Source organism: Colossoma macropomum, unplaced genomic scaffold (assembly GCF_904425465.1).
Source record: "Colossoma macropomum unplaced genomic scaffold, Colossoma_macropomum, whole genome shotgun sequence".
NCBI classification, from domain to species: domain Eukaryota; kingdom Metazoa; phylum Chordata; class Actinopteri; order Characiformes; family Serrasalmidae; genus Colossoma; species Colossoma macropomum.
In genome coordinates, this window is record NW_023494784.1 from 15467769 (window position 1) to 15606642 (window position 138874).

The window sequence follows — 138874 nt, forward strand, 5'->3', positions numbered from 1 at the left end:
ACCATTAAAAAAGCTTTGGGGACCCTATCCTTGATGACCACCATCAGTCTAAGTCAAAAACAAGGTAAACACCCTTCAGTGGCAGAGTAATCTTATGCGTCCGTGTAATCTTATGGATCCTTGTTTGGGAAAATAACACTTACCTTATTGCTTGTATGGGGTCTTTTGTGTAATAATCTGGCCCGGCAGTTCTGTTCCATGCATCTCTGGCTTTCAGAATAAATCAGAACTTCCTGCTCTCGTTCCCTACGTTTGCCTATCCTTCATTTCTCTCCTTGCTGCCCTCCACCCTTCCTCCTTGTCCAGTTCTGGCTTGGTGTTGGAGAGGCTGTCAGTCAGCAGGGCTCTTGGGCTCCTGTGTCAGACTCCCAGGGGCTTTGTCTCCTCAGACTTACCCCCCTAAATTAGAACCCAATCAGTTATCCAACCCCTTGGCGCAGGCTCCAGGCAGACCCCCAAGCCAGCAGGCGCAAGCCACCCTGTAGCTGCAATTCTACCTCCTGTTGCAAAAAGCAGAGATCCCTTTGGCCTTGTCCTTGACAAGACCCCTCGGCTCCCCTCCACACCCCTCCTTCTTCACAGTCGTCTCAAAAACCCTGCTGAGAGAAACCAGGTGCCGTATGGCCTGCAAAAAGTGTTGGTCACAGCCCTCAACCCTGGCCTTCTCACATCATTCTACCGTAGTTGAGACCTTTTGTGCATAATCTTTTCACTTGATCACTTTTTAGTTATCTCTAATTGTTGGATTAGAGGGAGCTATCAGGAATGTTAGGACTATGCACAACTAAGAGCTGATTGGTACATCATGAAATGGTAAATTGATGTAAACACTTTTAATTTATGTCCATGTTTTTAAGCTCTCCAATGTAAATACAGAAAAATATATGCATCAAAATAAATATGATTAGCATGAAGATATGTGTAACTATGGTTCTGTCTGATGCACTCAACCCACGAAGGCACACCACAGGCAGGACTAGTGGCTATGCTAAAGGCTAAATCAAGGCCATGCAGCCTTTAGGTTGTCATTACTCCAAGAGATCAACCGTTTCTCTCTAACATTCGCTGCCTTGATAACATTAACTCAGACTGTAACTGACTACACAATGGGAGGTGAGGGAAAGATGCCTAACTCAGCTACTCAGGGATACTGATAGCGTGTTTTGCACTGTATGTATGTTGTGTTATCTGGCTTATTTGTGACATATTGGTTAAACTAAATAATTAGGAAGGATTCCAACCAGTGTATCACCCCAAAAATTAGTTATTTATTTTTCAGAGCCAGGAAAAAAATATAAAACATATATTTAACAGAAAATTACACAATATACTGGTGTTACAGATTTACAGATTTTGCAATGAGCATCTTTACTGCTGCTTGTCCTCCTTTACCACTGACATGTTATTGCTGTAGTTAGGCTCTGTCTACTGATGTGTATGCACATGTTACTTAATAGTGTGTGTGCACATCAGAAATTGCTTCACGGTTTAAGTGGCAGTATTGTTAAATTAATGTTTTCCATTTTTTTCCTGACTCTGAAAAATAAATAACTAATTTTTCGACTATTGTGTAAATTAAATAGGAGAAAGGGTGATCACTGAATTTGTAACCATTCAGCAGAATCCAGACGCGTGCGGATAAAACTAACAAGATTGGTTTTATTAACACTAGGCAAAAATGTAGTCAAAACACAGGCGTGGGTCAAAACCGAGAAGTGCAAAAAGATCACGAAAGTGATCATATCACGAGGCAAACAAAACAATGGGGCAAGACAAAAGACAAGGTCAAAAAGGCAGACAAAATAGTCAAAACACAGATCTAAAATACCAGGCAACAGTACACAAGGGAACAGGCAAAAGGCAGAGTCAAAAACGAAGCAGTGGTCAAAAAACAGAATCATGTAATCAGAAATAATGCTCAGTAAGTTCTCAGGGAAGCAATACCTCGCACTGATACTAACTAAAACTTGGGCTTATATACTACTCTAACCGGATCATATGACATAGACACACAGGTGAAGCCAGTCAATACTCAGGAGATTGGGAGCGCTGATAGGTCTGTGAGTGCTTGTCAGAAGTCAGATCCCCGCTTGACTTGTGGGTAATGGAGTCCACTTCGGACTCCGATTCAGAAGGGAAGTTCGAAGTCACGTGATCTTCCAAAGGAGCTTGGGAAATAAGGTCTGTTTCCGTCTGAGAGTTCGTACAATGCGTGGCAGAATTTTGCACAGTATTTTTAGTATTATTTTTTACATGATATTTGTAGTGCATCCTTGATTAATCTGTGCATAAAATGTTCCAAAAAATTGTTTTGATTTTATATGAAGTGTTTTGGATTTCTTTTATTGTTTGATTTGGGCGGCTTAGTTGCAACACTGCATTACAGCTAACCCCACCATGTCAAAACTGCACTTCACCCTGGCCAGCTCTCACTTTGAGTTGTTTATATGCTTCAGAATAGTGCTACAGCCACCAGCAGAGCAATTAAAGTTATAATGGTGTGAATTCTGCAGCTCTTTCAAACTTTTTAAATAAAAAAGAATGAAAAAAGTTTAGTTATTTTTATGTTACAAAAACAGTCTTAAGAGTGAATCTCAAGAAATATCTTTCCAATTGCTGTCGGAATTCACAGATGAGGTTACTAGGGGAATACGAAGAGGTAGCCAAATACTCGAACCTGCTTAACAACATAAAATATCCATGTTACATTGTTATGTGATAGGTTGTGCCCCACTCTCCACTAGCTCAGTCAGTCACTCAGCACTGACTCTACAGTGTTATCCATTTTTCAAAAGCTTATTATAGACTACAAAGTGTGAGTATTTCAACAAACAAAAATGCTGGTCTGAGCTGTAGCATGTTAAAAAAACAAAAAAAAAAAACATGGTTTATTTCAGACTCAAAGGAAAGCTTAATAAAACACTATATTAAACACACGCGACATAAATACTACCCATCTCTGCTCATGATCATAGTGATTATGTGAACTAATATCAGTCATTTCATTCAGTGTCAGATATAAACACCTCCTGTGAGGGTGTAATACTAAACTGGAACTGAGCGGGTTGTCTAACCATTAATTTGCGTGCCTGCATTTGGATCAAACCACCCCACCCTTCATCTGTGAGTTTTTGTCATCTAAATAGCTGGGAGGCTATTAAGTTAATTAATGACACATGGAAGGATCTGGATCACCCACGATCTCAGCTCTCACCGGCTTTATCTCTTCCCACCCAGTGTCTTTCTCTCACGCTTTCCCTCCCTCTTATTCTCTCTCTCTCTCTCTCCTCTTGTCATTCCCGTTCGTGCTCCTCAGTGCCAAACCAGTCACGCTAATGCCTCTGTTCCCAAAACAGCCAGATCCATTTGTCATGTATTACTCATTCAGACGTCCCATTCGTTTTGAAATCCGCAGAACTTTGCTGGTCCTACCTCCACCCGCCTTCTTGCTCCATCCTTCCAACCGCCCTTCCTGTCACACGCTGTGGCTCTGTTGGCACTGGCATCATGATCTGGTAGCTCGCTCCAAGGGCTGTGGGTTCAACAGACAGGAGCTGAGGGGAGGATTAGGAGGGGTGAGGAGCTTGTGAGGGGAAAATGACAGAGTGGAGAAGAAACAAGAAGAAAAGAATGAGCTCCTGAGCGAGGATGTTGAAATCAGAGTGTAACAAATGGTCAGCAAGAGGTAGGATAATAGAAAGACAATGTCAGAAATGACTAGAGGTTGTGGGTGTGCTGGAGGTGTGTGTGGGGGGCGGTTGTCGAGGCTAGCATTGGTGGAGTGCCGAAAAGAGCTGGTGTGCGCTCTGATGAATATATCTGTATGTGATTATTTTGACAGCAGTTATAAACCCATAAGGCCTGGCCCCAGTTCCTGCTCTTGTTGATTTAAACCACCGAGCCCCATAAATAATGGTTGATTAAGTGGCTGATCTGGCTCTCTCAGCCCTCTCTGCCTGGGTGCAGGCCTGGGCCTTGAGCGCTGGCCCTCAATGTGTTCTGCATTAGAATTACTGAAGAGCCAGGAGAACGGTTTGGGGGGAGGGGGCGGCAGTCCCCTGGGCCTGGGGAAGCCCTCAGTTTAGCAGACCTTAATACATCAAAAACGTCTTTCGCTACATGCTAAAGCGAAGACAGGCAGAAAGACAGACATGTCTGAGGCGCAACGTGGACAGTCGTGAACACGTTAGCTCATTAATTTCCGAAGGTATTATATTTATAGATGATAATGCATATTAGGTTTCCTCGAACTGCTCCGTGTTTGGGTTAGTCACTTTTAATGCAGTGCATCCATTTCCCCCAGCTGGCATTAGTGACATGGGAGCCAGCTGAATTCATTGTTATTGGAGGATAAACTTACATAGGTCAGAAACTTTGTATATATATTTTTTCAAGTGGGCTTTTATGGATATTTGTGGTTATTATTCCTGACTGTTAAAAATCTAGCAGTTTGTGCTAGCGTGGCTGGAGTGTTTACGCAAAAGGCATGTGTCTCTCCACTGAGGTCTCTGGACAAGATGGAATGAGCTGGACGGAATGCTTTTGATACCTCTGTAGGGGTGCCGTCTAATAAATGCAAAAGAAAACACTTCGGATTGGAAAAGGCTAATGATGTTTGAGATACATTTCACATGTAATTTTTATAGCAGGAATTTTTCCCCCATATGCCAACCCACCTGACCCAAGGTATTCATTCATACATTTAGTTTATCCATAACAGTCACAGTGTCTTTATGTGAGGTGCCTTTATATAGGTGAAAATTCCAAAATATTTTATTGAACTCAGAGCAGCCAGCCTTTATTTCTCCAGGCAGAATCCCTCTAAAAACACGTCTGCTACCTTCAGCTGCCGGTAATGTGCTGAGCGGTAACTTAGCCTGGGGTGCTGCTGTTGCCAGTGGCTCTTCACTGCTGTAGTAGTGGGAGTGCTCTGGCGCACTCCCTCCTCTTAGTGGGATAACATTTCAGCACTTTAGATTAGCGACCCCGGGACCCATCAACACATTTAAGAGGGTGATCCCCCCTCCCCTCCCCCTGAGCACACGGGGAGAAGGCCGAGTGGGCCGTGCTGTGTTAACCTGACCAAGGGCAGCATAGCAATAACAAACACAGGATCACAGGACCACCGCAACCTCTGACCTCAGAGCCCCTTACACAACGTCGCACAGATCGCCATTGCACATACCACTTCAAAGCCACACACAGACACAAACTGACCCACCTTTATACCCGGGAAGTATACTAATTTTTAAATTATAATAATAAAACATTTGAAAAATTTAAAAACTGTTGCAAGTACATTCACATGACATTCATCTACGTTTCTCAAATCTGTCAGCAGGTGGAAGAATATGAAATGGGAACTGATTTTTCATGATGTCTGCATAGTTAAATGGTTAAGATGTGAACAGTCTTTCAGAGTGGTTTGGTCTGAAATGCTCTATTCTAGAGAAAGCCAGAATTGTTGGGGTGATGGGAACCAGACGTCTAAAAAGTCTAAAAGCTCCCGCACAGAAAGCCGTTACATTAACTGTTTACAAATATGTGGATTGATGCCTGAAATGTTATTTTATAATGTTTTTGAGAGAAGGTTTTGACCTTGGAACACCATGAATGACTTTTAAATATATTAAAACTATCTAGCTCCTATCACTATAGCTGTGAAGAATACTGACTCCAAAATGGTGCATTTCACATCTACCCTATCTGAACACTTTTTTATATCTTAATAATTTAATTACACAGAAGTGTAAAACTCTGTGGAAATTGCCTTTGAATTCAGTTATGCATTTGTTTGCTTGATGTAGTTGGCATGATAAATGTATTGTTAGATTATTACTAATGCCAAGTTAAAAAAAAAGCCGTTTGAAGTTAGGGTTGGGCAGTATAACAGTAGTATGGTATACCATGGTATTTCAAATTTATGACAGTATTTCAAAATGATGTTGTGACAAATGTCTATTTCACATCTGAACGGCCAAATAAACACGTTTCACCCATATATTTTAGTAGGATTCACTGATTGGCTGTGTGGGAGCTCACCGATAGGCGGCGCTGATAGAAAAAGGGGCAAAATCAGAGCCAGGAAAAACGCTCAAAAAGTACAGGCCACTGTGTGATGTATCAGACCACTGCAATAGCATGCATTCGGTAAGAGCGCAGATAAACATTAAGTTCAAATTCATTTGTACACTCTACATTTAAATACATTTATAAATTAAAAAAAATAAAACATATACCATCATTAATCATGTTTGGCATCAGTTTCCTCCCTCAGTAACAGCTTACTCTTTTCAAGCTGAAAGGTACAAGGTGAAAAGAACTAGGTAGCCAACGTTAGCTGAGATCTGTTATTCTGACAGATTGACTGCCTTTCTCTGTGTAAATTTGGTCACAATGTGGCTTTAATTTGACACAGTGATGACAAAAAGCTTAGTAGAGTGCTGAGACATGCTGAGCAATTTAACAGTGCTTGGAGTCACAGAGTACCCGTATGTGCGTGCCTTCTTTGGCACATTTGGCCAACCACTATTTGTGTGTACCTTCATTGGCACATTTGGCTAGCTATCTAAAATGCTACAGTCCCAAACTTGCAAGCCTGTACTGTAGTAAGTGACACCTGCTCGCTAAGTTAGTGCTAAGTTAGCCGACCAAGCTACAGAGCACTGTTTAACTTTTATGGAGGGTTAGATAAATGGTTTGACATTTATTGAATGATGACTCATAATTTGTGGACTGTGTGACCTTATATATTTTTATTTATTTATTTTGAAACAATGCAGGATGAGAGGACAAAAAAGTAGTGACATGAAAATGTGGGGCAGCATTCTTTGACTGAATTTTTATTTATAAAAAATTAAAATCATTCTGCTTTAAATGAAATCAAAATGATCTATAAAAGAAAATTTAGGAAAATGCAAAAAAAATAAGTATTATTATCACAGGTTAAAATTTAGGGGCTAAGGTCTGGGGCAGCCCCCTCTAAATAGAAAGTTCACTATAAATGATGATATTGTACATGTTTAGCTCATTACTATCTCTGTTAATGCCCTGGGTTCAAATGCACCATAACACAATCCTTGTAAATATCCGAGGTAAAAATCCTTAATTGTAAATTGTATTTTTTAAATATTTTTTTAAATGTAGGACCCCAATTCCAACTAATTCAGTAAAGTGGTCCATATTTCTGCTAATGCCAATGCATAAACATTTATAAAACATAGAAATTTGCAGTAGATTAGCATTACAAAGAAAAGTAACCTTTTTTCTCTAGGATTACAAATGCAGTAAAATTAATAAAATACAGACATTTTAGCACAGTAGGCCAGTGTAACCTAAACATTCTGCTCTTCCAGTACAACAAATACAGCATAAAATATCGGTGTGATGTATCGGTCAAATCTTTCCAATGGTAATTTTTTAAAAGGAAATATCTGCCAATATTGATGTGATTCCCATATTGTGGTCCATCACCGTAATATATAGTGTAGGTTACATCATTGCAGTTGATTTCCAGCCAAATGAATGTTTGTTTTGATGAAACTTGTATTGCCATACAAAGGAAAAACTAAAACCTAGTCTGTAGAGGAAACAGACATATCAAATGTTTCAATCTTGCTTTGAGCTGAGTCTGGAGGTTGCTTTAGTCCAGAGTGCTCAGACATGATTGGAGTTTTAATAAGAGCATAACAGACCTGGCTCCAGCCCTTTCTTTCTCTCTCTCTCTCTCTTTCTCTCTCTCTCTCTCTCTCTCTCTGGCCACAGAAATTCCACTGCTCTGGAAAACTTCACAGTGCCAATGGAGATTTAGAACGTAAAAGGCCAGGATCAGTAATGTTTAATACTAGATGCAGCTCACTGATTATGACCTTCTCTACTTAAACAAATATCGGTTTTGTTTGAAAGAAGACTCACCTCCTCCTCCTCCTCCTCCATGGGTTCTGCAACCACTCCCCCGTCAACCTCCTTTCATCAACCTCAAACGTCATGTTCGTGGACTCCATCATAATAGAACGCCGAATCAGTTTCAATTTGTGGCCAAAAACAAGTATTGTGGTGTGTTTGCTAGTGATGGACCTGCTTGATGTCAAGCAAATCCGCAGCGTTCCCAAGACTGCGAATGGCTCCCCTGGTTGAATGGCAGTAAATGATTGACACTGACTGTCATGACTAGTTCCACCCATTCAGGTTACTGAAGTTGTGTGCCCTTTTTCGTTTACCCACAAGGCCATTCTCTTGTCAGCCATGCTTTCAACAAAAGTGCATACAAGGCAGATGGCGTAGGCAAGTGCAATGAAGCCCTAGACGCCCTCGCACTCTAATAGAACTTGGTGAGTAATAAGCACAGTTCCCAATACTTTTGAAATCTGGTTGTAAACAGGATGTCTAACAGGATGTCTGAGGTACCATTTCAGATGGAACATTCATTCTATGTTTTACATTTTGGTTGTATTCATCTCCATGCCGAGAGGTTCACAACGAGGGAATTCTTTGCCTTGCGATTGATCTTATGACGTTGATTCTTCTGAAGCTTTACTAGGGCTCTCAGCTGAGGTCTTGGACATGCTGTTCGGGTTCATGGTCAGCATCAGCACTGCTGTCCATTGCGGCAATAAATTGCTGCTCACTCAGGCGGTTTGTGTGTCTGAGCTTGTTGTCAATAAACGGCAGGACTCAGACACGAGTTAGGAGTTTATTTGTTGTCCTGGTCTCTAAGACCGGGGCTGCGGACTTCGATCCCTGTTAAGTTAGTGACGCCACCAATGGCATTAGCATCAGTTGCTATAAACAGTTCTACTCCACCTATCCCCTCACTAACTCCCTTCATTAGATGATAACAGCCTTTACATTCTCTCTCTTAGTTTGGTGCATCTGTCTAAGTCAACGTTGACTCAATGTCTAGACGAATGGGTGACTGGTTCCTGTGCTCTTTAGCAGTGGGTTTCAGAAAGATGGACCCCACAGTTAGGAAGGAGAATGTCTCTGCTTGAGTTTAACTGAGATGTTACTCAGGTTGAAGTGTTATTATGGGAGAGGAAACAGTGAAGCTATTTCAGCCAGAGGTTAAAGTCTCTGAATGTAAAGCTGGTCTAATAAAACAACAGCCAAATAAATGTGAGCATTGATCTTTGGGCATTTTATTAAAGGTGAGGCACTAGATTGGGCAAGAACTCTAAATAAAGTAAAAGCAAAATTTGCCAACAAAAGCTACAACTGCCCTTTTTTATTAGTTACTGTATTTGAAAGCATGCAGTGGGCATGTAGTGCTATATGATTCAGTTATACAATCTCTCCACCTTGAGGAAGGAATTCTGACACTCTGTGCTTGTTTTTTGACTAGAACTTGTGAAGAGTTTAGCAATTTCAACTGGAGGTAGGCCAGGAGTAGAGGTTTGCCAAATGCATGGTGCATATTTGTTGCATTTGTTGCTTATTTAAAAAGGTATGTTATGCTGTATGCTGTACAGATTAATCCGAAAATGTTCTACCTTTTAATAAATCAGTAGCAATCCCTTAATAGCAAGTTAGGACCATGTTTGTCAGGTCAGTGTCCATCACAGCTGTGCACAGCTGGCCACTTAGAAAAGCACACATTCTGTTAAAAAAGTACTTAGAATGAACAAAATTTTTTTTGTTTTGTTGCATTTTCTGCATGTTTTTCATTATTTTTGCAAAAATGCTTTTAGTGTAGCAAAGCCATGAAGAGATAACATAAAAAGCAGTTCCCTTGTTTCATTCTCCTCAGTCTTCACAGAATATGAATGCGTAAACAATCATAAGAGAAAAATTTTAAATGTGAGCAGACCTTGACTCCTAGCCACTAAGGTTGACCTGGACTGGTAAGTGGGCAGATTACACTAGTAAGAGCCCCTCATGTGTTCTGAGAGCCGAGCTGGCTTTCTTTTTTGGACACTGTTTATGTTCTCATTTGTAAATCTCAGCAGAGGTAGAGCATAAGGCACAAGGGCGAACTCATACACACTCTAATGAAGTATTTACAGATAATTCCCACTGTCAAATAGAGCTGCCCGGTGACAGAGTGCAGAGTGCTGAGGCCTTTTGGCTCAGACGGATTTCATTTCAGGTAGAAAAGCCATGCAGGCAAACAACACGTTCAGTACAGCCTGCAGGGCTCGTGGTCTTCAGTGTGGAAAGGCGTAAGGAAAAGCGCTTTAATTCTACAGAAACAGCGCTGAATCCTCGGCAAGCGAGTCCTCGTGAATAAATCTGTCGGTTTGTGCTGTTAATATCAGCGGCGCTGTGTACAGTTTTGAGTGTCTCACATTTATTGGCCGTTTTGCATGTGCGCGCGATCCTGAACCCATAATGAGGCGCCCCGCTTTCAGGCCGTTAGCAACTTTTTAACGTCATTTAATGCGGACCGTAATTCATAGAGAGCTAAATTCTGAGTCCAGCGCTGTCGTCTTACATCAGGACAGTTCAGCAGCTTTTACTCGTGCTGTGAGCGCCGCCAACGCGCCTCAAATACGCCAAAACACAAAATTATTCTGAGAGAATTTAACGTAATTTTAAGGCTAATTTACATAATTAGAAAGCTTAATTGAGGCTGACACACATTATTAATAGACCTGCTAAAATTGGGAATATTCAGAGCTTGATGGTCGCCGATTTCCAGCGCTGCAACTCAAATAATAATAATAATAATAATAATAATAATAATAATAATAATAACAATAATAATAACAATGATAATAATAGCAGTAGTAGTAGAAGTATTAATAATAATGATGACAACAGCAATAACAACACTACTACTATTAGTAAGAATAAGAAGAAAAAGAAGATTTTTATTATTATTAGGTTATTATTATTATTATTATTATTATTACATATGTCAGTAATAATGATAATGTAGAAGGCATAATAAGTAAATAATGAATCAGTCTGTTGAAGCTTAAGTGGAGAGATGAGAGGAGACTGAACGCTGTTTACTGTTAGACAGATGAGAAAAGGCTTCATTTAAAGAAGGGGTCGTTAGATCTGCGCCCAGTTCAGTTCATCGGTGTCTTCGTTAATGCGGGCTGATGATGAGGAGCAGAGGAGCAGTGAGTGGAGCTGAGCACGGCGTGACTTCACTGTGATGAAGTCATTAATGCTTGGTTTGATGGTTTGAAGTGTGCTGTTTATAATGTAGGGGTTGGTGTGTTTGTGCTAGTGAACGCTGCTGATGTTGAGCTCAGAGCTGAAGCGCTTTCCACTCTGATTAAAGCAGAGCTGAGCCGTGACTCAGTTACACTCAGCTCGGCTAATCACACTGAGGGTCAGGAGAGCTGCTCCTCACACTCACCTCCAGCCTTCACTTAGATTCACTCAGTGACAGACTTTAGAGTCGAATATAAAAATGAGAATGTGATATGTTTAATAATAATAATAATAATAATAATAATGGCAATAGCAATAACAACACTACTACTATTAGTAATAATAAGAATAAGAAGAAAAATAAGATTGGTTATTATTATTATTATTATTATTATTATTATTATTATTATTATTATTATTATTACATATGTCAGTAATAATGATAATGAAGGCATAATAAGTAAATAATGAATCAGTGGAGAGATGAGAGGAGACTGAGCGCTGTTTGCTGTTCTTCTTCTTCTAATAATAATAATAATAATAATTATTATTATTATTATTATTATTATTATTATTATTATTATTATTATCCTCCTGCAGATGAGAGCCTGTTTTCTCTGTGTGGCTGTGTGAAGTCTGCGCTCCTCTGAGCGACACCGATCTTCTAAAATATTGATGTCCTGCTGAGTTTATCAGCGTTTCAGCAGCAGAGCACAGTTTACAGCCTAAACCTTTAAAACTTTAATGTTTATAATTAATATTAATATTTACACTCTGTTCCGATTTTCTCAGCAGTCAGTTATTAAAAACACGATTGTATTTAGAATTGTTTGTAGACAATCGGAAGACGAATTTTGTAAAATGACATAATAATAATAATAATAATAATAATAGTAATAATAATAATGTATGTATATATATATATATATATATATATATATATACACTACATAGTCTGAAAATAATTTAGAATTTTGTTTAAGCTTTTATCTTCTCGTATAAAAGTAATAACCAAAATAACTTAAAACATTTGAACATTCGTTAAATCGCTGCTCTTTCACTCTTTATTAAGTAACTTTTTACTGATTTTAATACTGAATATCAGATAAAATTAAATGTAATCTCTGTCTCTCTCTCTCTCTCAGTCTCTCTCTCTCTCTCTCTCTCTCTCTCTCTCTCTCTCTTCCCCTCTCTGTCTCTGTGTTCAGTAGTTCCTGAACTGTCCGCTGGGTCGCGCTGTTTCCCCTCAGTCCAGTAACAATGTTCAGACTCGCTTCATATTTTTTGTTTTCATAGTTTATGCAAATGTATAAAATTAAAAAATATCAGATATTGTACATTCAGGATGATGTATGTGTAACCGATGACGCATGTTAAATAGCGCACATATTTGTCCCCAGATTAAGACCAGAGATTATAGATTACAGATTAGGAAGAGGTAATTCTGCAGAATTGACATCAACATCTGTTTTCTTTAATTATTATATTATTTAATATTATATTTAATCTTTTCTGCATACTTATTGGGTTTTTGTCTTGTATTTATAATCCAGTTTTTTTTCCTTTCTCCCTATGATAGACGGTCGTGAGTGTGTGTGTGTGTGTGTGTGTGTGTGTGTGTGTGTGTGTACACTGTAGTTGTGTAGTTGTGCCTGCAGTAGAGGACCTGAGAGTATGACTGACTGAGATGTTCAGTGTTCAAGGATGGAGGGCTGTGTATGTGTGTGTGCGTGTGTGATCACGGAGCCCCGGCCTCAGATTTACCTGCAGGTGAGCTGCGCTTTAGGCTCGGTGATCGCGCTGTCAGACAGACTGACTGACGGACGGAGCGGCGGTCGCCGGAGCGCGAGCGGCTCTGCATTATTAAGCTCTGCTGTGCCGCTCCGCTCGCTGCAGCAGATCCATTTTTAATCGTTTGACGGCGTTTCTGCACCCGCCCCCGCCGAAACTGTTTGCAGTGCGAGGCAGTCAGCTGATTTTACATCCCCAAAACTTCCCCAAGAAATGGGAAATGGAGTGCAGGGAGAAGAGGGAGAGCTCAATAATTCATCAGCGCAGAGCCGCAGAAACATCCTCCCCTAACGCCCCTCTTAACCCAGAGGAACACTCCTCACTCTCTGGTCCTTTCCGTGCTGGTGCTTTTTTTTATGGGGAGATCCTCATTTTGAAGAGAGTCAGTGCAATAAATACATTTACAAACAATACATTAAAAAAAAAAACGTAAAACAGAAACGGAAAATTGTTGAACATTTGAAGTAAAGCACGATCTGAACTGTATTACTGGTTCACAGGTCGGTGCACACTTTTATTCTGGCGTTACTGTAAGTCTCTTAATTTGCCCCGGTGTAGCTCTGAAGCTGCAGGTGTCTCGGATGATGGTGAATTATTTATAAATATTACAGAAGTCTCTGAGATTAAACGATTAAAAGGGCCTCTTTTCTGTGTTAGATGGCGGATTCAGATCTCACTGGAACATAAACTCATTACAACACGGCTTCAGTACTGCTCAGTAGTGCTGCGTGTAGCTCTGAAAATAGCGCGATGTTTTACCGCGAAAACAAGAGAATGAGTCAGAGAGAAATCAAAGAAATTACTATTCTTCACTGATCGCACAAATATGATATTATTATTAGAATTAGAATTTTAATAACAATAATAATAATAATTATTATTATTATACCTAATTATTGTTAATATTATCATTATTATTATTATTATTATTATTATTATGTTAAAAATAACAATCGCAGCATTAATAATAATAATAATAATAATAATAATAATAATAATAATTAGTTGAAAATGAATTGAGTATTTTTTCCGTTTATGGTCAGGAAACCTTCATTCAGATGCGAATTAATTTAAAACAAACGACTTTTAAAGTTGGGGTTTTGGTGAATTGATAAAGTGTTTAGCGTGCCTGTGGAAACTTTAACTGCGCGAGGAAAAGCTCGTTTATGCGGATTTTTTTTCTTGCAGAAACCACACACTTGTTGGTTTAGCAGTTTTAACCCAGAAATGAGCGCAGTGTCTCTATCAGCTTTACTGTCCAATCACAGCTTAGACTGTGGTCGAAATTTGGCCAGAGAGAAACATCACCTCACCCGCGTTTACTGATGGGGTTTTTTGTAATATCTAATTCCTCTGAAACTGTGAAGAAGAGAAGAGCAAGAGAGCATCGCGATGGATCCAGCTGGATCCTTTACTGTAGGAGAGAGAGAGAGAGAGAGAGAGAGAGAGAGAGAGAGAGAGAGAGAGAGAGAGAGAGCAAAATAAGGTTTACACATCTCAGAAAAAAGGGCTCGCAGGTCGGGGTTCAAGTCTGATGGTGGATTATTGGAAGAGCTGAACCTGCAACACAACCTCATACACATCAGTTCCTCTACAACTACCATCCTCATCCTCACATACAGACACAGAGGGGCGAGCGTTGGGGAGCAGAGCGGCCCCTGCAGTGAGACTGATCTTCTCGTGAGCTTCTGCTGAAGGAGGTAAGAGCGCTCTGCATGAGGAGATGTTTATGGACACGGAGAGAAGAAGCGCGAGCATTACGCCGACAGTTTTGTTCTGTGTGTGTGTGTGTGTGTGTGTGTGTGTGTGTGTGTGTGTGTTTATGACAGCCTGAGACCTTTCAGAAGGGCGGCTCAGATCTGTTATAGTCAGGTGGGAATGAATGAGCGAGGTTCAGTATGCAGCTCTGAATCGGTAGAACTTCATCTTTTCATTTCATTCGTTTTGCCGGAGCTGCAGTCTGTTGTTTGAGCGAAGAGGCTTCACTTTACTCTTTTCTTGTGCTCTTTACTGTAGTCTTTCCTTCAGACATGACATGCAGAGTTTCACTCACTTAACGATCACATTTTATTGTGGAAAGTAAATGTTTAATTTTGTTTAATAAACAGAAAGTTCATTAACCATTAGGTAACACATACGCTGGTAGGCAAGTACAACATATAATAACCCCATACAGTAAAATCCCCAGTGTTGTATTAACTCCTTCAGTATTGAATGAACGCGTTTAGAGTTGTATTAATGTCTACGGTGTTGCATTAACACTACAATGGTGTATTAACACCTACAGTATTGTATTAACGCCTAGTGTATTAAAACATATTATATTAATGCCTATACTGTTGTATTGAAACATATAGTTTTGTATTAACGGCTGTAGTGTTGCGTTAACTTATATAGCGTTGTATTAACACTTACAGGATTAAATGAACGTATATAGTGTTGTATTAACAGTTATAGTATTGTTTTGGAGCCTATAATGTATTAAAACAATATTGTATTGACGCCTATAACGTTGTATTAACATGTATTGCATGAGCGTCTTGTTTTAAGGCCAGTGGTGGTGTTTGAACACGTTTCTAGCTGTAATGGTACATATTGTTGTATTAATGTCTACAGTGTTGCATTACTACAGACTTGTATTAACACATACAGTGATATTTTAATGCCTTTAGAGTTGAATTAGACCTCTAATAGAGTTTAATTACACTTTTAATAGAGTTGAATTAGATCTCTAATAGAGTTGAATTAGACTTCCAATAGAGTTGAATTAGACTTCTAATAGAGTTGAATTAGATCTCTAATAGAGTTGAATTAGACCTCTAATAGAGTTTAATTACACTTTTAATAGAGTTGAATTAGATCTCTAATAGAGTTGAATTAGACTTCCAATAGAGTTGAATTAGACTTCTAATAGAGTTGAATTAGATCTCTAATAGAGTTGAATTAGACTTCTAATAGAGTTGAATTAGATCTCTAATAGAGTTGAATTAGACTTCTAATAGAGTTGAATTAGATCTCTAATAGAGTTGAATTAGACTTCTAATAGAGTTGAATTAGATCTCTAATAGAGTTGAATTAGACCTCTAATAGAGTTGAATTAGCTCCTGTAACGTAATCTGCGGTGTTCATTCGTGTCCAACTGTAATGAACATCCTAGGTGTTCCTTAGCTGTTTATTTGACACTGCAGGTGGTAATGGATCACTAGGTTTTAATTCTGGAGGTACTGTTGTGTATTTTATTAGCACAGTCTGAGATCTGAGCCCCTTAGTTACATGCTCGTATTTTACACTGTATGCTTCGTCTGCTGTGTATTAATGCTTTTGAAGCTGTTTAATTTTGGTCTGAAAGTGTCCCGTGTCCAGCTTGTCCAGAACGACACTGCCCTTTTCTCTCATCACTCTCAGACATGGGCAGTGAATAAAGACGGAATGCTTATTATATAAATATATACCTGAAGCCAAATGCATGACTGGCTTCTGATGAGAGAAGAAGTTCTGAGTTTGAGCACTAAAAGCACATTAATCTGAAACAGTGAGAGGCCGTTCAGTCGCCTCAATAAGAGCCCCGTAATCACGGAGCGAAAATGAAAAAGCGAAGACCAAATAAAGTGATGAGGGTCAGAGTTTGGAGCTTTATTGCCAACGCAGAGGACATGGAGGGAATTAATGAATTGACTCGTTCCCTCTCTGTTTCTCTCTCTCTCCTCCCTCCCTCTCTCTCTCTCACTCTCTCTCTCTCTCTCTCTCTCTCTCTCTCTCTCTCTCTCTCTCTCTCTCTCTGTCTCTTCCACGTTTGCGCTCTGTTCCGCCCTCTCTCACCCCCCCTCTCTCTCCACTCCCCCTCTCTGTCAGTCAGAGCAGTGCTGCGCGCGGCAGGATTGAAAGTGACACACTCTCACCGTCGCTCTCGCTCCTTTTTTCCTCCGCGGTGTTTCTTTAACTCTTTCTGTCTGTGTGTCTTCTCTCTCTCTCTCTCTCTCTCTCTCTCTCTCTCTCTCTCATGCTGTTCTGTGGTCGGTCGAACTCTGCAGTTGCGTCTTTCAGTTTGTTCGTGCGCGCACGAGAAGCTCCTCTTTAGTTTCTCTCTAACGTTTTTGTTTGTCGCCGGCGCAAGGCTGAAGAGCTCGAGCCGAGACCGGCGAAACGCTGCAGGCACGAGACGGACACACACACGCATACACATCCTTACCGGGAAATAGTGGCTCTGGCACGTTTGAGCTCTCTCTCTCTCTCTCTCTCTCTCTCTCTCTCTCTCTCTCTGTCTCTCTCTCTCTCTCTCTCATACACACAGACATACACACACTCTGCTCTGTCTCCAGTTCTGTCCACTCGCCGCCTCTCAGTTGCAGTCGCAGTGCAGAGTGGAACGCAGCTGACCCCGTCCAGCCCTGGATTCTCTACTTTTACTCAATGGACAAAGTCCTGTCGACGGCCAGTCCAGGTACCAGCACGCCGTAAGCAGTAAGTTCACCTCCAGACTGCCTTTAATTCTCAGCTTCTCTGCTGCTGTGTGCAGTAACGCTGCTGTACAGAGCTGCTTCCCGCACAAACCTGCTTTCAGACTAAATTCAGTCTTTTCTCAGAGAACGTTCAGTCCGCTCGTAGACTGACTGTGGGCTCGTCGAGCTCCGCGACGCTCCGCACTCAGCGCTCATATTTTTATATTGCTCCACATTAAAGCGCTTCATAGCTTGTTTTCAGTCACTCAGCTGAGCAGACTGACTACAGCTGAGCGGACTGACAGTCACTTCGTTAAGCTGTTGTAGTTGTGCTATTTAGACTGATATGCATGTTCCAGTTCATAGAACCAAGTACTGCAGGCATCAGTGAAGTGGAAAACTTTTTTCCCTTAACATCACCTTTTTAAAGAAGATGTTAGAAATGAATTGGGCTCGTAAATCTGCTCCTTTAACTGACACATATTTGCCCCTGAAACTCTCTACAACACTTACACAGCGACAATTTACAGACAATACATTAAATCACCTCCCATACATCAGTGATGTTTAGATTATTATATATTTTTGAAATACTTAAAGAAGCTATATTCTGATACAGTATGCAGGAGACGAGTAGACAAAATTATAAATGTTGATGATAATGCTGATTTTAATTATTATTATAAATATTATTAGTTGCTGTTGTTTTGGTGTAATATTATGCTGTTATTACGGAAGCATTATTAATATAATAATAGGCCATTACTACTGCTACTACTACTACTACTAATAATAATAATAATTATTATTATTATTATTTTTATTATCACTATTATTATTATTATTATTATTATTATTATTTATAACAATAATAGTAATATTTTTTAAATAACATGAATAGTTAAATGCATTAAATTAATTGAAATGAAAACGGCACTGATTAATACAGACTGTTAACTGTGGATGATTTCTGTTAAGTGAATTATTCAACGCGGACCTACAACAAGTTGATTCTCCAAAAAACACTGTCTCAAACTCTCGGTGAAGATTTTTAAACACGTTAACTACATCATACATCATACATACATGACAACTAACATGACATCACTGTATACACACATGCCGTAGAAACTCCCTCAGACGAGTCCGTTATCGCTCTGGTTTGAGCAGTTGTGTTATTCGTTTTCTGGTGTTTGGGCTGTAAAGCTGAATGCTGGAGTGGTTTTATCAGGACAGAATGAGCCGCTCTTTCCTCTTTCATATACTCTGTGAGTGTTTTGAGCGCTGATTTGAATACTGACACCTTCCTAGTCTGATGTCTCACTTCACTCCGCTCTTCATCCTTTATCAGCTTTAAGGTCTTTCAGTCAGGAGAGTTTTTCTGGAGTTTTTCTTCTTTACACAGCGCTCACATTAACACCACATGAACGAGTGAAGACCACCGCCTACCACACACACACACACACACACACACACACGCGAGCCCTGTGTATGAGTCATTAGACACGCTATTAGACATGCAGGGTTAGAAAGTAGAGTGTTTGGATTCTTTCTTCTCTTTTTTTCAGTCCATTTTGGACCGTAAAGTGTAAAGTTTGTGCAGTTCTTTGGTATTTAGTTCTGATTCTGTTTTATCTCCCACCACAACTTTCTCAGCGCTGCTTTAGTACTGTAGAGTACAATGAGACTCATTCCTGCCATCTTCTCTCTCTATACACCGCAATTTAAATAATTATGCCATATCAGAGTCTTTTTGGCTTCGTGATCTCTGTGAAACCTGTAAAAGCGCAATCAGGCCATTTTAACTGTTGTTGCGCCTGGATCTTTTTTGTTTTGATAGAAATCAGGTGGATGAATTTGCAAGGTTTTGTTGGCAATTAAAAGTTATCAGGCACTCTAATTTAATTCAGTTCACTCATTATTTCACAGTGTTCATTTTTTCTATAATAAAAGTCTTAAATAGGCTAATACATTATTAATCGCGTATCTCTGGCGGTTTTGAATGCATTTGCGGAGGTTTAACGCTGATTATGTCGTATGACTTAACTTCAGTTAAAAGAGAAACAGCGCGAGTTATCAAAATATCAGAACATCTGAATTCTGTGGCCTGAGGGCGCGAGAGCGAAATAAAGACAACGTAGCGAAAACTCTTACGTATCTGCTTAAATACGTGTGCAATTTTAACAACGTTGAACAGATTCATCACATATAATAGAGCATAATATATAACAACCACAACTGTAAAACGTTCATATTAAATTCATTAAAATCGCGCAGACCTCCAAAATAAAACAGCGCACAAGGAGCGTTTTTATAAAGTTAGAAAAATTAATTAACAAAACGGTCAAAATCTGGGGTCTACAATAATCTGGAGGGATTCTTTTTCGTGGAGGCCAGAACATAAAAGTTTGATTTTGTTTTTATTATCAGAGGAGGACAAAGCAGCCTAAAACTACCAAAGTAGCTTCCAAAAAAAAGTTCTACAGTAAACTGCAGTAAAACTGAAATATTTTAGACTCTATTCTTCTTATTTTGGGATCGTTTTGGTCTAAAATTACATATTCCTAGAGAACTATACCTGATTAGAATTATTTAAAAATATGCAGAAAAATCCATCAATAATGTACTTCAGTTTGTGGAATTGAGGAACTTCTTACTTTTCTCTGCTTAATAGTGACTCAAACTCTCAAGAAGTCTAAATAGGTCAAATTTAAAAAGCAAAAGCACATGGTGAAAGCATGACTTGGTATCATGTTACAGGTGAGATTTTTTTTTTCCTGTCAGTTCAGACTTCAGTTTATGTCATACAAGAAACGTTCATGAAAGTAAATTGTATTTGAGGAGCCACTCTTGCAACTTAAGCCTGAGGGGGAAAAGACATGTTTATGGCAACCGTAGCTCATGTTGAAGTTGTACTGTGTCCAATATTCTTTCGAATAAACTTGGCCTCATAGCAGGTTGCTTTTTCTTTCTTCTTTGGACAAAATAGAAAAATAGAAAAATTGATCTTAGCAGCAGAGAGGTTTATCTGATATACAGACCTCTCATTATTCCTCAGTAGCCTCTTCTGCCATCCAGCCTCAGATTTAGAGCAAACACAAAAACCTCATGTTGTACTGAATGGAGTAAAGCAGGTATGTTTTCAGCTTTAGTTTGCAGACTGGCTTTTTAACACTGCTGGTCTTTAGGCAGCCCCAGTGTTAAACTCTAGCTTATGTCTACATTCTCTGCTCGTACGGTTAAAAAAAATGCAAGCCAAATGGTGGGTTGCAATGACCTCTAGGGCAAATCCCTTGTATGAGTGAAATTAAAATATGTGTAGATGACTTAGGTGATAAAAAGGAACATTAATGTAAGAAGGGAGTAGGGGGGCACTTTTCCAAAGGTGGATTTTTGTCTTTTATTTACCCTTGCTTCACCCTTCAAATGAAGCCCTACGCTGCAGTATCATCCAGTACCCTCTTTTAGACTCTTCTCTGTTTCAAGACCACAACCATTATTGCATGAAGCCAAAGGCTATTCGATTTCTCCTCGTTTTATCTTAATCTAGTTTATTTTAGATCTACATTAGTTTTCTTATCCGCTAATTACATTTCGTTGAGGTTTTAGATGTTTTTCCTTCATTCTTCTATGTAAGCTATTTAATTCAGTGGTATAAGAATGCAGACTTTGTGTGCTTAGTTTTAAATGCTGTGCAGTTTTGTTGTTTATGAATTTAATCTAGAATACATGTTATTAATAGAACTCCGAACACTCTCAACTTTAATCCTGAATTAATGTTAAGTAGAGATGAAGCTCCTTTGCGCTTAGTTTATTTACAGTGGTGTGGAATTTTCTTTTCCATTTGGCACCAAAAGCACTTCACAATCTGATAGATATTGCTGCCTTTCAGGGCCGTTTCTAGCTATAAGCAGTAGAAGCTGTAGGGCCCCTAAGCCACCAGGGGACCCTGAGCATGTAATTAAAAAACTATTCAAAATTATTTGTCAAAAGTACAGTGAATCCAGAGATTTTCTTACATTGTTTCTTTCTCAAGATTAATTTAGTATTAATTCTTGTTCTATTCTGGTGTACAAAAGAATAGCATGGCGCCGGGTGGGGTGTAGGGCTTTCCCCACTCAATCCGATGTTGCCTAGGGCTCCCAAATATTCAAAAATGACTTTGCTGTCTTAGTACGCTCTTATAACATAAGGTACTAAACTATTGCTGGGGTGTTACCCTTAAGGGTACATGATCAGTACCTGATGCAGTTATATTGTTTTAAGTGGCATACACCCTCTTTTGACCCCAGGCTTTTTATTATATCTTTCTATTTTAAAGGGCCCTATATTTTTAGTTGTATATTATTTTTTCAGCCATAATATTTATTTTGTTTATGCACCGAAATGCTCCTAATATATTGTAACCTGGACATTTTCCAACCTCTCTTTATTCCTTAGAATTAAACCTTTAAGACCCATATACAGATGAATGAGCTCTATTCTGATCAGATATGTAAATGCACTGGTTCTTGTGATGTCACAGAAACAGTGAATTTGAAGTGGGCTGTTAGTTCCCATATGGTCTGGGTACGATTTTAAACTTTTAGTGTTTATGTATTACTTCAAGCTGTTTATTTCAAAAAGTGAGGGAAACTAGGTTTTTCATGATATGGACCCTTTAAAGCTTTAGGTAATAAAAAGGTACAAATGGTGGAAATATGCACCTTGCAACTTATTTGATGAACAAAATTGTACCTATATGGTACCTTTTTAGACAGTGCAGTGTAGGCTACAGATCAGAGCATGTGGGTGGGTGCTTGTGTCTGTGTGTATCTGTGTATGTTTGTATGTATCTGTGCATCTGTGTGTGTATTTTACAGTCCTGCTAAGTGTGCTTGTCTACCATGTGTGACAACTGTGAGAGTTATTCCTGTGAGTCAGTGTGTGGTCCTTGGAAGTGTCAGAGCAGCGAGACTGCTCTGTGGTTAGTATACGGGTGTGTGTGTGTGCATGCACGTATGTTCTTGCCTGTGTGTGCGAGTGTGTGTACACACATGCAATTGTAATAAAGTCCTGCCTCCAACTCTTTATCTTTTACTATCAAATGAGATGCTTATGAGCAAGCTAAACATGTTCTCCAGAAGGGCCGCTGCACCCCTCTGCTTTCAGCCACAAATTGTGTTTCTTTGCCACACAGTACATTCACACCTGTGTAGCGTGTGGGCATCCATATATCTGTCTGGTCCTTTTTCCTTTTTTCCCCCCTTAATCTCATGCTAATTACAAATGCTTATTGACTGCCTGCTTATGAACCATTCAGCACATACATTACTGTACCAAAGTCAGAGACCATCCTTCATTTATTTAATTTCTAGTCAAAACTTCCATTAACCCCTAAACTCCCAGGCTTATTACATACTAAGCCTTATTATTCAGCAACTACAGGGACCTCAGCGCAAACTAGTTCAGCTATTCTTAGGCTATAGAAATGTGTAATGAGACTTTGGGCCCGCCGGCAGGCCCTGGCCATGTAAGGGATACGTTGTTCATTTTTCAGGCAAGGTTTCTGAAGAGATTAGATATAAGTTAATTCACCTGCATAAAGGAAGGGAAAAGTCAGAGGGCAATATGTAAAAAAAGACAGAAAACTGGAGTTCAAAAAATTATTAAAAGATAAAAATGAGAAAATGGGACTCCTAGCAACCACACACCTTGTAGACCACCAAAACTGTCATTATCAGACAAACAGTACTTGATATAATGTTCTTTGAGAGAAAAAATCAAGCTCCACTCTAGCTTCAGACCTGAAGAAATCGACTGATGTTTCTGGCCATCCGTCCACTGTGATAAGATAACTCAAGAAGTCATTATCCGAAAAAAGAAACAAGCAAAAAAACGACTGCTGTGCTTAGAAAAATGGACTGGGCACCCCAGAGTCCAGACCTCAACATCATTGAATGTGGAATTGGATTGTGAGATGCAGAAAATGCAACCAACTTCTAAGAACTTTGAAAGTGTGAAAAATAAAATTGATTTTATATTTTAATGTTGAAGCTTCTGTGTAGCTGTAAAACATATGTTTTCTGCTTTTTTTGCTGTGAAAAATGATTTGCCTGTAAATTTAAATAGATGAAGGGTGAACTTTTGCACAGATACTAGACTTTACATGTTTCAGTCTCCTTATTGTTTGTCTTATGTGTAAATTCTGTTTAATTATCTGTGCTGGTTATGTTGCGATCTACATAGCTGATAAGTTGTTATCTGTCTTTCCCGTCCTTCCCAACAAACACCTGTGCAGAAGAGACACTGCAGGGGCCTTCACTGACGTCCCTCCAACCCTCCACTCATCCTTTATCAGTGCTCCAACTGGGCCTATATTTTAATAACCCTGCAATAAATGATTATCATGCAGCTATTCCCTGGCCAGCAAGGTTAACGCCTTCACACGAAGCCTGTACACAGATATGGGCTATTAGTGCAGCACAGGACAAACCTGGCCTTATCTCAGCCTTGATTTACATTTCTGTGTATTAGTTGTTATTAAGTACCGGGTAAAGGGCTGGTTTTATCATGCGGGTTTGGAAGAGTTGATGAGTTGAGAGGCCAATGAATTATGACTTTTCGTTCTGTCATCATTTGGGTCATCCTCTCTCCTCTCCACTCATTGTGCTTATAATGTTCCCATTGTTAAACCCATTACCCATCACTAGGCTTATTATTCAATTATTAATCTACAGTCTTAAAGGAATACTCTTACATATCTCAGCCCAGTCTTTACATACCTTCAACGTTTCCCTGTACTTTGCAATAAAAACAGAAAACACTTTGAGTCAAAGCACCCTTATAAAAGAAGCCAATGGGCAGTTGCTGAGGCAGAATGTAACAGATAGAGATTAGGTTAAATATTAATTTAAGACATATTTATAACTACTATGCATTGTTCTGTAATTATTATAAAATGAATATGTACATTATGCAGTTAAACTGAATGTAGAATTGGAGTGTAGGTCCAGACACCACAAGTTTGATCACCCCCAGTCAAAGTGAAAGTAAGTTAACTCATCCTCTGCAGAGAAAAAATTTAAATATTATATTTCTAATCCATGTATTCTCATTATTAGTCCACAATTTCTATTTTTTTGCTAAGTTTAACATTTTGGAAAATATTAAAACATAAAATACAAAATGTGCTATAACTTTTGCACAGGCCACATTTCATGTTTTCCTTTTTTTCCCCAATATGTAAAATTAAGCAAATAAATAGTAATTGTGCATTTAAATGTGCAGGAGTGTGTTCTCTGTAGAGGATGTGTTAACTTATTTTACTTAGAAAATCAGAAACGGTTCCATAGAAGAACCACTTTTGGTTCCTTTCTCGAAAGTAGATTTATGAGAGTGAAGAACCTTTTACAAGTTTAAAAAACCCGTGCATAATGTAAATGTTCTTTACCGATTCAAGGGTTCTTTCTATAACTTTTATATCCTGTGGACCTTCTTTAACGTTTAAAGAGGTTCTTATTTACAAAGGTGTGTGAAGAACCCTTTGTAGTAGCTTTGTTTTTTTCATTTGACTAAGGCATCTTTGATGTCTGAAGCTTGAAGTGCTTCTTTAGGTTTGCACTGCAGCTATGAAGGTAATGTAGGTAACAGGCAAAGGTAATTTATACCTCACCAGTTAGCATTGTCCAAACTAAATCCTTGCATGCTTGCCTTAAACATGGCAAGTCAAACTTCAGGGTTCAGATCAGTGTTTCCCTTGTCTAGCTCTATGAATTTAATTGATGAGGGCCTTGCTAATTAGCTGAGTTGAATCAGGTGGGTTTAATAAGGCAGAACCCTGAAGTCTGCGGAGTTGTGGCCTGTGTAGAATTGTTATGCAATCTCAAATAGACTTGCTTGTGTGGTTTCCAACGCTGTGTGACATGCTGTGTGACACGCTGTGTGAAATGGACTGAATTTTATCTGTAAATTTTTATAGAGAGCAACACAGACAGCTAAGTTTAAGGGGTCCATCAGTCTTGGCTACATCCCGCATTGATGTATTCTCCCAGCTTCTCTCTCGCTCGCTCTCTCCTTGTTGTTTACACGGACAGTGTGAACGTGCAGTGAGGTCAGTAATGTAGCGTTTACTACCCTTCGTTTCCTGTGTGTGGCAGAAATGGCCCAGAGGCCGCTCTCTCTGCCTCTCTCTCTCTCTCTGCCAGAGGAACAAGGGAGCAGGAGAGAGGAGAGGAGCGCCAGAGCGAGAGCGAGCAGAGCAGAAGCCATAGAAAGAGTGGGAGTGAGTAAGAGAGAGAGAAAGAGAGAGAGAGGTAGGGAAGCAGCCTGTGCCTTGCGGTCATTGGAGTTTGGAAACCGTAGCCTCTCGGGACATGAATTCTGTTCCACTCCCAAGCCTGGCTTCTCTCAGCCAGCACTAAACATAACAGCCGCTGGGCAATGCTCTAACACGTAGCTGCACTCTTAAATGGTTCTTGCCTTTAACCTACGCTTTTAGGAAAATCCTTTAATTGGTGTAGAACTTTTACATTACCCTTAGAAAAGCTCTTCACACATCAATAAAGAACCATCTACTCAAAAGTTCTTTAGAGGAAGGTTCTTTAAACTTTAACCTGCCTTTCACGCTGACCTTTCACACAATCATCACAGAACATCACATTATTTAGAAGTCTTTTGTTCAGCTGCAGATGGCTTTAATGGTTTATTAAGATTTGGCATTTATCTTCGTGACAAGTTATCATTCAGTCTATCTATTATTGTAGAAGATAACTTGCACTGATTGCTCTTTTATCTGCGATGCTTAAACTATTGAACAGATATCAACCTGTTAGAAGGTATGTATCTTGAACGCGACCAATAAATTTACATAAGCATTGTATTATGACAACTATTTCCCAATATTTGACATGATACAGTGTTGATTCTAGATGTCACTTATAATAGGGAGATAACTATGGCCTTATTGATTGTACATTTGGCCTAGGTAGTTTTTCAATCTCTGCCTATGTGTGTCCTTTTTTTCCAAGTTGTTTGAACACCAAAGCAACTTTTACATTTAAAATTCAGTTTTACATTTAAAAAGAATAGAATTTCAATACTGTACAGCCAGTTATAACTGACCAATATCATGCATCCCCATGGTTACTGCTCTTCAGAAGAGGTTGATAGGGTTGATAGGGTTCTTGATAGGGTTATGGCATTGTGGATGCAAGTACTTCAACATTAAAAGCTTTTAGCTTTTCTTTTACAAATCCTAACAATAATCATATTGCTTAGCAACAGTGAGTTCATTATTTTGTGTGCATCTACACTTTAAAATAAATTCTTTAACATAATAAACCATGTAGTCTAGCAGATGCATAGGGCTTTACATGGGTTAAAGTAACATTAATAGTGATAATACTGCCAGGGCTGCAGTGCTGCAGCGCTGCCTCGGCCTCTGCCTTTGTTGCTATTCTGAACAAGCATGACCATATATTTAGACCAGAATTCAAATCATTAGTAGCTTATTTGCTGTCAGAACATTTGTGAGTAATAATAAGAGGTGCCTAAAGTCTGAAATATGTCCCTTTGAATCTTTGCTTGAGATGGTTTGTGGCAAAAATCTATGAATTTTTGGCTTAGATTATTTTATTGTCATTGTCTATTTAAAATAGGCATAAAGAGCATTTAGATTGTGTTACCTGCCATGTAAAAACAAGTTTTCCTCCTTTTTTTAAATTAAACATTGTAGTTTGTAAAGATTGGTAAAGCTTCAAAGCATACCATTCCCTCCCCAGTCTATATAGTACATATATGAAATCTAAGCTGTAAAAACAGTCCATTTTGAATACATTGTTTCTTTGAGGTAAAAAAAAATGAGAAAAAAAGAAAAAAGAAATAATTTACACATATCAGTCTTAAAGGCACAGTAGCAAAAACAACCTGTTTAAAGGGCCCATGTAAGGGAAAGCTGAATTTCCCTTGCTTTTTGAAATAAAGGAGTTTTAAGTAATATAGTTGTACCATTCAGTTCATACAGTTATTATATGGGAACTTTTCAGTGCCTTTTGAATAAGACAGTCAGGACAGAGATCATTTACATATAACATAGCTGTAAAGGTATAGTAACAGCGTGTTTAATTGGAAATGGAGGTTGGAAAATGATAATGTAAATTAACAAATTACAGCTGTTTTTAACACATAAAACCAAGCAAATGTCATAAGTGGACCTCAAGGGAAAAATCTGAATTCAAGAAACATAGGATATTGTAAGGGATAAAGAGAGGCTGGAAAATGGTGATGGTGAGGTAGTAGGAGTAAATTAACCCCTTAAAATCCCAGTCTTAGTGCATCCTAAGGATTATTATTCTCCATATCATTACTACACCAAGTACAATGCAGGCTGAGTCATTCCTAAATCAAAGAAGTATATAATAAAAGTTTGGATTTGTCATTGGGTCCTGGTCATTTAAGGGGTCAAAAGGCAGAATTAACCTTTCATTCTCTTTGCCTTAACAGGGCTAAAAAACACAACAAAGATGTCTAGTTATTCCTATGCTGACCAGCTAGACACATAATTAGACACGTACCACTCTGCTGTCTGATGTAATCTCATGGATGGAGTTAATTCCTCAGCATCTTTTGAAAAGCCACCCAGTAAGAGTAGAGACACAGGAACTGACTTATCTCCTCTGTCAAACATTTGTAGCTTAGGACGAAGGAGTTGGAGGGGAGTGAGAGAGAGAGAGAGAGAGAGAGAGAGAGAGAGAAAGAGAGACACGGGCACACTGATGGAAGCTGAGATCCAGACGAGTTCTTGATTGGGATCAGTGGCCTCATTAGACTTAGGCAGGTTGGGACTTGCGCTATACTGAACAGGTAAAGAAGGAACAAGGAATCAGCCTCAAATCAGCTGATAAATAGATGAAAGTGGGTGAGGAACTTAGAGGGGAAAATATGCAGGAGAATTATGATGGCTGGAGGAGTTATAATAAGGCCAAATGTATAAAAAAGTGAGATAAATAAACAGCAACTGTACCTGCTTCTTTTACTCTATCATTCTCCCATACTCTACAACACTTATTTCCTCTTCTAGGCCTTTTAAAGATGTTGCTTGGCCATTTAGGCTCACTTTACTCTAATAAGCATAGACAAACAAGCCTAGGCACTGTATTTAGAGCTGTGACTTTCCAATGTGCCTGTGAAAGTTTCCTTAATGTTGATGATTTTTGAATCAGTCTTAGTTAAAGGATTTTTTTTTAAATTTCCTGTAAATTTAAATGGTTAAGATGTAAACAAAGTCATGCAGAATGGCTTAACGAAATGCTCCATTCTAGATAAATTTACCATATCAGAATTGTTCACAACAATGGTGATGGGAACCAGACATCTGAAGGGCCTAATGCATCACGTGAAGCAATTATAGGATAAAAACCTAGAAGACACCTATAAGGTTCACTGGTGGTTTCGAATAGTGTATTTGCATTCAACCCCTGGTTCCTGTCACCCCCACTGTAAAGAAATTCAAGTAAGCAAGTGTCGCTATAGTGAACCATATCATACCAAAAGCACTCTGAATGAAATTGTTTACATCCCAACCATTGAATCATACGGTAATATCAAAAAATCAGTGGAATTCCCCTTATCGCTGAGATTTTAGTAGGGCAAGCACTCAGTTCCAAAGGGCAGATATGTCCAAAGAAAAACAAACAGCAAAAGTTAAATTCAGCAAAAGTAATATCCAAGGTGAATAGTGGATGCTACACAATGATGAGAATGACATTCGGCTCCCTGGGTGTCTCATCCTTCCCTCCTTCTAGCGTGACTGCACTTCATTGCTGTGAATTCATTGCTGTCTTTACGGGTACAGTAGTTTAAACGTTTGGGAAAGGGGGCATATGGACGACTTTATGTTGGGATGCAATTTTTAATGGGTGCTATTAATTCTGTACACATGTGCAAGTGTGTTATCCTAATCATGCGTGTCTATCGGTGTACTGTGTTGTTAACACTAGAGCTGCATTAAGGCCTTTCAGTGACTCTGTCATTCTTGTATGGGAGAGTACAGTTAGGCTGTCAGTCTTCATGCATGCCTAGATCTCTAACACATTTATTTCCACTCAAATGACGTTTAAGTGCTTTTTCCCTCCTTCTTTGTGCTGCTTGCTTCATGGCCCTTGCCGTTTTAATCACGCAGAGGCTAATGTTTTTAATTTATTATTCATTTTGAAAATTTAAACCCAGCTCGTAATTTTCCTCCTTTTTTTGTTCCATGCTAGTGTTTTTTCTCCTCTGGTCTGCAGCAATAGGGAAAAAAGTATTGAGCATGTGCATATTAACAAAAGATAGAGTTACGCCGAAGGGTTTGCGCTACCCCCCTCCTTTTTTTCCTCTCTGTATGTATGGAGATACACAGAGTGATATGTAAATTTGACTCCTCCTCCATTTGGCCAGTTCGCTACTCATTCTTTCACACTTGGCAGGTGAGCCTGGCTTTTACGCTGATGGGCATTACCAATATTAAAGGTTTGGCTGGTAAACAAGGACCTTTGGAAAGAGGCCCAATGGAACACACAACAATCATGGGTGCATATACAGGCACACGTATGCGTGCTGGCCACAGGGATCAGAATGACATTGTGCCAATAGCACACAGTACACCCTCCACACCCAGTTTACACGCCCAGTTTACATTCCCTGTAGACGCTGGTGCAGAACGAGGTGCTGGGCCTCAGCCTCAGTGTTTGTTGATTGCAGTGATAAGCGAGCAGTGCTGTGGGTTAGAGGACAGTGCCCTCAGCTTCAGCTCTGCCACTACATTTAGCTGCAGTGAATGTGCAAACTAAAGAAAAGATTATAGACACCGAATCCGGGGGTAATTCGGACATTTTAGATCTTCTGGCGCCCTCCTTGATGATAAGCAGCGATGCAGAGCTTGTTGTGGAATTTCTGTTATCAGAAAAAGGCCCACTGCATGCATGTGAATGAGCTATATTTCATTCTCATGAAGGCAGATGCTCACAAAACAAATAGATGCTAACAAACAGATGCTACAAAACACATATTTACAGTGGTCTGTCTCTCTTTTCTCCCTTTTTCTCTCTATTTCTCTCATACTGTTGCGCTCTCTGTCATTTTTCTTTTTCTTTTCTCTCCCATTTTCTCTCTCTTTACTTCTCTCTCTCCCTCTTCCTTTCTCTTTCTATTTCCATCTTCTCACTGTTTCTTCCCATCTCTTTCTCTCTACCATTTCCTTTTTTTTCTATCTATCTCTTTGTCTCTCTCTCTCTTTTTTGTTTCTCTCTGACTCTCTCTCTTTCTCTTTCTCCATCTCTGCTTTTGTCCCCGCTTTTTCTTTGTTTTTTCTTTCTTTCCTTTTTCTTTTTTCTTCTGTCTCTCTTCTCCATTCTTTCTCCCATTTATTGTATGTTTCTACCTGCTTCTCTCTATCCCTTTTTCCTTCTCTGCCTCTCTCCCCTTCTCTCTCTCTGTTGTCTTATCTCTTTCCCTCCTTTCTTTTTCTTTCCTTCTCTCTCTTTCCCTCTCTCTCTCTCTCTAAATCTCTTTCTCTCTCAGCTCCATACTCTCTGGCCGGTGTTCCAGTGTGGAGGGCGATGGAGAGATCAGAGAGCCCTCGTCTGCGGGACAGCCCTGAACGCCGCCCCTCCTCCAGTCCAGACCTCAGCGGCCCCCCACCGGGGAAGATTAGCCGCCTGGAGCTCAATGGCAGCCCAACAGGGCCCCGCAGCCGTCACAATGGGGCCCCACACAGACCCTTCGGAGGTAAGACCCCAAAAGCTATAAAAATCCCTCTCCACAATCTGCACTGTAGCCTACACGTATGTCTGAACTTAGACAATGATTAGAGGGCCCAGATCCTCCATTTTTCTTGCATTTTATTTTTCCATTATGGTCCACTCAAAATATGTGTGGGTTTACACCCACATTGGTAGCAGCCTTCCAAAGGATCCGCACATCCGAAAGGAGTGCCTGAAGGTTTTTTTTGCACCATCCTTGACAATGTCAGTTTTTTTTCTGAACATTTCATCCTAATGCACTTTTTTGGACAAGGCACAATACAGGGCAGCCATTCAGATCAGAGGTAATTTACATACATCGGCCGTAGAGCACAGCATCAAACAGCCTGTCAAATTCTAAGGGATAAAGAGAGGCTGGAAAATAAAGGTTGGAATTACAGCAAATGTTAAAAGTGGAAAAACAAAAGATTGTAGATTATGGTCCCTTTAAAGCAGCACTAAGTCTGTAACATTGTAATTTTCAAAGAGGATTCTTATTAAATGGAACATACAATATTATCAGGCAAGACGAAAGGAGTTCGCAGTCTGCAGGCGACCGTGTGGATGCCTTGAGTGTGCAAAATAGAATAATACAATAAAAGCACTAGAAAGTGTTCAGGGCCGTTCTAAACAGCAGCCCTGGCTTTCACATCTGCTATGTCCCGTGGCTCCCCAGCCAGTTTATGCACTTCCCTCTGAAGGCTGCCAGGTCTATTTGAGTATTTTATTAGACTAGATTAAAAGGCTAAGCCACAGCATACAATAAGAATCAATTCTATCCCATACACTAATGTGGCCCCAGTAGTGTCGTGGGAACTATATAACACCAAGCATACTTAATAAAACGGTGCTGTAGAAGCCTGATTTATTTGCCTGGGTCAGTTATCGATCATAGCCGTGCTCACGCACACACACACACACATCCACACAGCGTAGTCACAGAAATAGAATTCTGAAATATTGGGTATGGTCTTGACTTTTACTGGCAGCTGTTATTCCAGAACAGAGTTTGTTTCGAAAATAAAATAAAAGAAAACACACGTGCACAGAGCGTTTTTCCCCAAACCCCAAACCCAGATTATATCTGCACATCATTCCCTGTCATTTCAGTGGGAGTTTATTTAATTTGATGCACTTGATGTTATTTATTGAGCCAAACTGCCATCAATATCAATTAGCTGCTTGCCTTGACAGTAAGTAAGCTAAACATAGAGAGTGACATGAGCTAGCTTACCGCTTTTTCAATCTGTGCACATGTGTGTGTTTGTTTGTTTGTTTTCATACATTTTTAGGACTAAAATGTTCTACTTTTGTAGGAAAAACAGAGAAGAACAATATGAACCTACTATATCAAGATGAACAAAATGCTCCTGACTTTGTAAAGTGTTTTTTTAAGAAGATTTTACAAAAGTTTCATTTTTGAAAGCTGTAAAGGTAAAACTTTGTTCTTTCTGAGGTTAAGATTAGGGTTAGAAAACCTATTCGTTTTACATACGGATACTTACATATATGGACCATTCTACAGAATGAGTTCAAACTGCGGTTCCACATTTAAAAAAACAATTTTATATTTTTTAACTATTTTAAAAAAGTATTCAGACCTTAGATATTACATAAATATTATGATCTATTTAAACTCAAAGCATTAATTGAGATAGTAATAAGTTAAATATATACAAAAGCATAATTTGTAGGGTACTTTCGGTTGGAAGGTGGCTGTCCCAAACCCTAACCCCTAAATTTTAACTTGTGAAAATAATACATACTTTAAAAATACATAAAAAGTTTTTTTTATATATTTTTTTGATATCTTTTAAGGTAAAGTTGAAAGATTTAAATTTACATTGAATTATTTCTTAAATTAAACAAATTTACGTAGAAAACGCTGTCTTACACTTTCATGTGACTACCGAAACACAGAGTTTTAGTCCATAGGCAGAGCCTCATTTTAGCCACACCCCTGCATTTTAGAGCAGGAAGTAAGACTGCATCCCTGTTAGATACTGTGAAAATATTATGATGACAAAATGGTTCAGTCATATTAAGTTAAGAAAATTGCATACCATTAAATAACATTAAACATAAAATAACATTATTAAGCATTATTGAATAAAAAAACTATAGAATCACATAAAAGGATTTTTGGTCTAAAGACCAAGTCAGTTAAAAGTCTGAAATGTGTTTTGAATTCAATAGAATGATTATATATAAAATATACATGGGTAGAGATGGCATAATACCACTTTTCTTTTTTGATAACAAAAATGATATTTAAACGTGGGCTGAGATACAGATTGGATATTTTTCTGTAAATACTTCTAAGCCTTAAAATGAACTGATTCAAATTAAAGCTGTTATCTTAAGATGTGCACTTAAAAGTAGGCCATCATACTCAAACTGCTCAAACACTTTGCTACCCCACAGGAAGAATAACACAACAGCTAACACAATATAGATACAAATCTGATATAGATACACATCAGTGTCGGTATGCCATCTCTACCTATAGAACATATTGTTATTACATATATATACTACAGTGCAAAGGTCTTAGTCATCATATAGACAGGTCCTATATATCTATAAAAACAAATAAGGTGGAGTTAATCAATACCTAAAGATAAAAAGTGAGATGAGATGAGATGAAAGAGAGAAACTACCTGAAAAACTATGACCGTGTGTACATATGTGTGTGTGTGTGTGTGTGTGTGTTTAAGAGGAAGAGAGGGAGAGGGCTTTTTTCCTGTGCCCTGTGCAGTTGGGGTCGATGGTTAGTCCTAATGAGAGGTTGTCTTTGAACAGCGGAAACTCAATGTGTCTCCTCCAAACCACAGCAGAGCATTGAGAAGAGGCCACACACACACACACACCCATATACATACACGCAACTGTTCACAGTATGTGTATGTACCAACACACACATAATATAATCAAATTAACTGCACAACTTGCCCCATAGTGCCCAGTAGAACACCACTTGTGGTTACCCACTTTAACGTACATGAGCATCAGATTTGGAGATAATACAGTACACCAGCACTGGTGCACCTGTATGTTAACTACACAATAACAAAAAAACAAAGTAAAATGAGGTCAAGCTAAAATTAAAAGGTAATCGATTCCACATCTTTTTTTACTTAACATAGCCTTCTTTAGTTACAATTTACTCTAACTCACATTTTCTAATACTGCATCTCAGTTAAGTGTACAATTTAAGTTGTGCGTACTCAAAACGCAGTAAAAATGTATATATTAGGGCTGTGTGATAAATCACATTTTTATTATTATTGCGATGTGAGTTTTTGTGATAAACACATTGCTAATAGCTGCGATTAGAAAACAGATCAAATCACCTCAAAAACGCAGCGAAGAAGCCTAAGGAGTGTTTCTTTAAGTTGGGATTAAATTCTGCTCTCCCACGTGGACAAATGACTTAACAATTCGGCTAAGCAGTTATGTTAGATTTCTGTTAAAAAATAAAAACACATAAAAAAGGCTGTACGTGCGTCACATCCTGTCAGAGGCACATCTTTTTAGTAATAATTTATCAGTCCTCATATCATCATTGTTATCCAACAGCTTTATCTAACATTGCATTTGATGTGAGTTTCGTACAGCCCTAGTAGATATACATATGTAAATACCACCTCCCACTCCTAACTTCCACATGCAGGTTAGAATGGTTGGAACTCCCCTTATCACTCACACAGTGTCTTCGGGCTAGTGGTGGGGGGTGCTGATGGTGGTTAGGTGCCTCCTACTTTGAAACTCCTGACAATGGAAGTTTGTGTTTTCACCAAGATTTTAAAAACAACTACAAAAAAGTTTGAACACTTTGCTCTAGTAAACTGATTTCAGCACAGGTGACTGTTTTTTTTATGTAAGTGCAGACAATGCTCTCTGTCTGAGCCTGAGGAACTATTTGAGGAACAATCTGGGTAAATGTATCTTTTCATTCGTTCTGGACACAGACATTTATAAGCTATTACAGCTCTGAAGTGGTGCAACTGTCTAACTACCAAATCATTAGAAGATTCTGAGTTTGAATCATGGTGACATCACAGCCCTCCATGTTCAGGAGTCTCAGAGGGAGGTAGTGGGAGTCCTAACTTAGGAATTAGAAATAAACAAATTAAGGTGGAGGAGGAAAGTGAGTAAAGATCCAACAAAAAAAGATGTAGCAATTAATAAAACTGATAATGAGGCAGCACATTCACTGTTTTCTTTTTTAAGTAATGTCAATTTAAATTGTGTTGTTGACCTAATTGAGAACTTTAACTAAATTAACTAAACTAAACTCAAAAGAAAGAAGCTGTGTAATCAGTTACCTCAAAATATTTTGTCAATTACTGATTTAAGGAGCTTCCCCAGCACTTATGTGCATATATCTGCACATGCAGTCCACTGTGTTCAAATGTATACAAACACAAATATAGAGAGATAGTGGCACAGCTCAGCATTCACACACACAGAGCAGTCATTCACACACACATACTGCATGCAGATGTCTGCACAATGTATTGTGACGAAACAGGGCCTATGAACCTTGGGGTGTTGGACAGGAGAGAGAGAGAGAGAGAGAGAGAGCACTGCTGGGAGCTGTGTGTTGACAGTTATATTTCCCTGTTGGGGGAAATTCACTTACTTGAATTGGCACAGGTCCATAGAGTGTAATTCACTCCATAAGAGCATTCACGATTCTGAACTAGGAGCTAGGATGATTAATGGGGAGGAAATAGAAATATAGGAATTGACTGATTAAAACAAGAGGCTTTTGGGGTGCTGTATATATGTGTGTATACTGTATGTGCTTGTGTGAAAGAGAGAAAATAGTAGAGAGCCATGCTATTGTGTGTTTATAGCACATAGATGTGTGTGTGTGCGTTTAAGTCTGCTGTTATTATTAGTGGTTGGGTTTTGCCTAATGCTTTCAGTCCCTCTGTTCTTTGGAGAGGTTTAATTAATTGTAAGCCTTCAGAAAGCTCTAAAACAAAGCACTGCAAGGAAAATGAAAAATAGAAGCAGGCTTTGCCTGGTGGAAACACACAAGTTTACTGCATATATAATTTAACTGCTTAAACTTCAGTTATTACTCTTAAAGGGATATTTTGACCCACTTAATATGTAATTTGCTGTGTGATGCAGTGTTCTATAGCACAGCATTGAATCCCTCATCCCACCTAAGCTGTGTTCTGCAGTTTTTAGGTTCTGTAAATCATGTCCATCCTCGCATCAGCAGATATCAATTCTTAAAGACATATGTAAGCTATAGAAGTGAGGAATAAGAGTCTGCAAATGGGTCTATCCGAGTTTAAAGGGTTAAATTAGGTACAGTGAGTCATCAGAGATCGCGAAACAGTGAAGTGATCCAGAACAGTGTTGAGCGGAGGTGGTAAAGGTGGTTTGCATATCCGTTGCCACTTCCAACTAAATCCACTAAAGACTTGACCGTTAACTCTTAGTGCTATATCTTGAGGAGATATCAGCTTACCTTGTAAAAGAGAGGGAGCCGGACTCACAGACCTGAGTTGCCTGATGATAAATGGTAGAGGGGTTGGTTTGATAGAGAATTAAGGCGGTTTATTCTGCACTTAATATTTGCATGGAGAGCCTAAACCGTTATGAATGACTAGCCCTGACCCTCTCATTCAAAACCACAGCGAATAAACTATTAATCATGAATCATTTATCATTTCTAATGAAATCTAACCAGAAATACGGTGTCTCTTCCTCTCTTTCTTTCTCTCTCTCTCTCTCTCTGTCTTTCTATCTCTCTCAGTTTAAATTCAGCAGTGCTTCATTGGCACGAATGTTGCATTATTATAAGAGAAAGAAATAATATAAAGAAAGAGGTTTAAAAGAACTCTGTTTCTCTCTCTCTCTCTCTCTCTCTCTCTCTCTTTCTCTCCCCCCCTCACAACGCCCTCTTTTTTCTACCTCTCTCTCTCTCTCAGCAGGTCTGATGATTCCTGTGTTCTGCGTGGTGGAGCAGGTGGATGGAGGGATGGTGGTGGATGGAGAGAGTCGTGAGGAGCATGCAGAGTTTGTTTTGGTCAGGAAGGATATTTTGTTCACTCAGCTGGTGGAGACGGCACTACTGGCCCTTGGCTACTCCCACAGCTCTGCAGCCCAGGCTCAGGGTGAGTGTTCATGTACTGATCTCAGCTCAGTTCTGCATGTCGTCACTGTTGGAAGAAAACCTTTAAAGGAGAAAGACACATTTTCAGCTTAACATCTGTAAATCTGTAACTTTAAACCTTCTAAATTTCTGTTGGTCCTTTTGATATGAAATGGTGGCACAATGTTGAAGGCAGATGGAGCCCTTTTTTCAAAAGTTTTGAGACACAAGGTCTTTTTGCAACAATGACAACATAATTTTATTGTGGATATGGTTAGTTTTGGGTAGGTGGAACTGACCCTATATCTGTGATAAAAGGCTGTGATCTGTTATTAACTTTTCACTCACTCAGCGGGCCAGCAGACATAGTATAACCTGCCTGAAGTTTGAAAGAGCCTAGACTCTTGATTGAAACTTATCCAGTCTGATTTATTATTTGTATCAGAATAGATCCCTGAAATGGCCAGTGAAGAAGCTTGACAACCATTTTCAAGGTCATTTTCAGAGTTTCAGTCTGTATGATGACCTTAGTGGACCTGTGCAGCTGAAAGAAACAAATGTAGGCACAAATATGGGAAAAAAACACTAGCATCATTTCTATATCATGGGAAAGGCCCGTATCATTCAAAACTAAGCTGATCACCTAGTCAGCCTACAGCAGTCTAGGCCACCCAATCACACTAAAGTGATAAGACTTTTTTTCAGGTCAGACTGCTTTTTTGACTGAGACACAATACCGGACAGCCAGTCAAAACAGATGCCAATTACATTTATCATCTTAAAGGAATAGTAAGAAAAATAGCCTGTTTAAAGCTAAACACAATGCTAAAAGTTGGAGAATGGTGATGTAAACATGACTCATGACTGTTTTTGATGCAAAAAGCCACACGGGTATAAGCAGACCGAGAAAAATGGGACCATTAAACTAACAATTACTAAAGGTTATGGTACATAATAAATATTAAAGTTTGCTAGAATTATCTGTTATATTTTTTGTTTTTTTCTTTTGATCCTGCAATTTTAAAAGTCTTTTTACAAGGTGAGCAGCTTGCTCCAGCCATTCAGAAATAAAGATATAGTACAGTATCAGGAAAAGCTAGACATTATCTGAGTTCCCATAAGAATGTGGAATATGACAATATTTACTGTTATAATCATAAACTGCATTAGATTATGTTATGAGCATGCAGTGTATATCTTCAGTACTTAAACACTGACCAACTGCATGTTTCGCTACATAGAGAGCATAATTAATAATAAAAAAAATCATTGTATTCAAAATTTGTAGTGTTTTTAAAATCTGCTGTTTCATTTTTATCTGTTCCAACTTATCAAACCTCAGAAAAAAATAAATATTGTTATGTAAATTGTGTAAGTAGGGGTGGGTGATATGGCTAAAATGTCACAATACTTACAATATATTTTTTATGATACACAATACGTATCATGATATAGACAACATGCACAAGTAGTGCCACATTTAAAAACAGCCATCAAAAACACATTGTATTGCAAATTGCAAATAACACAAAAAAACAAGGCTAATGACGCTCTCTTTGTAATAAAACATGCAGTTGGTCATTGTTTTAAAGTGCTCAGAAAAGCACACTATCATGCTAACAAAACTGATCTTGATAACAATACAATATATTGTCATTCTACCCACCTCTACATGAAAGTGACTTGAACTAGCGAATTCTTACATTTGAGTCTGGGTGATGTGACACGATTCTGGCCCAGTCAGTGTGGAAGGCCATCGAACAGAGTAACAGAGCACTGTGAGCAGGCCTGAGTGTGGAGCTGCTGACAGGAGCGAGGGTTTGATAAACAGTTTGTGTCTCTGTGAGAAGAAAAAGAGGAAGGCCATTTGTTTAGCATAACAGAATCACAGCCTGAAAAACTCATTAAAAGAGAACAAAGGAGATGGAGAGAGAAAGAATGTACTGTGTGTGTAGGACATCATTATTGGAATGTATGTTTGTGTCTACATGATGCCTTTGTAGTCCCTGAGTGTGTTTTACAGTGTTTGTGTGTGTGTGTGTGTGTCTGTGTATGTGTGTGTGTGTGTGAAATACTGCGTTTGTTTATGAGTATGAGAGCCAAAGAAGGAACATAATAACGCTTAATTTATTGTTGTGCACATGGTTGTCATCTCCTGGAAGGCTGAAAAGTTTACTTGTATTCTGTAAAGTATGCAGAAAATTTAAAACAGCAATCGCTGCGAGTTTAGCCACAGTAACAAAAGACATCAGCGTTTATCTGAGGAACGGGCCCAAACTTAAACACTGATAAACACATTTTGATCTCATTATTTTCTCAAAGGTAGAGTATCGACTTAATTAGATAATTCTGCCTTTCTCATTTCTGAAAATATTTATCATCTGGTAAGATGGGTGAGCTAAGGTTTTGCAATTTCAGCTCATGTGGTGATGCATTCCGTAATTGAACTAAATTTAACTAGTTTTACAGAAATAACAGACTTCTCGAACTGAAAACATGTGTTTTGGCTGTACCTTTTAAATCCATTATAATCTTATTTTCCATGTAAAATGTAAATGTTTTTGCTTTTGCATTACTGCTTGTTAATTTGATAGATTATAGTACAGTAAAAGTGCTATAGAATCTGTATGAAAGAATGTTTCATAGATTTGACTTCAATCCCAAGCTTGTTTGATTAGCAAATGTTCTTTTTTGTCTATTTCCTTTTATCACTAACAGCTTCCTGACAGTTACACATCCTTTCAGGCTCTGAGTGTAGAGTTGTCTTCTCACAGTAGAAGGATGGACAGAAACACCTGTGGATTTTTTCAGATCTGAAGCAAGAGTGGAGCTTGATTTTATCATCTCTCTCAACTTGCAAAGTTGTTAGGATTCCCATTTTCTCTATACCTTTACATAATTCCTTGAACTCCAGTTTTGGTAACTCCTCTTTTTTCACTTATTCTTTAGACTTTGCCTTTTCTTATGTAAGAGATTATGTTTTATCTAATTCTTTCAGCAATATCACCTTTAGCCATTTTAGATGCACATGAGAAAGAAATTTGCGAGACAGCTAAGGTGTGTTTGTGTACTTGCTTGTGTGTATGTTAGTGTCTCTTTGAAGGAGAACATAATGTCAGTGACAAATTTGGGAAAAAGCTTTTGTTGGGAGGACACAGCTGCAATTTATTGGTTTTAAGATTGGAAGGATGGAAGAGAGTGAACAAAATAACTGCTGGTAAAGTACACCACAGTTTTAATGGTGTACTTTGTCAGTTTTGGTGGTCTACTTCCTATTTTCTCTATTTCTTTTAATAATCGAATTAATAATTGAACTCCAGATGCAGGTGGATTATTTTATGTCTAATCAGATTAGCTAGCCCTTTTGACTGGAAATTGAATAAACAAAAGGGTAGACTTTTGTACTGTGTTTCAAATGAAAAAGTGTAGTAAAAGTAGTATTATTATAGTATCCTACTGTAGAAGTGTAGTAGTAGTAATAGTGAGTTGTTTGGATGAGAAAGCAGGGTTGCAGGGAAGGCCCAGACGCTTTTTTTTTTAAAGAAAGTAAGAGAGCAATAAGTCACCTCCTAAAACAACATCAAAAACAGGAGCGAGAGCAAGACTAAACAAAAAAACAAACAGTTTTGAGACAACACAATCCACTCCACCCACCTTCAGTGAACAGGTCAGCCCAAAGAAAAGAGATGGAGAGATGTATTCTCTCTCTTTCTCTCTTCTTTATCTGTCTGTTTATCTGTTTCTCTAAACACAGTCTTTATTAACGAGAGCATTGTCCTATTTCGCCCTCCCCAAAAAACATACAGAGAGAGAGAGAGAGAGAGAGAGAAAGAAAGGGAATGAGTGAGTGAGTGATAGAGAGAGCGAGAGAGAGAGAGACCTCATCTCAAATGAATACTTTTTGTTTTTTAAAATAAGCGTTTATGTTAAATGAATAATTTCTGGCTTAAATTATACATTTTTTCCTCTGCGGTTCACGACCAAAATTACACAGAGTCCCGGCTATTTTCTCCCTGTTTGAATTGTGTCCTGCATAGCTCTCTTCCAGCGGTGTATTTAAGCTCCTCTCCCAGCACCGCGGCCTTTCTTTAATTAGCCTGGCCAGTAATTAACTGGGAGATATTGTTTATTTCAATTATAAGGGTCTGAGGATTTTTATAGAAACGCACGGACAGACCTGTAGTTTAAGGCTTCAGACAATTAACAGTGGTGATGGCTTACAGAACGAGCGCATTGTTGCCCTGCCACGTTTGACATGCGGCTGCTGAGGGTCAAACCGCCATCTGGGTCAGTTTGATGAAAATATGTGACTATTGCTTGATATGGTACAAGCAGGCATTTTGGATTCTTTGAACTGTAGCAGCTGGTTTGTTTAATTTTTTTTTCTTTATTTTTCTATGTTTGTGCATTTTTTTTTCTGTTCGGTAGCTTTTCATTTGATGATCTCAATAGCGTATAGAAAATGAAAATACAGTATATATCTGCAGAAACAGTGTAATAATTTAGAAGTGTAGAAATTGAATTTTAACTTAACTAAAAAAGGCCTGTATGTGGGTCCACACTTTCCTACACCACTTACATAATAGTTTAATGCCAGAAACCGAATAATTCATAGCTACTAGCTCCAATATGGGAATTCTGGACTGATGCCAATATCTGTTTTTTTTCATTTACTTATCTTCTGATGCTGGTATTGGTACATAAACATATATAAAGTATAGAAATCGGGACATTAGCATTAAAGAGTAATATATCATTTACAGTCATATGCAAAAGTTTGAACACCTCCAGTCAAATGACTTGTTTTGTTTGTTGAAAATATGCTAACATCCTCTGCAGTGAACAAACTTATATTTATTTGCTTAATATTTTGGGGAAAAAATGAAAACATAAAACATAAAATGTGCAATTTTGTGGCACAGGCCAAATTTTATGTTTTGTTTTTCCTCTATTCTCTGTTTGTTAAAATAAACAGTAATTGTGGACAAAAGTGAAGTGTGTTCTCTGTAGAGGACGTGCACTTAGTTTTTGCTTCAAAAAAAAAAAAATTCTAATTTGAAATTTGACTAGGGGTGCCAAACTTTTGGATACAATGGTATTTCTATAGGGTTACAAATGCATGAAAAAATGCATTTGTAAATGAATAAAATGAATAATACGCAGAAATTTTAACACAGTAGCTCAGCATCACCTAAACGTTCTGCTTTTCCAGAGTATAGTAAGTGCATCATAAAACATTAGTTTGAAATATTCATCATATCTAAGCATCTGATACAAATAATTGTTTTTTTAGATCCCGTATCAGCATGCATCCCTAATAATTACTGAATAATGCGTATTAAGATTAAAAGCTAAATAATAGGTCTGCAGTTTGTAAGTCTAGGGTAAAGCCAAAGTAATTTATTCAAGATTCACTCAAAAACACAGGTTTTTTCCCCAGACATGAATTAGGCTTAAACTGAAGTGCAAATAGTGAAATTCCTGGACTTAATCTGGGTCTGGAAAACTAGAATTGGAAAAATTAAGATTAAGATTAGTCCTCAAGATGATGAAAATTAGCAACATTTTCCTGAACAAATTAGAATATGTGGCTAAATCTGGCACATCAGGAAATAATGGTATTGATTAGCATGTATTGTAAAACGAATAATAAAGTTAAGATAAAATCACCACATATCCTTAGTCATTAAACCTGATATAGACTACGTTGTTAAGGTAATCTCTCTCTTTTTTTCTCACTGATTTGTATACTCAGGCAGCTGGGCAGTAGTGATTGATGTGACGGCATGTGTGTATCTGTGGTGTATCTGATTCACACACATCGGGGCTTCCCCTTTAGCACAGCCATGCCACTTACAGCCAGTCAAGCGTGTGCAGCCAGGAGCATCTATAACAGCTCATTCTGTTTAACAGAGAGCGAAAGAGAGAAGGGGAGAGAGAGAGAGCAGTTTCAGACTGTGTGTGTGTGTGGTGTTCGTGTATATGAGTGTATATGGATGGGTACACATAAGCTTAAGCCAAGCCACCAGCACGCCACATGAAAAGCCGTCAGTGGGAGCAGGAATTTTAATGTGGCAACCCGAACAATGGTTTGAAGTGGAGGATGAAAAAAATCGACAAAGAGAAAAAGCTTTTCCAAGTTAAAAATGATTCATTAATGACCTTACCACAGGCTCTGTGTGTGTCTGTTTGTGCAACGCTAGCGCATACTGTAAATGACAGGAAGCTCGCCAAATGCTCGTCTTCTCTACGGAAAGTTGTAGCTGGTCTCAGAGCAAGACAGTTTTGTTGTTAACTCATTCTGTCAGGTCATTGTAAGTTTTTTTGCCCTATTGATTCATGTTTCAAACCTTAATCTGGAAGGACCTGTATGTGAGTCCACATGTCATTATCACGTCATAATGTAAAAAGAATTACAGTACTGTGCAAAAGTGAGTGACTAGTTTTCATTTATTTAATTTCCAAATCGAATTGTTAATAATTGTAAAAAAAAAAGTAGACCACCAAAACCGACCTAGTAGACCACTAACCCTGTCACCATCAGATAAACAGTACTTAAAGCTTTCATTTTTTGAGAGATAGGAAGTCATGAACCTGCACTCCTGCTTCAGATCTGTTTTTCTGTCTATCCTCCCACTGTAAGAAAACAACTCAACGCTATGGGTCTGAAAGGATGTGTTGCTGTGAAGAGGTTGTTACTGAGAAGAGGAAATAGGCAAAAAAAGAACATTTGCAAATCTCACAAAGAAGCTGCCGGAGTTCTCAGGACTATGGACCCGACCGCCCCAGAGTCCATGCCTCAACATCACTGAATGTGCTTGAGATTGCTTAGTTTGTGAAAAACATGAAAGGCAACCAATTTCTAAGACTGAACTTTGAAGGTGTGGAAAAATATCCCTGTAAATGTCTATGAAAAACTGAAAGCAAGTCACCTGAATAGAATGGAAGCAGTAATAAAGGCAAAAGGTGGACACATTAAGTACTGAAACATTTGATATTAGATTTAGTTGTTTAGGCTTTTGAGTAATGGCAAAAGGGTTAAGAGCTTGTATACTGCTTTGATAATCTGCAGCAGAATGAAGCTGCACATTGAGAAAGTTTGTGTGTTAGTGCAAGCTTTAGTAAGAATGGCTGGATGGCTCGTATAGACTCAGGCCGTGGCGGGTGTGCAAGCAGCATTGCACAATGAGACAATGAGCAAAACAGACTTGTACTGCAGAAATCAAAGCTCTGCAGTAATATAAACACAGTCTGGAGAGAGAAAGAGAGCGAGAGAAGATCAGAAGGGGGAGTGGCACCACACAAATTGTCTTCATCTGTTTCGCTTAGTCCTCTAATTCAGTATCTGGGGAATACATCTCCACAGATACCTTTGGAGGAACGAAACAAAACACGAGACTTCCCAAAGGCCTATTAGTATGAAAGAGAGAGAAGAGAGTGAGTTAACTGAAGTCAGAGAGGTGGCCAGGCCCACTGCCACGGATGCACTGTCCCACCGAGAAACATTCAGCCAAGAGGAATAAACTACGGGTGGAACAGCTCGCAGTGTGTCGTGTTAGTTTGTCTCTACCAGTCAAAACACAAAGTCGCGCTTGGAGAGATACAAAAGAGTGTAGCTTCTGGCTCTTGTATAACAGAGTCACTCTGGCATTTTTCAACCTAATCTCTATCTGCTGCTTGTGTAGCATGTGGTTGATTACCATGGTCAATCATTGCCCTGTACAGAAAAAAAACATTAAAGCATGCACCAATGGGCAGATGCAGAAGTTTTGAAAAGCTTATTACTATTTGTATGTACTATTGATATGTACAGTGAAGTGCATTAAAATGATTGTCTGTAAATGAGTGTTTGTGTTTGCTACAGATGTGGCACAAAGAGGTTCACAAATTGTAGAGTATTCCGTTAATCCTCCAAAGCTACCTGAAGCTGGGGGACACTGTAGGTTATGATGTGTTGACTGGGAATAGCCTGGTGAATCTGTGTGCTATTGAGGCATTTCTGCAGCTGGAGCTTTTTGACTTACAGAAACAGCCTTAAGGCCCAGAGAGAGAGAGAGAGAAAGAGAGAGAGAGAGAGAGAGAGAGAGAGAGAGAGAGTCAGTGTCTGGCTCGTACTGCGTCTGGCTCTCATTTAGTGGACAGTAATGCGATTTGCATTGTTTAGTTTTCACAGCTTCAGCCTGTCTCTAATAAGACAAGGAGAACTTACCCCCACCCCCATCACCCTCAAGGGCTGAGTATTTTATATATGTCTGTTCACACTAAGCATGAATTTACTGCCTGTATATTGAGTGTGTTTGAAAGAGGAGCTTTGTGTGCGTGCAGATGAGGGTGAGTGTACATGAGCATGTAGGTGCCTCTTTTGGAAAATAGTTAGGTAAATAATGCAAAGAGACCAGAGGGTCCGGTTTCCATGCGCGGCGCATCCCTACAATGCTTGTGACATCTGGAAATAAATAGAGCGGAGTCAATGATAGATCCAGCTCATCTATTTTTAACGGCTCAGCGTGGTTCTTCAAAAACCTGCAGGACGGGCGTTTGGCGCTACTGCAGCACTGGCTACATCCCCTCACATGGCTTGCTTACCTGTAAGTGCCGGAGGGAATCTACTAGCCTGATTATTCGTCCATAACCACGGCCAAGTGCGTTTATGTTTATATGCCGAGTATTGCGTCAGAATAGAATTTGATTTTTTCACATGTTCCACTAGAAGCGACAATTGAAAACGATGCCCATATACTGGCAGTAATAAAGAGATAAGACTAATCATGTGAACATCATCATATGATGAAAAGGCTTAAGAAAGTTCAAAAGTGATAGAGGAGATGAGCTTTATTGTTTTATGTTGACCTGATTGACCTGTGATGGTTCGGTCTTAAATCTTCTTCTAATATGCTTCAGTGTTCAATGACTTCTCACAAATCGTAGGTTAATGGTGGTTTTTAAGCCATGATCTGATCTCCCCACTATGTTCAGTCAAAAGAGGAAGCACCAAGGTTGCTCAGGGACAGCCTCCACACTGACAATCAGATGACACTGGGATGACAAACATGGCCGCCTCTCTGTCATGGACAACGCACACATACAAGGCCTTTATGGACTACTCCTCAGCCATAAACGGCCGTCCCATCCTTTGCACAGCGAGAGGCATTTATAACGGTCAATTTGGGTTAATCAAACAATCATTGACCGGCGTTTATGGCAGAGCCATTAATGGAGGGGGGCTGGCGTGGGTGTCCGAGTGGAGCACTGTGGTGGATGCATTGGCCGCTCCCTGCACGTCCTCGCCGGCTGTAAAATAGCAGCAGCGGCGCCCCTGGGAGCTGCGCTTAATGGGGCAGCCGCCAGCCAGCGTGTCAGGTGCCTCTTCCCTGCCTGATAAGGCTTTAATAGATAAGGCCTTATCATTACTGCCATTGTTCCCCGCTGTCTGCTTTTATAGCCTGGGATGAACTGCTCCACAGGGACAGAGAGACATAGAGACAGAAAGAGAGAGCGAGAGCCTTGTATGCAGTTTCCCGTATCCATGATGCAACATAGACAACCGGCACATTCATAAACGATAAATAGTGACTCATCCCCAGTATCATGTCATGGATCGTTCTAACGCAGCATGTGAAAACATGCGGCAAACTGTCAACACGGCGTTTACTATGGAGAAATGTTTATGTACAAATAAAGCTCCAAGTCAAGTGGTTCTTTTTCCTGCCTTTTTGCTATCCATATTTCACTCCCTGCTTTTCTACTGAGATGTCTGACGCACATTAATGCTTAATACTTTTCTAACCTGACGTGATGGTCCCTGGGCCTGACTTTGGGTGGAGCTTTGGTGATTTAATTACAGCCGTTCACTAACAGTGGGGGTGAGATTGGTCATCAGCTCTCTGATGAGGTAATGGGACTGTGCTGCAGAAATTAAGGTACAAATGAGATCAAATAGAGTTAATGAACTCTCTCTCTATCTCATCTGTCTTTCTCTCCATCTCTCTTACAGGAATCATTAAGGTGGGCCGTTGGAACCCATTGCCCATTCACTGCCTGACAGACGCTCCAGAGGCCACGGTGGCGGACATGCTGCTGGATGTCTACCACATGGTCACACTCCGTATCCAACTGCAGAGGTCAGGCAGCACAAAACATAGCACATAGCAAACACATTGTGATAGTACACAGTCTCTGTACTAGCATATCTCTGTTTAGCATATGTTAACATTTACTTATTTATTTTACTCAGCAGACACATTTATTCAAGCAGCCTATGACCTTAGCATTGCTAGTACTATATTTAGCATGCCATACCTTAGCATTGCTAGCACGATACCTTAGCATTACTAACACCGTACAGAGCGTACCATTCCTTAGCAGTGCTAGTGCCATACTGGTGATCCCCAGTTGTGGCTCTGATGAAGCCCTGCTTTGCACATGTTTTTTTTTGTTTTGTTTTTTTTTTGTGTCACTCCTAGAGATGGTACTGGCAGGATCAGATATTAGAAGGGAACAAAAGATTAATCAAACCCTGTAACAAATCTAGTCTAATCTAGCACCTAAATAGCACCTGCAATCGCACCTACATTGTGTCATATCTAGGGTTACCACATCAGTACATTGTGAAATTGTGTAATGAACATATTACAATATCATGATGACTGTGGGGTCTTGCTGTGCCTTTGAACCATTGAGTATCTCTGCCATACTGAGCATCCATCTTTGTTCTGTCATTACTATGCAGTTGACCTCATCCACTCAGTGACACACTTTTTAAAAGTCTTTTTAAAGGATAGCTATAAAGGCATTGCTGGGGCTGTGCCAGAAAGAGACGGAGACAGCCCTGCATGAACTTTTATCTTCTTTATTCAAAGAGGCCTTTCATGGGCGCTGATTGCAGTTTACTCCTGCATGCTTCACAGATAAACACAGACTCCACATGACAGGATTGCTGTATTATTGTGTTGCCATGCACCGTCCCAGTTTGTTTCCCTGCGTCTCCATGGCAAAAGGTGCTGTTTCTCCTGGTGCTGTGCCAGGTGCAGCACACAGTATACTGATCAGGTGATAGATAGCCACAATGTATAGAGAAACAGGAAGTAATTGTTCCTATGGTTGCAGCTTTGCCAAGCTGGAGGACCTGCCATCGGAGCAGTGGAACCATGCAACAGTGCGCAACGCTCTTAAGGAGCTGCTGAAGGAGATGAACCAGAGCACGCTGGCCAAAGAGTGCCCGCTGTCCCAGGTACACATGTTGACCTTTGGCATGTACACTGCTCGTCAGACGTTTGAGGATACCTAGCTTTTCAAAACATTTTTAATAAATGGCCATGTTTGCTGGTTTGCAGTAATTTTACATTAAATTGAAAGCTATTCTGAGCTTGTCAACTTTCTTTGCAAGAAATGTACAACTCAAAGAACATCTGACAAAAGTTATACTCCAGCGCTCATCAGTACTCAAACCTTTCAGGTGTCCAAACCTTTGGAGCAAAAGACTTTTAATGTGTGCTTTTAATAATGATTTGGAAAAGTTTTTTTTTTATTTTTTCCAATTAGAATTTTTGGTTTCATTTAAATTAGAATTTATTCTTATAATGCTTTCTACAACAGGCATTATCACAAATCAGCTTTACAGAAATTTGAGTCCATGACCCTAGTTAGCAAGCCAAGTGTGACAGTGACAAGGAAAAGATGACAAAACTAAACAATAAGAGTTAGGAGTGTTATGAATATAGAAACAAAGTAAGCCTAATTAGAAGCATTCAGATCAACCAGTGAAATCAGTGACTAATATTAGAAGCCATAGCCACAGGAGTATATCTTGACAGTGTGGTGCAGAAGGGGGTGCGGGTGGGGGGGGGGATCAGGACTGCAAAACCCTTTGATGAAATAAAATAATACAACCGTTACACTTACAAATGCAGGTAAGGTTTAACACTGAAGAGGTGCACTGCCTTCAGTGCTGCTGCACTTTTCTCTGTTGCAAAGCAGAGACAGTTTTGTAGCCCAAGTCAGCTGTGTTTTTATCATCCTAAAAGCTAGTTACTTAATGTCTGGCATAGCTATCGTTTGGATACATCCTGATAATTTGGATCCATGAAATCCAAGAGTTTAGCCTTCTTGGCAACAGCAGCCACTCTCTCCTCCATGCATACACAGTCACTAAAGTCCTACCTTTGCATTCATCTGACTGGTCAGCAAATAAAAAACACTTATGTCATGGACTACATGACCAGAGAATAAACTTTTTATTTATCTCAACACACAAAATGCAGCTGTGCTGGGCATATAAAACCTAAGGCTCCTTGTGCGCAATAATAGTGGGCCAAACATGTCAAAATGGGAAAACAACTGTAAACACCACGGCCTTTTAATGATAATATCAAATCCAGTATATCATTAATACATTTGCCCAGCACCCCTGCCTCCCAGGTTATGTTAGCAGCCTATGAAAGGTTATCTAAAAAGAATGAGGATGAAGTTCTTGAAGGCCCTGAGTATGTTAATATGAACAGGTAAAGAACTCAGCACAGTGTACGGAAAGTGCACAGTGTCTAGGACTGATTAGGAGTTGAAACATTACTGTATCAAAAAAACAGTGGTGCTATCTAAAAGCCTGTAAGCTCCAATAATTCAGTTTATGGTTCTCTGGTTTAATTTGTTGCTCCTTACTCTCTCCAGCTAACCTCAATATATTCCCTGCTCTTTACTAAGAGTTATCAATCTGCTTTGAATTTGTAATACAGAATTGATCAAGCTGATGAATAAACTATTCCATATAAACGCATTTCATATTGCTTTGTAGTTGGGTTGAATTTATGAGTCATTTCTAACGCCACAGAAATTACTTTAATAGTTTTGCAGCAGTTATGTGCGTGTGTGTGTGTGAGCCTTGCACTGCATGTACACTTCCATGCAAAAGAGCAATCAGTGAGATTTATGTATCTGTGCATGCTGTGTTTGAGTGGAGCACTCTGTGTGGGTGTTGATCCTCATATCAATTGCTAGCATATGTGTGTGGCTTTCTGTCTCTGCCCGGCTCTGTGTCGCTGAGGCTCAGAGCATGTTAATGCACAGCCATGCTTGGGTGGCTTTCCACAGTAATGCACTTTAAAGAACCATTTATCATCATGATATTAAGATTACAGTTATTACATATATATATATATATAATATATGTGTGTCTCTTAGTTTGCTGTTTGTCTCCTGTCATTTCTAACAATCTTCTCTTCTCTGCCCTCTTTTTTAACTTTTCCCAGAGTATGATCTCCTCTATAGTTAACAGTTCCTACTACGCTAATGTCTCCACTGCTAAGTGCCAAGAGTTCGGGCGCTGGTATAAGAAGTATAAGAAGATTAAAGGTAAGGTCCAAGCTGCTGTCCTGCGATATTCTGTATTTTGTATGGTTTGTGTCTGATTGCACAATGTGATATTCACAAACAAATTGATGAGTGAAATATTTTTCTTCTAGTCAACATTGCTTGTCTTGCAGCATTGCCAGATCTTTGCTGCTGTACACTGGTACCAAAAAAGTTGAGTGCACTGCTGACCTGTCATAAGCTTGAAATGAAGCCTGTCACAGTCATGAAATTTTAGCTGATGATCAGCTGGCAATTAAATAATTGCTATTAACAATGTAATTGTCTTTTTTGTTCATTGTATGTAGCTGTTAAAGCAGATGGCTAAAGTGGCTAGAATGGTTGATGAGCTATCTTTCCTAGTTGTTAATACCTAGTAGCTCCCAACAGATGACAGACACAACTAAAGCTTAAATAAACAAACATTATTCAGTTCTGCCCTCATACATGTTATAGCACCAGTCAGAAGGAAGAACATTTGTTTTCATAAGAACCATGACGTGTCCCTATAAATGCATTTTCTGCTTTTTCACCTGCCTTTGCCTGAACCCAATAGATAAAAGTACACTCAGTTCACATCATGTTTGCTGTGATATAAACATATCATGAAAGCTAACGATTGTGAAAAATAATTGCGATCAGCTCAAATACTTGCGAGCAGGCATTTATGTAGTAACTGGGACAGGCCTGTTTGAAGTTTGCCTAAACTTTTTTAGATTTCAGCAATTTGTATGTTGGATACACTGGATATGCATTCGATGTATAGCCATGCGACCGTAGTGAGAAAGGCCAATACACTATACATGCAAAAGTGTTGAGACACTCATTCTAATTAGTGAATTTAGTTACTTTAAGGCGCAAAGCTTGTATAGTCTCCATAGAAAAGCACAGCCAGTAGAATGGGATGCTCTGGATTAGCTGCACATAAGTCTGCAGCATGGCCAATGCAAAGTATCAGCCAGCATCAGCACTGCACTGGAGAGCAGTGGAACTGGAATGATAGAGCACCATCCAATACTTGGGGATAGACTAAAGTGCTGTCATGGAACCAGTACAGAGTACTGAACCAGAACATGCTGCTACTGCAACATGTAAGTGAGAGTTCCCTGAAGTGACTTCACTCATTAAATTAATTTGAGGTATGGAGGACTACAGAGGACAAAAGCCCCACCAGTGCTGTGTGTTATAGGTTGTCTCTTAATGCCCTCTATTACACCGAACAGGAGAAACACAATCCTCCATGCAGCCTTATAGAAAGCACACCTCCCTCTCCCTGGGGCTGCAGGAGGTCTTCACTACCAGGCCACCTTCACCGCCACTATATAAGCCTCTTAGTATCAAAATGCCTATGACAATTTTCCTCCTTCCCTTGCCTCCTCAAAAAGCGACATAATTACACAGCAGGACAGATCAAAGCATCGCCCAAACCCCAAGCGCAGTGACACAGAGACAGAGACATGGTGGAGAATAAAGCAGTACTCAGCATGCTGACAGAACAAGCAGTGTTGGGTTACACTGAGCCTCCACTATTAGTTCTGCTCACTGCTTCACAGAGCCAAACACAGAGTCTCACAGTGCCAGATGTGAGCAGCATCCCAGAGACATCCCATTGGGTGACTCAGTTGTCCATCATAGGCTTCACTAGACAGTACCAAAGAGTGCGATTGTGGAATACTTAATTGTAACTGTTGGTCACATTTTTGCCGTAGTTGAATCATTTTGCTCTTTTTCATTCTGATTCTCAGGTGACTACTTTGAGAAGATGTGGCCAGCCCGAGAGAACTCTGAAATTAAAGGTTTGTGACCATTTTAGAACAGAACTTTAAAGCAGTGGTTCCTAGCTGTGGTCCTGGAGCATGTTACACATTTTTTAGCTTTTACTCACCCACTTCAACACAGGATGAACTTGTAAATACAGGTGCATGATTATATCTGAATCATATCAATATTGGAAAATATATGCTTATAAAAATATTGGCATCAGACAGATATTTAGATTTAGCTAATATGTCGACCTGATATTTGATGATGTATTTATTGTATTCCAGAAGAGCAGAACATTGATACTGGGCTGCTGTGCTGCAATGTATGGGTTTTATTCATTTTTACCACATTTGTAACCCTCTACAAATAAATGGTTTTCTGGAACACTAATCCAGGTGAAGCTGTTCCCAATTTCTGCAATTTAAAATGTTCATGTATGTGCCTTGATATCCGTGTTTTTCAACGTTTAAGTGTCTGCCTCAGTATCTGCATCGGCAGATATGTACATGAGAATTATCAGATACTGGCATCAGGCCAAAATTCTCATATCAGCGCATCCCTGCTTGAATGGGGTCCAGAAGCCTCTTTGTATTAAGATCATCTTAACTGGTAGAGAGAGTGTTTAGTGTAATGCTCGCTTTACCATTTAAGGATCGTCTTTGTTCTAAGATGATTTTGGGAAACTCAGCCCTGATTATTTTGGTCAAAGCAGGAAAAACAAAAATACGCAGAAACAAGGTTAGGAACCACTGCTGTCAAGAATAATATTGTTTTGATGTTCTTGTTCACTGAAAGTCATAAAAAGGATTTGAAGGTAGCGTCTATCATTGGATTCATCCCTCAAAGCCGTTTAAACTCCATTGTCGCTTATCTCTCCACAGTGGAAAGAGACAGCCTGGTGGATTTCTGTGTTTTGGGACAGCGTCCGCCCCCTCATCTTCCTGGCCTGGCTCAGTTGGGACCTTTGGGCAGTGCAGGTTCCCTTGTGAAGGCTGCCTCTGGAGAACCTCAGAACTCTGCTCAGTCTCAGCCTCCCTCCCAAGGGCAACCACAGCCACCCTCATCTCATGCTGGCCAGCTCCACCACAGTCCGCCACTGCGGGCCCAAGTGGCCCCTCCTCCTCCTCCAGCTGCCTTGCAACCTCTCCTTGGTCCAGGAGGTCTTCTCTCACCTCAGCTCAGTCCACAGCTCGTGCGGCAGCAGCTAGCCATGGCTCACCTCATCAACCAGCAGCTTGCAGTCAGCCGCCTCTTGGCCCACCAGCACCCACAGGCTCTTAACCAGCAGTTCCTCAACCACCCACCCATCCCAAGGCCTGGCAAGTCTGGGGGACCAGTAGAGCCAGGATCCAACCCTTCAGCAGCGGAAGTTTCTTCAGACATCTACCAGAAGGTTCGCGATGAGCTCAAAAGAGCCAGCGTCTCACAAGCTGTGTTTGCCAGGGTGGCATTCAACCGCACACAGGTACAGTAACATATTTTGGATGGACGGAAAGTGATGAAGAAAATTTATTTTATCATGGGAAATGAACATGATTACAAACTGATGCCTTGTTGAAGAGAAGGACATTTAAAAGAAAAGCTCCACTTAGTAGGCCATAATAGGGTTTGATTGGTATGAAAGTGGTGTCACTGATAGCGATAACAATTTTAAGGAGATAAAAATGACTAAATAATAATAAAATAATTTTACACTGTAAAACAACCAATAGTGCGATTGATTGTTCAGAGCATCACATTCCTGACTTTAAATACTTTTTTTTGGTGCTTTATCGACTGGATTTCCACCAATGCTGATACATCCATGAAACTCAAACTATTTGGCTCAGTCACTTGCATTAAATGCAATCACTTGCTTAATTCATGCAAATCATTTAGCAGTGAACTAAAACGTTAGCTGAAATGTGAGAGTGAAAAGTCAGGTCAGAGTTTTCAGATCTGCAGGCCACTTCACTGAAAACCAGCATGGTGGCTCCAGCCCCTGGGCCATATACAGTCTCTTCTCCCTCCCTCTCAGCAGCCCACACACCTGGCGTATTGAGCATCCACAGGCCAGAATTATGCCCCATTAGAGCCCAGCCACTGTGTGGGCGGTAGATGATGTGATGCAGGTGAAGACCAAGTAGGATTTACTGTGTATTCTCACAAGAACTTGGCCTTTCTGTTTTTGTTTTTTTTTTGTATATTTGGCGTTATGAAATGGTGAGGGTTAAAGATGCCTGAAGGTCTTCCTCTCTTCTGTCTAACTTAATATACATTTCCACCTCTACCTTTCTGTTTTCTGTGATGAAGTTCTCAGTCCTGTCTCTTAGTTCTTCAAGTTAGTATGTGGCTTTCTAGCATCAAGCACAAGCCACCCAAAACCTCATATCTCCCAAAATTATACTTTTATAGACGAAAGAAGAACACTTTTTTAACTTTGCTAGTGTGTGTTAATGTTAACAAAATTTTGTTTAAAGTAATTTTTTGATCCATTTCAATGATCCAATGTTGGCAATGCTTGCATTTTCCATGTAAAAAATAAAGAAAAATGGAGTTATGAGGTCAAGATTACAAGGTCACAAAATGCATGTTTATGAACTACAGGGCCTTCTGTCTGAGATTTTGCGGAAAGAAGAAGACCCTAGAACAGCCTCTCAATCTCTGCTGGTCAACCTCAAGGCCATGCAGAACTTCCTCAACCTGCCTGAAGCTGAACGAGACCGAATCTACCAGGAAGAGCGTGAGCGCAGCATGAACCCCCCTGTAGGCCTGCCCCCAACCTCAAACTCTGTCTCTGGGGCTAACCGTCTCTCTCAGGTGCATCATTATCCCTCTTATATCAAACCTAGCACCCTTCCACCCCTTTCTTTCTTTCTGACCTAGAATTGCAGAACCTGCACTTTGTCTGAGTTTTCATTGTTTATCTGTATGCTTTTGAGATTGTTGTGGCTTCTGTCTAATGTTTTTGTTTGGTTATTTAATTTGGGTTATACATCATTGCTTTTTTATAAGCTGCACCGGGGTTTTGTTAAGTAGGGCCTAAGCAGAGTTATAAGGGTAGAAAAAGTAGTTCAGAACTATACTTTGAAAGCAATTACCTATTTAAATTTTGGTTAGACTGATAGAAGGTGTGTGTGTTTCAAGACATCATGTTTTTTAATAGGTTATATTTGATGGAAAACTTAGCATGCTGAACATTTTTTGTATCAAGTATATGACTTTTTTTCCATTGACAAGCTGATTAAATCATGAATAACTCACTGAAACCATACTGCATTTTAAGAGAGTGCCCTTAACAGGTCAAATTAGTCTAAATAAATTTCAGTAACATATGGCATCATGACAGTATTTTGGTCATGATGCCATATAATCGTGAAGGGCTTGCTTCCTGTTTTAAAAATGTGCCGTTGCTAATGGCTCCCCATGCCGCCCTATGCAGAAAGTGTGGGAGCGCAGCATGGATGAACAGTTAACCCCTGACGCCTGGGCATCTATTTGGAAGAATAAGACCAAAATCACTAACTCGGTGAGGATCATATCAACTCTCTCTGCATCTGCTCACTGGTCCTCACAATGGTCTGCCAATATGTTGAAGATATGTTGAAATATTGTTTCATGCATGTGTAGCAAATTGCTGTATTGTCCTGTCATCATTCAGATAGAAGAAGATCATGTTCAAGATCAGAAATATGTTTAATTCACCTTATTTAATTAGCATCTGTTAACTCTGGATGAATTCCAAATCTACGCTCTTAAAAGCAAAGGTTCCTAAATGGTGCTTGGTTTAGATGTATGGTTCTAGGAAAAATCTTTATTTAGTAGAGAACCTTAACATTATGTACAGGTTCTTTGAAATTTAAAGACGCTGTTCATCTAAAAATGGTTCTTTAAAGAACTATCCACTAAAAAAAGTTGTTTAGGGGACCAAACATGGTTCTTCTATGGAATCACTGCAAATAACGTATTTTGGCATCTTTCTTTGAGAGTGTGTAGTTGATTATAAAAGCACCAGAACATTTACTACCACAGTCCTCTCTGCAAAACCTTATTGTGTTTTTACCACAATCATATTTACTGAAGTGCAGTATACACTACCATTCAAAAGTTTAAAATTCTTGTCGTATTAATAATTGCAGTTATTTTATTCAATAACAACATGAATAACACAATATAGAAAAAATCCATATGCAAGACTCCACTAATTATTTATTTCATATTAAGTTTAACATCAGGATAACATCAAAAAGTTGTTTATTAATAATATATATCGCTGCTCGTATCTCCATTTTTGTTGTTTTTCAGTTTCTGACATAATTTGAAAATGCCTGTTGCCCTGTATATTGTGTGTAAATTTCATGATGAATAGACCAAAAGAAACAGCCCAAAATTACTTGGAAAAAAGTTTGGTTCCATTGACTTACATTAAAAGTAAAGTAGGTTTTTTCCTACTCCAGTAAAGTTATCATTTTGGAGATATGAGGTTTTCTTCCAACAACAGCGATATGTAATAATATATGTAGTTTTCTATTTACAGTAATTTGTTAACTTCTCTGCCTTGAGATTTGAGCGCCACTTCCCAAATACAAGGCATTCTCAAGGTTAATTTTATTATAACTTACATGTAAAATTATCCAGCTTTACCAATAATTCTAGAATTATCTACAACTCTGTTCATTATTCTGGACACATCTAAAAAAATATTATTAAGTTGTTTAGTTCTGGCATCATTGTAGAATTATTTTCGTAACTTTTGAACAATCATTCCAAACTGTTGGATGGTATATAGACTGCACAAACATACAGCACGTGATGAAGGGGATAGTAGTGCGCTTCAGATACTGTATGGCATTTTAGTGTTCTTGAAAAGACTAAATAATATACTTGCCAGAAATCTTTTAAAGATAAAATTACACAGGCAAAAAAGCATGACTCTGATCCTGTCTGAACATGTTCATATTAAGTAAATGACCTAGAACTTTTTTCTTTACAAAAGTGTCACGGTGGGTCATTTGAGTGGGACTGTTTTCAAACTGAGGGCTGCCATCAATAAAACAGACCAGATAACAGAATCTCTCTGATATGAGGACAGAGTGCTCATTCTTTAGTCTGTAGGAATGCAGTTGTGTATTATTATTATTATTATGTCTGTAAACAGTTATCTGGCTATCGTTTGTGTTGGGGAATGTGAGATTAACTTGCCTGTGCCTGCAGAACAACTTCAAACGCTGCATGAGAAAAAACACGGCACCCTAAAATCAATACAGCATAATTCAAACATAAAGTACAAAGCAGATGTAAGAGAGTGCCTTAATGACTTCTCTACTGAATGCACCTTCCTCTGTGCATTGCCGATACAACGCCGACTGTTTCCATCTTCTGACATGCATATTTCAGGAATATTGAGCATTGCACTTGTTCAAGAATCTTCCTAACAACTTTTTGTGTTTGTCTTCTGAATTCCCCCACTCATGGCTTCCTGTAGCCCAAGCCCTCTGGTCCAAACCCTGATCTTCCCCTGAAGCTCGAGTCACTGGTCAACATCACCTCGTCCATCTATGACGAGATCCAGCAGGAGATGAAGCGGGCCAAGGTGTCTCAGGCACTGTTCGCCAAGGTGGCAGCCAACAAGAGCCAGGTAAGACCTCATACAGCGTCTACTTACCCAAACCGCCACTTTCCGTGCGCTAATGATAAGCCTTTCAAAGCAGATTCCTTCCCTGTAGAAGTGAAACTTTCTCTGCTGTCACTGTTTGAGTTTATCAAACTGTTTCAAAGTCACTGGTGTGAATGTTCATAATAGGACATCTTTGGCAGTTTGGCTAAGTATGTTTCATATTAATCCCTTAAATATACCATATGTGCACCCATTAGTTCAATTAATTTATGACTACACTCCTAAAAATAAAAGTGGGTTCTTTATGAAATAGGGTTCTTTGGTGTGACACCATAGAACAGGGATATTTCAGTTAAAATTTGAAAAGGTCTAGTTACATCAAATTTCTTGCTTACAAAGATAAACAAATAAACATAAGGGAATGGGGACAGTGGTTACCTTTAAATGTTTTACCAGGATTAGTCCAGACAACTAATAAAATAAAATAAGACACATCAAATATATTTTGATAAGATGGTTTATTCTGAAAATACTTGTATAATCTGAGGAGCCTTTTAAACTTGTTTGGAAAAAAAATAATGTTAAATATTTTTCGATAGATGAGAAAGCAATTTAGTGAAGATTGCTCACTGAATGTATTTCGCACTCTTGTGAAAGGAGAGACAAGCACTCTGGTAGACCTTTCTTGCTGAGCTTTGCATTTATTTCATTTTTCCTCTGAACTGAATTACGTCTTAGCTATGTTAAGATAAGTTACAGGTATGCGTAGTAGAGATTTAGACCCACCAAAGCCCCTGGCAAGTCCTGGCCATTTTTTAAGAACCTCTGCATAATGTAATGGTTCAGTAATGATTGTTATGTAGAACCATACATCCTCACTGCAAAAAAATGTTCATCAGTTCAAACTAAAATAAATACTTGTTTCATGTGGTAACAAGTAAATTGACTTAGTTTTCATTCAACTTAATAAAGACTTTGAAAAAGTGATTCTTTCAATCAAAGTAATTTTTGAGTTAAATATAACTAGTTCAGTTGCTTGTTACCACATAGTCATTTTTTTAGATTTATACCAATTCTTTTTACAATGCAAGCCAAGAAAGCTTTTTAAGAGTTTTACGTAACAAGCTGCTTTCATAGTAGTGATATAGTAGTTATAGCAGTTGAATAATATGTATTAATACTAATAACTAAATAATAAACCCTGAAGTTTCCATGGTCACAAACACGCTTGTTAGCATTTACATGTACTTTTATGTGTAATGAATCACACACAATCATTGCATCATTCTTTCCCACAGTAGAGGAACTGAATAAAGCTGAATGTAATATACATGAAACATAAAATTGAGCCATGGTTGCTCTTCAGTAGGTGGGAGTCTTCTCCTGGTATCTGATCAAAGCATGTCTCTGCAGTTGGTAAACAACAGTGGCAGATAAACATGGTTTATGTTGCAGATGGCCATCAAAATGGTTTCCATATGCCCCACCATGACCCGCCGTCTTCTCATGTAGATCCATACCAAAGATCTCTCCCACTGTGACTCACCCACAATCAGATCGGCCCATTGGAGGGATGTTCCATTGTGCTCCCTCCGCGCCACTGAGATAGCCGTGATTACTGGCGACATACTTCTGCCCTTCACACTCACCTCAGTGTGCGGAGATATACCGTACCATGCTGATTCAGATTAGATCACTATCAGTAGGTAAGAATAGGAGCAATAGTGAGAGTAGCCATCAAATTTTGGGGCTAAGATTTAGCTAGCTACCTTGGTAACACTTCCTATGAATCATAATATTTATAATGTGTTATATGGCATAGATAATTCTTTTGAGGCGTAGCGTTACGATATTAGTGTCTACAATGTTCTTATGAACAGATATTATAATGGATTATGGAACCTGAATTTATAAAGTCATATAATGCTTATGAGCAATTATACAGGCTTTGCCAGGTACAAAGATATTATGTATACCATATAACATTATAAATGCATGTATAAAGCATTATGAATACATTAAATTACAGAATATATTAAATTAAAGAAATACAGAAAAAGAAGTTTGAAAAAGCTGTTCAACTCCTTAAAATCCCAGACCTAAGACATATTATTCAGCAATCCCATGGACTACAATGCAGGTTGTAGCAGGCTGAGTTATTCTTAAGTCATGGTGAAGGAATGGGTAAAAGAGTGTTTCCATTCGCACCAGGATATAAATATATCATCTTTATGAAGATAACATCTTGTTTATTACAAGATCACAGCAAGCAGGAGCATAATCATCAAAAGTCTTTGTAATAGCTTAAGAGACCAAAATGTTTTATAAAAATGCAGGCCTTGAACAGCACTGATGGTGTCTTTCAACTTTCATCTGTGAGTGTTGATTTAGGAATATTTCTGCTGGACCGTTTGTGGGTCCCTCTCCCATTTGAGAGCAAAGAGAGATAATTGATTTAGTCAAATCTGATCCCGTGCCCAGCTGCGCCTAATTCTTCCCATGAAACAGTCTGAGCAGGAACAGCGCTGTACCGGCCCATTCACACAAGCACTGTAAACTCTGAGTCTGCAGGTGTGACCACCTCGACCCAAAGGTCTGTGAGTAGCATGTTAGTACAGCAGTGATGTAGTAGGGTGTGTGTGTGTGTTTGTGTGCATGTGTGTGGCAGATGCAGTAGGGTCTCCCAGGTTTCGGGGTCGGGTGGGGGGGGGTCACGGCTGAACGCGTCCATCTGCTGCAGCTGGCCAGGAGGAGCTGAGGGACAAAAAGAGAGAGAGAGAGAGAGAGAGAGAGAGACAGAGAGAGGGAAAGGAAAAGAGCACTGATCAGGTTATTAACACTGGGTGCTGGAGGAGGTTGGCTGCACACAACAGCTGGTGTCAAAGACTGACCTAGTCTAGCAGAGATAATCAAATCTTCCTCTTCTCTCTCCATTTCACTCTCTCATTCACTCACACTTCTCTCTAACTCTCTCTCTCTCTCTCTCTCTCTCTCTCCATTGCACTCTCATTCTCTCTTACTCCTCTTTAACTCTGTCACTCTGCCTCTCTCTCTCTCTCTCTCTCTCTCTCTCTCTCCATTTCACGGTCTCATTCACTGTCGCTCAACTAACTCTACCTCCGCCTCTTTCCCTGTCCTGTTCCCAGTCGTTTTTTCTTGCTTTATCTCCATTACACTCTTTAGTTCCTACTGTGTCTCAGTTTCTCTCTTGTTCCATGTCAGTCTCTCATTCACTCTCAGCCCTCAAACTCACTCTCTCTTTCATTCTTGTTCACTCACTCATAGCTTCCTTTCCTGGTTGTACACAGCAAACTTTATTCTAATGAATTTATTTTCATTCCCACATCCTACTCACATCCAAGTCCCATAATGAAATGATTACAAATGCATCAAGGAGTGGCAGGAATGCTTTTTAGTTTATTAAAGATTAAGGCTTTTACAAAAAAACAGCATTAATCCTGAGGTAGTTCTTGAGGAGCAACTAAAGCACACAAAGAAATGCATAAATTTTTATCCACCTCTGGGCAAAGGAGGGGTTCACCTGTTCTCCTCCTTTGCCCTTCCCATTTTATTAATCTCATATTAATCAGCATATTAATTTTAAACCATGACCAGCTTTGTCTGATAAAGAGCTATATTGTTCTTCTTGGCCATTTTCCAAAACCTTAGCTCAAAAAAATGAAAGTGTCAAGTAGTTTCCTGTAATGGCTCCTCCCCTATCCATGGCAAATGACAGCCTGAAGCCATCTGAGTGCAAACAGTGTGTAATGTTCTACACTTCAGCATCACACAACACTACAATACATTTTCTACAGCAGTGGTTTCCAACTCGGTCCTCAGGGTCCCCCAGATGGTCCATATTTTTGATCCGACTCTCAACATACAGGAATGAAGGAGAAATGTGTACCACCTGGGGGGCCCATAGGACAGGGACAGGAACCACTATTCTAGAGTGAACATCTGATTTGCATTAAAGAACTGCTTGATTTGAGACATGGCTAAGGCCCATTCTCCTTCTATCTCTCACCCTTTCCCTCCTCTCACTCTATGATGTTTTACAGTTGTCACTTTGTGTAGAATGTTGTGAAAAGCAAATATTAGCTTATTCTCAGGTGTTATTTGGGTGGTGGATCATTCTCAGCACTGCAGTGATTTTGACATGGCGGTGGTGTGTTAGTGTGTGTTGTGCTGGTACGAGTGGATCAGACACAGCAGTGCTGCTGGAGATTTTAAACACTGTGTCCTCTCTATTAGACACTCCCACCTTGTTGGTTCACTTTGTAGGTGTAAAGTCAGAGACAGTAGCTCATCTGTTGCTACTGAATCACTGGACGTTGCCCACAGGATACTGTTGGCTGGATATTTTTGGTTGGTGAACTGTTCTCAGTCCAGCAGTGACACTGAGGTGTTTAAAAACTACAGCAGCACTGCTGTGTCTGATCCACTCATACCAGCACAATACACACTAACACACCACCACCATGTCAGTGTTACTGCAGTGCTGAGAATGAGCCACCACCCAAGTAGTACCTGCTCTGTGGTGATCCTGTGGGGATCTTGATCATTGATGCTTGGGGTAAAGGTGGGATAAGTATGCAGAGAAACAGATGGACTATAGACTATAGACTAGATGGACTAGTTTGCAATTGTAGAACTACAAAGTGCACCTATATGGCAAGTGGATCTGATCAAATTTTCAGTGAGTGTAGATACAAGGTAGATGTACCTAATAAGTGACCGTATATATCAATTCAGACCTATAAGCTTTATTGACATGACCATATTTGCTTACAGTATTGCCAAAGCATAGTCAACAAAGAGCAATGAAAAAGGAACATTTGGAACATGAAAGAGTTTAAGAACTTTCAATTTCATTTAATAAAAACAAATCATGTGAGAAAAATAGCATAAAGAACATCTCTCTCTTTGTGTTTGTCTCTCTCTTTCTCTCTCTCTCTCACTCTCTTTCAGGGCTGGCTGTGTGAGTTATTGCGCTGGAAGGAGAGCCCCAGTCCAGAGAACAGGACTCTGTGGGAGAATCTGTGTACGATCCGTCGTTTCCTTGCACTCCCCCAGGCCGACCGGGACATGGTTTATGAGGAAGAGTCCCGCCATCATCACAGTGAACGCCTGCACACCGTCCTCCACCTGCCCTCCGACCCTCAGGTCAGCACTGGTCAAAAGTCACTTTTACACATTCATTGGAACCACAGTTTATGAAGGTTTTTAGAACTGTGGTTTTTGACTGTGGGAGCCTGGAATCAATAGCATATCATGGTGAACAACAAGAAAACCCAAGAAAAAAACTTTTTGCAATGATTGTCCTTTAAATGGTTTGCCCCATTTTGTGGTTTCTGATATGTTTCCATTTTTCTAATGGTACTGTGGAGGGGAAAAAAGGGAGGCTTCATTGTGTTTCATTGTGTGATCGCACACACTTCTTTGGTGCTTTTGTTATATTATCAAGGCCTCTAATGCAGGACCCCTGCCAACCTCTAATAACCTAATACACCCAGGCCTCTTTAATCATACACACACGCTCACAGATCCAAATAACACAGTCCTGATTAAATGGACTTTCCCCTTCGCCAGCCAGGGTCATTACAGTATACACTAAGGACACATACGATTCAGACCCTCACATGCACATACATTCATATATGTAAATGCATGCATTCCCAAATGGTACACACATAAATCTACTTTTTCCCAAACACTTGATATTCAGATCAATGCTTTCTGTTCTATAACCTCCACACCCTGCCTAAGCACCATATTAATTAATTTTACTTATAAAATATTCCTGAATTAACATGAATGGTAAATGATAAAGCCCTAAAGGCCATTCATATCAATCATGACGCACATACATAACACAAAAATGCTAAATATTCTGAATCGCATCAAAACTGTACACACACTGTACACACTGTGCGACGTTACTAATAGCCAGTTTGGCCAAAAATTATGCATCACAATATAATTAAAATTGTTTACATTTCCTGGGATGTCTTTTTATTTAAATTTTCCATCCCACCTCATATTGAGCAGCATTTAATGTAAAATGTGACAGTTTAAAAAAATAATGCTGCATTATTTGTGCCACCACAAAGGCAAACAAAGAGGCCAAATGCGTTGAAGTGCAAAACGACAACCTCATAAAACTGGCAAACAATCCAATTGGGCTACTTTTTGTTTTGGAAAAGTGAAAAGAGCAAAAAGAGATTCATCTCCTCATTCAGCAGCTGGAAATTTATGAGAGCTTTCACATACAACTTGAAAGTCTGGCACTCAGTTTGAGCTGCTAACACCATTATTTGGTTTCTAAAAAATGTTGTAGTTGCTTTTACATAACCGATCCATCTTCTTGGTTGTTGCTATGCCAACATCAGAAACATCCGTGATAGGTCAGTGAGTTCATGTCAACTGTAAAAGTCTGCAAAAATGAAACAGAGGGCAAAAAATAATAATATTCCATCATTTTATAATGCTGAAAAATTGCATTTGGTGCACAATATATTGACAGGTATACTTTCAGATTAATTTATTGATGTTTTCGAAAAAAATTACATGAATAAAAGTTCGGTGTGTAAAAGCATTAAAAGGCCCATATCCTATATTTTTAGGCATAATTAATTTGTCCTACCTCTCTTTACCTCATAGAATTAAACAGGCCGTTTTTATTACTCTGCCTTTCAGACTGATGTACGTAAATGACCTCTGTTCTGATTGGCAGCCCTGTTTTGTGCCTTATTCAAAAACTGGCTGAAACACTCCTTAGGATTTCAGTGTGAGTGGGCAGGGCTAAACTACTACAGCCTGAATAGGCAAATATATGTAAATGAGTTGGAGCTAAAAAAAAACAAAACATTCAAAATAGACTGTTTTTGTGGCTTAGTTTCCATATATTGACTGTGTGGACTATATGCAGTATAATGATACATTTTGAAATTTGTTTACATACCTCATCAGACTCTTTTATTTCATAAAAGAAAGAAAAAGACATAGTTTAAGGGCTCTTTAAGAAATAGAAATAGAAAAAGAAATTTTAAAGACGTCTCTTGCCTTTTTTCTTTAACTGGGCTCTGTCCTCCGCCTCCTCTTCTCTCTCTACGCTTTGCTCTCTTTTTATGTTGGTGCTTTAAATGATGTTTAAATGTTTGTGTGTGTGTGTGGTTGTACTTATTTATGTGATTTGGGCGCAGTAGGAAATGCCCCATTAGGACACACCCAAACAGACAGTACCACCACAGCCCTGATATTATTAATGACGGGAAGAGCCAGAACACACACACACGCACTCACACGCTGTGTGACTCATGGGAATTCACTGTAATTGGTCACTATGGTTACTCTACAGTGGCTTTGGCCATGAACTATTGCACCATATTGACCATAAAGGAATTGACACATCTGGGAAGCAAAGTCAGCACCCAGTAGCTAAAAGCAGCATGTCGCTTAAGGAGATCTCCTGGGCAGAATAGACCTTGCATATAAATAGGATAATACTATAAGATGTACAAAGGCACATGTTCTATTTATTCTTATGCTGTCCTTCTACTAAGATTATGTGCTTGAAAGAGCAGGTGCGTGTGTAGGAATGAATAATACTTGAGTTTTGGAAATATATATGATAGTATGGATTAATTATATATATTTTGATTTAGATGTCTTCTCAAAGGGAAGCTGATTAACATTTTATGATTATATTGCTGTTTGTTCTTCTGACTGGCTCATGGACATGCAGTTAGTCAGATCGATTGTATACTGGCATGATCATTATCTAGAATTTTTGAATAAAGGTGAGTGGTTTTTACAGTATAGCCTATAAAACACACACTGAAGTACAGAAACACCTTTCACACTGTGAATGCTGGCTAGCATTAGCTTACACAAGTATAACTCCTGTTTAATTAAGTCATAGTAACATCAGCACAAATAAATTACATAAATAGTCAACCAACTAGTGTTAGCTCTGAAAATGCTAGTTTATATCTTTATTTTAATCCTAAAACCACAAGTTAATTAGACACGTAGTCATAGTAAGTTTACTTGTTTTCCTGTGCTGTATGGAATCAAATGAAGAGAAATAGAAACACTCTCAGGTTTCTTCTCAAAAAGAGAAAAAAATGCAAAAAAACGATTGAAGGAGGCTGAGACAGAGGAACAGAGAGCTAAAAAGTTTTATATGAAGGCAGATGAGGTTGATGTGCAGGAGAGTTGGAGGTGTACATGGAGAACAACAGTATCAAGGCAGCACCTTATAGGACCCCATGGCATGCTAATCACTGTTTTCTGTATTACTGACTGTAAACTGTAGATCAGAACAGGTGGAATCTGTTGATCAACAAATAATTGTTTGAAGATGCATTGTGGTCTTTTTACAGTCAGTGCAGATTCCTGTATTGGACCTTGTTGCTTTATTAGGAACCATAGAGCAAATATGAAGTCAATACATTGTCATTAGCCATTCATGTATCACCAGTGGACAAAGCAGATATTCTATACAGGGCAAATGCATGTTTGTCCTGTACATAATTAGGTGGTGCCACCCCTTAGTTTGGTCTTGCCACCCTTATTCCACCCAATCTCTGAAATCCTGACCACTGAAAATGACTGCACAACAGTTTTCACAAATCAGTTACTTCCATAATGGACTAGTGCAAGTAGTTCACACTGAGAAATACAAGTGTAATTTTAACATCTAGGTGATGTACTAGATCTGCTAAAAACTCACAGGCTGCCATATGTAGTGGAAGAGCCAGCACCATTAAAGGAAGCAGTTTGAAATGTTCACAAGAGAAACTACAGATGCAAACTAGAGACCAAAGGATTATATTAAATGTTTGCACAGGCCACATTTTATGTTTTATCATTTTTTCTAATATATTCAATTCAGCAGACAAACATTAATTGTGCATTAAAATGTGCAGAGGATGTGTTTCACTTAGAAAATTTGACTTCTGCATATGATTGTATGTTGGCATTTTGTAGGACACTTGTATTTTTATATATTTTCAAATCTGCAAAGTTGTTGATGCAGTGAAGCACTGTTGAAGCTACCTAGCTTGGCGGTTGTGATTTGTGTAGCACTGTTCTGCATTATAGCATTTGCATTATAAATAATATATACCCACTAGTGATGACTTTCTCAAGACAAGCAAATTATCCAAACCCTTCAGTTAAATGGAAAAAATAATACTTGCTGTAGGATTTATTATGAATATCAGTCTGTACATACTTGAAATGTCAGCTCCCCCAACCTAAAATTCTTCCAGTGGCAATTTGTCTTTTCCAATTTGCTACCCTTTGGACAAAGTGGATAGTGTAAGAACATAATGTATAATGTACAGTGCACGAATGGAGACACAGGGCGTGTTTCAGCACTTGTGAGCAGCTTCTCTCGGAGTTCTATGTGTCATGGTGTCCTTAATTAAAGCTCTCAGTTGTTTGAAGGCTAATGTCTTTCTTGAAGTTCTCTGAAGTCTTTCACAGTTCCTTCTCTTTCTCACTTGTTCTCTCGTTCTTTATGTATTTGCGTGGTATTAAATGCTCATCGCAGGAAGGAAACTGTGGTCGCTCCATTAACACATTCCAGGGCTCCTCTGACATGAGGCCCAGACAAGCCACCACGCAGAGGACAGAGACAGCTAAAAATAAAGCTCTATCCCAGCTCTTACGGCTGATCCGAGAGCAGCCATGTTCTTTAACTCTCAGTACATTCCGCAAACACTGGGCTAGAAGACCTGACTCTACAGCCGCTCTTTTATAAGGAAAGGAGCACTACAAGTTTAGCAGTTTAAGCAGTTTGAAGGGTATACTTTCAGTGTCATTTTTAAAGGGATGTAGATCTTTGAAAAGGAAGTAGAACTAGTGTAGATCTGTCTGTCTGTATGCATGTCAGTGTGTTTGTGGGTGTCTCTGTTGCTGTTGTTGTTTTCTTGACACAGTAATGAGGGCCCCTCCCCAGAACGAACTACCCAGCATCCCCTTGGCTCCAGCCAGCCTGCCACCACAGACCACACATGTGTCCCAGCTGCTAATGCACACACACATTTACACACCATTAATAGTACGGCACATGGACACAGACACATTTTTAAGTTATGTTCTTGGTTAATTATTTGTCCAGAATTCTGGACAATTTTTGTTTATCAGTATCTGTAAGATTACAGACCACTTGCTTCTATATAGACAATAAATGATTTGCCAGAGATTTAAGCCTTAGACATCGGTTAGATATTGTAATTTGATGTTACAGGGTTCTGACAGATCCTTAAAAAGTCTTATAAAAGACTTACAAAGTGTATTTATAACTGACTGTCATAGGAGGTCTTTGTGTTCAGTATTGGATCTATACACTTCTAAGACAATTCTAAGATGATTTCTAAAGACTGAGCTGAAAAGAGTCATTTTTTTAAACTAGTTCAAAATAGTCAAACCAGTCCAAAAAATATGAATATTTACCATGAATTTGGTGACATTGAAACAAACTGAAAAAGTCAGAAATGCAGATTGGAACCTGTCAGTACAGAGTCTGCGTTGTATATGTAATATATAGGAACACAACATAACCCAACTACCAAAAGAAAAATGTGTGATTGTACTTGGTCCTGCATGCTCACACGCTTAAAATTAAAGTTTCATGGTTTTCTGGATTCTTGGTTCTTTAATCAGAATTGAACCTTTACATTATTTAGAGGTTCTTTACAGTTTAAGAAAAGGTTATTTACACTCACATTTACAAAAAGAATTCAGGAAACAATGAACTAACAAATTATTCTTTCAAATGTTCTTTAGGCAACCAAAAGTGGTTCTTCTGTGGCATTACTCCCGATAACCTTTTTGGCACCTTTTATTTTTTCTTTACCCAATACAGAGTGGTATGGCGAGCTGTTTCTAGATATTGTTGCTGTGGCGCAAATACCTTGTGTCTAAATTTTGTCACATTTTTGGTAACTTTATTATTTTGTTCCTTTTTTCATAATTAAAAGTTTACAGTTACTCTGCATTTTCTGTCAAATTTCATAACGATTGGACAAAAAGAAATGGTTGAAAATGACTTATTCCATTAACTTCTATTAAACATTAAGATTATTTTTTATTATCTACAACAAATTTACCATTTCGAAGATACAGGATTTTATTCCGACAGTGACAATATGCATTTGTATTGTATTCTGTCATTGTGCCTGCTTTGTGAAATGATCTTGGAGATTATAAGTTTCACAATCTTTTCAACCCAGTTCATGACTCCAGTCTATGATTGTGGAGCTTAGTCACTGGGCCTTGGGGTCCACACAGAGGGATGAGCATAACCCACAGGGTGTACACACACTCTGTGTGAGTGACCCGGACATGTGCCTTAGCCTCCTCAGCAGTATTTGTGCCGTGCTCGTGGCCGTAAGTGCCTCCCACTGCTCATTTGGCAGGACTCTCCTTATGAATAATTTCTCTTTTGTTTTTGCTAAATTGGACGCTGCTGCATGCCGGGCATTGCCCCCCCGGACCCTGCCTTGTGCCCTGAGACCCCCACTGAGTGCTGGATTGGAGAAGGAGCTGATAATGTGCATGCACTCAAACACATAAACACTCTTAAAAATAAAGGGTCTCTGAAACTGTACAGCATGGTTGGAACACCATTTTTCCAGAAGATATTTGGTCTGTTGGTGTTTAATGATGGAGGTGAAGAGTGCCAGCTATCACAGGCCTCAGTCTTTCTTAGGTATTCAGTTGGATTGAGATCTGATGACTGCAAATGCCATAGCATATGTTGTCTATGTTGAGGAGAATATAGTGAAGGATGATTCATATGACCAAAATACTTTTTTCACTGGTCTGCAGAGACCAGTGCCTATGCTTTTTACGCCACTGAACTCTCAAATATGCGTTTGAAGAGTTTATGTACTGCAATCATACTATAATAGCAATAAAACCCCTCACCATAGGGCTCAAGCATTCAAGCCATGTATTGTTCTCTTAGTATTTCTACTTTAATTTGTCACCTGTCTGTATCATCTCTCTTGTATTCTATTTAATAATAATAATAATAATAATAATAATAAAGTGATAAAGTCAATGCAAAGTTAGAGATAAGTTTTTAAATGTTTCTTGAAAGTGTGTACTGAGCGTGACTGTCTAATAAAAGGTGGAGTTACGTTCCACAGTTTAGAAGCATAATAACCAATAGAGGCTTCTCCACATTTTCTGTAATTAACTGAAAGTATTTGCAGAAGGTACCTGCAGATCTAAGATCACTGGAACATAAACAGACAGACATTCTGTGATGTAAGCGGGTGCTAGGTCCTTGAGAGTCATAAAAACTAGTAGCAGAACTTTAAAATCTATACTAAAAGCTACAGGTAGCCAGTGCAGCTCTTTCAAAATGAGAATGATATGAGCTCTCTGTTTTGTTTGGTTAGGATCTGTGCTGCTGCGTTTTGTATGAGTTGTAGAAGATGTACTGTTTTCTTAGGAAGTCCAGTAAGAAGAGCATTACAGTGATCAGTTGTGCTTGTAACAAACGCATAAACAACTTTCTCTGCCTCGCTCTGAGATAGAAAAGGCTGAACTTTAGTAATATTTCTCAAATGATGAAAAGCTGCTTTAGAGTCCCACTGGCTTCTTCAGTTAATGAAACTGCATCTGCTGTACTTGTTTTATCCGTGCAGAGATCATTGACCTTATCCTATGGTAATATTTAACATGTTGGCACTGTCAGAACAAAACCTTATATCTCCATAATGGTAACTTCTGTACCACAAATGGTAGCTTTATAGGAGAAGGAAAAAAAAAAATTGTAATGATAGTCAATGGAACATTAACCATTTCTATAAGTCCGTTCATCAAAAAATCTTGAAACAATGCAAAGGGAAAACAGGAGTTTTCAAATTATGCAAAAAAGGTAAATACCTAGAAAAATGGAGATTCAAGGTTTTTGCATGACAGTGATGATAATTATATATTGACATTCACAGAGTAGCACAAAGTGCTCAAACACACGCAAGCAAATGCACACTTACAGTGACTCATCCTCTCCCTAAGTATTGCAACATTGCCAAATGCAAACGAAAATTAGCATGCACGCCGATAATTGAGGGAGGTGAAGTCATGCAAAATGAAACCAACAGAAAAGTGTCTTTATCATCATTACATATTTATCTATGTGTTAATGGTGTCTCCGGTGGCAACACAGCCGTCGTACCCCAGGTCTGCATCCCCTCAGGAGGACCTGCCCTCATTAAGAATCAACTGAATGTTTTATGTTCTATAATTCTTTCATACTTCTGTGCTGTAATTTGCCCTGATTAAAAAAAGAAAGAAAAATGAACTTTTTTCTCTTAATGCAATGAACTCACAAACCCATCCCTGGTTGGAATTAAAAAACACAAGGAATGGTTCGGGTTTAATATTGAATTATGCCATAAGTGCGTGAGGGCAGAAAGTCCGTTTGTCCAAAGCAGACGCTGTGGTTAAGGAGACGTAGAGGGAGCAGTAAATGAAGTGGACAGAGGGGACGAGGGGGGCTGACTTCATGACTTTAACAGCAATGGGGTTGATTTGGAGATGGAGTCATTCTTCTGGCTTGGCATGAACTCTCTTCATTAGCGTTCTCCTCCATTAGAGCGCTTTGCTGTGGACGGCCTGTTGGGCAAGCGGCGCACTCTTTGGGTTTCTGCTTGGCTTCTGCCACAATCATGGGCATGATTATTAGTGAGAGAATGAGACTGTGTGTTGACCATGTGTGTGTATGTGATTTGAGGTATAGAACCTAAATGAGTCATAGGGATTAAGCTTCATGAGGAACCAATAGCAATAGGGACTAAAGTCGGAACCAGTAGCTGTGACAATAGTCAGGACAAACCAGAAAAAAAACGGCTGACTTACAATGTTTAGTCAGAGACCCTTCATTTATTTAATTTCCAGTCAAAGCCGCCAAGTTGTTTATTTTTCATCATCAGGAAAAAAGCAGATAAATTTAATAGAAAATTACACAGTTGCCTGAACAACTAAATGTAATATGAGAATTTTCTATCTACTCTTCAGACTCATAGGGTTGAGCTTCTTCTCACAGTGGAAGGATGGACAGAAACACCTGTGGGGTTGCTTTTCTCCTCTCTCTTAAAGATTAAAGCTTTAAGTACTGTTTATCTGATTGAGATAGTTTTGGTGGTCTGCCAGGTCTTGCACAGATGTTAGAAGTCCCTTTTTTTCCTTTTTTCTTTTACTTTCATTAATCAAATAAAGGGTGGTCTCTGAGTTTTGCACAGTTCTCTAGGTAATTCAAATAAAAAAAATATATGTGTGTGTGTGTGTGTGTGTGTGTGTAGGTGTGTGTGTGTATCAGACATGTATATTACCCCATTGTATAAAACCGTGTGTGTGCTGCACTGTAGTTGAGTGCTGTGATGTGTGTGGTCTCTGCATGGAGTGCCATGTGGCCAGTTGTAACGTTCATGTCTCTAAAATCCACTCCCATACCAGTTTCTCCATTCTTTTTGTAGCCTCTGTTTGTTTCTCAAAGACATCAAAAATAATACAAAATGGAGCAAGAGAAAGAAAAAAAACGACAAACCTACACACTTCCTATAAAGCACCAAGCCCCAGAAAGCCCCCACAAGTGAAATCGGAGCAATTTCATGGTCTGGCCTGCCCTCAATATTATTTAAAAAAAATACCCTATTATTATTGAGTGGAGAGAGCAAGCGAGGGAGAGAGAAACAGAGAGAGAGAGACACAGAGAGAGAGAGACAGAGAGAGAGAGAGGGCGAATGACTATTATCTTTATGTAGGTCCTTTAATTTTAATGCACCGCAGATTTATAGCTTAGCATTCCAGCGTGGAGGCATTGGACACCCCACCCTGGTCATAAACCCAGCGGGACAGCGCCACAGACTTCGATAGCTCTGCTGTGACATGCTGCACCTTCCACAGCTTCAGAAACACTACTCCCTTTCCCTCCTCCCACGTTTTTACTATTTACAACTTCAATGCTATTTACCACATACTCTCTTTCTCCATCCGATTTGTTCCTTTTGAACTTGACAGATTTAAAAGTCTCTTGTCATTGGTTGTTAAATGATCATGGAACATATTTTTCTCATAAGTTTTCTTTTTCATGTGCTTTATTTTTGGTATTGTGTATATTTATCCTCCTTCAGCTTTTGTCTGACTTCTCTTTGTACTCCATATGGTTGAACATAGAGTCCTGATGCTGTTAATGATCTCAGTGTCAATATTGCCTTAAGAAACTTTTTAGTGCCATTTGTGTAATACACTTGGTTAAACAGTCAGAACCTAGGGGAGTGTGGTTGGAATTTTACCAGAGGTGATTACACATTCCGGTCAAGAGCTCTAGGGGCACTGGAAGAATATTCATTGAAGGAAACCTTTGTCCTGTGGGGCACTGCAGCACTAATTCATCAGAATTGTCCTGCAGCTATGACTCAGCATGTCTTTTTTGATGCAGGGTTACTGTACCCCACTAATCGGTTCTTTGTTCTCTCTCATCAGGCACTCCACAGACAGCCTGTTGCACCATTGAAGGATCACTCACCCATGAGGAGTGAGGAACCAGTCCCCAACTCTGGGATGGAGGAGAACTCTCAGACTGGTGCTGGTAGCGGCAGCACTGGAGGAAATAGCAGTGTTGCCAAAAAGCCCCGCTCTCGCACCAAGATCTCACTGGAAGCTCTGGGCATCCTGCAGAGTTTCATCCAGGATGTGGGGCTGTACCCTGACCAGGAGGCCATCCATACCCTCTCAGCCCAGCTAGACCTGCCCAAGCACACCATTGTCAAGTTCTTCCAGAACCAACGCTACCACGTAAAGCACCATGGCCGGCTGAAGGAGCTGGGAGCTGAGGGTAGTGGAGTGGATGTTGCTGAGTATCGCGATGAAGAGCTGCTCTCTGGCTCAGAGGATGCAGAATCCAGTGAAGACGGCCACGAGGAGATCTACAGTGGACAAGAAGGCGCCTCAGCAGGAGCTGCTGCCTCTGCCTCAACACCATCCTCCACCTCAGGCCAAGATGAGACCAAGGACAAGAGTGGGTCTCTAGGGTCCACCCGGGCTAGCTCCCTGCCCCCCTCCAGTTCGTCCCCCAACCCTCGAGACCAGGCTGAGTACCAGAGATAAAGCACTTCGACCTGTGGAGAAGAGGGGGAAGGTTTGGGGAGAGGAGAGTGGAACAGAAATGGCTATAACTGAAACAGTTGCATTTTGAAAGCAGTTCAAAGACTAAAAGAAATAGACACAGGGTCAAATGAAGACTTGCTAAAGGAAAGCCAAAATTAGACAAGATTATATTTGGATACTGATAATTGTGGAACAAAAAGTGTTTCCACAAAACACCTGAGGTGAGGGGTCACAGACAAAGTGCCATCAGACACTGAATGTTGCCCTAGCAACACAATGAAGGAAAACTGATGTTAGCAGCCCGGAATCATTCATTTTTGGTTAGCAAGAATCAGACCCTCTGTGGAAAGTGAAAAGTAAATCTCTTTTTCCAAAACTTGCAAGTGATCGTCTTTTTTCATGATTTCTCAAGCAAAGGTGGCAGTAAGCCACATTGTGAAATTCAGGCTAGTTTCTCAACAAGTCCCTAACATACTCAGCAAAAGACTCCTTAATTTCTGACCCCGCAATCTAGGGGGTCTGTCATTAGAGACCACTGTCCCACCCTCCTTCCTCCAGCTCTACAGTGTTCCATGTAATGACAGAGACAAAGCTTTAGACGAGCTTTAGATGAGCCATGGAACTCCACAGGAACCCACACATCTTAACTCCTGCCTGATCAAGGAGCCTGGTGGGTGGCTGTGGCTTCCCTCTTCCTCCCCTCTATGATGGGGCATTCTTTGTGTCTCCAAGAGGTGGCTGTGCTTGGCTATTTAAGCGGTTGGATGGATTGGTGGGTGGGTTGGAGGTAGTGATGAAGGTTGGGGTGTATACATCAGCCTAGACCATCAATTCCACTATAAACACATGTGGTCTACTGAAAGGTCCACGGTTAGCCCAGCAGGCCCTTTGAAGATAGAGCCATCCCTCCTACAAATAACCACATCATTCCAAATAGTCCAATGTGGCTGGACAAACTGCCGCTTTACCCTGGTACCCATGCACGCCTTACATGGACTCCCCTTGACACCTCCGTCTGTCAGTTCAAAAATGTTGAGTGCTTGTTTTGTACAAATAATGTGTACGTGAGAAGTCTCGTCACAAAATCACTTTGTACTCTCTTTGCACTTAGAAAGGCTAGTAAGTGTCAAGAAAAGGATGTAATCATAGGAGTTTGTTGAGTGATAGTAACAAGATTTTAAAAAGTATGAGTGCAGTCTGACTGCCTCGATCTGCCTTTGACCAAGTGGAGGAAAGTAAAGTATATCCAGCAACTGTCAACAGTCAGTCGCTTTATGTGCGGTAGCCCCTCCCTCCTATCCGTCCTTCCCAGTCCTCCTTCATCTCTTTCTCTTACTGGCACCCACAGTGTCCTAATTTCAAACCACCTACCCACACTTTACTCCACATCTCTATTTATTGCTATCTTTATCCACAATTATTATTATTATTGTTATTATTATTGTTATTATGGTTGTTCTTGCTGTCATTGCTGTTATTTTTGGTTTTTGTCATGGTCTAATATCAGCTTTTGGCTCGAAGCTGTTGTTTTGGTAATGAGAGACTTTATGAAAGAGGGGAACGCTGCCAAAACAGAGACGAGAGAATTAGAAGCAGTTACTGAAGTTATTGAGTGAGCCCTGTGACGTTGTATACTGCCAGTTCTGTCTACACTACATACTTTTCCAAAGAGAACGGCAATAGGCGGACCTGGAGTTGAATCCAAAAATAAAAAGAAACGTAGGAAATGTACTTTTTTATTTTTTACAAATGTTCGACAATCCATTTTTTGAGCCAATCGAAACTCTGTATCCACAATGGGAACCTGTGTTGATCTACATCTCTGGAAATGGACTTTTGTACAAAGCAACATGGCTCCTCTGTTGCAAAGCCTCTGTGAATACCATAGTGACACTCGGGTCCGGGGTCCTGATTTGCTTTTGAGAATCAGCTGCTACCTGTTCTTTCTGGATGACAGAGTAATTATCATTGTTAACCTTACACTGACCTTTTTAAACTGTTTTTGTTCATTAGGTGATGTTTATGGTCTATGTAGATGTTTTGTCTATTACAAATGGAAACATTTACTTTACATGTCTTTGATGTGCAGATGCTCTCCATTGCAAACCCTTCACACAAAGACAAACACATTATAGGACATGCAAAAGATGTCTTAAACAAATTAGGACAGTTTATCTGATTGTGAGCAACTTTGAAATGAAATTTCAAACACAAGACACTAAAAACTACAATATACTTTTCACTCTGCTGTTTATAACATTATGTTGTAAGTGGCCGATCCCAGACTCGTTGCTCTCTTTAGATTAGGTTCCTGGGTATGAAGCCTCTGCTTCTCCGAGTTGGCTATGCAGTGCGACTGTGGCTGGTCTGCATTTCTCAGTCCTATTCAATTAGAGGCCTGAGTAAAGCCGCCAGGACCAGGGCTCTCTAATAAGACATATGCAGGAGTGACAATAATTCACATGGAAGTGCTGGCGCTCACAGAACGGCCCTGCCATCCCGCAGGGAGCCCGCCGCATTTCACACCGAACAAGCTGTGACACAGAGAAGCCTCAGACTACGGTGTTAGTTGTGGTGTTTGAAGCCACTGCTCTCTCCTTGTTTTTCCCCTTCTCAGCCCGTGCTCTCTAGTCAGAGATCTCTTAACCACAAACCAGTGACCATTAATGAGGCCTATTTCTGCTTGCATATTGGTGGTTAAGATTTGGTTTCATACCTATTTGATCTGCTGATAGAAAAATGTGGAAGATGTGACTCGAGCTGGATTAGCAGCCATTTTCTTAGCCCTTTTTGACAGTTGGGCTGGGAAAGCTGATTCTCATTTGGAGTTTATCTTTGAATTCAGCTTAATATGATCACTCAAAGGTCATTTAAAGGTTCAATAAGCACCAACTACAAGCCAACTACCTTACAGACTGACCCATTCACATACTCTTATATTTGGTACACTCTGAAAAATAAAGGTGCCAAAAGGGGTTCTTTGGACCTAGCCATAGAAGAACCACGCTTGGGTCCTTAAAGAAGCTTTCAGTGGATAGATCTTTAAACATAGGAGTATGAAGGACCTTTTTAAAGTTCAAAGAGCCTCCACCAAAATGTTTTTCCTACTGTATGTCCAGGGTAGGAACCATTTAGGAACCTTTATTTTTAAATCAATAAAAATCAATCAATCAATCAATATTTAAGGCAAATATAGTATTTTTGAAGATTCTACAAGAAAAAATCTACCTATTGTACCTTTAAACACACATTTAAGGGATAAATTGCTGAAAGTTGCTCATCTTATGAGATATGAGAATCTGGTTAAATTTTAGTACAGTTAAGAGTTCAGGAATGGCAAGAGAAAAGACATATTTTGAATTGTCTCCTTTAAATGTCAGATATTTACAGGCTTTGATAAGGGTGTGTAATAACACAGTGCTGATTGTTCGCTGGATCTAAACCTTACTTAAGCTTGTCAGTCAGCCATCGCCCTGGGAGGCCAAGGCCCGCCCCTGCCATTACCGTCCCCTCATCCCCTTGTGGCCCCGCCCCCTGCAGCGCCCGCATCAGCCTGAGACAAGCGGCTCTGATGAGTCCGTCCCCGCTCTCCTCCCAAATTATCTACAGTCCTGGTGAGACAAGCGTGCCCGTATGCTAGACTGGTGTTTAACCTGCTGCAGGGGTGGCCTCCCGCACACTCAGCTCCAACATCACCTCCTCCTCCTCTCCGTCCTACACAGGGTTTAGTGCTGAGTGAGACTGAAGAGAAAACAATGAAAATCCGCGAGTCCCTGATGAGCGGATAGGTCAGGGTCACTCACCAATTATCTGTCTTTTTTTCCCTGTCTCTGCCTTTTCAATTTCTCGCACTTTGTCTCATTTTCTCCTTCGCCAGGCAGGAAGACAATCACTCTCACTCATGCTGTGCAGTCGGGGGTTAATTGGAAGTGATCATGTCCCCTTGTGGGGAAACAAGTGGTTCCTAGAGAGCAGGCAAACTCCCAGAGTGGAGATGCCCCAGGGCTTCTAAACACTGTCTCACCACACAGCTCTTTGGATTAAGATGAAGTTGCAGCTTGATTCTTCATGACCGTCTTAAGTTCTGTGGAATGCCTTACAACATAATGCGAAAGGTTATCGATTCTTTAAAAGACCACATTAACTTCTGGAATGATTTTTACTCTTTTGAGAAAGTATTTTAAATGATGGAACGTGCCACAGAGAGAAATAAGGAATTCATTCTATTTGCAATGTTACCTCTCACTTTTATATTTTATACTATACGATCATTTTCCAGAGCCAGACAGAAACATTCACACACAAACACGGCATATCAGATATCAAATTCTGTTGTAACCAATCTGCTGTAGCACTTAATTTCATAGACACACAAGGCAATGATGACATGCCCATCAGAAAATATGACAAAAGTTTTCTGCTTTTTAACATTTTCATTGAACATTTTTTTTTTTTGGTAATCTTGCAGTGCCTCTTAATTAAGCACAATGCTCTGCCTGCTTGCTTTGGAGATGAAATATTTATCCTCATCATCACCTACAATGTGAATCAGGATTGCCACTCCAGGATGGGTACTTTTTCCTTGTCAATCAAATGGATCATCATTATCACTAAGTGATAATAATTTATGTGCATTATTTGGCTTTTTGGTTTGTGTGTCTTAATGTTTTGTTTTTTTGTTTTTGTTTTCTCAAATTGCTGTCATTTAAATAAAGTGCATCAATGGAAAAAAATAGAACAGCAGTGTGCCTCTACCTGTTTCACCTCATGCCCTTTGTTAAGGTAAAAGTTTCCTGTTAGATTGGAAGCGCAGATTCAGTCGGATACAGTTTAAACAAACCTTAACGGCTGGCATTCCACTAAGACTATTCTGAAAGTTCAAACAGCACAGCGGTCGTCTGCAGAACAATGCAATGTTGTCTTTTGCAGCGGTACCAGGACTTGGGGAAAGCGAGTGGTGCGGCCACAAGAACCAAACACTCTTTCATTTGTACATAAAAAGCAATCAAAACAAACCATAATAGGAAAAATGGCCCACGGGGCGTCTTTGGATTGATGTTACTGGAAATGATCAGTGACAGTGTCATCGTTCCCTTTTCATCCATTGAAGAAGACCTTTAAATAAACAGTCAAAAGCGTTTGGGTGACTGATCATCATGGGCAACCCAATAAAATACAGCTTTTTTGGTCAGTGAGTCCCTTTTCACGTGTCTTTGGACCTAGTTAAACCACGTCTGTGAAAAGAAACTCAAATGAGCAGCATATAAATTTCCCACACTGACCTAAAAAACGAGATCATACGAGCCCTATATTAGCATGACAGCAGAATACTATTCTGCTTACTCAGTCATTGATCATTTCAGAGCTTTATTCTGTTTATTTGTGTAATTTGGTTTGATCCTTCACAGTTATTGCACCTCCGTATTTCCCTCTCCTGGGTGCATCCTCATCTGCAAATGCCAGAACGTCTTTTGATTATTTCACTGACTACCTCAACTCTCCACAGCACATAATGCACATTGAGTAGTATGATGTGAGCTGCAGAAATACGTTAAGTTGGATTATGCCAATCTGCATAGGTCCTCTCTATTAGTTTTGCGTTTGCAAAATTCATTGATTTGGTTGGTGAGGCTCAAGACATCTATCCGACTGCCTCTCTCTTTTTCTCTCTCTTTCCTGGTCCTCCACAGTCACCCAGCCCGGGGGCCGTCTCCATGAAGCCTCCCCTCATTCGGAGTCCTGTCTCTGGCCTCCTGCCAGGCCTCCCTCTTCTCTAAGAGCAGCTTGCATCGGTGTCCTCTGGTTTTCATTCAGCGCCAGTCCCCCAATCTCCTAATTGAACTTATTATTCGCTCAATTGGCTTGCTTTAACCCTTTCTTCCCTCCAGGTTTGTGGCTGGATGTCATTAAGTGGAGGATTTTTCGACGGCGGTGAGGGTGTTGGGAGAGCTAGAGGGGTTTTGATATGAAACCGTAGCTCTGGCAGGGTCTTCTACTGCATCCGTTAGCTGCTGGATGCGAGTCAGGCTTCGTTCTGCCATTGCGGCAGGGCTCGGACCACCCAGAGAGGAGTGCAGCCCAGTTTGTTTTCTAGCTGATGAGTTTCTGATCTCGGCTGACGGCTCGGGTGACCTAGCACGAGTCTCTCTCTCTCTCTCTCTCTCTCTCTCTCTCTCTCTCTCTCTCTCTCTCACTCACTCACTCACTCTCTCTCTCTCTCTCTTTCTCTTTCTCTCTCTCTTTCTATAACCAGCCAGTACATTCTCTGACACCACATGAATCCAGCAGGCCAAGCAGGCAAACCAGTGGGAAATATATCAATGGCACTTTTTTGTATCATAACATTTGTAAACAATTCTAACATCAAGCATCCAAAGCATATATCCTGTATACATATACAGTACTGTTCAAAAGTTTAGGCATCTGAAAAAATTAAATTCAAAGAGCTGTTCATTTGGTCGGTGAGCAATATTAAACAATATTAATACAAGAATTATCATGATTTTAGGTCTGTCAATGTGTTTGTTTAACTGTTTCCAAGCCTCTCCTCATGGTAGCTATGTACAATCTGTACTCACCATCCAATACCTACTTTGGATAATAAATACATATTTAATCAACTGTGCTAGTGATGGTTGGGGGCATTGAGGAGAAATCTGGACTCAGACTTTGTCCTTCACTTGCACTATGAAGAGGAAAGTAAGTGAAAAAAACAGGAAAAATGTGATTAAAAGATCTAGAGAAAATGGGACTCCTAACAACTATGCAAGACCTGGTAGACCACCTAAACTGTCACCATCAGATAAACAGTTCGTAAAGCTTAAAGAAGATCAAAAATCAAGCTCCTCTATTGCTTTAGATCTGAAAAAAATCTACACCTGTTTCTGTCCATCCTTCCACTGTGAGAAGACAACTCATCACTATGAGTCTGAAAGGATGTGTAGCTGTCAAGAAGCAACCAACTAAGCATAACCAACCATGCAACCAGATAATTACTTAGCTGATGACTTTTACTTCTAGATAAGTCATTATTATTAATATTTTCTTTTCTTCTTAGAAATTTGCCAAACTGCAAAATGCCTGCTAGTTACAATTTGGCGATGTGAGAATTCTCTGGCTTTATAAGCTGATGAGGACTGTCTGAATGCACCATTACGCAGATAAAGTATTAGTCAAATCCTATACAAATTAAATTACTGAACTTTCTCTGGTAAAGCTAACTCAGTTCAAAAGACAAGGTAGACTTCTTAGAATTTCATTACGTGAACTAACAATTAATTCTCCACTCCACTGTTTCACGATGTGGGGAATGGAGACCCTTTTAAAGTCTCAGCTCCCTCCCTTTCTCTTTTATTCTCAAACCTCCCCCATCTCCACACTGCAAAAATAGGCAGGGTGTCACATCCTCAAAACCATCTGTGTGGCACTCTCTCTCTCAATAGGAAGTGGTTTGTGCTCATCCTTTGTCATAGCATGTGGATGTCATTCACAAAGCAGCAGCAATTGGATTCGACACTTCCTCTGACCTACAATGCTTTAATCAGATAAATCCATAATGACTGGGATAGGTTTCCACTGACAGTTTGAATTTCTATTGTCTCAGCAAACATCCACACTCTGCTCCTCTACACTAAGTTTTTGATTTCTTCCAAACAATTTTTATGGTAGATTTATTAAATTGATGTTCATACAGCGAGTAGCAAAACAAGGTTCATCTCTCTTGTAATTTAGCTCTAATAACATCCATGTTATACCTCTAAGGACTTGCTGGTCCTTCCTGGTCTGTTAGAGAGAATGAATATTTGACTGTGACACTGTGTTGTCTGTTTATAATTTTCAGACCACAGAAAAGTGCGTGTAAGGAAGCTCAAGGGGCCCATGTGGCTGAGGGCTTTAAAAGGACACAATAAGAGGCATTATTGTTGCTGAGGGAAGGGTTTAGATGTCGCACTATTCGTAACAGAGAGTTGTGTGGCCAGAGCTGTTTTCTGATTTCTGTATTCTGATCTGTTTATATCTGTGTGTGTCCTTTCTTCAGCTAAAAAAATAGTGTGGTTCTGTTTGCCAGTCAGATCCTCCTTTTCTAGTGCTTTGATCATTCATTGTTAGAACATTTGCAGTCTTATTGCATTATTGGATTATTTTTACTGTAATATAAGTGATAACTGATGAGATCCATGATCTCCAGACGCAGTATAAATCTGCATTGTCCATAGTTTTACAAGTTACTGAAGCATCAGTAAATGCACAACCTCTTTTCCAAAAAAGTTGAGAATAGTACAAAGCATCAAATGTTGAAAAATGTATGCCTATTTTGTATTCGATGCCAGCAACACATTTCAAAAAGGTTGTGATGGGGCAACATAGACTGATAAAGTTGTGTGATGCTAACAAACAACACCTGGTGGAACAACTCACAACAAATTAGGTTAATTGGCAACAGGTCAGTAACATGAGCATAACATGAGTCTTTCAGAGGTAAAGATGAGGAGGGGTTCACCACTCTGTGAAAGACTGAGTGAGCAAATAGTGCAACAATTCAAGAATAACATATCTCAATGCAAAATAGCAAAATATTTGAGGATCACATCATCTACAGTACATAATATCATTAAAAAATTCAGAGACTCCAGAGAAATCTCTGCATGCAAGAGACAAGCCTGAAAACCATTGGCTGGCTGTGATGGTCAGGCCCTCAGGCAGCACTGCATTAAAAACAGACAAGATTCTGCAGTAGAATTCACTGCATGGGCTCAGGAACACTTCCAAAAACCACTGTCTGTGAACACAGTTCATTAATGCTTCTACAAATGCAAGTTAAAACTCTATCATGCAAAGAAGAAACCACATACAAGCAGGATCCAGAAACGCCGCCGCCCTCTCTGGGCCTGAGCATATTTAAGATGGACTGAGGTGAAGTGGGAAAGTGTCCTGTGCTCTGACAAATCAAAATTTAAAATTCTTTTTGGAAATAATGGACACTGTGTCCTCCAGGCTAAAGACCATCCAGCTTGTTTTTGGTGCACAGTTCAAAAGTCAGTATTCATGATGGTATGGGGTGCATTAGTGCACATGGCATGGGTGACTTGAACATCCATTAAGGCACCATTAATGCTCATATATGAATGATCTATGAAGGTTTTGGCAACATATGCTGCCATCCAGACAACATCGTTTTCAGGTAAGGCCTTGCTTATTTAAGCAAGACAATGCCAAACCTCGTTCTGCATGGATTCAACAGCATGGCTCCATAGTCAAAGAGTCTGGGTACTAAACTGGCCTGCCTGAAGTCCAGATCTGTCACCCACTGACAACATTTGCTGCATTATGAAATGAAAAACACGACAAAGGAGACCCTGAACTGTTGAGCAACTGAAATCCTATATCAAGCAAGAATGAGAAAACATTTCACTTTCAAAACTATAGCAATTCATCTCTTCAGTTCCCAAACACTTACAGAGTGTTGTTAAAAGGTGATGTGTATAGGCTCCCCAGACAAAAAATGAGTTACTTTACATGTTTAAGGTGGTAGTAACTTCAGGCTCCTGCAGACGCTGTTGCACAAGGATGATCGGGCTATAAATACCTGTGAGGTGTGTGACAGGATTCATAGATTGAGAAAAGGTGGTAGAGTGCAGTGAATGTCTCGTTCGATGTGTGGAAAATGGGCTGCATAGCAAATGTTAATGATTGACAAAGAGGAGTGATTACATTTGGGCATGCCAAAGGCCATAGTGTGAAGGAGGTAGCTTAATTTGCAGGTGTATCGAAATGTACAGTCATACGGGTCTACCAACAGTGGCAAAAATCCCAGTCTACAGGAAACTCTCGTCAGAATTGTGGCGGAAAGATGAAATTGACAGACAGTGACTAGTGTGTTTCACGGCTTGAGAATAAAAAGCACATTGTGCAAGGTGTGGTTCAAGCTGGAGGAGGCTCTGTGATGTTCTGGGGGTGTTTTAATTATGCGCAAATGTGTTGATCGTGTGACAGTAAATTTGTGCCCACATTGAGCTGCTGGACAACCAGGTTTTGCCTTTTGCTGATGATGTCTTACCGAGGAACATAACATTCCTATCCCTGTATTCCAAGATGACAATTCTTGCGTTCACAGGGTTGCAAATGTGACCGATTGGCATGATAAACATTCAGGAGCATTCATACATCTGAATCCCCAGATTTAAATCCTCTTGAAAATCTGTGGGACTACGTGTAACAACGTGTAAGAAGCCAGGCAAGGCATCCACAAAATCTGGCCAAGCTGCACGATTCTTTGATGCAAGAGTGGCTGAACATTGATGTTGCCTACATCCAAAAACTTGTCCAGTCCATGACAAATTGAATCACAGCTGTTATTCATGCTTGTGCAGGTATTACATGCTATTAGGTACGTTTCAGTCACAGGTGACAAATTTTTTGTCCAGTGAGCTTATATTGTTAACTTTGACGGGTACATTGGCAGATCTGACATCACCTGTGCCAAATTTAGTCTCACCCAACTCAAATTAAAGAAAACAAAACCAAAAAAAAAAAAACTCTCAATGGAAAGACCAACATCTTTCTTTCTCTGCCAGTTGATTTTAAAAACATCACAAAAACTATAGATAATAGTTAGAAGAAAATCAAGAGAATGAGTAGACAGGGTTTTACACCATAGAAAAACACCTCCTAAAAGTTAATGGTACTTTCATTAAACATACTCTTAAATAGTGACATAACACACAGGAATCCAAACAAGTTTTCCAACAAGGCAGAGACGACAAAGCAAATCGTCAAATGCTTCTCAAAACAACCACTACTGCATCAGAAATTCAAAACCACTTTTTTATTATGTGATCCATACTGTCAAAACGTTCAGCGTCCAGTTGTTTTTTATATTTAGATATCTAACTAGCACTGAACGGCTGAAATTAGCAGGCTAGCTAGCTGGGCCATTATACTACTTTATATTCAAGTCACATAAACACACAAATATTTACATAATGTTCATTACTTTGAATAGACTACATGTCTAAATAAATGTCACCAACGTTTGAAGAACATTGAAGAACAAAGTATGAAGAAAAGTGAAACCACTTTTATTACCGAGTGTGGAATTTTTCATTTCGTCTTCATGTTCCAAACACTGACAGGCATTACCATGGATTCTGGCTGTTGCACCATGATTTTCTATTGGCTAAATGGGCTGTGGCTAAACTTGAGGTGCATTCAACAGACATGCACATACTTTAAAGCAGAGTAAAACAACTATATGTGGTTTCCCTATAAAAATATCTACCTTGATTTTCAAGATCTGAGTCGGAACACCGCTCCAACTCAACTTTCACTCTCAGAACAGGATTCTGGTGCATTAAGGCCCATTTCCACCCCTGGGTCTAATATTTCGGAAGACACTCATGTATACTTACAAGGTTTTAAAAAACTAATAATTTAATTTAGGTATTAATAAATTGACCATAATTTATTCTCCATTCTCAGCATAGTTTAGCACTTCTACATGTAGTGAACGGCCATGGCTGTGATGTGTTTGGTGTGTATGTGATGGACAGAGAGCAGGAAGGGAGATTGACAGCTTTCTGGCGTTGGAGAAGGGGCAGCTGCCAGGGCACTGCTGCTGGGGTATTAGGGCCTGATGGCAGCACGATTAGGGGCCATTAGAGGTGAGAGCAAGGGGGCGGCAAGGGACGCAGGTGCACCAATGCCAGCTATTACCCAGAATTCAGTGGGGTGGAGCGCAAACACACACCTGTGGTCTCCCGTTGGCACGCTGTCTCATTATACCCCCCTCTTCATCTCTCTCCGACACATTAATACACACACTGATAAACACGCTAATACCCAGAGCACTCTCTCCAGCGTGTGCTTTTCCCCCCTCCCTGCCTGCCTAATTTGCCTTTTCTCTCAGCTTTTCACTCTTTTCCTTCTCCTCCTATCTCTGTCTCATCTAACGTGATCAGAAACTCCTATATTTCATTATATTTCACTGAATGACTTTGATTCATGGCATCATTTTAAATGAGTTCAAATTCATTTTGATCATACAGATGGCTGACCTCATACCGTATGGAAAAAGAACACAAAGCCTAACTACCTCACCTGTACCCACATTTTCAGTCAACTGTAAAATAATCTAGCTAAGGCTGCTGACTTTCATGCTTTCTACATGCATAAAAATTAAGTAAAGCAATAAATGAGCAACACTACTTAATCTGATCTGCTATAAGTGCCTTAGTTAGTGCACTCAATTAAGGCCAGGGTCTTCATATGAGTGAGAAACTATAACGGAGGGAAACGTGAGCTGTGGCGATGACCTCCCAGGGGACTCTAGGCTAAAGGAGGGCATCTGTCACTGGCCTGTATCAGAGTGTCATATGCCAGTGTTAATGCACCAAACAACAACACTCACATGAGCACACACCCAATCAGCACTCATGAACAAACATTCAATTACCCCAACCAAGCATGAACATCAAAACCATCTCTGTTTGATGGGCGCCCTCAATTAGCGTGACGGCGAAAGTAGAAATAGTTTTTGGCGTACACGAGAAGACTTTTACTCCACATTTCCCAAAGTGAGAGGACACGTCTCGAATCAGCAGACTAGCAGAAGAATAACTGTGATTTGATTTTATAATTATTCTTCACTGAAATTAATCTATTGCCATGTTACCATGCTTAGACGAGCGCATGAACCTGAAGTCTCTTTTTTATACTGGTCAGGTATGCGGTCAACAAATTATTTACAGTAAAAATAGCAACTTGGTGCACTGTGTTTGATTTGTCTGATTTAATCAGTATCAAGTGTGGAGCGCAATATTCAATATAAGAGGCCAAACAGCTGCTGCGATTAAAAATATATTACTCACTGCATTTCTCTAAATCCCGGAATAACTAATGGCCTCAGGAACATGAAACATGCATGAGGGGAAATGTAATGATTTCATCCATCAAAAACATGAACAAACACACCAGCTCGAACATCAGACACTCGCACACCATTTTTTCGAGCTGAGGAACAGCATTATTCAACATCTCTCTGTTTTCGTTTTTTAGCTGGATGTGGTGGAATTTCTCATGGGAAAATCTCCATGAAGTTTTGTGATTCAAAAGAAAACTGCAGGTGTTCACTCCAGCAAAAAGAAGATATATTTTTGATTTTGTGTATTGGTATGATTATTGATGCTTATCCATGTGCAACACTTCCAATTACAATAGATTAATATAACATAATGTAGTGACATTAAAAAACATTTTATGACTGTAAATCTCTTTTTGGCATTTGGAAATCTGTTCAACTCATTGATGTGTTCTTGGCTTGGATATATGGTTCGTTAATTGGGATAGAACCAGTGTGCAAAATACATGGGGTTCAGGGGAGTCCAAGACCACCTGATAAACCTGTAGTAAACTGGTTCACCCAGTTGGTGCTTCATAGCCTAGGAACTGCAACTACACCTGGGATACCTCTGAAAAACTTTACAACATGCTGCAGCATATTTGTAAATCTGATAACTTGCCAAATTTCTCAAGAGTTTGGTGGAAAGAGTGAATTGTTGCTCTTTCCCCAAACCAAAGACAAAAGACGAGATGTGTAAGATTTAATTTAATGTGTGGACGACTGTATTACCAAATTAGAAAACATGGAACCCCCTCAAATACCAGGGGGTATTTCTCACACTGGAACGAACTTTCACATTATGTGGAGGTTTTTTAACTTATCTTATTTACAAAAATATTTCTTTAAAGAACCATTAAATGGTTTTTTAAGGAGCCAAAAGACGTTCTTCTATGGCGTCATTCCAAAGACAAGGTTCTCAGTCCATACAGGCCATAGTTGTAGATCACAGAGGAATTCACACTGGACACCACTTAGATGCCATCAGTACGTCTAACACTCACATCCCCCCTCCTTTTCAGCCAGCGGGGGCATAGTGACAGGTGTGTTGCGCAGGGGAGCCTGAGGGGGTCCCGGGGTGTCCCACTGCCCTGATGTCTTCCACTGATGCCTTCTGACAGCCACAGACCGTTAGGAGGACAAAGCTGCAAAATTCATATGGGTCAGAACATGGTAGTTCTAGTCATTTCTAGAGACATAGGCCACATCCATTAATGAAAACACAAGCATATTCACATACAGAGATACAGGGTCACTCAGAGGCCTGTGGTTGGTAGTTGTTTTGAGGAAGCAGTCCAATGTAGGAGAATCAGAACGAATTGCTGTTATGTTATTGTTGTCTTATACTATAAACCCACATCAATGCTATAATTTTATCTACTACATTGATGTGGTGGTAGAGCTTTGCATGGTATCGATTTTCAAAGCCAATAATACTGGGATAATGTTTTATTTTATAGTCCCCTCAATTTTATGAATTAACTAGGTGTGGTAGTACAAGTGTGAGGTACAAATGCCAAGTAAGTAATTATTTTGAGTAACATAATGGTAAATAACAAGACAGTCTGACTAAATTTCACTGAAATGCCAAACAGCATGGCTGTAATTAGCTGTGAGGACATCAAGGTCTAGACCTCGGTAGTTTCATAAGTTTTTTATCATCGTCATTCGTGAGATTTACTGTAGAAACAGTATGGACCTGATAATGCACACACAGACCTCCTCAAGTGAATATTTATTATGCCACATTTTGTAGGATAATGAAATTTGAATTGTTTTCTGTGAGCACTGTCACTGTATTATAGCCAAACAAAATTAAGATCTGCTACAGAACTCTGCCTTATTTTTCTCAGCCATCCAATCATTATTTAGAAACAGTTGCTATCTGCCATTTTCTTCGTTCGTCTTTGTTACATTGTCAGCGCCCATGATGTCTGTAACTACCAGAATTCAAAAGTCCTCTTGAGTTTTGGAAGGCATATATCAGATTCAGAACAGCTGAGTTTAGGCAATAGACTGAACTGCCCGCTGTGTTTATCTTTGTACAAGACGTTACACTACCCACAGCAACTTTGACTTCTTGAGAAATTCAGGTATGCAGCACATACAGATTATGTTTGTAAAAAACAAACCACACCACACTTGCGATATGATTCCCACTCGTAACATTGCCAGCTAAATCAGCCTGCTTTTGTCTAGTTCCAGTTGCTCTGTAGTTGGCTATATTAGCAAAGAAATATGAGATATTTTATCATGTCCTTTGTCCCATTCTGTGAGTTTGTGTGGGACAAATGACACCTCTTGACGGAGGTGTTGTTGCTCCTAGATGCTTCCATTTCACTTTAATTACACTTGACCAGGGTAGATCTAGCAGAGATCTACCTAGATCTTTCACTAACTGTCTTGTGGCAAAGGTGGCAGTTCAATGTTTAAATGATGAGGCAACACATGGTTGTTTGAGCTGCTACATTATTCTCAGAAAATGTTAATCCCTACTTTTGCACAATTTCAGATGGTAGAGCCTACATCTAGTATTCACACACACAAGCATATTCACACAGAACAAGACAATTATTATTTTTACATTTTTATTACTATTTATATGTGGAAAAAGTCAGAAGTTCACGTCAAACGAAGAAAGAACAACACAAAATCTAACTGCCATCATACACACTGTCATAAGCTTAAAAAGAACTTGGTATACATCTTTCTGACACTCAAGACTGCTAAAAGCCCACTCTGTGCAGCAACCCAGGCAACCCTGTGACATGTGGATCAATCACAGTCAGGAGAATGAACAATCTGGTGATCAGGAGTTCTGTTCAACAGCTGGCTTTAGTTTTCACAAGCTCAAACCTTGGCATCATTTTGGCCAAAAAGAAGTCACTTTGCTTCTAAACATGTTGTTAATTGAAGAAAACTTCCAGCTTTAATGCATACTTGCCTGCTTTATAGAAAGAAATTCATCCTTTACAATGTTTGCCAAGTTTTTGTCATTTCTTGGCATCAGAACAAACAAAAACAGTCACACTAGTAGAGATGGTACAGAATGTTTATCAGATACAAATTTAAATCTTTAATTGAGTTACCATGTAATTACATTGAAAGTATAGCAAAACAACTACAATACTAACTCTAGACTTGTAAGGGTTAAAGCTACTCATGTCTCTGCCAGCACATTGAGGCAACACATGGTTCTGTGAGTTGTTCCATTATTCTAAGCAAATATCAATCACTCCTAATTCCCCCTCAAACATGCAGTGACACAGATTCCATGAATGATTGACCTTCTAAGACGTGACAGTGGCTCTGCTTTGACATTAATCGTCCTGCCGGACGTGACCATAAGGACTGTGGTGCCATCACTTATTGGCTCCGCACTGTTTATCTTATTAAAAACTCACAGGTCACTGTCACTCTCTCACTTATGAGATCCTGTCTCTCACAGGCTGATATTAAACTGAAAGTGTTCAATTGCAGCCAAAATAAACAAAGGCTTTTAAAGATTCACCATGCAGAAAAAAAGTTGTGCATGTAAATAAATCACTAAAAAATACTGACAATTAAACTAGCTGTCTAGAGTCTTATGTCCCGGGCGCTGTGAAGCACATTCTTGCGTGTCATACGACAGGCCTTTGTGGCCTACCCAGGGAGTTGCCTTTACACTGCGTTCGTGCTTCCACAACATACCATTCAAACCCTCATCACACATGCACACACAAGAACACACACACTCACGCCCTCTGCACACCCACGCTGTTACCCTCTAATGCGGCTGTACACGCGGTATTCAATATTCATCAGCAAGCTGTCACATAATAAGCCTCTTCCGCCAAGACGATCATTCTGCATTGGTTAACAGCTGACGGTGCAGAGCAGCCCCAGAAACCCTCTGCAGCTCCAGCCACCCTAACCCAGCTAACCAAGCCGCTGTGGAATGGAGGTTTTGGGGGCTTTCGGGTCGTCCATCTATGTATAGCCCTTTCGAACATCGCCTGCGAAAGCCACGTACTGCGGACAGTCATGGCCAATGGTGCCTTTTACAAACTGTGGGCCGCAGTGATTGTTGGTCACTAGCGACCGTGCAAAAATAGAGAATAATGATGGCCTTGGAGCTCATTGTGCCTCTTCATGGTATTAAAGGTTTGTGCTGCAGCACAGGGCAAGAGACAGAGTGCTCGTAGAAAAAAAGGCCAGGAATAGTCCCAGCTCTTCTGGTCAACTGAACGACACTCACCATGTTCAGAAGCAAGGCCTTTTACACAAACTGGGTGTGAATGTCACCTCTTTTGGGTTTGAATTGTGTGAATTAGAGCTGACAACAACCTTCATGTAGAGATGGTTATACACGTGGGCAAAGCTCTTGCTGCTTTTGTTCTGGGTAGCTATATCACTAACTATGTCAATTTGACAGGTAAAGGCCATTTGCCTGATATTCAAAACAACCAATCACAAAACATTGTTTTTTTTACCTTATGTGAAAGTGCAGGTGACTATAAAAATGGGGTTATGACAAAAACAGGCCTGTGGGAAACAAAGTGGAACATCTGTCAGTAAACACACAAGTATATCTCATTTAGTAGCTGCTAAATTTTTCAAAATAGCCCATTTCAGCATACAATATACAAGAAGCCGTTCATGTACCTGTGTGCACAGAGACTAGACTGTCACCAAAGAGTGGAATAAGTAACTAGCACAATCTCACCTAGTCATCTTAATACATACAGTATCACTCCATCTTCTTCTTCCACCCCCCCACCCCCCAGTCTTTCCAACAAAGATTAATGTGTGACCAGTGGTGATCAGCTGCCAAGCCGTTGTGTGCTTTAAATGCTGCTCTCTGACCCAGTAGTGGTTAATGGCTGAGTGTCAGTCATTAGGACAGCCAGCACCATCAATATTAACTTTCTCTATTCAAGGGAACAAGGAAGGGTGAGTCAGGTCAAAGACAAAGAGACAAGGTAAAGACAGATGGACAAGCAGTAAAGGGATGTGAGCAAGAAAATTTGAGCCTCAGTTCAAAGTACACTGTTAAAAATAGGCAGAACCACACTTGGTTCCCCAAAAGGATCCTTCAGTGGAAGGTTTCTCAAGTGAAACCGCTACATTGAAATGTTCTTAAGGAAACAAGAAGAAGCAAAGAAACACTTACCAGAGTGTAGCCAATCTGTTGATATTGTAACAAAGTAAGTGGTTTCCATTGGAGGTTTGGAGCAAATTTTGGACTAACCCCTTGAACCTTATCGGGGCTTATTATTCAGTCATTAATCTTGAGAGTTGTTGTTCAGTAACTACTAGGAATTATTCAGTAACTGCTAAGAAACTGATACATAACTTATGTATTAAAGAAAAAACACATGCAGACCCTTAGACTAAAAGGGGCTAACCCAATACAGTATTTACTGTATGCTGTTTGTGAGTATGTGTATTAGTGCACTTTTGTGACTATATCGAACGTTTACAATACAATTCATGTGTGTGAGCATGTGTGTTTGTTGTTTTTACATAACCATGTGTGGGCGGCTGGCATGTATTAGCTCACCTGTGCTACTCAATATGTCCTGTCCCCTCCGTCACGCTCAATTAGCCTCCAGTGAGCGCGTGCAGAGCTGCCTCTTCTGCTGGCTGCGATTGGCTGATGGCCGCGGCGATAGCATTGAGCCGCTGTCTCCTCCACAGCCCCAACGTGCCGTGCTCTGTCTGTAGATGGCAGGGCTGATAGCATTCACAGCTACACCAGTGCTCTTTCATCTGCTGCACATCTCCCGGACCCATGCCAGCCACGGGCAAGAGTGAGCATGCACTGGACCCTGCCACCCACTGCCAGGGCATCAGTGGACAGGTTAAGGCCTGGCAGTGGGTGGCAATTTTATACAATTAGTGAATGTTATTTGTAATAGTATTGAAAATTAAGTACACATTTTTTAATATGACTTTAAAAAGTGTTAATTACACATTCAAATACAGCAGAATGCTATCACTAAATAGGCATGTAATCATTCAAAAAATATGAAAAATTGCACAGTATTGATCCAACAAATGAAATGTATCATTTTCCCAGTCGGGGGTCACCTGCAGACCAGCCCCACCTAGGAGAAAATGGGTTGTTAAGTGCCTTGCACAAAGGCAAAACCAGGTACACCCAGTCAATCCTGGGATTTGAACTCACACCCTTCTGGTTGCAGACTCACTTCTCCTATCAATAGGATGCCAGCCACCCCCAAACATTATGTTATATAGAGGTTCTTTAAACTTTAAAAATGGTCTTCACACTCACACGTCTCATTAAAGCTAGGCTTCTTCAGAGAACTGTCAATTGACAAGTTGTTCTTCTGTGGCCTAGCTCTAAAAAACCTTTTTACTTCCAATAGTAAAGTAAAGTAACTGTTTAGTATTATTTACAGGGATGGTAGTGGAATAATAGTAGAGGTGGAATGAAACGTTTTAAAAGTAGATTGGAAGAGAGCCATTCTAAAGGCCCCTAGGTACAGTTTTAATGAAAGACCTTTTTCACTTTCCCATCATATCTGTCCCTGCTGTGTATTTGTTTCCAGTGCTTACGGTTTGTCCCTTGTCCAGCCTTTTAAAGGGTATCATTTATCTGCCACGAAGTTGAGATTGTTTTGCCTGTACTTGTTTGTGTTTTCTCTCTTAGACATTTTGATTTCGCAAGATTGCAATTTGGCTTTTGCGCTGCACCCTTTTTCTTCTAGCTGTTTGTATTAAAATCCTCACTAACTCTGACTAAAATTAAGGTCAGCTCTAATTTCAACTCTAAAATGGACTATGTGTATGATTAGATGGGTGTTGTATTGGTTCTGGTGGAACCTCTGTTGATTGTGTGTGTGTGTGTTAATGATGAATCAGTTTCCACACTTGAGAAGCACTGTTCCAGAACAGGTTTTAGACTGTTGACCTTTTCCCTTATAGATGACCACTGAAACGGTGACTATTCACCCAAACACATATAATTATCTGTGAATGAATCATTGGTTCATTCCCTCCTAACACCGTCACTAGGGAAGAGGTAAAAGCTTGTGACGACTTGGTTCTTCAGGATCTTTCCAAGTAACCCAAGGTCATTATTGGGCAAATATTGAATCTTCATTTGTGTAATGTGATTAAATGCAAGAGTAAGACCTCAATTTACATTCCAGCCTCTGTAGGATCTTCAGGGTTATGGTTTGAAGGCTCCATCATCTGTCCTCCTGCCTGTGAACCTTCCCCTTGTTCTTCCAGCTGATAACTCCTTATCAAGTACATCAGTAGGCAACTTATCAGGCTGTAGATGATTCTTTAGCCCCATGGGGTCGGGATGCCCACCCTCCAGGGCTGAGTCCTCTCTCCTTTCCCTCCCCAGAGGCCCCCCTCTCCCTGTCCAAATCTGTAATTGTGGTCTAATGGCTGCGTTTGAAGCTGATCTGGTGCATAAACAGGCGGAGGAAGTCTTTAGAGCCATAATCACTCGAACCCTCCCTCTCTCCTTTTCTCTCTCTCTCTCTCTCTCTCTCTCTCTCTCTCTCTCTCTCTCTCTCTCTCTCTTTCTCTCTCTCTCTCACCCTCCTTCCCCTCCCTTCTCCAGTTCGGCCCGATCAGGCCTCTGCCTCCCAGACAACTGCAAACAATTAGGCAAATTAGTGGCTCCACCATCACCATCAAGAGGCCTGCTTGTTTATAATTTAATCGAAGCGAATGTCAAAACAGTCAAGGCTTGAGAGAAACAAGATGCGTCCGTGAGATGAAATTTAAACTGCCAGCCAGTCCAAAATATTAAGAGTGTTTGTTTAATAGCATGCAACCAACTGGGCAGAGAGAGGGGGAAAAAAGGAAAAAGAAAGAAACGATGAGGGGGGAAGTAGAGGAGACGAAAAAAAACATTCAGCATTTCCATTTGTATATAGATGCAGTTTATTCATTTAGTCTCTCTTTTCTTAGTCTTTTTCCCTTTTGTTATGCTTTTAACACAGTCACATGCATGTGACACATCCTCTCCTTCTAACTTCTCTCTCTCTCTCTATCTCTCTCTCTCTCTCTCTGTCTCTCTCCTAGTACTTTAAGAATTTTGGTCCAGAGGTGGCTGCACCTCTGCAAATTCATCATAAACACTCACTATTAACTAACTATTGAGTAAAATATGTGCAGTGTTGATCTGGCTGCTCCCATTTTAGTTGTAAATAAACAAGAGTGACCTAATGGAAATGAAAAAGGGACTCAGCTCTGGGAGCCATTCATAGTGAATGATGAATTAACAGCCATGCTTTAGGCAGTACCAGTGGCAGCACAGTGCTGGGACTGCTAGAGCTGTACACTCACTATCCACTTTATGAGAAACATGTACCTACATTCTCCTGTCACTTTATGAGGTCCACCTCCCTCTCAGACTGTAGTTCACATGTTGCCATACACAATTTGTCAGTCACTGTGCACCCCATTCATCAATCTGACCATTGTTGTCTAGATTTTTGGGTGGTGGACCATTCTTAACACTACAGCGACACTGACAGTGTTGTATGTGGTGCTGGAACCAGTGTATCAGATACTGCTGAGGGCTTTTACTCAGGTCACTGCTAAGTTCATAGTAGTCCACCACCAAAAATATCCAGTCATGAGTGGTTCTATGGTCAGAAACTGACCACTGATGAAGTGTTAGCGCAGAGGTCATCAGTTCCAGTACAGGATGGCTTTGGTCCAGTACAGTTTGGTGAGTTCCCTGCTCCGAGACACCAAGTAAAGTGGTAATTAATCGATGACTTGAATCATATGTGTTTGTGCAGAGAATTCACCAAACTGTACTGAACATAGTCACGGGGTTACTTCATAAAAACATAAACAAAGTTTTGGCACATTTCTAGATATTTTATTTTTTTTCGAGTATGTTAAACAAAGAAATAGAAATGGTTCACTAAAAGTAGCAGAAAAAATGCCAGATTTTCACTTTTTCAACAAAAAACATTGAAAACTGAAGTGACCAGAAGTATTCAAACTTTTGCAAACAACTGTTTATTATCTGCGCCTGTCCTTGTGAATGTGAGTAGTGCAGGGTGAGCGCAGAAAGTGCTGTAAACTGTAAAGAGAGAACCCCAACCTCACTAAAATAGGCCAGATTGTCTTCCCATGCATATGCCTATGTAAATATATATTATATATGTTATTATATATATAATAATATATGATATATATAATATTTTATATATATATATATATATATATATATATATATATATATATATATATATATATGCATAGTAGTATAAATATATATATATTTATAAAAATAGCTATTTTCAATTTTTTCCACTAATTTCAATGCAGCCCCACCCCCAGGTATGGTCATAATAGACTATTCCATGTATGTATGTGATGACACAATCATGTGAAGACAAGACTGATATGAACAAAGCAATTAAGCAATAATCTACATTATGGAGACGCAGTTCTTTGGTGTTGTTTGGGTGTTGCGAAGGAAAGTTAAATAAAGTTATCGAAGTGCAGTGGAGAAACACAAAAAGAGGGAGGAAAGCAGAAAGTTTGTTGCTACACTCCTAAAGCTATGATAAGCACAGCCAAGAGAAAGAAAGAAAGAAAGAAAGAAAGAAAGAAAGAAAGAAAGAATACTAGTCATTTCTACAGTTGCCATGATGCAACCGGAAAGCATATGGCTAAAGTCAGCACAGCATAATAGGTAGATAGATGGACGTGGGGCAGGTGAGTCGAGAGGTTGGCTCCAGCACTAACGGCCCAGACAGACACACAGGCTCTACCTATCAGCCGCCAGTCTGCACAGGGCCCGCGACTATCAGCCCTCTAATTGGATCAGCGGCACGAATGTGATTACCGCTGGCGTATTTATTTACATAATAATTATTACTGCCAGTCCCATGGTGCCAGAGGAGAGAGGGGGGTCTAAAGAGACGGTCAAACCGTGCATGTGTATGTGTGTGTGTGAGGAGTTGTGGGACGTGCCTCCCCCCTCAGCACAGAGCTGATCTGATGGTATTATTCTATTAGTGCTGCAGTGTGAAGTTTGAAATGAGCTCTGATTGAATTAGTTAACGGCAAGGACTAGATAGTGCGGAATGAGGTTAGCGCTCGCGCGTGCAGGCAGGCCGCCCCAACTCAGGCAGTCATAATTAGGCGTCTGTCCAGGGAGCAGAGGCTGGACAGGTGCCAGAACCCACCAATAACTCCTGCTAATACTCATATAGGCATTTATGCACATAACCTTATTCATCCAGTGAAGTTTCCAGACAATCCGAGATGCTATGAGGCTATGATGGTTGATTCAATCAGGTTGTTCATTCACTCTTTTTGACTTGTTTTTCGTTGGCTTATCGTTTCTTTCATTCATTCTTTTTGTCTTAACTTTTCTTGTGAAACCATTGGTTTCAATGTTGAATCTTCTCACTATGCACACTTGTTTTATTAAGTATTCCATTGTTTGTGTTCTCAAATCACTTTGTCTTCACCGAATAATTCTGCATTACCTTTTTCTTTCTCTCTCTCTTTCTCTCATTGACTTGGAGTGAACTGATGCTCGTTGGACTGGAGTTTGGTAGCTGTATAATGGTGCTTAATCACTGCATGCCTAAAACAGGCCATTACAGGAGCATTGAGCTCTGGCATTACATGGCGCCTGCAGGGCCAGAACAAACCACCTTTTGTTAATAAGCCTCCATTAATCAGGCCCATTACGGAAGCCACAAGACCAGTGGGCCACGCCATGCTTGATAAATACCCTCCAAACAAAAACAGTTTACTCACCCAGTCTAAACCAACTTCCCCTGCATGTGTGTTATGTATTTATTTTTGAATGTTTGAATATCTGAACGTGTGTTAACAGCAAAATTTTTGTTTGCAGACCTTTACATTGAGCTTGGTTGGCGTGAAGAGGATGTTTGTATGTGTGTTGTATATGTGTGCGTGCATACACACAGTGGTCGACACAGGGCGGAACAGGAACCACGCTCTCTGGCTAAAGTGACCCTAAGGAGCAGTTGAGGTTGAGCGCTGGAGTTGCGCCTATGGGCCGATGTGTCTGCAGACGCGGCTGAGTCTGCAGACAGAACAGCTCCTCCAAGACCAAACACCATACACCCTCGTGTAGACTAATCAATTATTTGGCAACCAGTCTTGCTTAATGGGTCTTGGTCATTGCATCCAAACAAACCCTGACCACTGCAGTAGGACCAATGCATTGATTAATAGGCTATGTAGATTGATTGATTTACAAAAGACAAGAAGGAAACTTAAGAAAGAATAACAGAGTTGGACCTAATACTGAATCCTGAGGAACACACATCCTTTCTATATAACAACTTTCATGTTCACTACCTTTGTCTAACATATCTTATCATATTCTCTGGCATTTACTTGTCCTCTTGGTCACTCAATTTTTGTCCTTACCTCGATCCAGCACCATTCGTTCTATCATCTCTGTCTTTTCCTGCGACCCTCTTACTCATTAGCGGCATTCTGTTCACTTTGTGATTCCACATTTGCACCCCCCCACATCCTCACCACTTTCTCTTCTCCTCTATCTCTAAACCGCCTGATGCCAGTGCTGGGATCTTCACAACAGATAACAGCACTAATTTCATTAATTATAAACCAATATGTTACTGGAAGCCTCCGGAGACTCTAGACCCAACACTGGCATCTGTGCACATTGTGTAAGGGGGGGATGGAGCAATGGAGGGGTTCAGGCAGAGTTAGTGAAAGTGAGATAGATGGGTATAAACTCCCATGTCTGTCCTTGCCATTAGCAGATAAGAGAGGGACAGCACTGGCTCTTAGGGACAGTTAATATGATACATTACACCACTCTGTTTTGGGGTTGTTATTAAGGCCTCCATCATCATTAACACACATACATCATATTTTCACAAATACAACTGCATTAAGTTACGGATTGCAGAATAATTTTGCTAGCTATGTTTTACATAAATATTTACTTGTGAATATTTATTTTATATTTTTGCAATTCGACTTTGATTTGAACTTACAATATGTCTTGATTCAGTCTTACAAGAATTTACTTTCAGTATGTTAATAGCTGAATAGCTTTTTTTACAGAATCCCAAAAAATATTTCAGTTGTTTCTACCACAAATTTCAACGGGCTGGATCTTATTTCTCAGTACACATTAAGTAACCATGACTAAATGGGTGGTCAATCAGTTTTTCTAGGGTATGTAGGATTTGATTTTGTCTTTATAATCATTTTCATATTCGCGATCCACTGCCAAAAAGCCTTGATGTGACCAATGTTAAAATTGGCTCAGAAAGTTTCAAAGCCTGCCAACTGCTGTTATTCTCATAAACATGTTCAACACATTGATGTGTCAGGCTTCACTGCAAACTCTGCTTCTGGTTAAGTCATTAAGTGTACTGCTTTGACGTATTGTCTATTCTGATGAATAGGTGAGTATCTTCACTCTTTTAGGAGGTATCTAAAGGACATGGAGCTGCCATGGCAGGACGGTGGGTAGGCTAACAGGTGTGTCCCTCACGGTACGTTGCCTCCCAGTGCACACAACAGCACCCAATCAGTCGCGCTTCACGTCCACACAACAGCATTGTGGGAGATAAATAAATAAAGGAGGCCCTTGTGTCTCAGACATTAATAGTAATTGTGTGTGTAAACTGTTTCACATCGTCCTCCTCACTCACAGCTGCCCCATAATCACTACTGAGCCAAGCAGCTGATGAGATGTGTGTGTGAGTGTGTGTGAGTGTGTGTGTAACAGAGAGAAAGGCATGGGGTGGGGGGTCTCTTGTTAGTTGGTGAAGTCGAATAGCACAGGAAAAAATGGTTTCAAATCTGACAACATCATGGGAGCAGCACATCTGGCCCACTTGCAGCTAAATGATTTTCCCACCTGCTTTTAGTTAGTCAAATTATGATACAGCACAATGAGAAAGAGGGTGAGAGAGGAGCAAGACGGTGAAAATGGAGAAATAACTAAGAGCAATGCATGTACTGAGGTGGGAAAGTGCAGACGTTTAAGCAGGGAGTACAGACATGGTAAGCTCACAGGGTGGAGATGATGATACAGGCCTGTGGCCACACCAAGCCACTAACAAGCAGTGTGTTACACACTAAGCGCCAAAGTGACTGTCAATGGAGCTTACAGTGCACCATCACTACCTGTCAGTCCACAGCTCCGTACTGTTAAATGATTTTAATCTGTTTAAATAGATCTGTGCTAATCAGCAAAACAGCCTTGCAATTCCTCTGCTGTCACACCAAGGACAGCAAGACTGCATTTTGCTTATTTGTTGTCCTTGGTGTTACTGTCTATTTTCACAGGCATCGATGCCCTAAACCTCAGAAAACAAGCAGCGTATCATCAAAAGGACAGTTGCGTTCCGTGCTGTTTTAAACTTCCAAACTTCTAAACTTTAATCTCCGTTCCCTGACCTCAGGAGGTGACCCAGAGAGAAAGACAGCTCAAAGACTGATCTGGGTAAAGCCTGGCTAGATCAACATCCATGTTCACTGAAAAAGACATATATTTAAGTGCAAAGTACTGACAAGCAGAGGTTTAGAAATGGAATAACATTTCAAATAGTTCCCTCTAAACAGAACTAGTATTTTATGTTTTCCATTCTTGCATTCTGACTCCAGCATAATGTTCCTAAACTGAAAATGAAAAGGTTTAGTTTTGTTTTACATAGGCTGCATGGAGACCTAATATAATATAAAGTTGTGTTTATGTTGATAAGGACATGTCCACATTCACATAGGCTATGGAATTTTACTGTTTGTGAATCAGTTAATTGCTCCAGGATATAGCTATGAAATAGACCATAATAATGTACCAGAGGTTAATATAATCAAAACACGCCCAAATACAATGTTATACGTGTTACAGTTAAAAGTATATAAGCGTACTAGCTGGCTAAATGGGTGTCACGTGATGCCAAAATCATGTGAAAGTGTACAGAAAAACTCCACTTAATCACAAAAATACCACATATTTGCTAAGCTATGCAGAATGGAAAAATAACTATTAGCTGCTAACAGATTTCAAGTTAATGTTTCTGTTCCATAACAGTTAATGATGGTTTTGTTCTCTGCTGTATTTTGGTTCTTGGGAAAATAATTTGTTTCTGTTTTTCATTCCCCAAAGTGGTCCAGAGCCCAGGGGGGTATTTCACCAAGCAGGATCCAATAGGAAAAGAGCTGAGGGACATCCTATTGGACAATACTCAAATTCTGCCTTATCAAATGATTGAGTAATTCTGCTGTGTGAAATATGCACTGGTGTCATTTCAAAGGTACTTTTCTACATTCAGACAAATATGGAGCGACTGTCAATGATGAAATGAGGTTCTCTTCCAAAAGAGCTGCTGTATACTCTTAAAAATAAACATGGTTTTTGGTTTTAACTGCTTTAGAACTTTTACATTATGCGGAGGTTCTATAAATTTCAAAACGGTTCTTTTGGGAACCACAGGTGGTTCTTCTATAAATCACTCTCTCCAAAGAACCCCTTTTGGCACCTGTATATTTAAGTGTAGAGTGTAGATCATTGGATTCAATTCCACAGATACTTTAAAAGACTTACAAATGCAGGGATATTTGCGTAGTGTTTTAACTGAGTATTTAACTGATATTATAGATGCACTGGCCTTACATAAAATACAGTCAACTTTTGGTAATCTTGTACTTAGTACTAGTAACTTACCAGAAGCTAACAGAAACTTTATTCCTAAAGTTGAATCTAGTGACTTTCTTAAATTTGTTTATATTTTCATATGTTTACTACAGTTTAGGTACAGGAATGGAGTTGAAATGTGAAAAAAGCAGAAGAACCCAGCAGTGTTTCTCAGATGAATGGAGTTCATAGGTGTTACCATAAAAGGACCTCCAGGTCATCTGTGACCACACTGCCCTCTATGCTGGCAGTGAAAAACAGAGAAGTCAAACAATTGACGCAACATTTTTCACTTTAGCCAAAATCACAGGGATTAATCTTTGTAAGCCATTTATGTGTATTTATATATGACATAAACACATATCAAACTCATAAGAATCACTGAAATCTTTAAAAAATTAACGCTTGCTTTCCGATGATTCAGGGGATGGAAAGACAACAGCAGAAATAAATGTGCCCTTTGGACTTAAGGTTAATCCTTCGTCATAAACATGCTCATCCCATCCGCACCCATGAGAAGACACACACTCACACACATGTAATCGCGCGTGCAAACACAGAGAATCACACCAAGCATAGAAATGTTTACAGGGGTTTAGGGAAACGGCATCTCATTGGATAATCTAACCCTTAATCAAACTTGGAAATCTCTGGCAAATTCAATCAAAGATCACTTTGGAGACGTTTTAGTGGAAACTAACTGTAGACAAAGGCAGTGAAAAGGCATAAATGTATCAGCTAGACGCACAAAATGTTTCAATTTTGCCTTTTTTGCGAACATGCCTGTGTAGTAATGAGAGGCTGGAGTAGAGAACAGCAGGACTGACAGGCCGGTTTAGTGTTTCACGGGATACCACGGCTTTCCACATTTGTTTGTGTAAGGCCGGCTCTGTGTTTTTTCCAAAGGTACCACATGTCATTAGGTTGTTGTGCAGTGTGTGTGATAGTTACCACTGGAATAGCATTGCTCTATAATCAGACAGGTCACAAAAGGCCAGCTTTTTAGATGCTTTTACTGTGCTTTAGCTACACCCCCTGTTCAAACTCATTAAAGTATAGGCACAGACACAGACTTGAACAAATAGAAATGCATGGATTTAAGTGTGCAGTTCTCTCGTGAAACCAACTTAAATCTGTGCAGTGGAGACTGTTGCTGTAACAAGGTGGTGGAGCCAAACGCAAGTTCCACACAGTGGACTGTGGAAAGAAGGAATTAAATATTAAATAAGTGGCCCATGCATAAATATAGTAGCATGTTTCTTCTCCCATTTATTTTCTTCAGTAGCGTCCAACATTGCAGATAAGCTAAGCTAGATAACTAACCTACGGACCAGCCATCTTTAAGCCATGTGCCAATTATAAATGTGCAGACATGAAGCCATCCTCCCCGTTACTATACTTAAAATATTTTAGAATTATTATTTTGAATTTTATGTGTTGTTGATACAATAGGTTTACATATCCTCTACAGAGAGCACTTTAATGCACAGCTACTGTATAATTGCTGAATTTAGCTTATTGAAAAAATAAATAAATATAAAATGTGGCCTATATCGTGCACATTTATGGCACATTTTATTTTATATTTTACTCTTTCCCCAAATGTTAAACTCGGCGGATAAATGGAATTGTGCACTAAAGTTTGCAGGAAAATGTCATATTTAAGTGTGATCCCTGTAAAAGATTAACCAATTTCCAATTAGAAAATCAACAAAGCACATTAATTATTAAAATGTTATCACTCTTGCATATGATTGTAAATGTACTTTTGTACTTAATTACAATTCTAAGAGAAAAAAAAACAATCCTTTTCACTCCTTACATTTTCATTTAGCCGTTCAGTACTTGTTACAGTCGGATTTTTGGCACTGGAAATCAGTACATTTTCCACACAATTTATTATTTTAATTTAATTTTTGCCTTTTTTGGAAGTCCTGCAGTTCAACTGTGCATTTGTTTCCTTCAATAATGTTGATTTAAAAATAATAATAATAATGGAAATGTGTTTGATGTACAAATATAGAAGTGAACAGGATTTTGGGCTTTGTGAGTAAACAAGTGAACATAAGAATGTTTTCATTGAGTTTGGTTGGGGCAACAATATAGTATTGTTTGATATGAAGAAAGCAGTTGTGATGTCTGATTTATCTTAGCACAGCTGCCTTTGTGGAGAGGTTTGAATAGTCTCCACAACAGGGGGTTCTCACCCCTCTGCTTCCCCCCCATTGCCCATTGGCAGCTCAACACAGTCACACCATTTCACGCACAGAGAGCCAACAGTGTCCTAGTTAATATAATAAGAGTTACTACTTTATTTCATTATATTAATTAACAAATATTGCTTTAATTCCACCAATATATACACACCAATGGTTCCATGACAATAAAGACCACTTGACTTAAATAGACTTGATTGTGACATGTCTCAAGACTGAAAAGTGTATTTTTGACAACAAAGTAGAACAGCAAAGCTCAAAATGGTAAACATAGGTTTTTATTAGCATGACATATGTAGTACATTTTCAGTTTCCCTGGCATGTGGATGCTGTACTTTAGCCAGGCTAGCTCATGCTGTGAGTTGTTTATATGCTTCTAAACAGTGTTATATAACAGGGACCAAGAGAATGACTCAAACAATATATTATCAAAGTTTAAATGTCAAGAAATCTCTGTCAGGTAGCCGTCAAAAGACTAATGCTTAGTATAATAAACAATAGTCAGGGATTAGTCATACAAGTGTATTGACCAGTTCAGAGTCTTCTGGATTATTCTAACAAAATAAGGTTTAATATGGACACACCCCCACCATACACACACACACACACACACTCAGTCCACACCCAGAATTGGTTTTTGTGTCCTCCGCGTAGTGATTTTTTCCCCCATACTTTGGGTTTATTCTTTGTTTGTGTGCCTCTGTGCAGAAATATTTAGCTGATCATGCGTGATTGTAACGTAGGGCAGCAACACCCAATTATTACCCCAAGAGGAGCCTTCTATTTAGGCTTATTCTATGGCTGCTATATTTACCCAGGCATGCCTTGATGCTGGCCGCGCCAAGGGCCTGACTCTAGTGTTCGGAGATTCTGCGCCCTTCCACATTCCTCTCTGCCCATAATGGAGGACTCAGGCTGGCTCAGAGATCCACCGACTCCCACAGTCAGAGGCAGACAGAGACAAAGAGTGGAGCAGGGGTGTACGTTCATTGTGGCCTACACAGATGGTGAACTCTGGTTGATCAGAAAAAAAAGCAGCTGGCTTATTATAAGCTAATGCTATTCAATCAGTTGAATTGTCTACAGTGAACTGAGCCAGCAGAAGAGAAACAAAGGCATTTTAAGGATGACCAGCATTATGAATCTGGTTCAATCAGTTTGGTGTCTGAAGCTTACTTCTTTAGCTTTGCACTGGGGCTATGAGGCTAATATAGCCAACAAGAAATGTAAGGTAAAGGTAGCTAGCAGTTTAGCATTAGCATAGCATAAACAGCATGCCTGTTTTTCATGTTTCTTATTCATTCTGAATGTCGAACTGCTCTCTTGTACAAAAGAAAGGTGCTGTATAAATAAAGATTATTATTATTAGTAGTAGTAGTAGTAGTAGTAGTAGTAGTATTTATATTACTGGGTTTGATCAAAGAGGGTGTACACTATGTCTTCATAAATAAATGAATAAGATGTAAACAAAGTCATTCAGATTGGTTTAATGTGCAATGCTCTGTTCTCTCAGAATCTCTCACAGTGGTGTTGATAGAAACTCGACTCCTGGCTGAAAACAGTAGTAAATAGTGGAGGGCTCAACCATTTCCAACAAACTGAGAGAGACACTGAGTGGAGCAGGGTTGTGCAGTCAATGTGGCCTACAAGTGGAGAACTTTGGTTGATCAGAAAAAAAAAAAACATCTGGCTTATTACAAGCTAGTACTGTTCCGTCCAGGGCCAGACTTGGACCATTATTCAGGTTGCTAATATACGGCCAACCCAGGCCACACACATACGCTTAAATCTAATGTATATCTATATAAGTTTTCAATTATAATATACATTTTCTTACAGATGCAATGATGTTAATATTTTACAATTCCAGAAATTTAAGTCCATGATGATGAACAGCTGCAGATGTTTATAAAGTGATTGAAAATCAATGAATGTTGGAGAATGTTGTTATAATAAAATTCATATATGGAATGAAGTTATAATAAAATCAAGATCAATATTCTTCAAACTGTGAATAATGCTCCATTCTACACAATATTTTGAATATTTGGATATGTGAACTTTAGTGATAACTTTAAATTTAAACCATAAATGTAAGCAATATTATATGCAGAGGAGGGTTACCCATGATTAAAGACAATCTGTTCTTTTGGCTTCTGTTTGGACAAATTCAGCTGTAAGGACATGGCTACATGTGGAAGCAGAAGCATGAATATTTTTCTAAGCAAATGCTGAACATGCCGATGAATCTGTCAGCTAGACAAAGCCTGAAACTCAACAACGGAAATCATCTTGGTAGGTGATGGATTAATTTGTTACTTACTGAGAGCTGTACGCCAGGTCATAGGTGGGTTCTTTCTGACATTATTTTCGTTGCTGGTTATTTTGAGCACACTTTCTTGTTTCCTCTCAGCTCCAAATTTCTACCCTCTTGTCCATTTTTTGCAAAGATGGTTTTGTTTTGTTGACATGTGAATGGATGTGGCTGTGGTGTACTCTAGTTTAGGTCAAATTTGAGTCTGGTGCAACCATCCAAGCCAACCGACAGGCCAGGCCACAGGCGAATCTCTTGGTTCAGGCCGTTGAACAGTTGTTTTAAATGTAACCAGCTTAAGTGAAACAAAAGCATTTTTGGATAGCCAGATTAACAAATCTCAAACATGTACAAAATATTTAATCAGGTATCACACATTCAGTGTCCTAAGTTTGCTTCTTTAGTATTGCACTGGAGCTACTAGGCTAATGTAATGAAAACATTTTGGAAAATGTATGCATAAAATATCACGTTTGCCTCAAACCACATAGAAATAGAGTTGCTTGTGTGGATTTCTACACTGTACGATGTCATCTTTAGAAATGAATAAAACCATGTAGGCCAGCTGGCTAAGGTATCCACTCCTGCAAGAAAGGCATATTACAAGCTAAAATTGTCTGATCTATTCAACTGCAGCATTGCACTGTATGATATTCTGTTATCTATAAAAACTGACAAAAGTACTAGCTAAAAAGACTAGAAGTAATAATGTAAAATGTAATAATAGAACATGCTGGCTATAGGATCCACCATCTAATACAGGAAAGACTTTACAAACTAATACTGTTTGATCAGTTAAATTGCAGCATTTATATGAATTAAATTAAGTTCTGCAGAATTAAATGAGAAATATGTAAACAAAGTCATTTGGAGTGGTTTGATGTGAAATGCTCTGATCTTGCAAAACTTATCGAATCAGAACTGTTTACAGTGGTGGTGGTAGGAACCAGACATCTGAAGAGTTTCATGCCTCTAAAAGGTACAGAAAGATGTTACATGAGTTACATGATTACAAATTCACTGGCAGATGTCTGAGACATTATTTTACAATAGTGTTGAGATGACGTTTTAGCCTAAATCTTATATATATATATATATATATATATATATATATATATATATATATATATATATATATATATATATCCATGGTGATAAAAAAAAATAGAGCCCAAATAAATCTTTTTTTCAGATGTATCACTGTTTTACCATGAAAATGACACATAAAAACTCAGAAGATATGTAGGTTCACTGGTCGTATTAATAGTAAATAAAGTGGCTATATTGCCACTGAAGGCATCTCAAGCCCTGGTTCCTATCACCACCACTGTAAAGAAATCCCAATTCCTCTTTAACATACCCAGCACTATAAATCTTACTCACATACAAAACGTTTAATTCTGCAGTCGGTGACCTGACTGAGGTCTGGCACACTTTGAAGCACGAGAGTGGCCCTGCAGAGAAGACGCGCAACATGCAGCCAAACAGCCTAACACAGCCCAACCAGATAAAGCCCTATTTACTGATGTTCTTGCAGGGGCTGATGCGCTAAATAATGCAGAGGCACCTTGATAAGTGAAGATTCATGGTCGAAAGAGAGAGGAAAGAACATCAACGCACACACTGAAAAAAAGCAGAGGAGAGAAGAGAGGTGAATCAAGTAATTTATCATTTGGGCTTAAAATGCACTCGTTCTTGGGTCATGAATAATTTGGCAACACAACACTAATTTTGCATTAGACTAACGATTCACAGCTCAGAAATACTTTCCAACTCTCCTGGGCTGTTTGGCCGTGTGTAATGCCTTTTTACTGTGGAAGTTAGGAGGAATATAGGTCAGAGAGAGGGGTGCTGGGTGGTCTCCCAGCGGCCGTGCAGACAGCGGGCCTTCACTATTAACACAGCCTCCGCCCGCTTAATATTTAATTGCGCTGATGGACTGCATCTGCGCTGCTCCGTGATGCAAACATTATTATACATACTAAGTGGCTTAATTGTAATTAGAGCTGAAAATTTAATCAAAGCCAACAATAAAGCAGATCGTGGTGAGTTTTTCATCCGCTTCTCTTCTCCACACACTCCCCAATGACACTCTTAACTCTTTGTCCTCTCTGTTGAGTGCATATGTACCTTTTTCAACCTTTTTTTCGATTTTTCATTTTGAAAATGATTCAATATTAAGTTACTTATTATCAACACTGTATTATGTGTCTGTTTTCCACAAGTAAATTGTTTTTTTCCCCTCAATGTAATGATTAGATCACAAAGGCTGAAACAATTGCTTGTATCCCACTCTTCCACCACTGCTCTCTCTTGCTGAGGGAAAGGGGGTTCAACTTCCTCTACCTCAGCAAGCTGCCCTAAAACTCCTGCCCAAGCATCTCAGAGTTCCCTCCTTAGTCCTCAGCTCAGTTTTGGGTGTGGTTCAAACATGCAATATACTTGCTTGCTTAGCTTCGTAGCTTCTGTGCAGAGCTATAGAAGTAAACTTCAGACATCAAACTTGTCTTACCCTAACTACATTTCGCATTAAGGGAAAATCATGTAAATTATAATTTTGGCCAAATTATCACTTTAACACCTACAAATTATAATAAAGGAGTAGCGCTGATTCTTATGTATTAAAATTCATTGCTGAGTTCATAAGGTACTGATAACTATGAGAAAAGAATGAAGTGATGGACAGATGAAGGTCTAATGGCAACTCCTTGTCCTGCAGCTCATCAAAACAGAAGCTGTCTGCTGGTATTTACATACGCACACACACACACACACACACACACACACACACACACACACAACCGTCTGTTGCTGTGTATTATTTATTAGTTGTGATGCCACTCCTGGTCTGAGCGGTAAACAGCGGTGTTGGGTCGACATGCTTTTGCACTCTGTGAGCAGAGCCTGCAAGGCTGATCAGATCAGGGCCCCAAACACCTCCTTCCACCTAACTGCCACAAATAAAAGCAATGAAACGATTACACAAGCACTGGCTGCCAATCTGCCAAAGTAAAAATGCTGTTACTTTGTGAGCAACAGCAAAGCTGAACAGGTCCTGAACCAACAGAACCAAATCAAATCAAGCACAAAAAGGAACCAGGAACTGAATTTGAATGACTAAAGTGGAACTGAGGGAAGAGTCCTCTTTTCACTCGAGAAATTACATTATTATAAAATAAAAGTACAAAACCATTATAATTGTGCTTAAGTACATGAAACTGAGTAAATGTAACTAGATACCATTAACGGCTGGGACTGAAGTGGCAGTTGTACAAGATTGTTCAATATGAAGAAAGCTGCAGCTGTGCTGTCCATTTTATCTCAGCATGACCGTCTTTGTGGAGAAGTGTGAATTGTTAACACAGCAGGGGGTTCTCACCCCTTTTACTCCTCATTGCTCACTAGCAGCTCAATACAGAGTCACATCATTTCACACACAGAAAGCCAACAGTGTTACTATTTTATTTCATTTTATTTCATAAAAATAGCTATTTCCATTCCAGCTGCAGAATAGCCTCTAGGAGGCCTGTAGAGGTCTTGTTTTCTTGTTTTTTTTTATGCCCTCAGCCATCATATATATTTTTACCAACTAATATAACATAAAGAAGCTTTGATTAGCCCACATATATATCGGATGATAACTATGAGTAATACTAGGCTTACATGAAGAGAGGTTTGAAAATGACATTGACATACACAAAAAAATACATTTTGTATTAATATTATTTGTATTTTTTCTAGTATTAGTGTTGTTTCTGAGAAACAAAAACACTTACTGCCCAGATAAATGGTGTTTTAAATCTTTCTCATGTGCCTTAGACTTTTGCACAGTACTGTATGTATATATGGATCATTCTACCAAATTTGTCAGAGTTGAAAACATATTTCAGACCAAATGTTTGAGTAGTGACTGTTTCAGTAGTGACAATTTTAGCTAATTTTGAGCACAACTCAAAAACACTAGCTGGTACATGATGAGCAAACTCAGCTTTGAGCAGCTGTACACACATAAAACCATTATATTTTATTAAAACACAAACTTGTACTTAATTGCAGAAAATATGTGTTTTTCAGTAGTGAAAGTTCTTACACTGGTTTTCAGACTTTGGGACACAATTAATTCAAAATAATGGATCAAACTGCTCATTATGAGGCCATGAGGGACAGGGATGCAGTCTCACTTCCTGCTCTAAAATGCAGGGATGTGACTAAAATATTATGGATCACCACTCTTTTTGGTAGTGACATGAAAATGTGGGGCATCATTTTTTATTAAGTCATGATAAATCAGTATCTTTAAAATTCACTTTAAAAGAAATCAGAAAGATCTTTAACTATAAAAAATTGCAAGAGATCTGTAAACTGCGCTATTTTTAAGCTTATTTTTAGCTTATTACTATCTCAATTAATGTCTTTATGCCTTGGCCTTAATCGTTGTAAATATCTAAGGTCTGCATACTTTATTTATTTATTCATTTATTTATTCATTTATTTATTTACCTGTGGGACTGCAGTTTGAATTAATCTGGTAGAAAGGTCCATATCTGTCATACCTGTCTCTTCAGTGTTTAAGTGCTAACCATCTGTGCTCACAGTACAAGAAAACCTTTTCACTCCAGGATGAGCGCACATCACACTGAAGTACCCACCTAATAATATATATTGTGTCTCACCTTCTGATGTCTGTGAAACTGTCTCTAATACAACTGGAGCTGGACGCCCACTGTGAGTGCTTTGGCAAGAACAGGACAACAAGCAAATGTCTTAGAAACAAATAATGAATTATTCTGAGGAAAACAAAAGCATGTTCAGACCTTTCCATTGTCTGGCTGATCAAAATGAATCAAGTAACCCATGCGAAAGTGAACAGAGAGGGTCCTATTCACACTGAGCAGAGCTCCAGAAACATCTCAGCATGTCTTCATCTACTTTAGCAAGCATTTTGGGAATTCCTCTGTAATATGTCAGTCAAATCCTTCTCCTCAGCCTAACACTCCTAACATTGTGCTTTTACTTGCACAACTGTAAAGTTAGGCAGTGACTGAATGATGACGCTGAATGATGGGCTTGTCATTTTAAAAGAATAACAATGTGCTGAGTACATTCAGACACCTAACCGAAGCATTAGTCTAAAAACAAACGGTTCCTGGGAGACCTTTAAAAGAGAGAAGATCTGTTTTCAGATCGTCTCACTAGCATGACCCTGGTTCCTAAAAGAACCCTAATTTCAGTAAGAACCCCCCAAAGATCTATGGTGGAATCATACATTTTTAGAGTGCATTCAACTCTCTAATCTCTATAGGTCCCCAATATATCAACACTGGCCGGATGCCCAATGATCAAAATCCATCAGACCTCATACTACACAGCTTTATCTCACTCAGCATTATGCTAGCTTTTAGGATGAATACTTTCTTTGAAGGGGAATTCCACCAAATTCACAAAATATCTGTATGATTCAGTCACTGAGGTGTAAACAAAGACATTCAGAGTCCTTTGATGCAAACAAAATGTTAACAAAAGTTTCAAAATTGTTCCCAAATAATTCAAAATACTGAATAAAATAACTAGAAACATCTTAAACAATGAATAGGTCCAGTTCACATTCAAAGACATTACAAAATATTCAACATATGCACATATATGACCGCAGACATCAACTAAATTAAAACGTCACTTTATAAAAACAGTTGTGCTGTTCATAGTCTTTGATCAGTATGCATAACAGCATTCATAGCTGTTAACAAACTTAATTGCTTTGGTAGAAGAATTCTTCACTGCTTGGTGGAAGAACAACCAATATATTGTAATATTGGGTTTTGTTGCTATTTTATAAAAGCACTAAGACACGAAAGGCCCAGTTCTGTAGTGAGTAACCGCAGTTAACAGAGTTTAATGTCATTTAACACCATACACAACATACAGAACGGCACCTCTCAGTGTCAGTGAGAGGAGAGTGAGAGCTTTAAACAGTCTGAGCTGAACATGCAGCTGTGGGGCCAGTGAATCTGGAGGCAGCGCTGGGAGTGAAAGTGAATTGAATGTGACCTGGAAGTAGTGTGTGTGTGTGTGTGTGTGTGTGTGTGTGTGAGTGTATGAGGAAGCTGTGTGAAGCGCCGCATGTGGTCCGGGGGGCTCAGGGCAGCGGGGCACGGGCCTGCACATCTGCCAGCAAGCTGGGGCAGCATCATCACTGCTTCTGCCCCACTGAGCTGCCCACAGCCATGCAGAACTGACACAACACAGGGTGGAGAGAGAGAGAGAGAGAGAGAGAGAGAGAGACGCCTACCTTGATTTACCAGAGCTGGTTAGTTCCCCTTGGCTGGCGGCAGACAGGTGATGATTAATGCTTCACTTGAGTCAATTACCTCTCTCTCTCTTCCTTTCTCTATCTATCTCTCTTATTCTCTCTCTCTTTCTCTCTCTCTCTCAATCTTCCCTCCCTCTCTCTCTTCCTTTCTCTTTCTCTCTCATTCTTTTTCTTTCTCTCTCTTTCTCTCTCTCTCTGTCTTCTTTTCTCTATCCGTCTCTCTCATTCTTTCTCTGTTTCTCTCTTTGTCTCTCCTTCTCTCTTCCTTCTCTCTCTCTCTTCCTTTCTCTATCTGTCTCTTTCATTCTTTTTCTATCTCTCTTTCTTTCTCTATCTGTCTCTCTCATTCTTTCTCTCTCTCTTTCCTTTCTCTATCTGTCTCTTACATTCTTTTCCTACATCTCTCTCTTTCTCTCTCTCTCACCCTCTCTTATTCTCTTTTTCTATCTCTCACCCTCTCTTATTCAGTCATTCTATACATTTCTCTTTCTTTTTCACTCCATCATATTCTGTTTTTCTATTTTAGTCTTTCTTGATTTTATTTTCTACACTTCTTTCTCATTCTCTCTCCCTCTCATTATCCTTCTATCTCCCCCTTTGTCTCATTCTCACCCTTATCTCTCTCTCTCTTTCTCTCTCTCTTCCTCCCTCTCTCTCTTATTCTATCTCTCGTTCTCCTTTTCTACACTTTTCTACAAAAAATTATGTACAATTATTTATTGTTAACTTACTATAACAAGTTCAATGACCTCAAACTTTTAAAGTCAACCAGGTAATAAATTTGCATAATTTTTTACAGTGCATGTCCCTCTGTCTTTTATTTTTTCCTCTCTGTCTCTGTCTCTCTCTCTCTCTCTCTCTCTCTCTCTCTCTCTCTCTCTCTGTCTATCTATCTCTTTCAAGTCATCTTTCTTACTTTCATCCACTTCATAATTCTGTGTGGTGAACCACTGAGGTTTGGTGCTGAGATACAATAGTAGGTATTGTTCATCTCTGTCTTCTACACTAGACCATAAATGTGCACAGAACCATAATGATTATCATCATCATCACCATCATCATCATCATCATCACCATCGCAGTCAAGGCCTCTATACACAAGACACACAACAAGACAGAGGGACTGCCACGGTGGGAGATGTGGGGGGTCTGGCACACACAGTGTGTGAGCGGGTGGAGGATGCGGTTGAGTGTCACCAGGTTGTCATTAGTTCAGCATCTGCTCCTATCACACATTCCATTATGCGAGTGAGTTGCTGTGAGGCTTTCGCATTTATTGGACCCTTAATTAAACCACGCAGGCAATCAGTGTGGATGCCCCCCAGCCCACGGCAGGACCTCCAGGGCTTCACCTCATCTTGAAGGCCTTTTCATTGTACATGGTGGTTCTACGATTGCTTAATGGTTCCCACTTCCCTCTTAAGTGCTTTTAATATTGCTTTTAATCTGGTATTAGGAGGTTGCTCAATTAGAAGTGTCCTCCACTGCAAAAAAAAAAAAAAGATTTTATAGAACCCAGTGGAGATGCACAGCTGGGAAGGATGACAGAAGGCAATTGTGCCAGAAAAATGTGGTTTGAGATTGTTGATTGTGGCATTTTTTGAGATAAATTGATTTTGACTGAATTATCACGGTTTATCTGATGACTAACAGATTCCAACTCCAAAGTGGGCCTATTTTTAGACCATATGCTGTATTTAAAATGATCTTATGAACATTCTTGAATACAGTGCATTTCCAGTGCATAACTAATAAGTTCTACACATGTTCAGTGTTTGTTTCGTTCAGTTTTGTTTCATCTTCACATTAAGTCCTCAGCACAAGACCCATAGCTTTGCTCTCCAACGAAACCAATTAATTACAAGAGCCAAACATTGGTGCAGTTCACTAGAGTTTTGCCAAAAGAAAAGCTAAGATGGTACCACCCTCAATGTGATTTCCCAATACATAAAAAAGAGCTTAATTGGTTTTGTTGATGTATATTTAGATTCCCTGTCTCTGTGGTTTGATGTTGTTTTTTATTGCACTCTATTTTACTCCACTAGGGGAAAACCTACTGATTGTTTCCCATTAATTTAGAATGGCTGTAATGAATAGCTGTGAGTGGTATGATGTTTATGCTGTGGTCACTAATTAGCAATCACACTAATGAGGGTGGGTCATTTTCAGTGCTTGGTAAGACAGTAAGAGGTTCTTTGATTTTTGTGTATTTGAGGGATAGATGTTGAAAGCTGCAGTGTTTTTTAAAAGACATAATTTGACAATTCAAACAAAGGAAGCACTGACTGAAGCACTTCAAACACCTTGGACTTGATGTGCAGTAACACACCTACTGTAATGACTGTCATGTGTGTTACATAAGCCCTCCAACAAAGAAGAGTAAACCTGTTATCCCATAGCATCTGAAATATAGCTGGGCTTTATAAATCCTGAACATAACCCTGCATGCAGAATGTCTGGAAGCCACAATGTTGGCAGCATAAAAGAGCGAGTTTCTTTTTTTCCCAGCAGGATTCTGTATTTACTTAAATATAACTTAGTGATGATGAGTGAATATGTTTTTTTCTTAGTTTTGTCTGAAACAAACCCCAAAACTATACAGGGAGGCCTCAAGGGTTGTTTATTCAAACCAACAGCGTCCAACCCTCAAATACAAACAACACAAATAATATGTCTAAATGGAAGGGCAACATTTAACAACGGAGTGGATTAGCCAGTAATGTGATTTCAGATGCCAATACCTTATGATGCTGCTCTGCAGAGTAAATGAATGTGTTGTATTACAAGGCATATTACAGATTACATTAAATGAGAAAGTGAGAGAGAGAGAGAGAGAGAGAGAGAGAGAGAGAGAGATGACAAGTTGAATCTGTGCAGGGACGATGCCCCTGAAAAGAGTCTCTGTTCATGCACTGCAAGTTACTCTAGTGACATTATCCAGACGTTTGGCATGGATCGAATGAAAACTTCCCCTGGCCCTCTTTTCTGAGGCAGTGAGCGAAGCCAATCCAGTGGAGCCACTGTGCCACAGTCCCTCACTAACCTCCACACCGGTCTAACATAGTCCATTCCACAGGTACAACACTTTCTCCCTTCAGAACAGTCTCCTACCACCATTGAGTATAACAAACCTGACAGAACTGAACCATTCACCACTGAGCCAAAAAATCTTGTAAGAATGGCGCATGGCAATATCTGGGATATATTAGATGGTAAGTGAACAGTCGGTTCTCGTGGTCTGTGCGTTGAATGTGAGAGAAATGGGCAGACGTGAAGACTTGAGTGACTTTGATCTGAAGAAGGACAAACCATGAATAGGTGACAGGTGACAAGGCTTGTTGATGCGCAAGGATGTGCAACAAAGGCTATCCCGTCTGGTCTGAACCAACAGAAGGTCCACTGTGGCACAACTCACAGAAACGTTTAATGATGATTACAGGAGGAGTGTGTCACAACACACAGTGTATCACACCCTAATGTGTATGGGACTGTATAGCTGCAGACCGCTCAGAGTGCCCAGGCTAACCCCCAATGTCTCAATGCCAGATACACATGGCACTTTCAGAGGTCACCTTCACTCATCATCTTTCCTATAACATTAAACCAACTTTTTCTTCTCAACCAAGTGTTCAAACTTTTTATTTTCACCATATTTGGGCTTTTATTCTCAAATTACTGCGTTTTCCTTTTCAGATTTTATGTGCATTTTCAAAATCCACATAAAAGAGGTGAATGGAAACCACTGTAGTGATGTATTAGGTGGTCACCAGTACTGCTCATGGAGATCTACCTTCTTGCAGAATTCAGTTCCAGCCCAAATCTAAGACACCTGATCTAATAATTATAGGTTAGTAAGAATAAATGTGCTCAATCAGGGTTCTAATTGAACTCTTCAGTAATACAGCTCTCCATACAGCCTAATATACTGTTGTTAGATGATACTGTGTCATTAATATTCTAGTTAACAGTGAACTTTCTCAAGCTCATTGTAATATGTTTTGAGGTAACACAATACAGCTTTAATTTCTCACCTAATCGGCAGTATAACCAACTTTGGAGCCTGTAGGTTAAACTGAGCAGCTACTGAAACTAGACTAAAACATGCTGGTTGAGCTAACAATGCCCAAATTAAAAATTAATTGTTAATTACTCTCATAATCTCTCACACTTTTATCAGAACTATTGTAGCATCTTTAACAAATGTTTTTGCTTGGTAGTTTTTTTTGTGTGTGTGTGTGTGTGTGTGTGTGTGTGTGTGTGTGTGTGTGTGTGAGTGTTTGTATTTGTGTGGCTGTGGCCACAACAGCTGGACATAAAGCACCTTGACTTTGTCTCTTTTAACATTGGTGAACACTAAACTATGTTAGCCTAGAGTATGTGTGCTGCATACCTGAACATCTCAAACACATGACATCAAGGCCTCTCAGGGTAATGTTAGTGTAGCATCTTGTATAGAGATAAACACATCTGGCAGTTACAACTGTGACCAAAGCACAGCTGTTCTGAGGTCAGCTGAGAGAGAGTCACTACCTGATTGGGTCTCATCACCGTTTCCACCTTTACTCTCACAAAACCCTTTGAGGATTTTTTTTCTTTTTTTCTGAAGACCTTGGTGTTTTTGTACTAGCTACAAACATGATGGGCACTGATAATAAACTGTCACAGTAATGTGAACACAGTAATGTGAACCATTAAGTTAGAAAGATCAGATCTGAGCAAAAAATCAGAATTGAGCAATGAAGCTTGTACTATGAACGTAGTCAAAGTGGCTCAGGACGGATTTGAAAAGATCACATCTGTGTGTCTTCACAGCTCTGAAAACATCTGTATCACATTAAGGCAGAAAATCTGATTTGTGTCACTTTAGTGTGGTAATGTAAACATTACTATGATCAAGAAGCTTATATTGAAAAAAAAACTCCACTGTCCCTAAACATGAACAGACAGAGAGCCAAAGTGAGCAGCAAAACCAATCAAAATCTTCACTGCAGCTGGGGGCCGGGGCATTTTCCAAATAACAAACCTATGTAAGTTTGTGTTCTGCGAGAGGAGCTGCAGCTCACTAATCCAGTAAAAATGTTGTTTTACTGCAATGCCAAACTAACACACTTGGTCACAGTTTATGTTGCTACACTAGGTGAAATTTAGGAAATGTCAGTTTGGTTATTTCGTATTGCTAAACTAAGATTTGATTCTTCAGAAATGTTAACTAGCAAAGTTTGCTATCTGAGATGAACACATGGAAACCTGTATTCATAGCAGCGTTATTTTACTGGGATACATGCTCGTACAGGCCATTAAATTTCCCGTAAACAGGAGGTGATGTTCTTAGCATGAATTATTTCCTCACTGAACTGAATTTTTTTCATGACTCGAGCTTAAAAAAACAAACACTCTGCTTTACTCTGCTTTACTGCACAGAAGCAGCCATGCCCGCAAGTGGGCTACATTTAGTACTGCTTCTCCCGATAATCATGTATAGTGATGTATTTCACAAAACTAAACTAATAACAAAAGCAATGCACATATATCCACTGTAATCTAGATGGTTTTGGATTTCCTCGTAATGTATTATCTTCTCTTCAAGAAATAGCATGTGTTGCCCCAACACCTTTGGAGCTGTGGCAATGCACACACACACACACACACACACACACACACACACACACACACATCATCTAAACCGCTTATCCTTCTGGGCCACGGTGGGGTGCTGGAGCCTATCCCAACTGTCATTGGGCGGAAGGCAGGATACACCCTGGACAGGTCGCCAGTCCATCGCAGGGTAGCTGTGGCAATACGAATATTGGAATTCATGCAACTTCAGTCCAACAAAGAATTCTGCACTGGTGGAATTAATCTCGTTGAAAGATGAAGGAGATGTGGAGGTGTTCAAGTGGAGGGACACTGAGATGTTAAACATTTTTGCATTTGGAGCAATGCTTCTAGGCATGTATCGTGATCAGCCTGTATTGAAAGTGATCTGCAGAGTAAAGCAGTGTTTGTGAACAACTAAACAAAAAAAGATTCAATCATTAAATTGGAATTGAGCATATCTTCAGCTTGTAAAAGTATAATAATGATGCACTGCCACAGGGCAGCATATATACAACATCTCAACTTTACGGCAGAGATCTTCATATTTGGACCTTGAACCCAGTTTACAGTCCTGAATTATGAAATCTCTGGTAGATATGACACTAGAGGACTAATCAGTTACAACAAACTGTTCAATTAACTACCAGTGATTACAAAATTGCGAACCGGAAACAGGATTCAAGGTCTGGATTTGAAGACCTCTGTTTATGATCACATCTAATGTTGGCCAAACTGCTCTTCCTAGTTTCATCATGAGTAGATGAAAATACAGTATGGCAAAACAAGTCGATTTTTATTAGCCATGCCGAGAAGAACATCTTGTAAAAAATGCCTTGCTGATACCATTTGTGTAATGCCTCTCTGTTTATAGGCTTTTCAACGTTTGTAATAAGTGTTAAGTCAGTATGTTTGGTTTTTTATTACCCTATGAGGAAAGCACTGGTAAAGGACGCTTCACTTAATAAATGTTTTGCTTTATGGGTTCTTACTTGTCATTACACACACTGCCACTGACTGGCGTTTTGACCCCTTGCTGCTTTAAAAGATATGACTGTCACATGGATGCAAAGTCTTTTTGAAAGCACTTTATAACGCGTTTATACATGCATCTCATCAGCCAGTGTTCTACAACTGATTAACCGAGATAAATATTACCAACATGCAGAGTTGAACGCCAGTCCCATTACAAATGCAGTTTCGTTTATTTATTTGCAAGTAAACCAAGGCAAGACGACCCAGCTTGGCCTTGTAGTGCATTTGGATGCTTATTTATGAAACAAGCTACCACAGATTCTAGTAATGATTAGACTGTATTTAAACAGATGATGTCTAGCAGTGCTACAAATTATAGTTAAAACCTATAGTTAAAACCATCATACTCATATCTCACCATACTCATATCTCATCAAACTCATAATTGCTGAGAATTTTGAAATGCAGCCTACTGTAGACATCATTATTGTATTACACTAAAGTATTGGCCATATAGGCCTATGCATTCACCATATTCATATGCATTAATCTTGATAGTCAAATTAACCCCTGTCAAATTAACCACGTAGCTACATAGCTATTTTGGTCCAGCTATACAAATGGCTGATGATGCATCGTAGTCGTTAAGTACATTATTAAGACATGCCATGTTAGCTGTTATTACACTGTGCACATGTAATCAGATCTCCAGTGACCAGACCCCCTTCCTAGGCCTTCATTAGCCATTCATTTCAGAAGGAAGTCAATGGAGGAGGCAGGCAATGAGAATCGATGAGGTCATTGGCGGTGTCTGCTAGCCTGCTGTACTATCTGCCTGTCGTTTAATTCCCTATTAAAGTCATAATGTGTGGGAGAACATCATGTGGGCCGTCCTCTCACACTAATGATGACAGTCATATGCCTCTTCACTGTAAAACAGCAGTGTCATTAAGTCAAAGAGACATTTAAAACTATTTAACTGCCGCTTCTTCTTCTACAGCGATCGTAAACTAAACGCGCTCTTTACTGCATTATTGTTTTTAAACAGCCACTAAAGGAGTAATGATAAAGGTGAGCGCAATATTTTATGGGCATCATTTTTGAGTTTAAGAAGGCTCATTCTCACGCTAGGGCTGTCCAAAAGCTGCTGCTCTCTTGTGCTTTTAATGATTTTAACAAGCCGTTTAAGTGACCAAGGCCATGTTACACAGCCCACATGAGGAATGGCAATTAAAGTCACATTTAACCCACCTGCAACACACAAAGAGCTTAGCAAACATTAACAGTGAACTGGTGACCTTCACTTTTTCTCTACGGCCTTGTTTCTAATGGTAACAGAACAAAAATATTGATGAGACAGTAACCAATGACTGGTTAAATTGAGTTGCAGTATTTTACGTTACTAAGTAAGTTATCTTAACATACAGTCTGGTCTTCATCTAATTCACAATAAGGAGCAAACGCAATCTGTGTAAACTAATAATGAAAAAAAATTATGTATTCTTCTTGTCCATATTGAATACATCTTTGGAGTCAGGTGTTAGCGAACCTGGAGTCCAATCATTGAAATGAGATTGAAAGTGTGAGTTAGGGCTACTTATTACAATCAGTAATTGTTGATTTGCATAAAACTGGGAAGGTTTACAAAGGGTTTAGGTATTCAACCGTGTACAGTTAGACAAATGAAATATAAATGAAGATGATTAAGAACTGATGACTACCATACAAAAACACTGAACTGACTTGGTGTCCATAGTAGAACACCACAAAAGAAGCCACTGCTTTCCAAAAAAAAAAAAATGCTGCATGTCTGAAGTTTGCCAAAGAGACACTGCAAAACACTACTGGAAAAATGTTTTGTGGACTGATAAAAAGGTTTAATTGTTCAAGAAGAACACACAGCACTACATATGGTGTAAAAAGGGCGCTGCATACCGGCATGAAAACATAATCACAACAGTAAGGTGTGGTCAAGAGAGCATCATGATTTGGGGTTGCTTTGCTGCTTCTGGGCCTGGACTGGGCCATCATCAAGAGACAAATGAATTCTCAAACTTATCACAGTTTCATGTAAAGATGGCTGTCTGCCAGCTGAGGCTCAGTAGAAGCTGGGTGAGGCAGAAGAACAATCAAACATCAAAGTCTAAATCTACTATAAAATATATCAAGAAAGTAAAATTCACCATTTGGAGTGGCCCAGTCAGAGCCCAGACCTTAACCCAATAGCGATGCTGTGGAATGACCTCAAGAGAGTTGCTCACTCCAGACATCTGAAGAATATGGCTGACCTGAAGCAGTTCTGTAAGGCAGAATGGTCTAATATTGATCTAGAATGTTGTGCAGGTCTGATCCACAACTACCAGATGCACCTGTTTGAAGTTATTGCTGTTAAAGGAGGTTTAGCCAGTCATTACATTTACTTATTCCACCAGAACTGTGAATGTTTTGTTGTGTTGGTCTGTACTTGCAACTTAAATGAAGATCACATTTTATTACCAGTTAATACAGAAAACTAGGTAATTCAAAAGTGTATACATACTTTTTCTTGTCACTGTTTACTGTATTTACCCTAGAAGCTTCAGTTTGGCCAATGATAATCTATTCAAACACAAAAACAAATCAATAATGCTTTTAAAGCAACTACTGGACTAAAATATCAATACTGCTTCAGTAGGTTTATTGGTCTAATTTCCTAACCATAGATAGAATTATTTATCAGCACTTACTATTAATACATGCAAACTGCTCAATTTAAGGCTATATTTATTAGAGTTCTGTCTGAAGTTGCCACTTGAGCGTCCACACTTTGAGTGATTGACCGGTCTGATGTTCAAAAGGAATCAGAAAGCAGAATGTTGATGACATTAATGTGTGTGTGTGTGTGTGTGTGTGTGTGTGTGTGTGTGTGTGTGATTTTTAGACTACATTCATCGTAAATAAGTGCACATAAATAAATGACCAACACCAGTAATGAAAAGTTAATTTCAAAAGGAATTCATTAATTGGTATTAACTAATTCATAATAATTGGGAATGTAAAGGGAGATAAATGTTAAATCTGCAAACATCAGTGTTCAACAGAATGAGAAGAATGGCAATTAGGCTGGGGTGCATGAAGAGGTGCCTGGATGAAAGCAGTGGAAAAGGTGTAAACTGAATGGGTAATCAGGCAAAGGTTAATTATAAAACAGATAGTTCCGATCCTAAAATCTGATTGGCTGAGCTGCATTAGAAGCTGTGTAAAACACTCAATATACAGACCTACCAACAAAATTCTGTTTTCCTGAGTCACGAAAAAGCATTGTGCTGTAGACTTTTGCTGCTCACATGGACCATGAAGTGTACTGATAGAAGAAGCAAGAACTCTGTTTTGTTTGAACAAGACAACATTTTTTTTTTTAAGTATAGGCTAAATGACAGCTGGCTAAACAGGCTTAAAATAGCTAACAGGCTAAACTGCTCCTCAATTATTATTCAGTATCAGGCTTTGAATGTAAAGAGAAATTCTACAGATTTTTAAAAAATTCTGCAATATTAGACTCTTAACATACAAATAGTGTCATTCAGAGATGCTTAATGTGAAATGTTTTATTCCAGAGAAGCCTACCAAGTCAGAAATGTTCACAACAGTGGTGATGGGAACCACATATCCTAAGGGATTAATGCCTCTAAAGGCTTCATCACAGAAAGTTATGACATTAAATGGTGGCAAATACTGCCTGATGTCTAACACATTGTTTTACAGTTTTTTTGTAAGATTTTGTCTTAAAATCTATTTTTGCTCATTGCATTCATGGTGGAAAAGTATGCAAAGCTTTGTAAGACAAATAGTACCCAAAGAAAATCTACTGTTTTTTAGATTAACCATTCTTTTACCATCATTAACACTGCACATAAAAAAGCTCACATGTAGGTTCACTAGTGGTTTTAGAAATTAAGTAAAATGGCTGTATTTGTGTTAGAGACAATGCAATCCCTGATTCCTATCAGCGCCACTGTAAAGAAATCTGAGTTTTAGAGTTTCTCTACAAATGAACGGCTTCAAACCAGTCTGACTGGCTTTGTTTGTATCTTAAAGATTTATAATATAACTATGCAGAAACTGCAAAAATTGGTGGAATTTCTCTTTAGGTATTTACTCAGTGATTTACTGTGAAACTGGAATATAAAAAGTAAAGAATTTGTTGCTTACAAACTTCAAATGTCTGTGTTTTTGGTTGGATTTGCCTTAAATATTCCCTTTGCAAGAAAACAAAACTGTGGCACCATTAGTTTGATGCTAACCAAATACAGGAAATTGCATTGAGGCACTAGCAGAAATTAGCATTTTTGTAGCAGTGGTTATTTGGTGAGCAAAAACTACCTATAAAATAAAGGTTTCTGCAATTAAACTGCTAATATTATGGTAAATTCACTATTATAAAGCTATAAAGTTAATAAAATCAGTGCTACATCCTGCTAGAAAAAAACAGTGTAGGCCAGCACAGCATGTCACCAGCAAAACCAGCATATGCTGTGTCTTGGATGCTGCTATGCTGGTATGACCATGTTGAGTGACCAGCTAAACCAGCATCAGGCCAGCATAAACCAATACAGCAGCATGGAATTCGTGCATGGACATATATCTGACAAACACATCAACTTCTTTGAAATTGGTCATATATTGGACATATGTATCTCAGCCATGTATCAACATATCACTGTTGTTGGAAGAAAACCTCATATCTCCATTTTTGATGTTTTTCAGTTTTTGAGATAATATGAAAGTACCCATGGTCCTATATATTGTGTGTAAATTTCATGATGAATGGACCAACAGAAATGACCCAAAATTACTTGGAAAAAGTCTGGTTGCATTAACTTCTTGACATTAAAAGTAAAGTAGGTTTTTTTCCTTCTCATGTAAAGTTGTCGTTTTGGAGATATGAGGTTTTCTTCCAACAACAGCGATATACAAACATACGTGTGTAACACATTAGAAAGCATTATTCATAAAGGATGGCATATATTACTCATATTCTAGCTGCGTTATATATAATTTTTTATGCATCTTTGTTTCTTCCACAAACTTCCTAATAAAGATAATTAGTATAATGGTTACATAACTAGATTAAAAACATGCCCATTGTAAGCTCTGCAATAAATCTTTAAAAAGATAAAATTGATGAAAATATTGTTCTCTGACATATTTAAATAATTTGAAGTTTAAAAGCAAACAGATGACATAGCAATTAGAACTGCACTGGGATGTATTCATATATCAGACACATATGTATGATCCATATATTATGTAGGTCTGATATTTTGTACTTACATATATGCACACAACATATATGCAACAACACATCTACTTTGAAATATGTGCCTGACCCTTTATGAGATATGGCCATACATGGCCATATTTCAGATTTTCATATGAGATGCGTGTGTCCTTGCCACAACAGCCTACTCTAAACAAATTACATTTCTTGATGGAACAATTATTGGGATTACTTTTAATTGTACCTCAGATATTTTATTCAATAAGTAGGTATTTTATCACGTTTTATCCTGTCACTGTTCTATAAAAACTTGAGGCCATTCCAGAGGTGCAAATAAGTTGCTTATGCCACATATGGGGGTACCACATGGAGCCTGAAATAAAAATGTTACATTACATTGAAATACAAGCAACAAATAACCTTCAACATTACTTTGACTATCGATAGAGGCAATGAAAAATGAAGAGAACATATTATCTGTCTATTTCCTTTTTTTTTACCAGTCACCCAGATATCAAAACAATGTGTCTTGCATAATCTGAAAAAATAGATAGTTGCACCCCTGAGCCATACGTTACAGTGCTTTTACAATGAATAAGGGGTTTTTAGGCACTTTGCATTGTGCCTAAGAACATCCTTTACATGTGATAAAATCACACTAATGTGCACCCTATCATGGCTTATTGCTTTTGTACAAATCAAGCCTGTTCTGTTCAGCAGTTTCTGAAAAGCACACACAATCACACACACCCTCTCAGAGCCCCTCCTATAAGACCATGCACAAAGGCCAGCATCATTAATGGCTTGTCAGAGATGTTATCTATCCTTTTACTCCTCATCCTTCTGCACCTGCTTATCTTAAAGGATCAGAACGAGTATTTATAGCGGGGTCATAAAATAAAAGCCACACACACACACACACACACACACACACACACACACTCACACACACAGACTTATACAGCTCACCCAAAACGATCGTTCTTTTTCTCACTCAAAGGTCACGTAGACATTTATACATGTCACATTCATCATTACTTCCCCTAAAATGCACTTTAGCCACCCTGATCACCTCTACAGTGAGAGGGAGGAGTTGTGCAAAGTATCCATAGAAATCTAGCACATCACCTGATCTGCTCACACATCCCATAATGCTCATAAGGACAGGTGTCACAGGTAACTCCTCCCCTACAAATCTCAGTGACTAGTTGCCATTTTGCAGTGTGTTTATGACCGAAAACACAACCACACACACAAACACACACACACATGCACGTACACACAGACAAACACATATATGGACACATACACACACACACACACACACACACACACACACATACACACATATACACACACACATACACACGTATACACACAGAGACACAAACACACCCACACAAACACACACCCACACACACTCTGCACCACCCGAGCACATGCATTTCCCACTGCAAACCAGACTGTAACCTTTCAACATGATTTAGAGCCACACAAGCATTGCTGTCACCATTGCATTATTTACAGTGCGATATAATGCTAGCTTTTCTGACTGCACAGAACAGCACCGATCTGGCCATGAGTGCTGAGAGTGACGTGTCATTTACACTCAGAGGATCCAGCACCATCTGCTGTGAAGACGAGAAGACAAGGCCACATGACTCTATTCAAGTTTACATGGAGAACAGTTCCAGCACTGAGAAATGTAACAATAATGTGGAAGCAATATAAGTTTGAAGTTTAAATAAAGTGGAATTTTTATAGTACTGTAATAATACAAAATAGTAAACACTTTTTCCTCCTATTTCCTGCTAAACGTGCAATTCTCCATCAATGTAAAGTAACATCATACCAAGCAGAAGTGGGATTACTCTAGACAGCAGGGCCTTTTTTTTAATGGACAACAACCATAATACATTTTTAAAAATCTTTTAAGGAAGTTAAGAGACCTAAACTTAATGTCATCATTTTGCTGTGCATGTAATTTATGTCAGCGTTCAAAGAGTTTGGACTCACTTGTCATGTTAATGATTGCTGCTCTTTTATTCAATAATAATTATATAATAGTTACAATGAACAGTGTAGATTGAAATACTATAGGCTTGACACCAGATGGTATTTGAAGATGTGTTGTCTAATATTTTAAATTTTATTTGGGAACAGCAAGATTTTTTTAAATGCTGACAAATATACTGTAATTATATATTTATAGTATTTCTTGATAAGTTTTCTGTCTGAAATTCGATCACTTTTCAAATACAAAGCATTCTGGATTTACTATAACCTCATTCCCATGTTTTACAGCTTTCTCAGTCACTATGGGATCATCTACAGCTTTGTACCTAATTCTTGACCAAAAAAATGTCTAAGACTATGGAGTGCATTTACATTTAATATACATTCTATATGATCAAATTTACGCCTATTCTTCCGGTTTTGTTTCTATCTGGTTCAGTGTCAAACAAGGACAAACAGTGCAAAAATGCAAAGGCTTTTCAACAATAACTTTCCATCAAATTTAAATCATAATAAAAAAAAATCCTCTTGTACTTACAAACACAAATTAGAGTTGAGAACTTCAGCTTTTGATGGATTTTTGTTGTTTGTTTAAATGGTCTTTGAGTGAGAAATGATAATTAAATAACAAATAAATAAAATAAATAAACAACATGCATACAGAGGCATTCCGAGACATACCTGCCTGGGGGGCTTTAGGTGGGTTTTATAATTTGTGTTCAGATACACAATACAGATATACAGGCTGATGTGCTGAGGAGAGACAGTGCCAGCCCAGCGTTAGTGTAAGTGTGAGTGGCTGTTAGAGGTCATTTCCATGCGGGCACTGGGAGAAACCTGACTCCTTCTTTATGTGGTCAGCTCTGTTTCCAGAGAGGCAGCGTGCGGGTCACTCTCTGGCTCGCCTCTGTCCAGTGCGTATGACCCAGGCTGGCCCTGAGAGTAGGCGCCTGTGTGGGGCCACCGAGGGCCACTGCGGGCCCGGCGGAGTGACCACGGCCGAGCCATGGCCTGCCCCACCCGTTCAGAGCAGACAATCAGGGGCCGCTGGTCACTGTCGCCGTGGCGAGGAGACTGCGGGAGACACAACTCCACCACCGTCGTTTATTTGCGTCCTCTCTCGCACTCCTCCCCACATTCCTTTCGTTTTTCGCCAGGACTGGGTTTTGCGCATTTCTTTTGATATCTGGTAGCTCCACTGTGCATTGATGATGTGTCTTTCTCTTTGCATGCCATTTTTACACACAATACAGGCTCCTACAGGCTCAACCTCAGTCTTGTCCCCATGTGGTGAGTCTTTATTGCAATTTGTTGCAATGATGTTTGTAGTGTTCTATCAGAAGTGTTTTCAGACCTGGGCTGAACAGAACATTTTAATGAACCTATATTACTAATATTAAAAAATGATATTATTAATATTAAAATTGTTAATAAAATTAACAGTTGCCATTTTGCACACTTAAGGCAACTATTTAACTTGCTTTCATTGGAATTTTTTCCCATTTTCTCAGTTTAGTCATGACCAATTCTACCTGCTAGTTAGGTTTCACCTTACCTGCGCTACTAAGATGGGAGAGTGGAGGCTAATACATGCTTCCTCTGCAATACGTGAAGCACCACTACATCTTTTTGAGCTTCCAAACAGCGTTGCCAGATTGGGTGATTTACGGACAATTTGGGGCTTTGGCGGTTAAACAAAGTTTAGGCTGGTTTGTCAAAATTCATAAACTGCATTATTTACTAATGTAACTGAAATTTGGCCTAACTTCTCCCCACATCCAATCAGGCAATATTATTGCTATTTATTTGATTGCATTAAAAGAAAAAACACTAATGAGTTTGTCTGAGCTCTGCAAGTTGTGGAAATAAGATGCACATACAAATTAAATAATGTTATTATTTAACTGACATCATTTATAGTTTCTTTGTCCAGGTGTCGGATGTCTGACAAGGATTCTAAGAGTTACATGAAAGATTTTTAGTTCATCGTGGTGTAATAAACACATTTAAAAGACAGACAGTGACAGATTAAGCATGTATTTAGTACTTTAATTAAGCATTTATCTTCAAGTTTTTATGGTTAACATAGCCAGGAGCTTATTATTAGTGTCATGTTGTTCTAATGCTGTATCATTTACTATTGCAGATGAAATGACCTTAAACTGTTTCGATGTGTACTTTTTGGTGTTTTTTCATGCATTTTGGCTTTGGTTTGAGTGTGTGTTTCGACTGGAAACCTGTCAACCCTGACTGATACAAATGCAGTTTACTTGAAGAAGAATGCTACGTATCAGTTCTATTATGTCAGCTAGAAGAGGCCTGAAATGACTAGCATGGGAGTGTGGCTGTGGCATCACTAGGTAATGAACTTGCACTACCACTTTCTCTGGACAAAATGGCCAATTCTCAGGCATTTGCACCACTTGGGAGCCAATGTTTACCTAATGCTAAAACTTTAGTTTCTAGGCTGTCAAAGAAAAGGTTTGTTATGCTATTTTTGGATTTCTTTTATTTATTTTTATTCAAAATATTAACTAAATGTTTAATAATTTTATTAAAATCAAATTGCATAGATTAGTCTAATTGCAATACATTAATTTTTGAACCAATTCTGTGAGCATGATGCACATTTGTTGCTGATGAATTTTGTACAGTATCGCTATAATCTTTTGCATGTGTTTTAGAAGTTCTTTTCTTTTTCCATTTCTGATTAACTCATAATGTCCAATTCCGTCAGAAATCAAACTTATCTGACATCGTTCACAGTGATCTGTCCACTCCTTTATCTCTCTCCCGCTTTTTCCTCTATCTCTCTCTTTCTCCCTCCAGCAGTAATTCATAGGGATTTTATTGTTTATGTGGAGGTGGAGGTTCTTGGATGAGTCTTTGGTATGCTCGCCCACCTCTGCAATGGAGTGGAACTGGAAAAGCCAGGCTGGAGATTAGAGAGGCTGAAGGTTTTCAGGGCAGGACCACCAGGCCCTCACCACAGACCCCAGTTCAGTCCATCCCACTGAAGTTCTAGCCTCAGGCATTACCGTCTCTGTGCTGAAACCGGTCTGAGATCAGGGCCTCAGGTGAGGGTTTGGCGTAGGTCAGCACGGCTTCTGAGGCATTCCACTTCTGGACACAAAAGTGTCACCTTCGGTACAGTAATGCCCTGCCCACTTTCTCTCCGAACACACACATGCAACACGCCTTCTCGACACAGTCGCTCGTAAAATACGAAGCCCAAAAATCCCTCCCTATACTTAGGGTGGTAATTACTGGTGCTATTTTACAGGGAGATATATTTTGATTAGTCTATAATTTGGCTGCTTGTTGTCTCTGTGTGGCTGTGAAAGGTCCAAGAGGCATCAACGGAAAACAACAGCGCCAGCACGGCTTCACCTATTGTTAAGCTAAGACATGAGGCGGGAGTGAGGAGTGCAGAGTGGGCGAGCCCTAGCAAGATCTGAGTTTGAATCTCAGTTGTGCCATGCACCAGTGTCATCACTGGCTGGGCTTTGAGAGTGCAGCAGGCCAAGTGTTGTCAAGGCCCCCTGTTCCTCCAATCAAGTGTCTACACTGTAAAAAATGGAAATGGTCAAAGGTTGATTTGTATTGTTTGTGAGATTTGAATGGCTAAACGTTGATTTTGCTCCTCTGAACCGTTGCTTTGCTTTGTTCACTTTCATCAAAGAATTTATTTGATCTGTCAAACTACTTGTAACCACTTTATAGGCTGAACAACAACATTTTTACAGTGTATATCGTCTCGCAAACAGACCCAGAGTGACGTCCTCCAAACACAATAAGGGGCTTAGCAATGCTGCTCAAAAACATGTTGACTGACTTCATGGACATTGGAGGAGACATGCTAGCCTTCACTCACCCAAACTGATGTTGCTAAAATAAGATAAATTTTGGCCTTCAGTACTGAGAATTGGTCTTTGAGAGGAAAATCAGCAAATTTTTTTTTCAAAAGTGAGTGCATTAAAAAAAAACTAAACAAAACAAAAACGTCCTTTTGAAGATGCATCACAAGATGAAGTACATTGTCAAAAGTCAAGAGTCAATTCAGGCAGAACTTCATCATCGTATCAACTCATCAGTACAGTGGAACAAAACAGGGCTTTATTGCCAGTGTTATAGTGTTTGCTGGACCACACAGAATGAGTGACCAAGTTATAGACTACATATAGTGCGATTGCACAAGACAATGCTGCAGGGCTTAAAAATGAAGAAAAAATCAAACTCTAAACTGAACCAATATTTCAACGTTTCTACTCCTGCGTTCCAACCCCAATATATGGTCCTTAAACCGGTTAGAACAGAATGAAAAACAGCTTAATTAAGTTACTTTTACATAGGCTGTGTGTAGGCCTAATATAATAAAATCATATGCTTGCAAAACTATTGGATCCAGCAGTTGTGTCTGTATTGAGAAGGACATGTTTAGACACACACACACACACACACACACACACACACACACTATGGAATTTTCCTGTTTGTGAATCAGCTTCAAGATATAGCTATAAAATAGCCTTTAAAATTTATTTTTTAGGTTGTTTTGGTCAAAATAGGTCCAAATGCAATGTTACAGGTTGTCGATAGAGTAAATTTCCCATTTAAAAATGCATAAACATGCTATCTGGCTAAATGCTAATTTCATGCATCGTGACACATGATACAAACAAAATCATGTGAGATTGTATGAAAAAGCACAAAGAACATTCAGCACTATTGTCCACCCACAGGTTGTGATTACTGAATGAATCTCTAGAGTCTCAGCAAAAAACCTTACGTACCATATAAATCTGGTAAACTGATATGTTGAGTGAAATCATACGAGATGTGATGTTGACCCAAAAACATTTGGGAGCTGCAAGGTAAGACAAATAATAATAGTGGGCTTCACAGAACAGGAAAGCAACATAACTAACCTGTATCAGAGATTTGAAATGGTGATTTCCGTTCCAAAACAGTTAAGGATGATCACATTTTCAGTTACATTTTTGTTCCTCGTAAAATACTGTTCTTTTCATTTCCTCAAACCAGTTCAGAGCCCTACCATGGAGAATGACACTAATTTGCAATACAATAAGTACACAAATTAGTAAAGTATCTCACAAAGTGGTTTTCCTAACATGAAACAGATGAGATACCTTCAGGAATTGTTTACTGGGAGAAAAATCAACAAAAATAAAGGATTTTAACCACTTCAGTGAAAATCGTGGGTGGTTCCAGACTTCAGTTCCCCTCTCTCACAGCTTACATTTTAGTTTCAGTGTAGTTACTGAATAATTCATAAAAATAATAACTAAATGAACAATAAGCTTAGAGTGTAAGTGTTAAAGGTGAATTCCACACATTCTTCACCAAAATTTCTGTATAATCATGTGTAAACAGAGTCATTCAGAGTGGTTTGATGTAACATGGTTCATTGTAGAGAAACTTACTGACTCAGATTTCTTTACAGTGGTGGTGATAGGAACCTTGCAATACAAATACAGACATTTTATTTACTGTCCAAAACCACCGGTGAACCTACACGTGTCTTCTGATTTTTTTATGTATTGCTGATGATGGTAAAATAGTGATAAAACTGAAATATTTACATTTTCTTTGGGAACCATTTTACCTTTACAACACCCTAAATGTACCTCTTCACCCTGATCAAATAAAAAAAATACCTTTTAGGCCAAATCTTGCTCATAAAACAGTGTCTCATGCATCAGGCAACAAAATAATAACCCCCTAATGAAACAACTCTCAGTGAGGGAGTTTTTAGAGGCATTAAACTCTTCAGACGTCTGGTTCCTAACACCAACACTGTGAAAAATTCTGACTTGGTAAGTTTCTCTAGAAGGGAGCATTTCAGACCAAACCACTCTGAATGAATTTGTTTACAACTTAAAGACTGAGTTAGGCAGAAATTTTGGAAAATAAATAGTGCATTTGTTAAAAACAATACTCTGTTCTGAAGGCCATGCAATACACTGTACAGCATCTAAGACTGGTTATCATTTCTACTGTCGGCCAGAAATGCAAACACTAAAGTTTTGACAACGTGTTCATCCATCAGCAATTAGACTGGAATTCTGGAAGGTGACCGAATGAAGTAAAATCTACTTTCACTGCATGGCGCATGATTAGGTGAGCCACAATACAGTTGCCAATGACTGTGATGGTGTACAGACATATGAGCACAAACACACACACACACACACACACACACTCACGCACACACACTCACACACACACACACACTGTTTACGCTGCTCTATCAGTGGTGTGTGTCTGTCAGGGAGAGTTTCCTGTGTAGCACACAATACCGTTGATGGATCCTTCACAGCACAACACCTCGGGCTCTGCCAATCAAAACACCCCCGACCATCACCCCCCACACACAGATATAAATGTATACACACTCAAGCCAGAGCACATATACACTGAAAAAAGTAATATATTAAGTTTACTTGATTCAAATGTGTATATAAATTCCATTTGAATACCATACAGTGCTGTGCAGAAGTCCAGAGGTTGAAGACCACCCTTCATTTATTCAATGTCCAGTCAAAACATCCAATCATTTTTCAGGAGATGCTTCTGATGAGATTACATATAAAATAATCCACTTGCATCAGGAAAGGGAAAGTCAAAGGAAAAAACAATTAATAAAAGAAGTTTCAGAAACTGGAATTTTGGGAAAAACATTTTCCAAGTTACAGAAAAAAATGGTTTCCAGACAAGCATGCAAGACCTGCTAGACCACCAAAAGTGATCAGAGAAACAACACTTAAAGCTTTCATCTTTGAGAGAGGAGAAAATCAAGCTCCACTCTTGCTTCAGATCTAAAAGAATGCACAGGTGTTTCTGTCCATCCTTCCACTGTGAGAAGACAACTCAACACTATGAGTCTGAAAGGGCGTGAAGCTGATACTGAGAAAAAGAAGAAAATTTGTAAAAATCAAACAAAGAAGCTGCTGGTGTTCTCGGAATAACAGACTGGGCACCCAGAGTATCAGTGAATGTATCAGTGAATGTGTTTGGGATCATTTGTATCCTCAGAAGCAGAAAGCCAACTTCTGAGACTGAATTTTGGAGGTGTGGAAAAATATCCCTGCAGATTACTTTGGAAAACTGAAAGCAGGTCTCCTGAAAAGAATGAAAGTTGTAATAAAGTCAAATACAGGGTGGGCACACTACATACTGAAAAAACTGAGATTGGATTTAGTTGTTGAGGCTTTTGTGTGATTTTCTGTTAAATATATGTTTTCTGCTTAATGACTGTTTTCACTGGAAATTGATTACATGAAGCACATTCTCTGACTTTTTCTGTGTATTATAACAGCACAATGTTGTCTTTCAGTTTACTTACGTATGGAGATAATTGTTCTGATGTCATATATTTTAACAGTGTACACACCTAAATTTGTCAGTGTGTCCATACAATCCCATAAGATCCCAGAACAAATGCAAATCACTCGATTGAAAAATGTTGCATTTCAGTCAAATCAGAGCTCTTTGTCAGTAATGAAGCCATTGAAAAAGGTATCACAGTCCAGTTTTACAACCCACTGTATCACATACTAATGAACACTCAGGAGCAGGTAGGTCAGCTAGGCTACATTTGAGCCACTTCTGTGCTGAATAAAGGATTGAGTACCATAACCTGAGAGGCTCTGGCATGTTACTAAGTCTCTAGCTCCCTCTAGAGGTCCACAGCAACATTCTGTATAATCCCAACACCTAATGACAGTGCGCTTGTGCAGGGAAACTGCATGTTTGCGTCTCAGGTTTTAAGATAAACGCAGACAGAGCCTCTCTTCTGTGTGCTGTTTAGGTTGCGGTGGGTTCACAGATTATAACAGTCTTCCTCCACCCAAAAAGGCCTGCACAAAAACACTCTTCACATCACACAAATACGTCCCATTGTTCGAGCTCAGGCGCGCATGAACCGGACGCTTTTGAAGTGAATGAGGCCATTGTCCAAAACTGTGTTTGTCTTATAAGAAAGGTTTGATCTGAGTGGAAGTTTCTGAACAGGATCAAATGGAGTTTTGGAGTTTAATGGATGATCTAGTAAGGGGTTGGTTCACTGATACAGGGAGCATCTCTGCTGTACAGTGTCAGAGAGACACTGAACACGTGTTTACAAGTGGTTTACACATAGACATGCACCTAAGCAGGCAGGCCTAGGAAGAGAAGGTGCCCAAATTCTGCTACACTGTAAAAAAGACATACACTAAATTCACATCGACTTAAACATCTCGATGCACAACATTTATATATGAATATATTACATATAGTACACAATTACTGCCAGCCTGAAAGGCAACAGTGTTGATGTAATATATTTTATTCATGTGAAAATGAAGGACACATTATCAAGTCAGCATTATCACTTTTTTCAGTGTATAAACTGTGCAATATAAAAAAGATCATCCCACAGCACACAGTATCCAAAGTTCTGACACATTTACTCTTAGGAGTACCTTTCCTTATTTTCATGGAATGGTTTTCCACATTTTAGAACAACTTTCCTAAGAAAAAATGTGCTTCTATCCAGGTGCATTTACCCCCCAAGGTATAAACACTGTAAATGTATTCTCAAAGGTACAAAATTGTCCTCAAGGTCCATCTGTATAGCTTTAATAGTTTTACTGGTATACTACATTTACTTTCCCAAGGGAAAAACACTGGAAAAAATCAGAGACCATCCTTTTTTATTCAATTTCCAGTCAAAATGGCCATTAAGTATAAGTGCATCTGATATGTGGGTAAGAGTTTATGGAATAATGAGCCTAAATTTGTTGTTGGGATTACTTGAACCATGAAAAGCAGAAAATGCACCAACTTCTAGGATTGAACTTTGGAGGTGTGGAAAAATATCCCTGCAGATTGCTTTGAGAAACTGAGAGCAAGTGCCGTGAAAAGAATGGAAGCTGTTATAAAGGTAAAGTGTGGACATAATGATATTGTATTTAGTTTTCGAGGCTTCTGTGTAACTTTCTACTAAATATGTTTTCTGCTTTTCCTGACACTGAAAAACTTGCCATTTTGAGTGGAAATCAAATAAATAAAAGGTGGTCTCTGACCTTTATGTAGTACTGTTTTCAGATTTTCATACCTTATTTATTAATAGACAAAAAAACTCAAGCCAGGGTGTATAGAGGCAATGTAATGCAAAAAAACACAATACATTACTGTACAATAATGTTCCCTGATTAATGACAAAGACCTCTCCTTAAGTGTTCCCCCTGTGACAAGTGATGGACCCTAAGACGCACAGTTCAGTATCTTTTTCTGAGCAGTGACTATCTGTGATCAAAACAGTGTTAAAAGAATCTTATATTTTGGATTATTTAAAGTAGCCCCCCTTTGCCTTGTTGCAGCTTTATATTCTACATTCTCCCAAGCAGCTTCTTTAGGAGCCACCTGAGATGCTTTGCCAACAGGCCTGAGGAAGCAATACATATGTTGAGCACTTGTTGGATGCTGTAACCTGCTAATTAGGAGGGCGATTCATTAAAAAAAAGTAAAAATATATATATTTACAGATAAAATTTCAGGTTTTTAGATCAAAATGTATTTAAGGATGTGAAAAATGTACACTCAATCCAAATGTCTGGTTGGTGTATGTACATATGTATATATAAGAAAACATAAACTCTCACAAACACACGTGCACACCAACTATTTTCGTGATGCATTTCAGCAGATTGTGCCACTCGTTCAGTGCCATTTGGCTGATGTTTGCAGTTGTTGCCCACTCCTGTCCTCCGCTGTCATTCTGATTCAGATCAGGCTAGTTTTATTAGTGTGACGTTATAGCCAGTGAAGTGAGGTCACAGTAAAACAGTCTAACTCTACATAAGACATGCAAGCAACAACAAATGCACTTGTATTTACATGCTCACATAGCTGGCAAGCGAAGACTGCTCATCCACACGTGGAATCTCTAAGACAAAAGAAAAAGAATTGGCTCTTGCTGAAAGACGATATGAATTTAGCATATTAAAGACTACGCAGGTTTATTTAGAGGAAAACAGTATCACACATGTAAATGTTTAAGACAATACGGAGTTGGGAATAATACCAAATCTGGAACATTTGGAGAAGCTGGAGTAGTTTGGAAAAGAAACTGTCAAATCATAATTTAGACCAACTTTTACAAACATGAAGCTGAGTGTTGAGCTGTTTTATATAATATGACTAACCCTTACAAGTCACAGTTACAAAGCATGTTGGAATTAAATATGAATTGTTTGTCACAGACACAAGCCGAGACATTATGCTGAAACCACTGATTCTGGATATTTGTGTAAACAGTGATTTGTGTAAATAGAGAGGAGATATTTTATTATGATTTGAATTTGATGAGAAGTTATTGTATTTTGTTTTGGCAATGAAAAAACACTTAATTTTTTTTGCCATGATTTAGTCATATTTTAAATCAAAAACAACAGTGAATTTAAATATAAATGGTATGTAACTTATGTAATTGCATTACTTAATGTAGCAACAGAATAATAGCTTTAGACTAAGTTTTTGTCTTTGGGGGAATAGCTTTATTAGCCTGTATATGTGGAGAACCTGTATCTTTTCAATATTTCAGTGGTTGCTTTACATATAAGGCATGCTGCCCTGCTTTTAAATTCAGAAAAAAGACATTCTTCACACCAGTGGTCTCTACTAATCTCCTCTAGTAAGTGTATCACCACCTATTATGCTTGTTAGCTCATAGCTTCTGTGTGTCATTACGTCTTTGTTGCAGTCAATGACAATTGTGTAGTTTCAATTTACACTTATGTTTATATTTTGGAAGAAAATAAGAATATAAACTCAACTTTGACCTGCAGGCTCTATTTTAGGTGACCAAACTCTAGACCTTTAAGGGTTCATCTGAACATCACAGTCAGAATTAGAGCATTAATACATTGAAAAAGTAAGGTAAGCGTCACCAAATTTTTGATGAGAAGTGTAGCTTCATGAGACATTTTAGTCTATGGTTTCTTAAAACAGCTGTACTGAAAGAGTTAAGCTTAGTGGTGGGGTTTGTGTGGTGGGTAAAGGGTTAAGCTGCTCCTTGTGAATGAGCGGGACGGGGCTGCGCTGATTGCAGCAGTGTGGCATGCACTCCTCCGCAAACATCAGACCAGCAGCGGGAGCCTTATCTGCGGCTCTATCTGTATGATCAGCACAGGAGAGCAAGAGAGAAACAGAGAGAGTGAGAGAGAGAGAGAGAGAGAGGGAGAGAGAGCTGGAACAAATGACACATACCCCGCTCGGCCCTCTAACGCAGGGTTCTGTTACCAATGAGGAGAAGCACGGCATGGCAAGTCAAAAAGTGTATGGAGAGAGAGAGAGAGAGGGAGAGAGAGAGGGGGGGGGTGTTGGGGAGAGAGGGAGAGAGAGATTTTACCAGGTGGTAACATTACTCCCTGTCTCCTTCTATTACAGCCCATGTCTGTGTTTTGCCATGGTCCGCTTCTAAGTAACTGAACGATAATCTGTGTCAGTGGATCTACAGTGTCTGCATGTGTGTGGTATCTTGTGGTCCACAGTGTGTGTGTGGTGGGGGTTTGTGTGTGTGTTTGTGTGCGCTGAAAAAAGTGGTTCATTGAATTTTCTTGATTCAAATGTGTACATTATTTCCACATGAACACAATATATCACATCTATTACATATGTCAGTTTATTCACACACACACACACGTATGTATAGTACAGTACAATACTATATATTATAAATATTAGAATATATGTAAATAAACATAAATACAAGAAAAAGGCACAAAAATGTATTCTTTTTAAAAAAGTAATTGAAATCTTCTGAGCTAGTTTGAAAAAGAAGTTCCAGATTTCTCCTGGATGCTCCTAGCAATTGCTCACATTTGTCAAATTCCATCACCTGCACACTTGATTTACCACAATGAAGCATTAAGTAGCCAAACCAGGTGTTAAATAATAACTACTATTCATACTTCACTGCCACAAGAACAGGTTTGGAAAGGGTTAGGAAAACACATTGACATACGGAAAAACATTAATTATGGTATTAATGTTCTTCATAATTATTGTAATATTAGTGTTTTTCTGAGCAAATAAACGGTTACTGCTCAGACAAATAGCTTTTTTTAATTCTAATTTCCCCAGGTGCCTAAAACTTTTGCACAGTTCTGTATGTATTGATGTAATATATTTTAATTACATGCAAATCACTCACCAAGTCAACCTGTTTAGTGCATTTATAGGCACGGATGAAAAGTATCAGTACTTGTTCTTGTGCCATACTTGTAGGTATAGTAGCTTTGTTAAATAGGAGTGTCTTTTTAGAATATTTGTACTTAATTGAAATTTAACTGTACTGTACTGTACTGTACTGTACTTGTATATTTACACAACTGCATTTCCAAAAGAATAAAAAAAAATTACTACTTACACTTTAATTTATACTGTTAAAATATTCATAACCAATCTCAAAGGCCAGGTGATTGTTCTAGCGTTACTTTACCAATCAGATGAGTTTCTTTTAATTGAATACATGCTTTTTATTAAAACATCCAAACAAACTCACATTACTGTAAAATG

General features: G+C 39.3%; 1 protein-coding gene across 7 annotated transcripts; it reads left to right on the top strand.

The window, feature by feature from the left end:
- The first annotated feature begins 8248 nt into the window (after positions 1-8248).
- On the top strand, positions 8249-75537 carry satb2 (SATB homeobox 2). 7 transcript variants are annotated; one of them, XM_036575866.1, is made up of 14 exons: positions 8274-8330; positions 17186-17355; positions 30873-31079; positions 37048-37233; positions 47206-47332; positions 48318-48441; positions 50456-50558; positions 52301-52351; positions 53201-53784; positions 54906-55118; positions 55741-55827; positions 57784-57936; positions 62887-63081; positions 73429-75537. In XM_036575866.1, the coding sequence occupies exons 3-14, from the start codon at positions 30911-30913 to the stop codon at positions 74050-74052; spliced, it is 2616 nt and encodes an 871-aa protein (XP_036431759.1). In that variant the 5' UTR covers positions 8274-8330; positions 17186-17355; positions 30873-30910; the 3' UTR covers positions 74053-75537. The 7 variants fall into 7 exon arrangements, with proteins under 7 accessions (XP_036431845.1, XP_036431759.1, XP_036432103.1 ...); XM_036575777.1 differs by lacking the exon at positions 8274-8330 and adding an exon at positions 13937-14594 and having other exon boundaries at positions 16747-17355; XM_036576122.1 differs by lacking the exon at positions 8274-8330 and adding an exon at positions 13937-14594 and having other exon boundaries at positions 16747-17355; positions 37051-37233.
- Positions 75538-138874: the final 63337 nt, after the last annotated feature.

What these genes read in the sequence shown, in the direction of transcription:
- satb2 (XM_036575952.1), top strand. Translation starts at nt 30,911, where the DNA reads ATGGAGAGATCAGAGAGCCCTCGTCTGCGGGACAGCCCTGAACGCCGC. An exon ending in CTCCGTATCCAACTGCAGAG is followed by an intron (nt 47,333 to 48,317) that starts GTCAGGCAGCAC and finishes CTATGGTTGCAG; the next exon opens with CTTTGCCAAGCTGGAGGACC. An exon ending in AAGAGTGCCCGCTGTCCCAG is followed by an intron (nt 48,442 to 50,455) that starts GTACACATGTTG and finishes AACTTTTCCCAG; the next exon opens with AGTATGATCTCCTCTATAGT.